The following is a 144179-nucleotide window of genomic DNA, read 5'->3' on the forward strand; positions in this document are numbered from 1 at the left end:
CAGAAAAAAATACATAATTCCATTAGAAAACAATGTTTTGGCGACTATAAACGATAAAAAATGTTGTGGACGTCATAAAATTCGCCATATTTTCCGCTATAACTTGGCGAAAACCGCTGGGTATATCGCAGGTGGCCTGTCTTAGTTGCCTCACCCTGTGTAGTTACGCCCATCCCCTCCCCGATGTGGCAACGCACTCGTGTATTCTTGCATCGCAAGCTAATGGTCATAAGGGTACCGAATGCCATATTGTGATGGATTGTCCCAAGCATCTTGCTCCTTTTGTTGCAATTCGGCAACTATTTTTGGAGGGCCTGGAGATCGAATAAGTTCCCGCCTCATCAAGTCCCATACGGGTTCAATCAGTCAGGGATCCAATGATGTAATCGGCCAGGGCGGCTGTTATACACCGCGAAGAACATTTGCGTGGCAGCAGCCGGATGTGGATGTGCCTTGTCCTGCTGGAAAAGCACATCACCTTCCTGTCAAAGAAATGGCTGTAGTATGCGAGTAACAGACTACACAGTACAGTGGGAACTGGTTAGTTTACTCTCCAGAAACAGCAAATGTGAGCGCGAATTGTAACTGAGGGATCCCCCACACTATGAAGCCGGGGATGCAACCTGCGCGTCGTGACCGAATGCACTCTGCACTAGATACCCCACCAGATCCACGCCATACGCGTATACGTCCATCACACGCATAGAGACAGAACCTACTCTCATCATCGAAGAGAACACAGCACCATTCCACTCTCCAGTCAACACTTTCAGGATACCAGAGTAGCCATGCTCCGCCGTGTCATGATATCCGAGGCAGCCTGGCCAGAGGCACAAGTGATTTCAATCCTTCTGCAAGCAGACGATTCTCAGTGGTCCCTGATGACACAGCAGTTGCGACAAGTGCTCGGATGTTATTCCTGGATGATGCTCGGTCGGCCACTACTACTCGCACAATGTGTCGATGTTCACATGCCTCTATATACACTCCTGGAAATGGAAAAAAGGACACATTGACACCGGTGTGTCAGACCCACCATACTTGCTCCGGACACTGCGAGAAGGCTGTACAAGCAATGATCACACGCACGGCACAGCGGACACACCAGGAACCGCAGTGTTGACGGTCGAATGGCACTAGCTGCGCAGCATTTGTGCACCACCGCCGTCAGTGTCAGCCAGTTTGCCATGGCATACGGAGCTCCATCGCAGTCTTTAACACTGGTAGCATGCTGCGACAGCGTGGACGTGAACCGTATGTGCAGTTGATGGACTTTGAGCGAGGGCGTATAGTGGGCATGCGGGAGGCCGGGTGGACGTACTGCCGAATTGCTCAACACGTGGGGCGTGAGGTCTCCACAGTACATCGATGTTGTCGCCAGTGGTCGGCGGAAGGTGCACGTGCCCGTCGACCTGGGACCGGACCGCAGCGACGCACGGATGCACGCCAAGACCGTAGGATCCTATGCAGTGCCGTAGGGGACCGCACCGCCACTTCCCAGCAAATTAGGGACACTGTTGCTCCTGGGGTATCGGCGAGGACCATTCGCAACCGTCACCATGAAGCTGGGCTACGGTCCCGCACACCGTTAGGCCGTCTTCCGCTCACGCCCCAACATCGCGCAGCCCGCCTCCAGTGGTGTCGCGACAGGCGTGAATGGAGGGACGAATGGAGACGTGTCGTCTTCAGCGATGAGAGTCGCTTCTGCCTTGGTGCCAATGATGGTCGTATGCGTGTTTGGCGCCGTGCAGGTGAGCGCCACAATCAGGACTGCATACGACCGAGGCACACAGGGCCAACACCCGGCATCATGGTGTGGGGAGCGATCTCCTACACTGGCCGTACACCACTGGTGATCGTCGAGGGGACACTGAATAGTGCACTGTACATCCAAACCGTCATCGAGCTCATCGTTCTACCATTCCTAGACCGGCAAGGGAACTTGCTGTTCCAACAGGACAATGCACGTCCGCATGTATCCCGTGCCACCCAACGTGCTCTAGAAGGTGTAAGTCAAGTACGCTGGCCAGCAAGATCTCCGGATCTGTCCCCCATTGAGCATGTTTGGGACTGGATGAAGCGTCGTCTCACGCGGTCTGCACGTCCAGCACGAACGCTGGTCCAACTGAGGCGCCAGGTGGAAATGGCATGGCAAGCCGTTCCACAGGACTACATCCAGCATCTCTACGATCGTCTCCATGGGAGAATAGCAGCCTGCATTGCTGCGAAAGGTGGATATACACTGTACTAGTGCCGACATTGTGCATGCTCTGTTGCCTGTGTCTATGTGCCTGTGGTTCTGTCAGTGTGATCATGTGATGTATTTGACCCCAGGAATGTGTCAATAAAGTTTCCCCTTCCTGGGACAATGAATTCACGGTGTTCTTATTTCAATTTCCAGGAGTGTATAATACGCTGACGTCCAGAACCTGGTCTACAGATGTGGGAATGTTTCACAAATCAGAGTTGAAAGGAGCGACACGCCACCGACACTTGTGTTCAACATGTGCAGTACTCCGTCACTACGTCGATCCCACTTCACGGAGGCCCACGATGTGACCCCTTTTAAACAGTAGAAGCTATTGAGCAGGAGTCCGTACTCGTCGGTGGGTCATGGTTGTATCCTAGGACGAATATTGCAAACACTGTTAATCTTTATACTCAGCCCCCTTGCTGTCTGCAGAGTAAAAACAGAGGGGCCTCCTGAGCACTGTCTGAATGCTGATGGCCACGACAAATGAATCACTAACATTACAAACCCCAAGCATATACACTCAGGAGCCAAAGACACTGATACACCTGCCTCATATCGTGTAGGGCATTTGCGAGCACGCAGAAGTGCCGCAAACGATTTTATCATGGACTCGACTAATGTCTGCAGTAGTGCTGGAGGAAACCTACACCATGAATCCTGCAGGTCTGTCCATAAATCTGTAGGAATACGAGGGGATGGAGATCTCTTCTGAACAGCACGTTGCTAGGCATCCCAGATATGCTCAATAATGTTCATGTCTGGGAAGTTTGGTAGCTAGAGGATATGCTTAAGGTCAGAAGAGTGTTGTTGGAACCACTCTGCAGCAATTCTGGAAGTTTGGGGTATCGCATTGTCCTGCTAGAATTGCCCAAGTCTGTAGGAATGCACAATGGATATGAATGGATGCAGGTAATCGTACAGGATGCTTACGTACGTGTCACCTGTCACAGTCGTATCTAGACGTATCAGGGGTCCTATAACACTCCAACTGCACGCTCCCCACACCATTACATAGCCTCCACCAACTTGAACAGCCACTGCTGATATGCCGGGTTCTTGGATTAATGAGGTTCTCTCCATACTCGTACACGTCCATCCGCTCGAAACAATGTGAAACGAGACTTGTTCGACTGGGCAACAAGTTTCCAATCATGAGCATTCCGATTCGGTGTTAACGGGCCCAGGCGAGGTGTAAAGCTTTGTGTCGTGCAGTCATCAAGGGTAAACGAGTGGGCCTTTGGTTCCGAAAGCCCATATTGATGATGTTTCGTTGAATGGTTCGCACTGAAATCCGCAGAAATATGCGGAAGGGTTGCACTTCTGTCACGCTGAATGATTCTCTTCAGTTGCCGTTGGCCCTTTTCCTGCAGGACCTCTTTCCGGCTGCAACTATGTCGGAGATTGGAGGTTTTACCGAATTCTTGATATTCACGGTACACTTGTGAAACGGTCGTACGGGAAATTCCCCACTTCATCGCTACCTCGAAGATGCTGTGTCCTATCGCTCGCGCGCCAACGCCATGTTCAAACTCCCTTAAATCTTGATAACGTGCCATTGTAGCAGCAGTAATCGATCTAATGACTGCGCCAGACACTTGTTGTCTAATATAGGCGTTACCACGGTGTTATGTCTTTTTACATATCTTTGTATTGGAATACGCATGCCAATACTATTTTCTTCGGCGCTTCACTGTATATGTATTGTACCTTATACACTGCTGCCATTGAACACAGTCCTGGAGGATGATGAACTTTTTCGGGCGCCAGACACTTGTTGTCTAATATAGGCGTTACCACGGTGTTATGTCTTTTTACATATCTTTGTATTGGAATACGCATGCCAATACTATTTTCTTCGGCGCTTCACTGTATATGTATTGTACCTTATACCCTGCTGCCATTGAACACAGTCCTGGAGGATGATGAACTTTTTCGGCAGTGTAACTCCTAAACAAAAAACTCTTTTTGCGAAACGAATGATTAATCATGGATAGGTTTTTTTACTTTTCAGCTGAAACCAGAATACTAAATAGAGAAACTAGTGTGGGGAAGTGAATAAGCGAGTAAACTCACATAATTACAAACATATTTTCGTTAGAAACATAGAAATATCTCATTACACTATGAAAATACCATTAAATATTGAACAGAGTGTTTGACTACGTGGCTGATAGACTAAGAAATTGTAACTGTTTACAATAATTGCTTAGTTTTAGAATGGTATCAATAATAACTTACTTACTTCGCAATAGCAGTCGTATATGTAATGCAAAAAAGCCTTAATTAGTTCTCCAGTCTTACAAATCCAGATAAAAATACCGTTCATTTGTTATTTAATCTCGAGCCCTTCTCATTGAGAGGGCACATCTGGACGTCTCTACGTAATGCTGAATTCGTCTCTACGGATCACGAGAGAAGCCCCCTACAGTTTAAAAGGTGGCGCGGAGTATTGAGTAGTGAGTAGAGAAGCAGTAGCTGCAGAATGAGTCAGTCAAGACAGATCAGTGACTTCGAACGTGCAAAAGAGTAACAAATCAACCAGGGACATTCCCACCCTTCTGACACTGACGAAGTGAACTGCTGGTATACGAATGTGAAGTGTAAATGCGAAGGAACAACCACACCTAATCCAAGACCAAACAAGTAAGGACCGTTGAGCTCTGCAGAGGAAAGTTGTAAAAAATCACATGAAATCAGTAGAGTTCCTAATGTAGTGTTCTAAAGTCCTACCAGCTGTCCAGCTAACACAATGACTGCGCGTAAGGAGTTAAAAAGAATGCCGTACCAGGGCCGAGCATATCCTCGTAAGGCACCCTGTCATAGAGCAGAACGTATTGCGGCGGCGCAGTTCTTTCCGTCCCTTTACGACGAACCTGCACCTACCTGTGAACATTGTCTCACCATTTCATCAGCAGGGAAGCCGAGCGAAACCTACTGTACTTCGACGTGAACTAGGCTGCAATTAAAGTCACTAATCTACGTTTCGGGAGAGAAGTTTCCACAAGAATGAAAGGTTGGAAGTTTTGTCCTCAGTTAATATATTCTGAAACTTAGGTGAACAAGTATCACTGCCATGCCCGTGGTAGTCTTAACACAGTCACTCAAAATCCCTTTCACTCACGTTAGCAAGCTTGTGGTGTTGCATTTCCCGAAAACGTAATAGCTACAAAAATACTAATTGTTTTTGACTGAGAATGCTCGCCAAATATTAAGTCTGTCGGTACCAAATGCAGTCACAGTTTTTAGCCACCGACCTGCTCAATACGCCACGCGGAATTTGTCTTTTCTCGTCACAAAATTCGCTTAAAAATTCCGCAATTTCTACACACACATCGGAATAATTATGCCGTCACTTTCCAACACTTTTGATGTATGAAACACTGCTAGATCCGGCAACTTATCATTTCCATCGGAACTACTACTACACACGTCCGATCTGTTTCATGGCTAAGCTTCGACCCTTCTCTAGAATACTCTGTCTTCTCTACCAGCACAGAAAGGCGCGCGAAGAATATTGCTTTACCATTACAATAGCAAAACAACATCCTCCCGCGTCAGTCCGCGCTTTTCATCAATAACCAATCGCAAAATAGTAAACTTAACAACTGCACTTTTTACCGACGTAATTATTTAATATGCTGAAGTTTTGCTTATGCATAAAATTATTTACTATTGTTCTTTATACCTGAATTAACTTTCCCTTTACCATAAACTTACTTTACAAATCTATTCTACAAAAATCCCCTTTGTCCATATGCATACTTCTTCGAAATGTTCCCACACTATATCCTGCTACACAACTCGTTAAACAATTTTCTTCATATTAGTCTTAAACCACACTCACGCATCATTCATACTGCTAAAACACATTTATAACATTTTACATACACAAAAAGACATAATAACACTTTATGAAAATACCAGAACAGTTTATGAAAACATTCTATTACTTTAGTGCACTCTAGTGGACACAATCGAAACTAATATCACAGTCTCCCTATCCAATGTTGTCCTCTATCGGCTGATACATAAACTACGTGCACGTCCAGTCTCGCGTCACCATCTGTCACTATCCAGCTCTGAGACACATATTCCACTTAAACGCCTCCAAGGCAGGATCGGTATACGGCGCTACGCCTCAGTATGACGCAATGGTTTGTGGCCAATAACATCCTTAAATGCACTGGCCGGTCCGCAGACCCAATGTGAACCCATCGGATCACCTTCGGATTCGCTGGAACGTCAACTTCCCTCCAGACGCTGGCACCCAGCGTCACTACCTTATTTGTTTTCTACTACTGAGGAAAAATTGGCTGCCTTCCTCCACAGACATTCAAATGTCTCATTGAAAGTGTCCCGGGAAGAGTTCAAGCTGCCATAAAGAAGAAGATTAGACAACCTTATGTTAATGTCTACCTATAGGTGTTTGAATAGTTTTAGTCAGATAGTGTATTAGAGAAGTAGCCTATACAGCATGCTTACTTCTTACTGTTGTGCACTGCAGCTTGTATTACATATGGGATTCTTCCTTTGATGAAACAATTATGTAAATCGTACTTCTGACTGGATGAGGTTTATTATTTTTCAGCTGAAACCATACACAGAGTTGGGAATTAACAGTCTTACTTTTTGTCCACGTTCATGTAGATAGGGGATACCATAAATAATTAGAGAGAAACTAACGGTCTTACGTTTTGTCTACTTTCATGTAGATAGGGGAAAGTAAAACAAAATGTATTAGATCCCATGCATTTATAATTCTATGTCAGACAAAAAAGCACAGTTTTGAGACCTTTTTTTTCGAATCACCGTAGGAATTTTTTTCAAGTTTCCTATTTAAATTCTGAAGTTTATCTCCTCTTCACCACTTTGCTCAAAATTATAACTTAATTTAATCACGTTGTTCATCCTTGTGTACGTGCTTAAGAGATATTTCCCGGAAAGTTTCGGGAGCACCGTTTCGGAGCGAAACTTTCAGTATGGTGCGTCTATACTGCCCTACGTATGAGAAATTTGCAAAATCTTTCCTTTAATATATGAGAGCCCAGAATTTACCTTTATGTCTTAATTCATTGCGAGACCCTCCATTCGTCAACCACAATACCATTGCATGACCAGTGCATCATTACACAAACTACACTGTAGAGCCAAAGCAAATGGTACAGCTGCCTAATTTCGTGTAGGGTCCCCGCAAGCACGCAGAAGTGCCACAGCATGACGTGGCAGGGACTCGAGTAATATCTGAAGTAGTGGTGGAGGAAACTGTCACCATGAATCCTGCAGGACTGTCCATAAATCAGTAACAGTACGACTGGGTGGAGATCTCTTCTGAATAGCACGTTGCAAGGCATCTCAGATATGCTCAATAAATTTCATGTCTGCGGAGTTTGGTGGCCAGCGGAAGTATTTAAACTCATAAGAGTGTTCATGGAGCCACTCTGTAGCAATTCTGGACGTTTGGGATGTCGACTATTGCTCCTGGAGTTGCCCAGGTTCATCGGAATGCACAGTTGACATGAATGGATGCAGGTGATGAGACAGGATGTACGTGATCAGACGTACGTGTCACCTGTCAGAGTCGTATCTAGACGTATCAGGAGTCCCATTAAAGAGTCTGTACCAGCTTGAACAGTTCCCTGCTGACACGCAGGATCCATGAATTCATGAGGCTGTCTCCATATCCGTACACGTCAATCTGCTTGATACAATTTGAAACGAGACTCGTCCGACCAGGCAACTTGTTTCCAGTCATCAACAGTCCAATGTCGGTGTTGACTCGCCCAGCCGAGGCGTAAAGGTTTGTGTCATGCAGTCATAAGTGTGCAGGAGTGGGCCTTCGTCTCCGAAAGCCCATATTGATGATGTTTCGTTGGATGCTTCGCACGCTGACACTTGTGACGGCCAGCATTGAAATCTGCAGCAATTTGCGGAAGGGTTGCACTTCTGCCACGTTGAACAACTCTCTCCAATCGACGTTGGTCCCGTTCTTGCAGGACCTTATTTCGGCCCAAGTGACGTCGGAGATTTGATGTTTTACCGAATTCCCAACGTTCACGGTACACTCGTGAAATGGTCGTACGGGAAAATCCTCACCTCATCGCTAGTAACCGATCTAACAATTTATCCAGACACTAGTTCTCTTATTTAGGCATTGCCGACATCTTGTCCGTATTCTGCCTGTTTACATATCTCTATATTTGAATATGTATGCCTGTACCAGTTTTTTTTGAAGCTTGTGTTAGTTCTTATGCATTGTACACAGCTGTTGCAATTCAATTCCAGGACAGTAATTTCTCACAGACCTGTAGGACTAATTGATGTGGTACTCTTTTTTGTTCATACGATCTGAATTAGAATATAACGCGTTGCTTGAGTAAAGATTCAGAACGGCATCATTTACATGAGGGGCTCGAATGTTGCCTTTGCAGCTGGAACAGTTCCACATGTAGTGACCCATTTACAAGTAGTCTTGCCACTTGAACAGTACTTCTGTTCTTTCTTTTTTTTTCAATTTTCTTCTTCCGCTTGTGCTTGTGCCTCCGTCTCAGACAAAAATAAAGTGTAACTTTATTTGACGACTCAACTACTTCGCTACCGTGTGATACCGTGCTGCTGCAGGTTTCTCAAGACTTAATTTCTGAGTTAATAATTTTTGTTGATTATACAGGCTGAGCGCAGAAGAACTTCACATTTTCAAAACTGCTTACAATCCAGACGGCACAAATAATTCGCTTCAAGACTAAACATGTTAATGAATGTTTCTGGAAGTTTAGTTTACTTATGGACACAATTCTTTTAAGAATGATTTCGCAAACTGCGATTGTTGTTGTTGTTGTTGTGGTCTTCAGTCCTGGGACTGGTTTGATGCAGCTCTCCATGCTACTCTATCCTGTGCAAGATTCTTCATCTCCCAGTATCTACTGCAACCTACATCCTTCTGAATCTGCTTAGTGTATTCATCTCTTGGTCTCCCTCTACGATTTTTACCCTCCACACTGCCCTCCAATGCTAAATTTGTGATCCCTTGATGCCTCAAAACATGTCCTACCAACCGATCCCTTCTTCTAGTCAAGTTGTGCCACAAACTTCTCTTCTCCCCAATCCTATTCAATACCTCCTCATTAGTTACGTGATCTACCCACCTTATCTTCAGCATTCTTCTGTAGCACCACATTTCGAAAGCTTCTATTCTCTTCTTGTCCAAACTAGTTATCGTCCATGTTTCACTTCCATATATGGCTACACTCCATACAAATACTTTCAGAAACGACTTCCTGACACTTAAATCTATACTCGATGTTAACAAATTCCTCTTCTTGTGAAACGCTTTCCTTGCTATTGCCAGTCTACATTTTATATCCTCTCTACTTCGACCATCATCAGTTATTTTACTCCCCAAATAGCAAAACTCCTTTACTACTTTAAGTGTCTCATTTCCTAATCTAATTCCCTCAGCATCACCCGACTTAATTTGACTACATTCCATTATCCTCGTTTTGCTTTTGTTGATGTTTTTCTTATATGCTCCTTTCAAGACACTGTCCATTCCGTTCAACTGCTCTTCCAAGTCCTTTGCTGTCTCTGACAGAATTACAATGTCATCGGCGAACCTCAGAGTTTTTACTTCTTCTCCATGAATTTTAATACCTACTCCGAATTTTTCTTTTGTTTCCTTTACTGCTTGCTCAATATACAGATTGAATAACATCGGGGAAAGGCTACAGCCCTGTCTTACTCCTTTCCCAACCGCTGCTTCCCTTTCATGCCCCTCGACTCTTATAACTGCCATCTGGTTTCTGTACAAACTGTAAATAGCCTTTCGCTCCCTGTATTTTACCCCTGCCACCTTCAGAATTTGAAGGAGAGTATTCCAGTTAACATTGTCAAAAGCTTTCTCTAAGTCTACTGTGATTATGGATCCGCATTAGCTGTAGAATATTTCAAAACAAATGAAATTTTGGTGCCAGACCGGTATTCGAATGCAAATTTCTCCCTTGTCACGAGCGGATGCCTAAACAACTTCGGATGTCAGAGCACACTTCCACATTTCTCGCTTAGAAGCATGCTCGGATAGCCGAAGTGAAGGTGAGCTCTTACGACAGACGGAAAATCCGTGTTACAGTCACGGTCCGTCAGAAATTTTCATTTGTTCTGAAATATTCTTCAGCCGGTGCGGAACCATAATCTCGATGTGCCAGTTTTTTCTTAACTGGATGCTGCTGTTAATCATCAAGTCAGTATCTCATACACTGCACTGCAGCAATTCTTTTGTTGCAGACTGTTGAACCAGACAGTGCTAGTCTACAAAATGGCAACAGAAGAGCTGGTTGCGTCCTTCAGTTAACAAAACGGTAGTCGGTAACTGCTGTTCCACAAGCATTTCGCACACACTCCCACCAGAAGCCAAGCAGTAGAGTCTTTACTTACGCATGGTATCGACAGTTTGAAGAGAGGGGCTGCATTTGCAAAGGATAACGTCCTGGTCGTCCTCCTGTGTCGAAGCAAAATGGTCGCAGTCGAGCAGAATTCCAGCAAAGGCAACAGAAATCAGCACGTCGAATAAGTCGTGAGTTACAGATCCCACAAAAAATCGTTTACAAAAACCTGCGTGAACAAAATCGAACCGATTGCAGTTGGTCCAAGTGGTCAATCCAGAAGATAATGCTGCTCATTGTAACCTCTGTACTGAGATGCTGTCAGGGGTGGACAAAGACAACGACGAAACAACTTTTTACACTGACAGTAAAGTTAATATACGGAATTTTCGTTTTTGGGAAAGAGGAAAGCCACATTTCTATGTCGAAAATGAACGAGACTCGCTAATATCGCAATGTCGAAAGAGAAGATTTAGGGCCTTTCCTTTTTTTCTCCTCTTTTACCACGGAGAAAACAGTCACAGGCGTCTGCTACCTCGACATGCTTTCTTTGTGGCTTCTGACTTAACTGCAAGAAGACTTCAATAACTGCCAGCCGATGTGGCTGAGCGGTTCTAGGCGCTTCAGTCTGGAACCGCGGGACCGCTACGGTCGCAAGTTCGAATCGTGCCTCGGGCATGGATGTGTGTGATGTCCTTAGGTTAATTAGGTTTAAGTAGCTATAAGTTCTATGGGACTTATGACCTCAGATGTTAAGTCCCATAGTGCTCAGAGCCATTAGAACTTCAACAACTTCATCATGCAACAACACAGTGTACCCTCTCACTTCAACTTGGCTGTACAGGAAAATGTAAACACACATCTACCTGCCGGACGATGGCTCCCCGTGGATGTGCTATAAGGGAGTGTGGTCCAGGTGGCCACCATCATGACCAGAGTTAATCACATACGGTTCTTTACGTCGTTATGTAAGAGCTCAAGTGTTTGCCCCACCTCTGTCACAGTCCTTACCACTACTGCGACAAGTAATCGCATTGTGGTAGAGTCCATCATCATCGACATGTTGCTCGACGTGTGGGGAGCGTATGAATATCATCTCGACATTTTATGTGTGCCTCGCGGAGCACATATCGAGCCACTGCATCTTATAAAAAACTTACAGAGATGCTCATTAACATGATAAGGTTGGAAACGAATAAGTTGTACAGTTTAGTTCGTAAGATGTTTTGAAACTGTATTACTCTCTTGCGCTCACTTGTATATGACGACCAGTGAGCAATAACTTCTTTACTCATAGGATTAAAGGTAATTGTAGGATGTAACGAATATACAGGCAGAATAAAACCTATTTTTTGCGACGTTATTTCACAAGAAAATATAAACACTCTGATGTATACAATATTTGGTGAATTGCATTATCGTCTTTCGACCCTGATGGCATTACTTTTCTGGTGATATGTTTTTAGATGGTTTTTATTTCACTGGATCCCCGATTATCTGCTGGATTTTTTTTTTCGGAACCAGCTGTTTTCACATTTCCTGCGATGAGTGTTTTCGTTCTCTCCTTACCGGGACGCTCCACGGGCGACGTTGAGTACCTGTCATCTGCAAGCGACCCTATATTCTGCACAATCCGTCTGCTTTCCTGAGGGCCATGTCAAGGGCTGTCAAGGTGATTGGACGAGCCCGCCTCGTTTTCACCTTTAGAAATATCGAAAATAGCGTACCCGTAGGAGTTTGTAAACCACCCGCAAGATTAACTCGACTTTTGCTGACAAAAGTGTATGCCCCTTTTCTACTTGACGTACGTCGTTTTATGAATCTCGTTCTCATTTCTTCTGAGTTGTAAGGGCCATTTCAATGAAGGTTTACTCTTCAAAATTAATAAGAAATTAACTCTCTCACGTATAATACACGTGCTAAGTCTAGAAACGTTGTGAGCAACCTCCGACTTCTACACAGATTTTCGTTCCAGTGGCTAAATTCTACATGGAGTTACAGGAAACGATTCCTAATGGATACGCAAGAAACAATGTTTATAGTAAGTATGTAAGAGCACATTTCTCCATTAACTGAAGACACTCTAAACTTATTTGTTTATCGTTTTATGTGTCTTTCTGTCAATCAAAAATTCGCATATAATTCCATGTCTAAGAATCTTCACCTACGTGTGTATGGAGTGAGATCTATTATATCAGATATTAGTAATGCTGTTGAATCGATGCATTTTATAATGCATTGCTACTGCTTTCCGTTAGGATTTTGGCAGGTGGAACTAACAGAGTGAGGCCTCAAAATTTATTTCATATCAAGATTTTTAAAAAGTACTGAACAGTTAGTGTCAGTCTATCGTGGAACTTGCGGGAAGTTTGGTTCTTGTAGTATGTGGAAAAACTGTGTCATCTGTGTGAGAAAAATGGGTCACTCGTTTTCGGACAGAATAAATAATATTTATTTTCGCTTTTATTGTTATGTCATGGCTTACAATGTTTTCATTACGACCTCTATCTCTTTACAGCTGATCTAAAACTTTCATCTGTGCAAATCTCGTCCATGCCTACAATACTTCCCCTCCACTGCTTCTTTCGCTGCTACGTTAATCTTCCTTAATATTGTAGTGCGTGTTCCACTAACCTATACCTTTTACTGGTAAGATTCTCATATACGCTGCTTCTACCACTAATTCGTTTCAACGAGTTTTGGGTTTGTCATATAATCATTCGACTTACTTTTAACCTATTTACTTTTAATATATTAACATTAATACATTAATAATTATATCCACGTGGCAGAAATTGCTATTATTTTAACTTACCACATGACACGTGCTTAATTGTCTCAGTTGAATGGTAGTGTAGGCATGAGCCCTAAACGGCTTACCATACACGTACATTAGTTCTCGCATACACGAACAACTGATTTTCTTGTCATTGCTTGCGTACGGATTTTTCTCCCTTCGCTACCGAAAACGATACTCGTAGTGACACTGGAAGATTGTCATACGCTTTCATAAGTGGTCAAAATACAGCCTAATGACTGACAAATGGCTTTTGCTCCAACGTCATTTTTTGTTCAATTGTATATTCAGAATAAGTTATATGACAAGTCCCACGTTGTTGGTCTAAAACTAAACACTATTACATCCAGTATCACGGGAAAGTAAAAAAAGATGCAAGATCAAGTTAGTTTAACGGCTTGTAAATAATTCTCATAAACTCAGCTTACGTCAAAGCTGTGTAATAAGAAATATAAATGTTGTGACTTCTGAAATTTTCCCGGCGTATTTCTTCTTCTAATAATTTCCGGGTATGCAGCCGGATCCCGTCGACATTCTGCCACGATATTTCGGCCCAGAGACGTCCGGCCATCATCAGGTGAGTACACAACTACTGAAGAGCCCAGGTGCAGTCGCGGTATTTATGCCGAATCTCGCGCCCGAGTTGTACGTGCTGCCCTCGGTGGTGGAAATAAAGGTTCATCTAGTCATTGAGTATCGAATGACACTGTCGATTCCGCTGTGATTGTATAATTTTAATAACAGGATTCCAATTTTTATCCAGCTGAAAGCCGTTGTCACGATTTATAAGATTATTGGCAAGACGTATTTCCACTGATTCCTTGATTACGGAATCCCAAAAACCGGAAACCGGGGATAAAATTTTTGTTACATTGTATTCCATTGAATGTCCCAAAGAAATACAGTGCTCTGCTACTGCCGATTTTGACGGTTGCCGCAGACGGGTGTATCTTTCATGTTCTATACATCGTTCATGGACAGTTCTTGTCGTCTGGCCAATATATGCAGCGCCACATTCACAGGGAATTTTGTAGACGCCTGCCTTCTTCAGTTGTAAATCGTCTTTAACGGAGCCAACCAGGGCACGGTTCTTAGCTGGTGGACGAAAGATAACCTTGATTTTATTTTTCTTCAGTAATCGGCCTATTTTCGACGACACATTCCCGGCGTATGGAAGGAACGCAGTTGATTTAAAGTCATCATCTGCGTCCTCAGTGCGTTGCTTCTTGTTATGATAGTTGCGCATGGCCTTCCGTATTTGGCGAGAAGTGTAGCCATTCTCTTTGAAAACCTTCTCCAAGTGTTCTAATTCTGCGTGGAGATTTTCATCATCCGATATTATATGCGCTCGATGTATTAAGGTACTGAGAACACCGGCTGTTTGTGCTGGGTGATGGCAGCTTGACGCCTGGAGATACAGATCTGTGTGAGTCGCTTTCCTGTACACAGAATGTCCTAATGACCCATCATTTTTACGGCGTACTAGCACGTCTAGAAATGGTAAAGTGCCCTCTTTTTCAATCTCCATCGTAAATTTGATGTTCTCATGTAATGAGTTTAAGTGATGAAGGAATTTCTCCAGTTCCTGTCTGCCATGAGGCCATACAGCAAAAGTATCATCTACGTACCGCCAGAAGACCGTAGGCTTTAAAACAGCAGACTCAAGTGCTTTCTCCTCAAAGTCCTCCATAAAGAGATTAGCTACCACAGGCGACAAAGGGCTCCCCATGGCGACGCCGTCTGTTTGTTCAAAGAATTCGTCATTGAATAAAAAGTACGTTGAGGAGAGTATATGTTCAAACAAGGCCGTCATTTCTGCACTGAATAAGTTACCAATAAGATGTAATGATTCCATTAAAGGCACTTTGGTAAAAAGTGAGACCACATCAAAGCTGACTAATAAATCCGAGCTGCTAAGCTTAACATCCTTCAAGCGACTGACAAAATCCTCGGAATTACGTATATGGTGGCAACACTTACCCACATACGGCTTTAGTAACGAGGCCAGATATTTTGCTGTAGAATAGGTCGCAGCACCAATATTACTCACTATTAATCGTAGTGGGGCACCATCCTTGTGTATCTTCGGAAGACCGTAGAGTCTTGGTGGTACTGCATTGTGTGGTCTCAATCTCTTGATAACTTCTTCAGGTAGAGAACAGTCGTTCAAAAGGGTAGTAGTTTTCCTTGATATTCGGCTTGTTGGGTCCTTTTCAATTCTACGGTACATAGAATCATTTAGCTGACAATATATCTTCTCGTTGTAGGCTTCTCTTGTCAGAAGAACTGTGGCGTTACCCTTATCCGCAGGCAGTACGACTGTGCTAGTATCTTCTCTCAGGCTGCGGAGAGCAGCTCTTTCAGCTGGCGAGATGTTACTCCGTTGTGGCGCACATTTCAACAACGTTCGGCAAGATTCACGTCGAATTTCGTCTGCAGAATCCACAGGGAGACGTCTAATGGCTTCCTCAATGGAACTGATGAAATCCGTTAAAGGCAGTGAGGCAGGTGTAGGAGCGAAGTTTAAACCTTTCGCAAGCACTGACATCGTCGCATCGTCAAAAGATTTCTCCGTGAGGTTCACCACGGATCGTCCAGAGATAGCTTCTTGCGGTTTTCGTGTTACGAGTTGGCTAAACTTCGCACTTTGTCTGTTCGTACTGTCCCTGTGAGCCCAGTCTGCCTTGGCCCAGGATACGCCGTCAATCCAGTCCCAACTAAGGGAAGAACATCTTGCTGAAATCTTCAGATGTAAATAATATAAATTCCTGGCGACAGCGTCTAACTCACGTCGCGTAAAACGGATTCGTTCTCTTAATAATGCCAGACTCGCCTTGCGTTTTATATTGTTGGCAGCCACACTATTAATAAAATGAACAACTCTGGCGAAAGTTGGAATCAAGTTATTGTCTCTACATTTCAGTAAAAAATTTAGTGAACACAGCAACCTGGCTCTTTTCTCACGTAATTTATCCAATACGTGGATATCCTGAACCATCTCCTCCCCGTAAAGGTATTTGATGTGACTTCTGAAATTTTCCCGGCGTATTTCTTCTTCTAATAATTTCCGGGTATGCAGCCGGATCCCGTCGACATTCTGCCACGATATTTCGGCCCAGAGACGTCCGGCCATCATCAGGTGAGTACACAACTACTGAAGAGCCCAGGTGCAGTCGCGGTATTTATGCCGAATCTCGCGCCCGAGTTGTACGTGCTGCCCTCGGTGGTGGAAATAAAGGTTCATCTAGTCATTGAGTATCGAATGACACTGTCGATTCCGCTGTGATTGTATAATTTTAATAACAGGATTACAATTTTTATCCCCGGTTTCCGGTTTTTGGGATTCCGTAATCAAGGAATCAGTGGAAATACGTCTTGCCAATAATCTTATAAATCGTGACAACGGCTTTCAGCTGGATAAAAATTGGAATCCTGTTATTAAAATTATACAATCACAGCGGAATCGACAGTGTCATTCGATACTCAATGACTAGATGAACCTTTATTTCCACCACCGAGGGCAGCACGTACAACTCGGGCGCGAGATTCGGCATAAATACCGCGACTGCACCTGGGCTCTTCAGTAGTTGTGTACTCACCTGATGATGGCCGGACGTCTCTGGGCCGAAATATCGTGGCAGAATGTCGACGGGATCCGGCTGCATACCCGGAAATTATTAGAAGAAGAAATACGCCGGGAAAATTTCAGAAGTCACATCAAATACCTTTACGGGGAGGAGATGGTTCAGGATATCCACGTATTGGATAAATTACGTGAGAAAAGAGCCAGGTTGCTGTGTTCACTAAATTTTTTACTGAAATGTAGAGACAATAACTTGATTCCAACTTTCGCCAGAGTTGTTCATTTTATTAATAGTGTGGCTGCCAACAATATAAAACGCAAGGCGAGTCTGGCATTATTAAGAGAACGAATCCGTTTTACGCGACGTGAGTTAGACGCTGTCGCCAGGAATTTATATTATTTACATCTGAAGATTTCAGCAAGATGTTCTTCCCTTAGTTGGGACTGGATTGACGGCGTATCCTGGGCCAAGGCAGACTGGGCTCACAGGGACAGTACGAACAGACAAAGTGCGAAGTTTAGCCAACTCGTAACACGAAAACCGCAAGAAGCTATCTCTGGACGATCCGTGGTGAACCTCACGGAGAAATCTTTTGACGATGCGACGATGTCAGTGCTTGCGAAAGGTTTAAACTTCGCTCCTACACCTGCCTCACTGCCTTTAACGGATTTCATCAGTTCCATTGAGGAAGCCATTAGACGTCTCCCTGTGGATTCTGCAGACGAAATTCGACGTGAATCTTGCCGAACGTTGTTGAAATGTGCGCCACAACGGAGTAACATCTCGCCAGCTGAAAGAGCTGCTCTCCGCAGCCTGAGAGAAGATACTAGCACAGTCGTACTGCCTGCGGATAAGGGTAACGCCACAGTTCTTCTGACAAGAGAAGCCTACAACGAGAAGATATATTGTCAGCTAAATGATTCTATGTACCGTAGAATTGAAAAGGACCCAACAAGCCGAATATCAAGGAAAACTACTACCCTTTTGAACGACTGTTCTCTACCTGAAGAAGTTATCAAGAGATTGAGACCACACAATGCAGTACCACCAAGACTCTACGGTCTTCCGAAGATACACAAGGATGGTGCCCCACTACGATTAATAGTGAGTAATATTGGTGCTGCGACCTATTCTACAGCAAAATATCTGGCCTCGTTACTAAAGCCGTATGTGGGTAAGTGTTGCCACCATATACGTAATTCCGAGGATTTTGTCAGTCGCTTGAAGGATGTTAAGCTTAGCAGCTCGGATTTATTAGTCAGCTTTGATGTGGTCTCACTTTTTACCAAAGTGCCTTTAATGGAATCATTACATCTTATTGGTAACTTATTCAGTGCAGAAATGACGGCCTTGTTTGAACATATACTCTCCTCAACGTACTTTTTATTCAATGACGAATTCTTTGAACAAACAGACGGCGTCGCCATGGGGAGCCCTTTGTCGCCTGTGGTAGCTAATCTCTTTATGGAGGACTTTGAGGAGAAAGCACTTGAGTCTGCTGTTTTAAAGCCTACGGTCTTCTGGCGGTACGTAGATGATACTTTTGCTGTATGGCCTCATGGCAGACAGGAACTGGAGAAATTCCTTCATCACTTAAACTCATTACATGAGAACATCAAATTTACGATGGAGATTGAAAAAGAGGGCACTTTACCATTTCTAGACGTGCTAGTACGCCGTAAAAATGATGGGTCATTAGGACATTCTGTGTACAGGAAAGCGACTCACACAGATCTGTATCTCCAGGCGTCAAGCTGCCATCACCCAGCACAAACAGCCGGTGTTCTCAGTACCTTAATACATCGAGCGCATATAATATCGGATGATGAAAATCTCCACGCAGAATTAGAACACTTGGAGAAGGTTTTCAAAGAGAATGGCTACACTTCTCGCCAAATACGGAAGGCCATGCGCAACTATCATAACAAGAAGCAACGCACTGAGGACGCAGATGATGACTTTAAATCAACTGCGTTCCTTCCATACGCCGGGAATGTGTCGTCGAAAATAGGCCGATTACTGAAGAAAAATAAAATCAAGGTTATCTTTCGTCCACCAGCTAAGAACCGTGCCCTGGTTGGCTCCGTTAAAGACGATTTACAACTGAAGAAGGCAGGCGTCTACAAAATTCCCTGTGAATGTGGCGCTGCATATATTGGCCAGACGACAAGAACTGTCCATGAACGATGTATAGAACATGAAAGATACACCCGTCTGCGGCAACCGTCAAAATCGGCAGTAGCAGAGCACTGTATTTCTTTGGGACATTCAATGGAATACAATGTAACAAAAATTTTATCCCCGGTTTCCGGTTTTTGGGATTCCGTAATCAAGGAATCAGTGGAAATACGTCTTGCCAATAATCTTATAAATCGTGACAACGGCTTTCAGCTGGATAAAAATTGGAATCCTGTTATTAAAATTATACAATCACAGCGGAATCGACAGTGTCATTCGATACTCAATGACTAGATGAACCTTTATTTCCACCACCGAGGGCAGCACGTACAACTCGGGCGCGAGATTCGGCATAAATACCGCGACTGCACCTGGGCTCTTCAGTAGTTGTGTACTCACCTGATGATGGCCGGACGTCTCTGGGCCGAAATATCGTGGCAGAATGTCGACGGGATCCGGCTGCATACCCGGAAATTATTAGAAGAATATAAATGTTACTGCGGGCTAAAGTCATTAACACACAGTGTCTGTTGATGAAAATTGTGAATATAACTTATCTGTTTCAGACCTAGACTAGTGGATAGAAACCAAACACTTAACTGTCGTGCAGCTATACCGCCATCTGCTACAAATCTGATAAAGGCTCCCACTTAGAATTTGTTCGTGCAGCTGCCTACTTTAATATCGTATACGTAAATATCGTATACGTTAATATCGTATACGTATAAGTTTAATAAGTCACAGCTGCAAAATACTAACGCGAATTCTTTACAGACGAATAGAAAAACTGGTAGAAGCCGACCTCGGGGAAGATCAGTTTGGATTCCGTAGAAATGTTGGAACACGTGAGGCAATACTGACCTTACGACTTATCTTGGAAGAAAGATTAAGAAAAGGCAAACCTACGTTTCTAGCATTTGTAGACTTAGAGAAAGCTTTTGACAATGTTGACTGGAATACTCTCTTTCAAATTCTGAAGGTGGCAGGGGTAAAATACAGGGAGCGAAAGGCTATTTACAATTTGTACAGAAACCAGATGGCAGTTATAAGAGTCGAGGGGCATGAAAGGGAAGCAGTGGTTGGGACAGGAGTGAGACAGGGTTGTAGCCTCTCCCCGATGTTATTCAATCTGTATATTGAGCAAGCAGTAAAGGAAACAAAAGAAAAATTCGGAGTAGGTATTAAAATTCATGGAGAAGAAGTAAAAACTTTGAGGTCCGCCGATGACATTGTAATTCTGTCAGAGACAGCAAAGGACTTGGAAGAGCAGTTGAACGGAATGGACAGTGTCTTGAAAGGAGGATATAAGATGAGCATCAACAAAAGCAAAACGAGGATAATGGAATGTAGTCAAATTAAGTCGGGTGATGCTGAGGGAATTAGATTAGGAAATGAGACACTTAAAGTAGTAAAGGAGTTTTGCTATTTAGGGAGTAAAATAACCGATGATGGTCGAAGTAGAGAGGATATAAAATGTAGACTGGCAATGGCAAGGAATGCGTTTCTCAAGAAGAGAAATTTGTTAACATCGAATATAGATTTAGGTGTCAGGAAGTCGTTTCTGAAAGTATTTGTATGGAGTGTAGCCATGTATGGAAGTGAGACATGGACGATAACTAGTTTGGACAAGAAGAGAATAGAAGCTTTCGAAATGTGGTACTACAGAAGAATGCTGAAGATAAGGTGGGTAGATCACGTAACTAATGAGGAGATATTGAATAGGATTGGGGAGAAGAGAAGTTTGTGGCACAACTTGACTAGAAGAAGGGATCGGTTGGTAGGACATGTTCTGAGGCATCGAGGGATCACAAATTTAGCATTGGAGGGCAGAGTGGAGGGTAAAAGTCGTAGAGGGAGACCAAGAGATCAATACACTAAGCAGATTCAGAAGGATGTAGGTTGCAGTAGGTACTGGGAGATGAAGAAGCTTGCACAGGATAGAGTAGCATGGAGAGCTGCATCAAACCAGTCTCAGGACTGAAGACCACAACAACAACAACGTAAAGGGCTGGATAGAGGTGAACTTCATGTTTATTTGTTCGCCAGCAGCTCTGTATCAGCGACAACTATGCTTCATCAACGGCACAGGAACCAAGATTTAATTGCGGACGCGTGCGCTGTGTTAGGGCTGACATCCCGCTTTGGTGAATATTGTTCGTAATTTCATGAAACTGCATTCGTACTGGCGTGCCTATGTCTGGCTCCCTCTCTCTCTCTCTCTCTCTCTCTCTCTCTATCTCTGTCTGTCTCTCTCTCTCTCTCTCTCTCTGTGTGTGTGTGTGTGTGTGTGTGTGTGTGTGTGTGTGTGTGTGTTTGCGTCTGTGTGTATGGGACGGTCGTAAATCCTAAAGAAGACCATGAAACAGAGTATGTGCCGGGATGAGATGACAGACACATCGTCAACTCGGCAACGAAGGACCGCAGAGTTTCCCGTGTTGGCACCGCATTGCTGTCCTGCAGATGTGCCATTGCCCCCTCCTACGTCTCTTACTCACACTGTGCTCGACGGAGTTCGCCAGTGTGCGTAGAGCTGCCACAGAGGTTCCTTCCACACTAAACAAAGCTACATCTGGCTGACATAGGCTGCTCAACACACTCAGAGTCGTGCTTAGTCGCAGTCAGTTTCCCTTTCGACAAGTATGACTGTAATTTACTTCACAATCATGGATCACTATGAGTTCGGGCGTTTTTCGTCTCCTACAAGTCGCATGTTTTCGTACAGAGGCACTTCTGGAAGTCCGATTAATTCACCTTTTCATCACACATATTTGTAGTTGTTTTTCAGAATGATAATACTCAAACACATATTACAAGAGCTAAACGAGCAAAGTACTCTGAATAGCTGGAAGAAACTCTGTCAGACCCGCCGTTGCCTCCGTCATGTAGCCCACCAAAGATATCTTAACGACTGGTGACTAGACTGTCACCGTCTCTCAGTAGCCACTGCAGGTGACATTCTTAACCTCTATCGAATGCCATTCCTTAAATATTCAGTATGTGTTTGTTTCGACATTTTCGTGAATAGAGAAACTTAATGATTCACCTAGCAACCGCAACAAATACTGTTTTATTGCTTGTAATGACACTTCACAGCCTGGTAGTTTCACAATCCCTTATTTTCAGAAACATTTGTGCTACAGATTCTCTGCGATTGTGTGGGAAATAATGCTACGTCACATTACTTTCGTCTTTCTTTGATTTACAGCGGACACACCAGGAACCGCAGTGTTGGCCGTCGAATGGCACTAGCTGCGCAGCATTTGTGCACCGCCGCCGTCAGTGTCAGCCAGTTTGCCGTGGCATACGGAGCTCCATCGCAGTCTTTAACACTGGTAGCATGCCGCGACAGCGTGGACGTGAACCGTATGTGCAGTTGACGGACTTTGAGCGAGGGCGTATAGTGGGCATGCGGGAGGCCGGGTGGACGTACCGCCGAATTGCTCAACACGTGGGGCGTGAGGTCTCCACAGTACATCGATGTTGTCGCCAGTGGTCGGCGGAAGGTGCACGTGCCCGTCGACCTGGGACCGGACCGCAGCGACGCACGGATGCACGCCAAGACCGTAGGATCCTACGCAGTGCCGTAGGGGACCGCACCGCCACTTCCCAGCAAATTAGGGACACTGTTGCTCCTGGGGTATCGGCGAGGACCATTCGCAACCGTCTCCATGAAGCTGGGCTACGGTCCCGCACACCGTTAGGCCGTCTTCCGCTCACGCCCCAACATCGTGCAGCCCGCCTCCAGTGGTGTCGCGACAGGCGTGAATGGAGGGACGAATGGAGACGTGTCGTCTTCAGCGATGAGAGTCACTTCTGTCTTGGTGCCAATGATGGTCGTATGCGTGTTTGGCGCCGTGCAGGTGAGCGCCACAATCAGGACTGCATACGACCGAGGCACACAGGGCCAACACCCGGCATCATGGTGTGGGGAGCGATCTCCTACACTGGCCGTACACCACTGGTGATCGTCGAGGGGACACTGAATAGTGCACGGACATCCAAACCGTCATCGAACCCATCGTTCTACCATTCCTAGACCGGCAAGGGAACTTGCTGTTCCAACAGGACAATGCACGTCCGCATGTATCCCGTGCCACCCAACGTGCTCTAGAAGGTGTAAGTCAAGTACGCTGGCCAGCAAGATCTCCGGATCTGTCCCCCATTGAGCATGTTTGGGACTGGATGAAGCGTCGTCTCACGCGGTCTGCACGTCCAGCACGAACGCTGGTCCAACTGAGGTGCCAGATGGAAATGGCATGGCAAGCCGTTCCACAGGACTACATCCAGCATCTCTACGATCGTCTCCATGGGAGAATAGCAGCCTGCATTGCTGCGAAAGGTGGATATACACTGTACTAGTGCCGACATTGTGCATGCTCTGTTGCCTGTGTCTATGTGCCTGTGGTTCTGTCAGTGTGATCATGTGATGTATCTGACCCCAGGAATGTGTCAATAAAGTTTCCCCTTCCTGGGACAATGAATTCACGGTGTTCTTATTTCAATTTCCAGGAGTGTATTTCTGTCATAGCTTCTTCGATGTATAGACTGAACAGCAGGGGAGAAAGCGTATATCTGTCTTATATCCTTTGTAATCAGAGCACTTCGTTCTTGGTTTTCCAGTCTTATTGTTCTTCTTGGTTCTTGTACAAATTGTCTTTCCCTGTAATTCACTCCTATTTTTCTCAGAATTTCGAACTATTGCACGCTTCTACATTGTGGAACGCTTTTTTCTCTGGGTCGATAAGTCCTATGGACGTGTCTTATTTTCTTCACTCTTGCTTCCATTATCAACTGCAACGTCAGAATTGCCTTTCTCGAGGAACTGATGAATGGTTTTCGGGTTCACTGATCTACTGTTATCATATTATGCCTGCCATTTGTTAAGTTACGCGTATTAAGTAAGTACGCGCCGCTCATTTAACTTTGCATGCCTTCCTGTAGTCTGATATCGTTCATTAACTGACTACTGGGTCATGAATTTATTTATGATAAGGTATAGTTAAACTATTTCTGGGCTTCATTGTTCTATTCAAACTAGTAATTCAATTACAAAAAGGGCGCTCACCTTACATAAACGTTGTTTAGGTACGGTCTAAGTGTCCAAATAACAGGCCACTCCAATTTCTACTTAACTCTGCTTCAAGACGACAGAGGTTCGGAGGTCATACTCTGTTACTGTCAAGACACTTCAATACTCGACAATATGCAGATATGAAAACAGTGGCTTCAGAGCCATTGCTGGGTTGTAAATACCATTAATTCAGTTCAGATGCTAAACATTTTATTTAGAATGCTATTTTGGGCTCCTGGCAGCTTCATCTTCTTCATCGCTTTTGGCACTAATGCACTTGATTGGCCTTGGCCTCTTCAGCAGTCTTCCTCCACAAATCTGTGTTGTCTGCTTTTCTCTTATATCTTCGGATCTCCATCTTGGTAAGATCAGCCAACACATTTTCCAGCCATGTAACTCTTGGTCAGCTCTACTTTCTGATGAAGGACAGTCTGTCTTTCATTATTCGTTTGGGCATCTTGTCATCTGTCAGGCTATTCATGTATTCTTACGTGCTTATTCTTTGAAATGTAACAAATTTCACTGCCTTTCCGTGTATAAGCTTTTGTAGTTTATGGTTGTACCTTATTCTCCAATTCTCTGCCCTTCTCACGGGCCCAAAAAGTTTTCGTAGGCTTTTCCTTTCAAATGCTCTTGGGTTGTTCATATCTGCTTCAGTCATGTCCACATTTCTGACGCATATGTAACAACTGGTCCCTCAAGGCTATAGTATACTCTTAAGTTGATAGATATTATAATTAAAGAACTCTTGAATACCTGTAAGTGTGCATAACAGCTTCTCTTTCCCTCTTGTATCCTTTCTCTAATTCATTATCTCATATTATTTTCACTCGTTAAGAGGGTACCTAAATAATGAAAGCTGCTGACAGCTTAAAAACATTTATCAGAGACCTTCAGGTCATGTGGTGTTGTTATTGTTTTAGAATTGGACATTATTACGCATTTGATCTTCTTTTCGTTTGTGGTAAGTCCAGTTTTTCCTCCTTGTGCATCCACTATTTCTTACATTTCTTTATGTGTGTTTACATGTCTTGCCACGATTACAATATCATCTGCATATGCACAAATCCGACTGCATTTCATCGTTATTGTTCCTCTTTTAACTATTTTTTGTATCATACTGTGCAGTGCTAAATTGAATAGGAAAGCAGAGAGATCATCACCCTATTCACTCCATTTGCAAAGTCAACGCGTTTGGTCATTTTGTTGTTCACTTTAACTTCTGCTTTTCTGTCGTTCATTATTAACACAACTAAACTTCTTAGTTTGACACAGACGCCTAGTTTTTTAACACGTCATACGACGCTACCCTGTTAACTCTATCAAAAGCTAGTTTAAAATAAACAAACGGAAAGCGGAGATCTTTGCCATATTCATAACATTTCTCCATTAATTTTCTAATGACAAACAACAGGTCGGAAGTGCCTCGTTTGGCCATCCAGTGGAACGTTAGCTTGAGACATGCATCGTGACACACACGCAGGCCGTAAGAAACAGCATTATGCTACGGGGAACATTAACTGGGCTTGCATAGGATGACAGCTATGGACTACGTGAACATTGTTCGAGCTACTTGCATCCCTTCACGCTTAAAGCCTTTCGCGGCGCTGATGGCATCTTCCAGCGGGATATCAGCCCATTTCAAGAAGAAAGAATTGTATTGCTCTGGTTGATAGCTTGGAGACCATATTCGCCTGATCTGAACCTGCTGGAACGAATGTGGGACTTTCCTACGTCCCAGTTCCGCACCCTCAAATCCCGTAATTTACGGGAATTATATGAGTTATGTATAGATATTTCATGCAACCAATCTCCGAAAACCTATCAAAGAGTTTTTAAACCCATCCCACGCAGAATCACTGCTGCAATGTGTTCCAAAGGTGAACCAACATACTATTAAGCAGGTAGTCCCAACGTTTTGGGTCGTCAATGTATTTTTTCGTCATGGTTTTTTTACTTCACGATGCTATATGTAAAGCGTGTCAAACAGTATGGAAATATCTGACGGCATTTAAGACTTGGGATTAAGGTAAACGGAAAACCCGAATAATGGTAGACAATAGATTCTAAAGTGTACTGGTTTTCGAAAGAATTGCAGGTGATTATCGTAGTGTTGTTACTCATAATTTCTGAACGAGTTTGGGAAGGTAAAATCTCTTCATTCCTGCTGAAAAAGGATGGAGATAATGGCCAATTCCAATCCACCAGCTCCAGAACATGCTTGTCACTTTGGAGCCAATTCATGATCTCCACTTTGATTATTTGATGGTAGTTTACTATGTGAGGAATATATATCTGCCGTTATGGAAAGTAATACAACAAGGCTGAACAAGTTTTCCTCTTATATCAAGCTAGGAATGAAACGACCCACAGTGTTAAACATGTTTGCAGCTATATTTTCAAGAGTGAAAAAAATCAGCTAGCGCAGCTAATCGACCGTTAGTACACATTTGGTTATTTCAGTTACAGTCTAGTAGTTCAAGTTGTAATATCGTCTTCACGGTTCCAGGAAAATAAGTGGGACTGGCCAAAATCTAAGTAATCAGGTTCTCATCGTAGCGTTAAAAATCGAAGTTCCAGTTGCATAAGTACTCAACTATTACATTTATACTTCTCTGCCCATCTTTCACACAGAAATCATTAAGATATGTTACACAAGAAGGATTCTATAGTTTCAGTTCAAATTTCTAACAACATGTCTGTACTAACTCAACACAGGAGTTTTTACAAGTTCCGTTCTCAACTACTCATCACGAGCGCAGTTGGCCGCTAAACATAGAAAAATAATAATACAAGAAATGACTAAATATAAATTTTTTTGAGTCGTCAGTCTTCTCACAGGTTTGATGCGTCCCGCCACGAATTCATCTTCTGTGTCAACCTTTCATCTCAGATCAGCATTTGGAACCTACGTCTTCCTGGACGTATTCCAATCTCCGTTTGCCCTTGCAGGTTTTATCCTCTACATCTCTACCTAGTACCGTGGAAGTTATTCTCTGACATCCTAACAGATATCCTATCATCCTGCCACATCTCCATGCCAGTGTTTTCCATACATTCCATTCCTCTCCGATTCTTCGCAGAACCTTCTCACACCTTACGTTTTCAGTCCATCTCGTTTTCAATTCTCTTCTGTAGCACCATATCTCAAATGCTTCGATTTTCTTCTGTTCCGGTTTTCCCGCAGTCCATGTTTCGCTACTGTACTATACTGTGTTCCACAGCACATTCTCAGAAATTTCTTCGTGAATGTAAGATTAGTATTGTAATTTATGGACATTTAGCATTATCGTACTTTTCATTTAAAACAGATAGTTTTCAATTCATTAATTCCTTTTCTTTTATGATGAATGTTTCTGACTGTACTTTTTTACAGGTATTAATTTGAGTAATTTCGTATTTTTAATGGATATACATGTTGCAATATCAGTTTAAAAACTACAAAATCTGTCACTAAACTTTTTTGATTACAAAACTGATTAGTCCATTCCCATTGATGACATATAAAAAATTAGTTTAACTTCACGCTGGATTTTTATTCAGGCTTCTTTCATTTATGACAGAAGTTATCACTTAAATTTACACACAGAATAATCCAGTTTCAATATAATATAGTTAAATTACAGTACATGATCCAGTCTTTGTAAATAAACACAGTTTTACATTTATAAACTTCCAATAGACTTATTTCGAACAATGGTACTCTTTTATAACCTACACGACCCACCACATCTCGGCAGCCTGTAGTATAATACCCGATCCACTTAGTTCTATTGCAGTATGTGCTTATCTTAAATTCTTTTAGTATTATTTGTAGAATTAATCAGTAAGGAGAAAATCACACACATCTGGCTACATGATTGTGGAAAACTGCCTAAAACTCACAATTAGGCTGATCAACATACCAGAGAAACGGTCGCCAATTCAGCAAGTTAGCTGTGTGCGTGTTGAGACACCTCCCTCTCTCACAAGAAAGCGCTCTGTGCTGGAATCATTCCTCGAAATATGTGTATTATTTGTGCATTAAGATGAAAGCAGACCCTTCAACTGTCAGTCAGTGGACAACAAGAATTTCTGCGTTTTTATCCTCAACCTATCAAAACAGTATTATATTACAGATGCTCTCCTGCGAGGCGATTAACATTTTATTCCAAGTGAAGATCTTTTCGGCTATGATTTCATTGCCAGGAGAAACATAAGAGTTTTCTTAGTAGGTGATGGAATTATGTATAGTGTATGAAATGAATTACAATTCTTGCATTATTATCGTATTTACAGATAAATTAATGTAGGAACTTTTGGTAACACAGGTCTCAGATACCGGCCAGTAAGTTTCACATCAGACCTGCCATACTCTTCAACACTAAACGATATATATGATCATATCAGTTATCCGTAGTGGTTTGGACACGTTTCATGTGAAAAGAATGTGAATTTGGATAAATGTGACCTGATGATGGCTAGTGATCATCCGAAACTGATAATTATGGAAGTTTTGAGACTATCAATGAAATACATCAGTGATGAACTTTGCTTTAAATACAAATTTTATGTCTCCTACTGAGACCATATACACGTACAAAAAAATAAATCTGTCATCAGTCCGAAGGTTAATATTAACAATAAAGAGCTTTACTAGAAATGGTTCTATAACGGGTGAGTTATCCTCGATTTCCTCCAACCCGTGAGTTGACTAGCCAAATCGAGCAGGGTCTGCACGTTGATATGGCTACTGAACCACAGTCATATATTTCCAATAATTCCTTTGCGAGGTGGCTTTAATAATAGCGAGGTTCAATATTCTGTTTTCTGCTAGTTATTCGTAAAACTACATTCAGACACCTGACTCATTCGTTACCTATATTTTCTAGTAAAACTCTGTCCACAGGGCTGTACCGATACACCGCGGTATCATCCTCTGCTTGTGGAATTACGTGACTCAGTGAGTGAGGGTGTGGAGTTAGCACATCACTATCTGGCCGTTATAAGTTTACGTGATCTGGAGCTTCAACTACTTGGTCAAGGAGATCCTGAGTTAGCATGATGAGGCTGAGTGCAACCCGTTCTAGTGCACCCACCAAGGAAAAATACCTCTCAGTACCGGGAACCGTACCCAGATCATAGGAACGGCAGTCAGCCGCACGGACAACTCATCTACAGAGGCGGATTTCTAAGTAGGTGAGGCAAATTATTACTGCTTTTCCTGTAACTACATCCTTCGGAAAATCTTTTGTGTGTGCGTGTATGTATGTATGTATGTATGTATGTATGTGTGTGTGTGTGTGTGTGTGTGTGTGTGTGTGTGTGTGTGTACGTGCGAGCTGATGTGTGTGACTTACATTAGAATGTACTTTATGTGGTATGTTATTTTCGATGTTCCTGTAGGAGAGGCTGTTTGAATAGATAATATCCAAAAGGCCAAATTACATATAGGCGTATCTGTTGGTCCTAGAATCCGAGTTTTTAACATGTTCGCCTTTACTGCATTCTTCTTCCTACTCAGTAGAAATTCTATTGTTTCCGATGAAGCTGACTTGCAGAAATAAGGTTCTAGGCGAGCAGGAAAGTTAATGGTGGAATCCAGGGCCTCATTGCTAGGGAGACGATAGATGAAAATTACAACTATTGACAAGATAGAATACTCCTAACTACGTAAGTGTACTATGGATGAAAATAAAAGCGGATCTAAAAAGATATAACGAAAAGTCGCTAAAATTTGCGCTATAGAAGAAATGGGGCTGGAAGAAAGTTAAAGAAAAGCTCATGACATGACGGCGATAAATGGCGCATAACAGGTAAGGAAGAAACTCTGGAGCTTGTAAGGAGTTTCTACTACAAATTATGTGAAAGAGCTCATGAACCACTGCTTACACACTATTTCAAACGAAAATCACGAAGTTACAGAAGGCTTTTCAAAATAAATAATGAAATGCCGATGGCCGAAGCATAGGGTCTTGAGGTATTGAAATACTTATAGGTTAAGAAACAGAACAACATCTGGTTAAAATCTTTACCGCTTGTATACATTAACGCAGCATCCCAGTCTCATGGAACAAAGCAAAGATAATTCTTCCACATAAAACAGCAAATATTCGCGATTTGAAGAATTACCGTCCCATCAGTGTATTCTCTGTTATCTACAAAGTTTTCACAGAAGACTTGACAATCTGTTTCAGTGCTGCTGTGGAAAACGCATACCCCATAGAACAACCTGGAATGCTCAGTGGTTATAATACAGCTGACGATATACACACCTTCCGTGAAGAAATCAGATGAGCCGATGAATATCAAATGCCACTATGCATAGCTTTTATAGATTTTGATTCTGTCAGCCACACTGTAGTTGTACTGGTATTTACCGAACATGATGTGGAGACAAGGTACATAAACATACTATGTAAAACGATATCACGATGCCTTCTGTCAGCGCGGAAAAACACATGTGGGTATCTTCCAAGAAGAAAGGAGTGAAGCAGTGTGACATCCCAAAACTATTTATAACAGTCCTTGAGATGGCCAGGTCTAAAATTGTTTTGAAAGAAAGGGGAATTAGAATAAATGGGAAAGACTCACTAAGTTGAGATTTGCAGACGATACATTAATCCTAGCCAACAATATAATAGAAGTCTCTACAAAGTGTTTATCAGATAGTTCCGAAAAAGTGGCCCTTAAGATAAATTTTTCCACAACAAATAGTATGACCAACAAGTGGGTAACTCCAAGACAAATGCCGTTAAAGCAACAACTGTGTATGAATGTTAACGAATATGTTTATCTGAGACAGTTCGTTAATATTCAAGGAGAGTTCAAACCTGAAATTTTTCTGAAAGTAAAGCTAATCTGGAGGAGTCATGGAAGACGTAATCATTTTCAGATACAATATGCCAAGAAACTTGAAGAAGATTGTTTTCGAACAGTGTATTCTTCCCCTACAAAGAGATGCCAGCGAAACTTCGATTTTTAACGAGTTTTTCAAAAGAAAACTTCGAACAGCTCAGCAAGCTATGGAAAGATCATGCCTAGGTCTCAATAAGAAAGATCAAAAAGAACTGAAAATGTAAGAGCAGTAACAAGAGCAAGAAGTTGTGGGAAGGGAAAGCCTCTAAACTGGAAATGAGCAGGACATATGTCACGAAGAAACGACGTAAAATGGACAAAGGCTGCACTGGAGTGAAGTCTCAGAAAATTACGAGTACCAGAAGGCAGATCACCCGACAGTAGGGAAGAACCGAAGAACGTCGCAGACTTCAGCTGTCGGAGAGGCAAGAGGAAAGCAACTGAAAGTACAGGGCTATTACAAATGATTGAAGCGATTTCATAAATTCACTGTAGCTCCATTCATTGACATATGGTCACGACACACTACAGATACGTAGAAAAACTCATAAAGTTTTGTTCGGCTGAAGCCGCCCTTTAGGTTTCTGCTGTCAGAGCGCTCGGGAGCGCAGTGAGACAAAATGGCGACATGAGCCGAGAAAGCTTATGTCGTGCTTGAAATACACTCACATCAGTCAGTCAAACAGTGCAACGACACTTCAGGACGAAGTTCAACAAAGATCCACCAACTGATAACTCCATTCGGCGATGGTATGCGCAGTTTAAAGTTCTGGATGCCTCTGTAAGGGGAGATCAACGGGTCGGCCTGCAGTGAGCGAAGAAACGGTTGAACGGGTGCGGGCAAGTTTCACGCGTAGCCCGCGGAAAATTGGCTCATGCCAGAACTGGAGACCGACAGCGCCGACTTCATCTTTCAACAAGATGGTGCTCCACCACACTTCCATCATGATGTTCGGCATTTCTTAAACAGGAGATTGGAAAACCGATGGATCGGTCGCGGTGGAGATCATGATCAGCAATTCATGCCATGGCCTCCACGCTCTCCCGACTTAACCCCATGCGATTTCTTTCTGTGGGGTTATGTGAAAGATTCAGTGTTTAAACCTACTCTACCAAGAAACGTGCCAGAACTGCGAGCTCGCATCAACGATGCTTTCGAACTCATTGACGGGGACATGCTGCGCCTAGTGTGGGAGGAACTTGATTATCGGCTTGATGTCTGCCGAATCACTAAAGGGGCACATATCGAACATTTGTGAATGCCTAAAAAAACTTTTTGAGTTTTTGTATGTGTGTGCAAAGCATTGTGAAAATATCTCAAGTAATTAAGTTATTGTAGAGCTGTGAAATCGCTTCAATCATTTGTAATAACCCTGTATATAGGCATATATGTCATATTCTGAACGCTTAATGGGACATCTTCCTTGCTCCTAAATCTGTTAAACAGTGATTCATTTTTCAATGGTGGAGTTTACATTTAACTTTTCTGCCATTCCATTGTAGGCCTTGCGACTTTCAAACACTGGTTCTCAAAGTAAACTCGGAATGAGAGCCAGTGTTAATGGGAGCTAGTTGAAATGCAGTACAGCGGGGCTCGGAGAAGCGAGTTACTTCCCAGTGTGCGTGAGGACAGTGGAATGTTTGTCCCCTCGAACGGCGCGTATTACCGGCGACAACCATGAAATATGCACGCGGGCGTTAATTATTGAAGGGAACAGACGGGCAGCAGCATGTGGTCAGACAATTGGATTAGGCAGCAGAGCGGCTCTCTCCGGCTGTCGTTAGGCATTCCGTCTGTAGCGCGGGACAGTCTGTCTGCAGGGGCGGCACTGTGCAGACGCTGCCGCCCTCCCCTTCCCAGACCATCCCTCCCACACTTACCGTCAAGGTCGCCTCCTTAGTGGCGCAGTGGGAGCCACCGACAGTGGGAACACTCCCCCTGCTGAGAGCGCTGATGTTTGCGACCAGATCGCTGGAAAAACCATGATTTTTTACTTAAGCGCTTCAACTTAACATATATGAAAAGTTCTTCCAAACTCCATAACAACAGTCAAGAGCGACATTTTTCTTTGTTGGCAACTATTTCACATACTCTGATTGCTGTAGTAGTTTATCCTTGCATCCACTACATCAAACATGCCCAATCTAGAATAAATGTGGTAACTTGGCCGGCCGGAGTGGCCGTGCGGTTCTAGGTGCTACAGTCTGGAACCGAGCGACCGCTACGGTCGCAGGTTCGAATCCTGCCTCGGGCATGGATGTGTGTGATGTCCTTAGGTTAGTTAGGTTTAAGTAGTTCTAAGTTCTAGGAGACTGATGATCTCAGAAGTTAATTCGCATACTGCTCAGAGCCATTTGAACCATTTGTGGTAACTTATTTTTGGTGCATATCTCATGTAAATATTGTGTTCACATGTGGTTTCACAACTTACAACAATTTTATGAAAGAAAACATACATAAAAATACACACATCAAAAAAAGGTTTTGTATGACCTCAGTTCCGAGAGTTCCGAAACCTGTACAGAAAATTGGAATAGAGTACAACGTAAACATCATTTCCGTCCTTTTTATTGCTCACGAAAAACACACATTGCATGTTGTACTACCATACAGCGAAACCTTCAGATATGGTGGCCCAGATTGCTGTACTTTTAATACCTAGTGGCACGTCCCCTTGCATTGATGCATGACTGTATTCGTCGTGGCATACTATCCACAAGTTCATCAAGGCACTGCTGGTCCAGACTGTCCCACTCCTCAACGGCGAATCGGCGTAGATCCCCCAGAGTGGTGGTGGGTCACGTAGTCCATAAACAGCTCTTTTCATTCAATCCCAGGCATGTTTGATAGGGTTCATGTCTGGAGAATATGCTGGCCATTCTAGTCGAGCGATTTCGTTATCCTGAAGGAAGTCATTCACAAGATGTGCACAATGGGGGCGCGAATTGTCGTTCATGAAGACGAATGCCTCACCAATAAGTGCAGATATGGTTGCACTATCGGTCGGAGGTTGGCAGTCTGGTTGAAGGCATATCTGACACTCATCGGTAATGAGAACGTGATGCCAATCCCGAGCGGTCCATTCGGCATGTCGTTGGGCTCATGTATACCGCACTGCATGGTGTCGTGGTTGCAAAGGCGGACCTCACCATGGACGTCGGGAGTGAAGTTGCGCATCACGCAGCCTATTGCGCACAGCTTATAACTAGGCTTTTATCTTTTGACTGGATGTTAATTCTATCTTTATCGTATAAAACTCTCTCATAGCTGCTGAAGTATTTTGCAACTGCAGAACGATAAAGACACTACCGCACTTCCCTAGTTGTGCCTAGAAATTACTTTTGTGTCTGTGGTTCACCCTCAGTCCAGGATAACCTGCTACACTCTTCACGTCAAGTATTTATGTACACATTAAGAATTTTATACACATATCCTTCATGAACGGTTTTCTTTCAGCACGCGTCAGTTCGACACCGTATCAACATCATTACAAATCCATATTATTATATCTGTCCAGATACGTTTCGATATCGCGCGTGGAGAGTACAAGTGTGTTGTGATATAGTCGTTGGTTCAGGAATCTTTGCTGATTGGCATTATGATTTTGGCTAAATTTCAGGTACATATACATTTTAAAACTCTGCTCAAATTGTGGGTGAAAGAATCACTTCGCGATCTTTGTTGTTCCTGTTAGATTCTATATTGAAAATGAAGCTGACATATCCCGTCTTTATAATCTACTGCAGATTCCTCCGCCAAGAAACCTTACCCAGAAGTTAAAAGATCGCACAGGTGGCACCAATTTACCAGAACGTAGAAGGACAGGAGAAGTGATCGACGAAACTACTGTGCTTGACGCCAAGCTGTTGCAGAATTTTAGACTCTGAGCTTAAAAGCAATGAGTTAACTTGAATAGAATGGCCTCCTAAATGCCAAACAGCATGGATTCCGAGAACACTGATCATCTGAAACCCAACTCGGTCTTTCCTTACATGACAGGATAAGATGCAGTTACCTTTAATGAAGTACTGGTTGAAAGAAGCTTCCCGAACAATCAGCTTTTGATAAGATTTAAAAGCGGTGAAATGTTTGGCAACTTGATATGAATGTTCATAAATACAACACTGTGGATTTCACAAAAAAAAGGTAGTATAATATGACTATAAAACGAACGAATCATATTTGAAATAGCTCAGCTGAAACTAACGCCAGGTGTAACATTTCGTAGGTATATGATATAGAGTAATCACATAGACTCAGTCGCAGATGAAGAAGGCGACAAACGTCGGTGTATTGGCACAATACTAGTGAAGTGCAACCATCTACAAAGAATGAGATTTTCATTCTGCAGCGGAGTGTGCGCTGATATGAAACTTCCTGGCAGTTTGAAACTGTGTGCCCGACCGAGACTCGAACTCGGGACCTTTGCCTTTCACGGGCAAGTGCTCTACCATCAGAGCTACCGAAACACGACTCACGCCCGGTCTCACAGCTTTACTTCTGCCAGTATCTCGTCTCCTACCTTCCAAACTTTACAGAAGCTCTCCTGCGAACCAGGAGTATATTCAGTATATTTACTCGCTGAATTGTTTCCTTGTTTCTAAAAATCTTAAGATTTTTCTGTAAGGTCCCTTCAAATATGACTGTATCAGTTGCAGTTCTAAAACTTTACAGTAATCTCTGATCCCGATCTCAAATATTTAGCATACTGGGCAGCTTGTGTGGGAGCTCCGAACATAAGATTTTGCAGCAGTTGCGTGTGTGAGAATCAGTAGCAGGAGCTAGGTTTGGGAAAGTAGGAGCTTCAAGCCAGAAAGAGAAGAATGTAGGAAGAGGCGTGTAAAGTTTGTCTAGAGGGGCCTGCAGCAGCAGAGCCTTGAACGGTGACGCGTGCAGCAATGGCTGTCATAGCAGCACAAGCCTCAAGCATTGATTCTGGAGTACTTGTAGTTCATTAGTGTCGGCACCGGCATCGGCATCGGCAGCATCAACACTTTCGGCAGCAGCAGCACAGCAATAGCAGCCAGCATGATCGACAAGTTAAGTACATGTACAGATAGTGTTAGCATGTGTGTATCCATGGGGTTGTCGTCAGTGATGGAGCTTCCGATGACTAAGGAATCACCCAGTCTGTATGGTTCAGATAATGGTAATAGGTCAGTTCGCACTAACTCTGACCTGGGTAGTGTTGACAACGTTAATGGGACCGAGAGTCCATCAGAGAGGGGATTTAAGTTTGCAGACGATTCATTTTCACGGATGATGAAAATTTTGTTAGAACTGCGATCCAATGTGGGAGCAACGCAATTTGTACACAGGCACTGAATGCAAAAACTGTGCTAGAAAATTCGGATTTCGGGAAAAAATACGAAATGGAAAAAGAGGGCGAACTTCGAAAGTTGAAAATATAGAAACAACTGTAGAAAGTATGAAAGCTGAGGCGGGAAAAATTAAGTCACATGCTGGAGGGATGACTGAGGCAAAATTAAAGGACATACTGGCAGGCGAGGGCAAAATTCTGAGGAGGTTGGCCTACTTAACACCAGAGTCGATGCAGCAGAAAACAAGTTCGGGAATATATCAGGAAAGATACAGCAAGAGCTGGGTAATAATGTTAAGAATCGTGACCTGAGGCAAAATACGATTGATAACGTCACTTTTAAGCGTGTAAACCATTTTTCTGATAGAAAGGTGGAGTGACAGAAAGAGATAGTTAAAACAGGCAACAGCTACAATCAGAATTAAATAACACAGCTGTGCAGAGGGAACAGTAGATTAAAGATGTGTAGGCAGAATTAATTTCTTGAGCAGTGAATCTGGCTACCACTGTGATAGGTGTTCCATGGTTTTATCTAGGAACGACTAAGTATTTTACTAATGATGGAAAATGCCATCCACTTGATTTTATTCCTGCATGTTGGAATAATTTTGTGAGGTTTATGTTGAAAGAGGCATCTCGAACACAACGCACATTCGTTGGAAAATTTAGTGAGTGGTTCATTTACTACCTATGATGTGTTTCAAGATTGTTTCCCGAACAAAACTCTGGAGTGAGTGGAAACAAACTTGTCTTCAGAATGATTTCCTACAGCGACCAAGTTAGTTGCAAATATGGCCGTAGGTTAGTGCGGGATTTTTGTGTGCATGACCTGGCTAAGTTCATACATAGAAATTGTCCACTGAGAGTGTTAACAGAGATTCCGACACTCCAGAGACGTTTACCACAAATTTTACAATGGGATCTTGTCCACAGACCAATAAGGTACACTGATGAATTTTTAGATTTTATTGAAAAGTTAGAACGGACATTGAAATCAAAGCCACGTGATGGGAACAGTAGATAGGGAAATAAGTATCAAAATGGAAACCGTAATAATCATAAAAATAATTGTCATGCCACGAATCAAAATAATTACCGTCATCACCATAACAATAACTTTCAAAGAGGAAATGGAAATGGGAGTCTTCACAGTGGAAATCAAAGCCAGGAACGGAGACTGAAGTGGCAGGCATCTCACGAAATGCAGCACTAGAATAAGAAGTCAGGAAACTGGAGATTGCTGCACCTCAGGTACGGAAGTGTCGAAATAAAGCAGCACTGAAAAGGACACGTTATTATCAAAATTCTGTGGGCGTAGAAAATTCGCCAAAGAAGCGACAAATGTTGGAGATGGGTGTAGTAAGTCATGTGAATAAAATTGGAAATAGTTTGAGCGGCGCAACCACAAAAACGACACAAGAAATGTTGCAGGATATGTCGAGAATTTTTATAACGGTGATAATCGGCTAAAAAACTAGTTTTTTGAAGGGGAAGTGAATGATGGAACGAATGTATTTTTGATGGAATATCCTGTGATCAGAACACAGGCTGAAGTAGATCTGATTTCGCTGGAGTTGAAATGTGTGACGAATTCTTATGAGAAACTAATCAGTTGCATAAATTACAGTTATGTAGATGTTTGAAATACAGATGTTTTTGTACCGTTGAAGATATATGAAGAGATCTGTAAATGTGGCGTAGCTGTAGTATCATCAGTTGGAGACGAATTATGTGGTGTACCGATGGAAGTATAAGATGATAAAGTTATTTGCGAAGGTGGCATGTCACTACTCTCGTCATCTGAAGACGAATATTATTATGTGTAGGCGGAAGTTGATGACACAATTTTAAAGGGAAGTAAAGGTGACGCTTCAGGTGCTGAAGTTGCGAAGTTTGAAGTTGCTGATTTAGATATCTCGGAAGAGGGAATTTATGAATTAGTTTCTATTGATGGAAATGAACGTATGGCTCTTGGTGAAATGGTGAAGGCTGTCTGTGAAAACAACGTATTGGATAGTATGTTAAAGCGTTATGTGGTGGAGATTACAAGCCGTCACTCGCTTTAATAACAAATTTACGCCTGAGTGCAGCTACTCATGTACCACCACACTCAAATAAAAACGTTAACAGTAGAGCGAGTATGAATGTGAACAGTGGAGTATTTAAGTTAACAAAATAATGATAAGTTATATTAAACCATTAGTAACCACAGATGGCTGATAAATAAAACATATAAATAACAAACACAAATCAGATAAGGAATGGTGTTCGATAGGCAAAGCATATATTGTCGTAGAAGCTATAATAATTCTCCGCTGAATTAATCCCTTTTATAACGCAATCTGATGTTGTTTACATGAATCCACTGTAATTGCTATATCTATTCAAACGCAATCAACTATAATCAACTACAGCACAAACTGTGGTTCGCCCGAGAACTGGGAGCTGTGAATATCATTTAACAATCCTACGCCGGTGCAGCAGTACCTCACCCTTTCATCTTGATTCAGTCGGCAGTAGAAAACGGAGCACTGTGGGCGAAGAGTGATCGCTGCGGCAGCTGTAATGTTCTAAATCGTCCACGAAAATATGTTAACTACGCGGTCTGGAGTTCTGATTATGAGAGCTCTGAAATGCAGTCAGATTTCAGTTTCAGCTGCAGCCATTCATTGGTCTGCAAACCAATTTGGTTCACAGGCACGATGGGTCGTGCTGGAATCGTCAAACATCAGACGGCCGACTCAGGAAGAATAAGTACACCTTCGTGACACAAGATATATCCTAGATTTTATGCAGTTCCACTGTCTGTACAGATGGAAGCTGCCACAGGCCACTCACTAAAGGAACCTGGCGTCAAGGTGGGAGAGGGATACGGTTCTACCTCCACTTCACGCATATGCCAGATGCTATGTGCACATTATCCCAGCTTCTAATACGAGGATGCACCCAGTTTTATTACCTTCCCACCATATGTACAAAAGCTCAGTTTACAGCTGTCTCTCTTTAATGGTTTCCTCCACCAACATTCAGCCATGTAGTCATTCCACCACAAGATACCCACTGGGGAAAGTCGTGAAGTTCTCCACCAGGGGAGAACCAGAAGACAAAGAGTCACCACCAATTTCCTCCAAACCTCGGTACTCGAGCCGAATTATCAAAACGAAAATTGCCGCCACAATGCACAAATCAATCAAATTGTATTCTACTCATCGAATCTCCCTTCTTGACTGTTCTGTTGGCCCGGTGACCGATCCAGACACAGCACCATGGTTCCCATGCTGGGGTAGACAGAATCTATTTTGTATACCCTGAGAGGAGCCAATCAGCAACTCCAGATCTCTCTCGTCTGAAAAAATGACTTTACACTAGGGAGGCGTCGCTTACACGGTAAGCATGGTCATGTTTTGGCAAATAACATGTACGTAGATGGGACCACAGTCCCACATTTACGAAATGATAAAATCTTTCTAGGCCGACCATTTCCAGTTTATGAAAGGATACTGTTAAGCTACCGAGATAGTCGAGCGCATGAAATATATGTTTTCTTCCACTCACTAAAGGAACCTGGCGTCAAGGTGGGTTAGGGATACGGTTCTACCTCCACTTCACGCATATGCCAGATGCTATGTGCACATTGTCCCAGCTTCTAATACGAGAATGCACCGAGTTTTATTACCTTCCCACCATATGTACAAAAGCTCAGTTTACAGCTGTCTCTCTTTAATGGCTTCCTCCACCTACATTCAGCCATCTGTCATCTCCCATGATGGACTGGCGCCTGGCCTAGGAAAAATGTTTTTTGAACCAGCACACTTCAGTCTGATGCCACGAAGAAGGAGGAGAAAGCTTCTGCCAGAAGTCCCTCTATAGCTAACAACCACTGAACGCTATTTCCCTGAATCAGTTGCATGGCCAGGTCGCTACACTCTGTATTTATGGCCCCCAGTTCATCTCGCTCCCTGTTCTTGATTACCTCTGCTGTCTCCCCAGGTACAGGCTCTCTTCAGGCTACACATGCAGTTACAAGAACATTCTACCAACAATTTCCTCACATACAGAAAGTCATTAACCACAAATAGCAAATGTAGTACTGGGGAACACTGAAGTCAAAACCTAAAATATGAAAGTTAATCTGACTGACGTTGTTGTTAAAGTGACAGAGTTTCTTGCCACCTCTCAAGATGTCTGAGAGGGGAGAAAACGTTACGGAGACAAAAGTCGATCCTAATTTGGCCACTATGTCATTCAGTGGTATGGAGGGCCTTGCAGCGCCATGTTGTATGGAGGGGCATGCGGTCAGCACACTTCCCTGATTGTTTTGCAGACTTTGGTGCACATGTAGCTACTCGGTTACGTAGCTCCTTAGTTGGAATCACAAATCTGAGTGCACTCCATACCAGTTCTCCCACCAATCAAAAATCTTCTCCATACCAGTTCTCCCACCAATCAAAAATCTTTCACAGTAACGGGAACTGAAATTTGATCCTCTGCGTGCCTGCTGCCTGACCACTCAGATACGGCTCCGGCCTTCGTCAGAGATTTCCATGATGAAAAAGATACAGAAACATATTAAATTGACAAATAAATTAGGTTCATGGATGGTAGCTATACTGCGTTGGTATCATCTAAAATGCTGTTCGTTGAAATTTTATGAAGCATTTAAAAATTTGTAAGTCTAAGATCCGTTGTCAGAACATTTAGTCGCTGTAAATTGTTAACTTCTGCAGTTTTAAGATAGCAACAGTATCTTTATTTCACTGGTTGCACCTCATTCTTTTGATGTATTCAGATTTGCTTACTGTCAATTATTTCTTTGCTGCAATGAAATTTGTTCACCGCAATAAGTCCGCTGATATTTTATTATGTTTCGCAATCTTTTACTGTATGTAACCAGAATCTCTAAAGAAAACTGAAATTACTCTGCAGAGAATTCTCCCATTTTTCATTTTAACTCTGTGGATAACTCGGTCATAAAAAGCAGAAAATGTTCACTCGGTATTTACACTATAATACCATTTATCCCAAAAATGTACTCCCTTAGACATTTCATGAACTTATCACCAAATTTACATACATAAACATTACTCAAGATCCTTCCAAAATAACATATGAAATTAACCACAAAAAATAAACCCTAAAACCTCTGTGTTATTCATTGCACATAACAACATGTTTTACCACCCCCTCAAGTAATTAAAATTTTAATGACGTCTGATAACCCCCGTAATTTAAGTTACATGTATTACGCAAGGAACCCGTCTACAAAAATACATTTAAATAATCCTTTGGAATACCTCCTCCCCCCAGATCTTACATATAGTACAATACCTATTTCTCTCTTTCGTAAATGAAGAAATTACTAGCGAAAAAATTATTAGGTTTGTGTGGCTACCATTAGCTCATTCCTTACTGTAAGTTTGCTTCCATTCTTCTTAAATTCATTAATGCTGTACTTTACACAAAACAGAAATAACCCCAAAATTCTTAAGACTACCTATGAAAATTCACCTATTTACATACTTACATTAATATGCATGCCACGTTCTTCTTTCACAAAATGCAAATCAGTCACAGTTTGCTCTTACAACATGTTGTATCTTTTGAATCTCACTTTATTCTGTTTTTTGAATTGCTAAAATTCGAGGCCTCTCTTCTCGTTCATCAACGAACTCATATGTTTACATGCATGCTTATCGTTGGAACAGCAGTTTTCGATTAGAGAAACGCACACTGTCATTCTTCATCAACATCGATCGTTACACTTATAAGTTCCACATATGCTTCTACTTTCACTTTTCGTATATATTTATGGTACACATAATAACTTCAGACCAAACCTCAGTCTCATTAACCACCCCTACATTCTCTAAATCTACTTCCAAATCTTCTATACAATTTAAATCAGCGTTTAAACCAGTGGTTTCATCTACTATTTAGCATGAAATAGTTTCTTCCTCCGAAATAACGAAGTAGATTTCTCACAATTAATCACACAACCTACGTCATCTCTTTTAAACGAAACCTCACTTACTTCCTCCGAATCATTACAAAGTTTATCACAACTTACCCAATTAAATCCGCCCATAACTCATGGGTTTCATTACTTAACACTTCCTTTGTATCCGACGATGTACAATAAAAATCATCACCAATAAGGCCAGGCTCCACTGATATACCACACAACCTGCAGCTCCTGTATCGTGCAACATCATAGTTTACAGTATTCACAAGGAGCTGGTTAATTTGTTTCGTTCATTCAAATGTCTCCATAATATCACAGCTACTAAATGCCACACTTCTGTATTTATTTAAGGAAGTTGCCACTATTTTGCCAATATCGTTATTTAAATGTTGATTATAACTGATATTAAGTGGTCAGTTGTATGTGTTAGCTGACCCCACCATTGAAACGAGAACGCAAAGACGCCTCTATCAAGCAGACATAAATGACTGTTAAAACAATATTTAACGACAATTTTGTGTCAAATAACGTGGGTGCACTGGCGCAAGATTGCTGGCTTATTTTTTGTGAATGATGCCTTATCTATATTTATTGTGAATGGCATGAGTGTGACTGAATGCGTATATAATATTTCTTTGTGTAAATGTTATTACAGAATATTAGTTTAGGGCCGATGGTGGTCACGTTGAGTCAAAATCAAATCTGTGGAATTTAAGAGCTATGTATTTTTGGTGAGATATTGTATATAGAGACGTCGCAACACTACAAAAGCATTGATAGCACAAAAGCGAACAGTAAGAATAATATGTGGTGTTCACCCAACGACATCTTGTAGGTACCCCTTCACAGAGCAAGGCATTTAAACTGCGCTACATTCAGTATATTTGCTAATGAAATTCGTAAAAACAATCAATCACGATTTGAGAAGAACAGTGATGTCCCTACCCACAACAATAGAGAGTAAATGACGTTTTTGTCCATTATTAAAGCGACCAGTGGCTCAGAATGGAGTTTAGTAAGTAGCAAAAACAATCTGAGCTTTCCCAATACGATAGAACATCTGAGAAGTAGCAATTCAAGCTTTATATCTAACATAAATTCATTTCTCGTGGACAACTCCTTATATTGTATTCAAGGACTTTTTTTTAAAAAAACTGGTAGCCAGTAAAAGAAAAGAAGGTAAAGGAAGACCTGCAGAGGATCGACGCTTGGGGCACGGATTCTCAATTATTCCTCAACATATACAAATCTAAAATGAAACTTTCTGGCAGATTAAAACTGTGTGCCGGAGAGAGACTCGAACTCGGGACCTTGGCTTCGCGGGCAAGTGCTCTACCGTCTGAGATACCCAAGCACGACTCAGGCCCCCTCCTCACAACTTTAGCAGGTCCCCAGTTCGAGTCTCGGTCCGGCACACAGTTTTAATCTGCCAGAAAGTTTCATATCAGGACACACTCTGCTGCAGAGTGGAAATCTCATTCTATATACAAATCTAACTTACTGAGCGTAAATACAGGGTGGACAAATAAAAGTGGCCAGGAGAACAGAGTTCCAGGGTACAAAGAAACACAGCTAAGGAAAGTAAATACAGTACTAACCTGACTATAGCAGGTGTTGAAAGTGACCACCACTCATCTCTTAGCACTTTTGGGCCTTGGTCAGAAAGTTGCTGGACTGCTGGAATAGCTGCAGTCTCGTGCGAAATGTTCTGCTGCAGTTCTGGAAGACTGTGAGGGTTATTGGGATACACATTAGTCTTGAGCACTCCCCATACAAAGTAATCCCACCCTGACAGATCAGGTGACTCAGGGGCCGGCTAGGGCGGCGACCAGACTGCAATGAATATTCATCTGCATGTCTGATATGATGTGCCGACCTCTTGCGACAGCGTCGGGTTGATTTGGTAGGACTCTGAAGTATTTTCTGGTGAACTGCAGTCACACTTCCTGCTGTGTGGGCACGTTCCGGAATGTTGTTTTACTTGCTCAAAACAGATCCTGTATGACGCCTTTTTCAGACAAAGCTTAGCATGGCACTCTTTGCTGGCACTTCAACACCCTTCTCAGCAAACAACTGACCACACGGTTGCAAGGCTTTATTGTAACGTAACTTTCCTCAACGAACACCAGCTGCTTCACTGAAAGTACCATCTTTGCACATCCCCAATCACACTGACAAAGCCAGCACTACGCTCTGAACCTATGTGGATCACTTTGCGGACGTACAGTTGGTGTGCGCGTCACGGAGTGCTGTTATATGCATTCTTTCACGTCGAATCATATCTATGCCGGGGCACTTTCATTTGCCCCACCCTGTAGTAGCAAATGTCTGCTATTATTTGAAAAAACTATTGCTAAACAACCTGCTGAAGCATATGAAATGTATTCACAGTTCCGAATATGGACAATCATCACTTGTATAATGGTACGACGACAATGGTTATTTGTGCCACACCGGGACTCGAACCGCAATTTCCCGCTTACCGTGAGAGATCGCCTCATCATTAGGCTATCCGAATACGCCCTATGGCCAGACCCAAACTTCCATATTTCGCCAGCCTCGTGTCTACAACCCTTCCTCGTACATACAATATGTATATTCCCGTACTGGAGAAACATTTTAATTGAAATTCGGTTGCCTGGTCTCGGTGGATAAATATGATATTGCCGTGACTGTGTTATTCATAAGTACTATGTAATTTTCCTTTGTGTTTCTGAGTAACACAAGCACTACAATATCGTATCTCTGGAGGCACTCACATCCGTTAAATACAGGTATGGTTCAAATGGCTCTGAGCACTATGGGACTCAACTGCTGAGGTCATTAGTCCCCTAGAACTTAGAACTAGTTAAACCTAACTAACCTAAGGACAACACAAACATCCATGCCCGAGGCAGGATTCGAACCTGCGACCGTAGCGGCCTTGCGGTTCCAGACTGCAGCGCCTTTAACCGCACGGCCACTTCGGCCGGCTAAATACAGGTATGATGGAGCATGTGTTATGATCGATCGTGGGAAAGACAGAAACGAAACACAGTCACTGGAAGAATCATCAGGACATGTAACCCATCTAAGACGGATATAGTTTATAACATCCTCACCCGATATCCTGCGTTGCTCTGTAGTGTGGGATCTCTACCAGATACGACTGATAGATAAAATACAGATGATTCAAAGAAGAACAGCACTTTTCGTCACATGTTAGTTTATGAAACGCAAAAGCATCACTACGGGGCCAGAGGTTACAAGATAGCTTTTAAGCATCACGATTTGGTTACGAGACAACCAGCTCAAGAAGGTTCAACCAATATATTGTTTCCTTCCACGTGTATTTCGCGAAAATTCTATGAAAGTAAAATTAGAGAGATTCGGATTCAAACAGATGTTTACCAGCATCCTGCGCGCTATTCGAGACTGGAACATGATAGAAGGGAAGGAACAGTGTTACACAAAGTACCCTCCGCCACATAATAAAAGTTTCTTGCTAAGTATAAATGTAGACGGAGTAGTAGATATGAATAGGTGGGTGAGGTAAATGTGATGAAAAGTGCTTGAAGTACATGCTGAAACGTTAAATGAAGTGGAAGTGGGTTTAAGTATAAAGATGGACTGAGGTGCGGCCAGACGTTGCTGGCAGACTGCAGGGAGTGAGCAGTGTCAAGTGTTCCCATTGGCGCGCGGCGGCGCTCTAGCTGGGGCGCTCACCCCTCCGTCTGAGAGCGGGACGCCTCCCATTGTTGTCCGCACGCGCGCCACCCACTATCACCATCACGGCATCACCGCCGACACGCGTTCACACCTCTTAGTTTTCAAGCCGCGGCAAGTTCCCGAACGACAGGTGGCAACGAGAGGAGGGCGATTTGTTTCGCTTCTTAAAAACAAAACAAAAAAGCACCTTTAAACCGCTTATTTAATTTCGATAATTCACCTCCTGTTTTCCAGATTTCGAACAGATTCATCATTAGGGAAACATTACTTAAAAACATGACGTACTATTCCAACGTAAAAGTATTTAAGTGAAACAGAACAACTACCCGGAAGCTCTCAAGTTATTCTATGCGCCACTGCGTTTCTCCTGGTGTACTGCGGAATATTGTGCACGAGTGTGGTGGAGGAGCCAGAAAAATGAGAAAACGAATGTGCATCTACTAGAGAAAGTATCGAAATTTTTATTATCACTTCCATAAAATCAGGCTTCGTTCATTAAACTTAGCCCTCTCTATATATTGACAAATGAACGCCACATACATTTCTCCCTGTTATTGGCGACTTGACGGTGATCCTGGTGTAGGAGTCTGTCTCTTGACTCCTCAGGAAACCTTCAAATCTAAATTCGCCTTGTAGTCTTTCTGCAAATGCATGCCACGCGATGGTTTCCTCATCTAAGAACAGAGGATAACACCCAAAGGTGTGATGACATAAGAACAGGGCAAGTGACGCAAAATTTGTTAGCCCAAAAAAGCGCATTGTTTGGCTACATCCATTGCAGAATGAGATGGGGTAGTGTCGTGTTGCAAAAACAACTTTCTTGTGTTCAAATGTCGTCTAAGAAGAGACAACTGTTAGAACAAAAGCTACATGTAACACAGCTACGTTAAATAATGGTGATAAAAATGTAGCAGATACAACGTACATAAAATAACTTCGAAACTTATACTCGTAATAACTTAGAACCACTTAGCGAGAAACTGGGCTCAGGGCAAAACAAGGCAGTTGAGTTAAATGTCCTCCGAAAAATAAATATGAAACTGTGAGCTCACACAAAGCACAAGAGCCTTTTCCGTGCCGAACATATTCGCAGCTTTCGATATAGCTGAATTGTACATATATGTAACGGTGAAATAAGGACTCACATTAAATACAAACAATCTGTTTGAATATAAGGAGCTGTGTTAACCAGAAATTAATCGATTTTTTGATATACTGACATTGGTGCAATCGCACATCTATTTCACCTTTAATAACCAATTTTTATACAGAGCAAGATGGATCAGCATTGGGTAGCTATCTAGCTAGTCTTCTGGCCAACAATAACATTAACCAGTTAGTAACACCTTTTCCAAAGGATAATTTGCTAATCTACATCTATGGCAGAGCTCTGCGAACCACTGTGAAGTTCATTGCAATAAAATTAAAGACCATAAACGATATGTGGGTGATAGGCTTATCGTGTTTGATGGAACAATAGGGGACATAGTTTTTTTTCAAAAGAGTTTAACAATCTGCATCAGTCCAAAATTTAATGTAGATTATGAGACAGATAACGGGGTAAGCTTCCTGGATTTAAAAACTAGCAAACGCAATAGCAAATACAAATTTCAAATATACGGAAAACGCACTGCAACTAATATTAAAACCAACAGCACTTCGTACCATCCTGAGAAATGTAAAGTGGCATTTTACAGAGCACTGATCAGGTGATTGGGAAGAATGGACGCTGGAGATTAAGAATGACCGATCTGATTTAAGGAATCAAATGTATCTATAAAGTTTCATCCAACTTCTATAGTTTTGTAGTCATAATGGACATGTATATACTGCCATAATAAGCTTAGTTAATTAAAAAGCGTGAAGAAAGTCAACACTGAACATTTCTTCTACTTTTAACAATTAAATATAATCGCGATCTAGGCTAAGAAAAGGAATCTTTGTAATAATAAACATATTATCTGTAGTATTCCCAGATCACTAAAGTGCGCGTCATTTATGACGGCGGCCGAGTTCAGGTTCGTTCTGCGCATCTGACGTCACAAAACACAGTCAGCCAATGAACAGAGAACGACGTTGCCTGAGCTCGACTGCAGTGCAGAGCACGGACGAGTGTCTTCAGTTTTAGGGATGTTCAGTCATAAATAAAGTAATTGAACAAAAGCAATGTCTTGATAGCAGACTTTCTTTTATAGAAAGTTTGGAAAAAGCAATCTTTATACCAATTGCTTCATATTTTATGAATTAATTAAACTAAACATGCAATAAGCCTCCTAATTCAGGCGATAGCAACGAAAGATGTTTGTATCATTCTCACTAACCGCTTTTTCGCAATAAAGAACAGCGGTAATTGTTTTATTTCCTATTGCACTTCGACGAAACGTGAGTAATTCATAATCATACCAACAGTGTCTGTCGGTATTTTGCGTGAAATTTTAAAGTCCTCCGGGAGTTGTTTAGGGTGATGAGATGCGTTAGCGTAATGGTTAAAGTGAATGGCTGTTACGCGAAAGGTTCTGAGTTCAATACTTTCTTTTTTTTTAAAACAATATCGGAGTGTCTTACTTCATGAATTTTATTCGTTTGAATGTAATTTTTTGAAATTTCTAGTGGCAACTAAAATCGACCATAAGGAAAGTATACGGTATGGACTTTTACCTCTGCAAACTCTTCAAAATTTCGCGCAATGGTTTACTACATCTAACGCTGCACAATAACAGCGTTGCACATAGAAACAAAATTAAGCCATTTATGGGGGGAAGGTATCAGTCAAGAAGACGTGTAAAAATCAAATTTTTGGGCCAAATAGTTTTTGTAAAATCGAATGATAAAGTGTGTCAAAGCAGTCGAAACACCTTGTGTCTGCACAGGAGAGCAGTGCAATGATGACAAAATCGCGCACAGCGCGGAATACGGGGAGCACGTCTCTGTAGCAGCGAAAGGGTTAATGCGGCCGTGGTGGCTTTACTTCATAAACTGCGCGCTCCCCCCTAAACTTAAGTTTGCGAACTATACTATACTATGGCGCTGCTTCTGTTGGCGCGTGCAACTGGCAACGCAGCAATCTCCCGCGTCTGGGCGGGCATGCGCGATCCGCCAAGATAAAAGAATTGAACTATAGCTGATGTGATGTCAGACGTAAACATATAGATCGGCCATCTTGACTTTAGCTCGTAGTTCAGCATATCGCCTCTCAGTGGTGCTAATTTCTATGCTTTAACGTATAAAAAACCCGCTCCTCAAGTATGTAAACGATAAAAGACGTAAATAAAATTTAAAGGTTTTGTAAAAGGAAAAAATCAGAAATATCCTGGATGTTATATTTCAGAACAAAACGCAAACTTTCTACAAGAAATCCTTGCTATCATCTGACGGTGGAACCGCGCCCGAAACGAGCTACTGGTGGAATAAATCATTAATTCATCATTAATTCAAAAAGTTCGTCTGCTTACAGTTTTTCTTCACTGATATCTACTTTAATAATTAAAGACGCTTCGTAAAACGAAATCTTGTTCGTTAACAGAAACTGGAATCTCCATTAGAACCTTATTCTCATTTCTACGAAACCTGTTAAGTATATCATTTAACTCGCTTGCTGATGAGAAAAGTCTTTCTCATGCAATCCTCATGTACCGTCTTTCCCAAAATGTTAATACTATTTGGATTTCTTTTCTACTGTTTCTTATCTAGCAATTGTATTTCATTAACCGTACAGTTCAGCTGTTATTTTGAACATAAACACACTGCTAACAGGCAGCAGGGACGGGGCTCTACAATTATTTTCGGAGTCGGGTTTATCTGCATTTCAATTCACTGTTTTGAGAGAGTACACTGTGGTTTATTTGAATTTGCTGGGATTCATTAATTGAGTGAACCTATAAACTGCGCATTAGCATACGCACTGATCACATCACGAAAATTTATTTTCTTGGGGCGGAGGTAAATTTGTATTCCATTATTGGGAATTTTCACAGCCAGCCAGGTGCAATACCACATTCATTAAAACACTAACAGTAATTGATTTTGTGTTGGTTGAATATTTTCTGCTCGTTCCAACCCATTAGAAACTAAATACGCATGTCGATTACTTCAGAATACCAGATAATGCACGTCCCCACTGCAGCTTTAGGTGTCGGATAGCCTTAATCTCAGAAAAATGGCGGGGAGAAGGTATCATAAGCGTGCGATATTACAGATAAGACGCTCGATTATGCAGTTCTCATGTGGCAGTTGTGTAAGGAGTTCGTCGAGTTTTGTGACGTCACAACGCAACATTTCAGATTCCACAGCAGTCCATAGCGTGAAAGACTGAACACGACAAACCTAACTTTTGCTTCATGGGGAGGAACGTAGCCTAGGACATGCAAGATCGCATTCTAGATTTTGTTGTGCTTTGTTGAAAGTCATATTTGGTAGGTTTTGCATTATAACTTACCTCTTAAGAAGATGCGTTGTTTCAGAGCACCAGCACAGTAAATCTATTTTTCAAACGCGTCGGTATTGGTATGCTTTTTTCGAATAAAATATCGAAAAAGCCGTTGCAACACCTCGTATGATAACTGGTGTGTTACCGTAGTATACCTTTTCAAGCAAATGGCGAATTGAATACTTATCTAAAAATACACGGCTTCTTGGTAAGATTTGTAATAATTAAATATTAGTTAATAATGTATTGGTCGCTAAAGCCTTCAGGAGACCTAAGATGTAACACATGTTGGCGTATCATGTAAGTTGACTACAGTGTGGTGGATAGCGTCGCGGACTCACGAAGTCAGTTACTGTGGGTGAGATTCATGTCTCACTCCGAAAGGTCACGAAGCGTAAATCGACCTATCCTGGTGGTTTCCCGGTGGAATATTGAAACCAAATTTTGGCTTTTACAATGGGCACGATAGTAAACATTATCACAAAATTTTGATATCTGTTGTATCGCGTGCGGAATTCACGGTTGCTGTAAAGGTGCTAATCCCAAAAGAAAACCAAAATTACTGCAGCCGATAATACGTGAACGGTTTCCTTAGCCATTACCGATTACAAAATATTTGCTTGGGTTTTAACAGTTAATGAAAAGCTGAATTACCCGGAGTATTGGGACACTACCGAAAATCCGCGGTACCTAACACAGAAGGACGTACATGTTTGAACACTATAGAGACCACGTCCACACTACTTGGAAAGAGCAGTCAAATATGCTTATTGCATTTCTCGATTCCCAACAAGCGTATGACAGAGTATAATTCGACCATCTTGAAAGTGTCATGGCCAAACTGGAATTTCGTAGGACACACATCAAAATTACCAATGACTGAATACGAAATGTTTGCACGGGGCTCAAGATTGATAACAGACTTTCGGAACAGATGCAGTTGCAGAAGACCCTCCGTCAGGGATGTCCTTTGTCTGTTTTTCTCTATGCAACAGCAACGGTACTGCTTTCCTCAATGTTACAGACGGCATTGGCCAGATGCTCTATATGTTGTTGTTTTCAGTCCAAAGACTGGTTTGATGCAGGTCTCCATGCCACTGTATCCTGTACAAGCCTCTTCATCTCTGAGTAGTTACTGCAACATACATCTTTCTGAATCTGCTTAGTGTATTCATCTCTTTATCTCCCTCTACGATTTTTACCCTCCACGCTTGCCTCCAGTACTAAATTGATGATCCCTTGATGCCTCAGAACATGTCTTACCAACTGATGCCTTCTTCTTGTCAAGTTGTGCCACAAATTCCTCTTCTCCCCAATTCTATTCAGTACCTCCTCATTAGTTACGTGAGCCACCCACCTAATCTCCAGCATTCTTCTGTAGCACCACATTTCAAAAGCTTCTATTCTCTTCCTATCTAAACTGTTTATCGTCCGTGTCTCACTTCCATACATGGCTACAGCCCTTATAAATACTAAAAGACTTCCTGACACATCTATAATTGATGTTAACAAATTTCTCTTCATCAGAGACGCTTTCCTTGCCATGGCCAGTCTACATTTTATATCCTCTCTACTTCCTCCATCTTCATTTCCACTGACGCGCCAAAGGAAATGGTACAGGCATGCGTATTCAAATACAGAGATATGTAAACAGGCAGAATATGGCGCAGCCGCCGGCTACCCCTATATAAGACAATAAGTGTTAGGCACAGTTATTAGGTAGGTTACTGCTGCTACAGCAACAGGTTGTCAAGATTTAAGTGAGTTCAACGTGGTGTTATAGTCGGCGCACGAGCGATGGGACACAGTATCTCCGTGATAGCGATGAAGTGGAGATTTTCCCATAAGACCATTTCACGAGTGTACCATGAATATCAGGAATCCGGTAAAACGTCAAATCTCCGTCATCGCTGCCACAGGAAAAGATCCTGCAAGAAAGGGACCAACTACGACTGAAGAGAATCGTTCAGCGTGACAGAAGTGCAACCCTTCTGATAATTGCTGCAGATTTCAGACCTGGGCCATCAACAAGTGTCAGGGTGCGAACCAATGAACGAAATATAATCGACAAGGGCTTTCGTAGGCGAACACCCACTTGTGTACCCTACTGTACGACACAAAGCTTTACGGCTCGCCTGGGCACGTCAACACCGACATTGAACTGTTGATGACTGGAAACAAGTTGCCTGGTCGGTCGAGTCGCGTTTCAAATTGTAAAGAGTGGATCGACGTGTACATGTATGGAGACAACATCATGAATCCATGGACCCTTCATGTCAGCAATGGCTGTTCAAGCTGGTGAAAGCGCTGCAAATGTGTGGGGCGTGTGTAGTTGAAATGATACGTGTAGATATGACAGACAGGTGACACGTACTTAAGCATCGTGTCGATCACATGCATTCATTCAAGACCATTATGCATTCCGACGGACTTGGGAGAATCCAACAGGATAATTCGACACCTCGCACGTCCAGAATTTCTACAGAGTGGCTCCAGGAACACGCTTCTGCGTTTAAACACTCCCACTGGCGATCAGACTCCCCTGACATGAACATTACTGAGCAACTTGAGATGCCTTGCAAAGTGATGTTCAGAAGAGATCTCCACCCCGTTGCACTCTTAAGGATGTATAAACAGCCCTTTAGGTTTCATGATGTCAACTCCCTCCAGCGCTACTTCAAACATTAGTCGAATCCATGTCAAGTCGTGTTGCGACAGTTCTGCGTGCTCGCGGGGGTCCTACAGGATATTAGGCAAAATTACCAGTTTCTATGGCCCTTCAGTGTATTTCGCTGCCCAAATAACAAAATTCATCTAGTACTGTAAGTGTTTAATTTCCTACGCTAATTATCTCAGCATCGCCTGATTTAATTCGACTACATTCCATTATCCTTGTTTTGCTTTAGTTGAAGTTCTTCTTACATCCTCCTTTTAAGACATTGTCCATTCCGTTCAGCTGCCTTCCCAAGTCCTTTGCTGTCTCTGACAGAATTGCAATGTCGCCGCCAAACCTAAAGGTATTTGTTTCTTCTTTCTGGCTTTTAATTTCTACACAAAATTTTTGTTTTGTTTCTTTTACTGCGTGCTCAATACACAGACTGAATAGCATTGGGGATAGGCTACAGGCCTGGCTCACTCCCTTCTCTATCACTCATTCCCTTTCGTGCCCCTCAACTCTTATAACTGCCATCAGTTTTCTGAACAAATTTAAAGAGACTTTCGCTCCCTGTGTTTTACCCCTGCCACCTTCAGAATCTGAAAGAGTGTATTCCAGTCAAAATTATCAGAAGCTTTCTCTAAATCAACAAATGCTATAAAAGTAGGTGTGCCTTTCCTTAACCCATATTCTTAGATAAATCGTAGGGTCAGTATTGACTTGCATGTTCCTACATATCTACAGAGTCCTAACTAATGTTCCCCACGGTCGGCTTCTACCATTTTTATTAAAATTGAAATTCCTTCATCTGTATGCAAGATTTTTTTATTTACTTCGCTACTAGTTTCGACGTTGCGTCAACTCCATCTTCAGGCCCGTACACTTTGATGAAATCAGTTGTATGTGGCTCAATCTAGAAGTCCGCGGTGAGACCAAAACGTGATCCATATGGCTGGGGGGAGTTACTGTGTGAGTAATTTTCACACCTGTCATCACCTGCTTTCTTGGGAACTGGAATTATTATATTCTTCTTGAAGCCTGAGGATATACATCTTGAACACCAGATGGAAGGGTTTAGTAATGGCTGGCTCTCCCAAGGTTTTCAGTGGTTCTGATGGAATGTTGTCTACTCCGGGGGCCTTGTCTCGACTGTGCTCTGTCAAATTCTTCACTCAGTATCACATCTCCCTTCACATCTTCCTCTTCGTTCTCCTATTTCCATAATATTTCTCTCAAGTGCATCTCCATTGTATTGGTCCTCTATATGTTAATTCCACTTTTCTGCTTTCCCTTTCTTGCTTAGGACTGGTTTTCCATCTGAGCTCTTGATATTCATACAGGTAGTTCCCTTTTCTCAAAGGATCTCTTTAATTTATCGGTAGGCTGCATCTCGTGTCTTACCCCTAGTGATATATGTTGCTACATCCGTACATTTGTCCTCTAGCCATTCCTGCTAAGACATTTTACATTTTCTATCGATCTCATTTTTGAGACGTTTGTATTGTACATCTACAACTACATCCATACTGCGCAAGCCACCTGACAGTGTGTGGCGGAGGGTACCTTGTGTACCTTTATCGGTTCTCCCTTCTATTCCAGTCCCGTATTGTTCGTGGAAAGAAGGATTTTCGGTATGCCTCTGTGTGGGCTCTAATCTCTTTGATTTTATCCTCATGGTATCTTCGCGAGATATACGTAGGAGGGAGCAATATACTACTTGACTCCTCGGTGCAGGTATGTTCTCGAAACTTCAACAAAAGCCCGTACCGAGCTACTGAGCGCCTCTCGTGCAGAGTCTTCCACTGGAGTTTATCTATCATTTCCGTAACGCTTCCGCGATTACTAAATGATCCTGTAACGAAGCGCACTGCTCTCCGTTGGATCTTCTCTATCTCTTCTATCAACCCTATCTCGTACGGATCCCACACTGCTGAGCAGTATTCAAGCAGTGGGCGAACAAGCGTACTGTAACCTACTTCCTTTGTTTTCGGATTGCATTTCCTTAGGATTCTTCCAATGAATCTCAGTCTGGCATCTGCTTTACCGACGATCAACTTTATATGATCATTCCATTTTACATCACTCCTAATGCGTACTCCCAGATAGTTTATGGAATTAACTGCTTCCAGTTGCCGACCTGCTATATTGTAGCTAAATGATAAGGGATCTTTCTTTCTTTTTATTCGCAGCACATTACACTTGTCTACATTGAGATTCAATTGCCATTCCCTGGACCATGCGTCAATTCGCTGCAGATCCTCCTGCATTTCAGTATAATTTTCCATTGTTACAACCTCTCGATATACCACAGCATCATCCGCAAAAAGCCTCTGTGAACTTCCGATGTCATCCACAAGGTCATTTGCGTATATTGTCAATAGCAACGGTCCTACGACACTCCCCTGCGGCACACCTGAAATCACTCTTACTTCGGAAGACTTCTCTCCATTGAGAATGACATGCTGCGTTCTGTTATCTAGCAACTCTTCCATCCAATCACACAATTGGTCTGATAGTCCATATGCTTTTACTTTGTTCATTAAACGATTGTGGGGAACTGTATCGAACGCCTTGCGGAAGTCAAGAAACACGGCATCTACCTGGAAACCTGTGTCTATGGCCCTCTGAGTCTCGTGGACGAATAGCGCGAGCTGGGTTTCACACGATCGTCTTTTTCGAAACTCATGCTGATTCCTACAGAGTATATTTCTAGTTTCCAGAAAAGTCATTATACTCGAACATAATAAGTGTTCCAAAATTCTACAACTGATCAACGATAGAGATATAGGTCCATATCGCCTGCTTTATTTTCTGCGGTTTTATATTTTCTTCTCTCGTCAATTAAAGGGGCCGTGCAGCAAACGGTTTCTACGTGCACCCGTGTTGATCCACTGTGATACACAATGATTTCTACTAACACTCGTCTTTTTACGTACTTGATCCTCTGCTGCCCTCAGTATTTCATCTCTCACAACTACCCATTCTTTTACTACTGTATTCCCTTCCCCCGTAATTGTCAATCGTTCCGTAATGCTCGCTCTGAAACTCTTTACAATATGGTTGTTTCAGTTGATCCAGGTCACGTCTGCTTAAACTCCTACCTTTTTGCAGTTCCTTCAGATTTAATCTACAGCTCATAACCAGTCAATTATAGTCAGAACACACATTCTGCCCCTGTCTTAAAATTTAAAACCTGGTTTCTACATCTCTCTTTTACTATTATATAATCAATCTGAAACCTCCCGATGTCTCCAGGTCTCTTTAATGGATATCGTCTTCTTTCATGATTTCTTAATCGAAGTGTTAGCCATGATTAAGTTATACTCTGCATAAAATTCTACCAGGCGGATTCCTCTTTCACTCCTTACCCCCACTCCATTTTTACCTACTACTTCTCCTACTATCGAATTCCTGTCCCCCATGACTATTAAATTTTCATCTCCCTTAACTATCTGAATAATTTATTTTATCTCATCACACATTTCTTCATCTCTTCGTCATCTGCTGAGCTAGTTGGCATATAAACTTGTACTACAGTGGTAGTCGTGGGCTTCGTAGCTGTCTTGGCTACAATTATGCTTCTACTATACTTTTCGTAGTAGCTCATCCATGTTCCTATTTTTTATTCATTATTAAACCTACTCTTGCATTACTCCTATTTGATTTTGTATAACCCTGTATTCAGCTGACCAGAGGTCCTGTTCCTCCTGCCACAAAACTTCACTAATTCACACTAATTCTAACTTCAACCTATACATCTCCGTTTTTAAGTTTTCTATCCTACCTGCACGAATATGGAATCTGACATTCCTCTCTCCGACCCGTAGGACGCCTATTTTGTTTCTCCTGATGACGACGTGTTGCTGAGTAGTCCCCGCCAGGAGATCCGAATGTTGGACTATTTTACCTCCGGAATATTTTACCCAAGAAGGCGCCGTCATCATTTAACCGTACAGTAGAGCTTCGTGCCCTCGGGAAAAGTTATGGCTGTAGTTTCCCCTTGCTTTCAGCCTTTCTCAGTACCAGCACAGCAAGGCCGTTTTGTGTTTTGATTGATGTTACAAGGCCAGATCAATCATCAAGAGTGCTGCCCCTGAAAAGGCCGCTACGGCTCTTCAGGAACCGCACGTTTGTCTGTCTCAAAACTGATACTCCACAATTTTGGTTGCATTTACGGTCCGGATACCTGTATCGTTGAGACATGAAATTCTCTCGACGAACGTCGAAGTCCATGGTTCATTGGGATGGGTGGGGAGGGGGTATGCTGTATACATGGGATGAAGGTCTCAGTAAACACATACGCAGATAACCTCAGCCTCATCTGAAATGATAAACACACTGGATTCAGCGCAGCTGATATAGGCAGCAAATATCAAAGTTCAAAATGGTTCAAATGGCTCTGAGCACTATGGGACTTAACTTCTCAGGTCATCAGTCCCCTAGAACTTAGAACTGCTTAAACCTAACTAACCTAAGGATATCACACACATCCATGCCCGAGGCAGGATTCGAACCTGCGACCGCATCGCGGTTCCAGGCTGTAGCGCCTAGAACCGCTCGGTCACTCAGGCCGACTATCAAAGTTCAGCGGAGCCAGACTCTTCATGGATAAATAATTTTGTACTGACCAGCGACATAATTTTCTAGATGGGCGGCACCTGCAGTTGGATACAGCTAACAAAGTAACTTCGTCTGGGTATGATCATTATGACAAATCCCGCGAACACGTTAGAACTCATCTGCAAGAGGAGGTAGAATCAGTCAAAACGAAATTAAGAAGCCAAAATATTCGTAGTCTACACAGACTACAAATGACTTATTACATCAGCGCTTACGTATTACCGAACCTAAGCTATAACAGGAAAACATGCCACACAAATACTTTCCGTGTGACGTGTTCTGTTTGGACATTCAGTGTCATCAAATTGCCTTTTCTCAACACAACCACCCCGTGTATCAGTAGGGAGTTTTGGCTTGGAAATACGTACCGGCATTGCATGATACTATTCCTAAAAAAATACATGCAAGATTCACTGGGAAGGCATAGTAAGGATCCTTGAGCATCCAAATGTATCGGCCCTCATATTGAAGGACGCCGATTTATGTCCATCCAAAATGTAAAATTTACAGATATATCTTCTGTGTCTATTACATAAAAATAAGCTACTTAGGAGAGGACACAGTAATCCAATTCACAGTAAGTGTCTCCAACACTTAATACAACGCTCCCCTAGGTGCCCTATGGCAGTTATGTATCCTCACAAATACTGACCACAAGTTTGCAAAAATGTTCAGGGAAAGTCTTTAACCACAAATTTCAGAGCTATGTGAGATGGCACAACTTATATGTCGTCAACAAAGTCTACACAACTATTACTAAGAAATGTAAAATGAAAGTGGCTTCTTAGGCTTACGTGAAGAGTGTAGTCTAGAAGCGAACATGGAACACAAATATTTATGCAAGAAAAAATTAGGATCTGGAATTGTGTCGGAAGAAGCCATCACAAATAGGATAAACCTCGACCAAGTTTTCTGGCAACAGTGGAAATACTTCTCCGACGCTAAATACGATACATTTCTCTAACTTGTTGGAACTGGACATTGTTCCTCGCCAAGCTCAAGGGCACTGTATAAATTAATTTATTGACTGTTTCTCAGTGCAACAACGACGACTTAAATCTGACCTAGATACCACCAGTGCTCATCTGCGTGTCATTATCTAAACAGGTTAAGTAAGAAAAATTATGATTATTCAGTAGCATAATCAACTGATGAAGCAAGACAGCTGAGAAAATTATTAAGTTACGAAGATAATAGACCCTACATGAAAATTCACTTGAGATCATATATGAGAGACAAATCAGTTTTTCGATTAAATTTGTGTTTTTTAATTATATAATTCTGATTATAGCTTTAAGTGCAAGACGTGGAAATGGTATATATTGCATCTAAAGGCTAATTTGATATATACATACGATAATTTAGTATGACTGGACAGTACACTTTCATTTACAAAAGATTTTGACAACATTCATATTATTAACATAAGTATCGATTGGTCTTTCCATGTAATACACGAAAATCTTAGTATAGAAAAAAACTTAAATCATATACCAATTGTTCCAATTCAGGTATTTAACAACTACAGTTTATATCTAACAGCGATTTAAACAAACGTAAATCAAATGTTCAGCAAGAAGAATCAAATACAATTTATGTTGTTTAAAGAAAATATGTTGCTGTAGATACAAAGTGTTCACTACTATATTCGCACTTTTTATAATCATCATCAGAACTACTAGGAGAGCCAGCAACGACAGAACTCTTCAATCTGGGGTTCAAGTTACATGAGACAGGTGAAGTAAACTCATACTTCAAGATATACATACTAATTTCAATATCTAAGATAGCAGATGGTGACACAAATGAAAATTACCAAACTATCTGTTTAACAAGTCATGGCTCCAAAATACTAACACAAGCTATATACAGAAGAATGGTAAAACCTGTAGAAGCAGTCCTCGACGAAGATTAGTCGAGAATATAAAGAAACGTAGGAACACACGAGGCAATCCTGACCCTATGATTTATCTAAGAAGATAGGTCAAGGAAAGGCAAACCTACTTTTATAGCATTTGCAGATTTAGAAAAAGTTTTTGACAATTTCGGCGGGAATACTCCATTATAAATGCTGAAGATAGTGGGCGTACAATACAGGGAGCGAAAGACTATTTACACTTTGTACAGAAACCAGATCCATGATATTATTCAATACGTACATTCAACCAACAGTAAAGGAAAACAAAGATATTGGGCAGGAATTGAAGTTCAGGGAGAAGAATAAAAGGGTTAAGGTTTGACAATGACATTGTAATTCTGTCATAGGCAGGACAGGTCTTGGATGAGCAGTTGAACTGAATGGACAATGTGTTGAAGAAAGGATATAAGATGGACATTGACAAAAGCAAAACAAAAATCATGGAATGTAGTCGAATTAAATCAAGTGATGCTAAGGGACTCAGATTAGGTAATGAGACATTTAAAGTAGTAGATTAGTTTGTTCTATCTGGGCAGCAAAATAACTGATGATGGAAGAAGTAGAGATGATATAAAACGTAGACTGGCAACGGAAAGGAAAGCGCTTCTGAAGAAGAGAGATTTGTTCCCATCGAGTATAGATTTAAGTGTCAGGAAGCCTTTTCTGTAACTATTTGTACGGAGTGTAGCCACGTATGGAAGTGAAACAAGGGAGATAAACATTTTAGGGAAGAAAAGAATAGAAGATTTTGCAATGTGGTGCTACAGAAGAATGCTGAAGAGTGGATGAGTGGTTCACGTAACTAATGAGAATGTACTGAGCAGAATTGGGAGACGAGGAATTTGTTGCACAACTTCACAAGAAGAACGGATCGGTTGGTAATACACGTTCTGAAGCATCAAGGGATCACAAATTTAGTATTGGAGGAGCGTGGAGGGTTAGAATCGTAGGGAGAGACCAAGAGATGAATACAGTAAGCAGATTCAGAAGGACGTAGGTTCGGAGATGAAGAGGCTGGCACAGTATAGAATAACATAGAGAGTTGCGTCGGACTAAAGACCACAACAACAACAACAACAACAACATTATTGTTATAACTATTATCATTATTATGAGCCGGCCGTTGTGGCCGAACGATTCTAGGCGCTTCAGTCTGGAACCGCGCGACCGCTACGGTCGCAGGTTCAAGTCCTGCCTCGGGCAATGATGTGTTTGTTGTCCTGAGGTTAGTTAGGTTTAAGTAGTTGTAAGTTCTAGGGGACTGATGGCCTCAGATGTTCTCATAGTGCTCAGAGCCATTTGAACTATATTATTGTGAATTGTAACTTGTAGCGTACGATGGTGGTTAAGCTATGCATCAACATTTCCAAAGGCTTGTAATTCTTGTACTTCCGTTCAGTAAACGATTTAAATAAACTATTCTGAAAGAGTTTTTTCGCATCCTACTGTGTTCAACTGTTAATTTATTCAGTTTCACGTTTTCTAAAGATTCCGAGACTTTCTTATTAATTTAATAAATATATGTATTGTAGTATTTGATGATGTGGATCCGGAAGAGCGCCGTCTCTCAGGAGCTAGTTTATTCGAGTTTGTGAAACTGGTATTGAATATCGATGAACGAATTGCAGGATTTCCTTTTATAGTAATGTAATTTAATAAATTTTCAGTGTTCGTTTCAGTATTAAAGTTTACATTCAAAGCCGAGCTGAGTGGCCTCGCGGTTTGAGGCGCCATGTCACGGACTGCGCGGCCCTCCTGCCGGAGGTTCGAGCCCTCCCTCGGGCATGGGTGTGTGTTGTTGTTAGCATAAGGTAGTTTAAGTCAGTTTAAGTGGTGTGTAAGTCTAGGGACCGATGACCTAAGCAGTTTGATTCCTTAGGAATTTACACATATTTGAACACTTTTTTCATTCAAAAATCTTTCCAGATTTTGTGATACATAATTCCTTTATAAATGTTGTGTGTGACTGTGTGAACAGAAATACATGTACATGTATGAATGTACATGTACATACGAACACATAAACACACACATACACACACACACACACACACACACACACACACAGTCACTCACACTTACATGAAGTAGAGAAATTTCAGCATTAATCATAAAACAAATGGATTATTTTCTTGATGTTATCTTGGTTGTTTTGCACCTTCCTCTTTAAAGTCTTATTTCACATACTCTAAAAATTCTGCTGTTGAATAGAAGCATCCATCTAGTAAGAATGATCTGAAGAACGTCTGTTCTGACAAAGCAGCTTACATTATTTGTCACACAGTAATTTGAATTACTACTAACTGTACCCAGCCACGCTTTGCTGCGCCTCTGGTTAAGTGAAAAAGAAAGAAAAAAGAGAGAAAAGCGAAAGTGCACGTTTCTAATATGAATGGGAACTGTATATCCGTCCTAATCTCCATCTCCCTCCTAACTCTGTTAATCTCCTCCTCCTCATCGCTGTGTACATCTCCTCCTCCTTCCCCCACTCTCTGTTCATCATTTCCTCACCCTGTCCTTATCCATCTTCTCATTCACGCTCTCTCTTAGTCTCCTCCTGCCCCCTCTCTGTCAGTCTCCTCGTTTCCACTCTCTATGTTCATTTCCTGCAAACCCTCTGTCCGTCATCTCTTACCACCCCTCGTCCCCTCCGTCCCCTCTCTGACCTTGAGCCTTGCTTATTTGTATTGTAAATTCGGATTCTGTAGTAGCATTGTAGTCACAAACAGGTAAGCCACAAATACATCTTTCCCGTTTTCTGTGAGAATCGTCTGTGACGAAGAAAGAAAAGCTGCTAATCGCTGCGAAACTGTCTATGTTTAAATGTATATGTAATCAGAAAGAATATATATGAGAGAAATAAATTGTGTAATGGTTTAAGTGCTACGCTATAGTAGTTAAAACTGCTTGCGACAAAGAAGAGAAAACCGCACACTTTTTCAGCAGGCCACAGCAGAGCATTTTCGTTTTCGCAGTCTGTTTTTGATAGACAACTGTTTATTGTTGTTTAAAAATGTATAGTCTATTCCGATCTGAATATTTGATAATATCATTTATAATTTGAAGTGAATTGCTCAAATACTTTCCGAGACTTTTGCTAACGACATTACGTGTATATACCGTTTATAATACTAACATGTAAAACTCTGGAGTAAAGCGGTCAACTACTTCTTGAGATTTTTATTGTCAATGTTTCTCCGTTATATATTACAGATATATTTATATATGGTATGTACTTAAAAAAGCACTATGCAGCCCACATAGCCTACTGTAGATCTGAATGTACTTTAAAGTAAAGTGTAATATTTTAAGTCAATCTATCAAGAAAGTATTGAGATTTTTACTAACAAAGTCTCTTCTTTATGTGTGTGTACATATGTACGTTTTTATATTGCATATATTTTAACGTATAGGCTACATCCGTCTGAATATTCATTAGTGAATTGTGTAATAATTTGAATTAAATCGGTGAAGCACTTTTCGAAATTTCTTGCAAAGTTTCCCCTTACGTATTTATTGATTTACATTAAAGCTCGTGCGTATTCACATGCAATGTTGTGTCAAAATCCCAGTGCAATCGACCGACTACTTTTCGTGTTTTACGAGCACAAACATGCTGAAACGTCCCTTAGAAAAATCATAAATTACTGTACTGATAAACTTCTACGTTATTTAGTACAGAGACAGCTGAGTAAAACTGAACGTACTCTGACATTTCTCTCTTTACTTATTCTGATCATCACTAAATTGACACACAATATGTTTTTTAGCGCAACGCAATCTGACTTTCAATAATCCCTACAAAAGAATGACACTGACTAACAATAACCTATATCTTTCATGAATCACTTACCACACAAAAATGTTCGTTAGGCGAACTACTGCAATACAGCGAACGCCAATGCTGCCAGCTAAATAAATGATTCTAACTACTGAAGGCACTGACCACTAATAGGCATAGGTAGCAAATGAATGTTTTTGATAGAGAACAAACAATATATTTACCTTAATAGCATTCAAAGGTCATCATATATATCAGTTCATGATATCCAGTCTTATAAATTTCTTATTTATGACGGACACAAGTCCGTCTCGTCCGCTGTCAAAACTCTGAAAACTATGTCTCCACATCCACCACTGCTGGCAGCTCACCTCCAACTGCGCAAAGCTACGCGCTGTTCACATCCAACTGCTCAACACTACAATAGTGAATATTCCAACAATGCCAACCAGCCACAGACTGCACACAGCACAGTCAGTGATTTTTATACAGAGCTCTACGTGGCGTTACCAACATAAAAACCTAAACAGCCTACTTGCAATACGTGGGCTGAAATTTTATATTTAATGGAGCGAAAACAATAACAAAATTCATGGTCTACATTATTCGATGCTAGTAGTTTTATAGCACGCAATATGATGTTGTAAACGCTTTTATGAGGCCGATAATGGTCTGTGAGCCGAACTTGGTTGTTAAAGAAATATTAGCAACAGTTCATGGGAGTAGTCATAGTTTTCAAATATTTATGAGCTGTGGGGCATCAACTTCAGAAAATATAATAAGTCTGACCTTAGAGTTTTATTAAAGAGTGATAATGGTGAAATAATTGTTATATTATATCGAAGATTACTGTAAATTTGGTTTGCACTAATTATAATGAAATTGCTGAAAGCTATGTACAGGGCTATTACAAATGATTGAAGCGATTTCATAAATTCACTGTAGCTCCATTCATTGACATATGGTCACGACACACTACAGATACGTAGAAAAACTCATAAAGGTTTCTGCCGCCACAGCGCTCAAGAGCGCAGTGAGACAAAATGGCGACAGGAGCCGAGAAAGCGTATGTCGTGCTTGAAATGCACTCACATCAGTCAGTCATAACAGTGCAACGACACTTCAGGACGAAGTTCAACAAAGATCCACCAACTGCTAACTCCATTCGGCGATGGTATGCGCAGTTTAAAGCTTCTGGATGCCTCTGTAAGGGGAAATCAACGGGTCGGCCTGCAGTGAGTGAAGAAACGGTTGAACGCGTGCGGGCAAGTTTCACGCGTAGCCCGCGGAAGTCGACGAATAAAGCAAGCAGGGAGCTAAACGTGCCACAGCCGACGGTTTGGAAAATCTTACGGAAAAGGCTAAAGCAGAAGCCTTACCGTTTACAATTGCTACAAGCCCTGACACCCGATGACAAAGTCAAACGCTTTGAATTTTCGGCGCGGTTGCAACAGCTCATGGAAAAGGATGCGTTCAGTGCGAAACTTGTTTTCAGTGATGAAGCAACATTTTTTGTTAATGGTGAAGTGAACAGACACAATGTGCGAATCTGGGCGGTAGAGAATCCTCACGCATTCGTGCAGCAAATTCGCAATTCACCAAAAGTTAACGTGTTTTGTGCAATCTCACAGTTTAAAGTTTACAGTCCCTTTTTCTTCTGCGATAAAAACGTTACAGGGCACGTGTATCTGGACATGCTGTAAAATTGGGTCATGCCACAACTGGAGACCGACAGCGCCGACCTCATCTTTCAACAGGATGGTGCTCCACCGCACTTCCATCATGATGTTCGGCATTTCTTAAACAGGAGATTGGAAAACCGATGGATTGGTCGTGGTGGAGATCATGATCAGCAATACATGTCATGGCCTCCACGCTCTCCCGACTTAACCCCATGCGATTTCTTTCTGTGGGGTTATGTGAAAGATTCAGTGTTTAAACCTCCTCTACCAAGAAACGTGCCAGAACTGCGAGCTCGCATCAACGATGCTTTCGAACTCATTGATGGGGACATGCTGCGCCGAGTGTGGGAGGAACTTGATTATCGGCTTGATGTCTGCCGAATCACTAAAGGGGCTCATATCGAACATTTGTGAATGCCTAAAAAATCTTTTTGATTTTTTGTATGTGTGTGAAAAGCATTGTGAAAATATCTCAAATAATAAAGTTATTGTAGAGCTGTGAAATCGCTTCAATCATTTGAAACAACCCTGTATTTACTGACTGGGCATATAACCTTCCTTTTTGACTTGGGACAATTGAAGTTCGTGTACTATACACAGAGCGACATGGCTGGACTATGGACAATAGAGCTAACATAGTAATTCCAGGCGCATTCGTTTTTGTAGACCAACTGTTTGGTTTCCGAGCGAGATACAGTTGTCAACTGCCACTGCTAAAGGCTACAGTTCCAAATCGTGATGAGGATAACACTCTGTGTAATGAGCTAGCTTGTTTTTAAGCTTGCATCGCACACGACGTAAATTGTGTTTGGCGTGCAGAAAAATGAGAAACACGTCACATATGAGGACGGCTTTAGGTGAGTCTGAACTGAGTGATGGCACTGAGTAAAACTTTAATTAAAGTGGACCGTATTTTACAATTTTAATATGGTTGATGTAAAGGGGCAGCAACCTTTTCAATTGTCTCAGCGGCACCAGCTTGAGTGACTGACTGATCTGTCCTTGTGGCATTAACCATCATGGCCTTGCTAGTCGTTATTTTCTCCTGTAACATTCTTCCCTACTGTGTAACTTGATGATGACATAATATCGGGTAAAATATTCTGGAGGTAAAATAGTCTCCCTATCAAATCTCTGTGTGGGGAGTACACAGGAGGACGTTGTCGATAGTAAAACAGACTTTGCGGTCTGTTAATAGAAGTGCTGAATGTTAGACCCCTTAATGGAGTAGGTGGTTTGGAGGATTCGAAGAGGGAGACAGATAGGTTATAGTTAAATTTGATGAACTGCGCTGGCAGAATAAATCAGACTACTGGTCATGTGAGCACAGAATTATCATCGTCAAGTCAAGGAGAGGTAATACAGGAGCAGGGATAATACTAAACAAGAAAATGGGGAAGCGGATAAACTACCATCAGCAGCATAGTGAACGTATTAGCGTAGCCAAGACAGATGCAAAGCAAAGACACCTCGCAGACCCATTAGCGCCGTGCGTTTCCATATGAAAACATTTGTAACACTTTTTTAAAATCGTTGATTCCACGATATCAACGAAGCGAGAGCGTTAGCAGCACTGGATTATGTTCCGCAAGACTGCAAATATCACTACACTGCAATATTTTTAACAATACATTTAAATTATGCGTCGTAAGCAGTGTTGGAAGTCATTGTTTGCTGAATGACAAAGAAAAATGGAGTGTAAGTTCGAGTAAGTATGTTTTACAGAGTAGTTTACGATATATAATTTGGTCTTTTAGTATGGTTGTGCTTTAAATAGTCAAATATATATTATTAGGAGGTTACTGCTTGCTGTGAAATAAATTACGTTCATTTAGGTCGTTTGAACGTCGGTGCTGCCATATGGCAACGCTAGGTGCTTGTACTCAGCAAAAGGACGAATTTTCTCTTTTTTGTTTTAGAAGAGGTTTCTCGCTTGCTGAGGCGCTGGAGATTCTTTATAATGACGATATTGAAGGTGATGTGTTTGTTGAGCCCCCAGATCCGAATGCACACACAGATGAAGATTCAGGAAATAAATAGAGAAGAATGATGGATTATTGTATGGGTGGTGCCTGGACAACTCAGTAGTCACAATGATCTCTTCTTCATGTGGTGCACAAGAAGTTGACCAAGTCAAGAGATTCTCACAACTAAAAAAGCGAGAAATAATGATTCCCAGACCAAAACTGGTAGCAAAATATAATACATACATGGGAGGTACTGACCATATGGATCAGGATCTTGCATGCTATCACACTGCAATAAGAAGCTGGAAATGGTACTGGTGTCTCTTTACATGGATGTTAGATGTCGCCATACAAAACAGTTGGATTTTGTATAATAAAGCAAGAAACCATACTATTTCTCAGCTTGATATCAAGAGAGAAGTAGCAACAGTGTAGTTGCAAAGACACCAAGTTTTACGAAAGGGAACCGGGAGACCATCTGTATCAAGGCCATGTTCCGACAGCTGCATATCGGATTCAATTAGGTTTGATAAGACTGACCACCTCGTCCATCACACAGAAGGAAAGAAGAAGAAAAGGTGTGCACACAAGGACCTTAAATCTATTGTGAGAACAGTGTGTTCAATGTGTAATATGGGATTGTGTATTGACTGTTTCATTCCATTTCATGTAAAATGCTGAGTTAAGGTTTGATTTTTGATTATTAATTGTATTGTGTTATAAAGTATCAATTGTATGATGAAGACTGAATAATAAATTTGCACAAAACTTGTATATGTAATAAGAAATTTCAATAACCTACTTATTTTAGTTGAAGTTGTAATTCATATAAATTTAGATAGTGAAAGCACCTAGCGTTGCCATATGGCAACATCAAACATCTCCCTAATAGCGAATATGACTTTCGTTAAAACAACTCTGTTGTGTAATTTATGTCTTTTACAGACATAATGAGAAATTTTTATAAAAAATCACGAAAAAATTAATTCCAGTGCTAATGGGTTAATGGAGTTGGATGTTTGGAGAATTCGAAGAGGGAGAAAGATAGGTTATAGTTAAATACAGTTAAATTTGGTGAAGTGCGCTGGCAGAATAAATCAGACTACTGGTCATGTGAGCATAGAATTATCATCGTCATGTTAAGGAGAGGTAATACAGGAGCAGGGCTAATAATAAACAAGAAAATGGGGAAGCGGATAAACTACCATCAGCACCACAGTGAATGTATTAGTGTAGCCAAGACAGATGCAAAGCAAAGACACCTTGTAGTATTAGATATCTGTATGCCTGTCAGGGCCACAGATGTCGAAGATAATGATAGAATGTATAGTGAAATAAGAATAATTATTCAGATCATTAAGGGAGATCAAATGTTGACTGTGATTAGATAAAGAATTACCTAATAAGAAGAATAGGCGCAAAAATTGTGGCAGAACATGCACTAGGGGTGTGGAAGGTGATAGAAATGGTAGAGAAAGCAACATGTTAGAATTTTACACAGAGAGCAACTTAATATCGCTGACACTTGGTTTAAGAAACTTAAAAAAAAAGTTATGTACGTTGAAGAGTCCTGCAGATAGTAGAAGGATTCTGACACATTATATAATGAGAAAACAGAGATTTCAACAACCAGATTTTAAACAGAAAATCTTTTCCAGGGGAAGATGTGGATTATGATAATAATTTATTGTATGTGAATTGCTGATTAAAACTTTACAGATTGTAGATATGTGGGGTGTTAAAAAGAGTGACATGGATAAGTTATTGGAAGAAAATTTTGGGCATCTATTTATTGATAAAAGGGATAGGACAACAATAAAAGGGGAATGGATAGTTTTGACAGATGATGTAAGCAACATCAGATCAGACAAACGTATTCTAATAAGGCTCTGTTGGATACTACACGAAATACAGAATTTAACTGTCGAAAAAATAAAAAAAAGATATATATCAAATGAAGCGATCAAAATAGACTGCAAACGTGTGAAAAATAAGACTGGGGGAAAATTCAAAAAGACACCAGGAGCACACATGAGTGAGGGTGAGTTAGATTCCACCAATAGGAAAATTCTTCGAAGAAAATGGAAGCAGCATTTTGGGCATCAAGAGTTCAGATGATAAGCACAGAGGGGAGACTAAAAGTTGAAAGTCGTATTTAGATGGGCTACGCTAAGGAAGTGAAAGAAACGTTATGGAGATGGAAGAGAAAGTCGATGAAGCTGAGATGGGAGACATGATACTGTAAGAAGAATTTGACACAGCAGTGAAAGACCTAACAAAGAAACTGAAGAAGACAAAATTCTTTCAGTATTATTGAGATCCCCAAGAGAACTATCCAATTCCGTACTGTTGCGCGTAATATGCAATACGTGTGAAACAAACTAAATGTTCTCAGACTTAAACAAGAATACAGTATTCCCTATTACAAAAAAAACTGAGACAAATAATTCACCTCAGGGATGAAGAATTTGGATTCTGGGGAAATGAAGGCACATACATAGCAATACTGAGCCTACGGTTTATCTTAAATCATTGGTTGAAGGAAGGCAAACTTACATTTACCTCAGTAGAAGAGCTACCTACGTTCTAGAGCATCAATGATGAACTGTCAGCTTGGGCATGAATGGATGATGGCATCATTCCCCCACCCTGTTCCACTTCCCTCCACTCATTACACTTCCTCTCCTTTCTCCCACTTGCTAAGCCATCCCTATCACTCTCCCTCCCCTACCCACTTCCCCTACCACCTCTCTCCCCGTCAAACAATGCACAGTGATAGCTATTTAACATGTACCCCTTTAGCGTCTTGTCAGCATTCACATAAACGTAACATATCCTTCATCAGGAGAACACACAAAAACACACACACACACACACACACACACACACATATTTAGATCTCTTACCCACAGCCATTAAAATGAGGCAGCCAGTCACAGCCCAGTATTTTACTGCTCATTAAGTATACTGCATTTGCTGGGATGTGTAAGTCAACAGGCCCTCAGACGAGTTGAGACGCGTTCTAAACTTTGGAGGCATAACTGGAAGTGGCATTGTGGTTATATAATGAGGACTGTGCTAAGATGTTCATGTATGCGTAGTCAGCAAGGACTGAGACATTCAAACTTGCATGTCTCTTATTTCTCATCCTGCAGAGATGTGAACTTTATATATTTCAAGTTCCTGCCAGTGAGTGCAGCTGTGTACTAGTGGACTACCTACTGCTGACATCTGTGTATGCACGTCTGAGGAATAGCGCACAGAATCTCCAAGAATGTCAAAATTCGCCGACTCGACTTAAATGCACACGTTCTTTTTGTCATGCAAGTCTAGACTTGTTGATCTGCTTATCCATATTCAACGAATGGTTGATGGCTTCCCAAGCAACTCGTGTTTATTTAAGTTAACACAAACGCATGTACAAGGTGATTCCTACCTTCTCCGTCTGAGACATGACTATTAACAGTACGTGAAATATAGATATTAACAAATTAGAAGAGGTTCCTACAAAAGATGTTTTTCTGCAGGTCTTCAGGAAAAAAAGGAATGTATCAAACAGACTTTAACCATCTGCTATTGCAGAAATACCTCCAGTTAATTTGTTACCCACATGCAAAAGGATACTGGAAATGTAAGGGGTCAAATTCGAATGCTAAGTTTACTGGAGAGAAGATGAGGTATTTCTGTTGCACATGAGTGCCACGGTGGCCGAATTTTGTAATATGGTGCCTCCAATGTGTGTATACATGACATTGTTACGTTAGTAAGCTTACTGCCCACTGCATTTGCTATTTGAATACTCTGCCAGTACTGTAAGCTGTAATGTGTTACCCTTTTGCCACAGGTTGTAGCACAGATTAAGTTATGTAAGTTATTTTTCGTCCTGTCAGTATTTTATAATTTTGCTGGCTGGTTTCACTGTATGCCTTGTGTACTTCTGAGTTATCATTTGAGAATAGTTTTATTAAATCAACTAAGTTTTTTACATGCTTTACGTAACTTGTATTTAGTGACCGATCTGAAACTGAAGTGATATCCTGTGTTTGTAATAGCCTCGCTCCGAACCACTGTTTATATGTGTACTAAGCGGTCTAGTGGAAATCTGTTTCTGACGTCTTGTCAGAGGCCAGCCGCTCACCTAATGAAAAAAAATTCCTTTAAATCTTTAGTTGTGTAATGTAACTTATAAATTGCCTGCTTGCGTGGAAATATTATTTCACTATTTTACTTTTATAATCTGTTGAATGAATTTAATTAATAAATGTGTGAAAGACTCGCTACACTCATCCCATGGTGCAGTATTGAGGCCGAAGGCCATTGATTCAGTAAGTGACAGGACAAGTGGTCACAACTGCGCTGGCCCATGATGTAGGTACCCAGGTAGAGCATTTTATATCGATTATCGCAAGTAAACTGGTGGTTCTTACCTGTTGATAGTAAGATAGAATCAGAAAGGTTTTTCGACGGCAATAATTTCATACCAGGTGTACCTCATGTACTTCGTATTTTTGTTAGTTGTTCAGACATCCCATATATAAATACGTCTAATGATAAATAAACTTAGGTTCTTCAGTTTCTTCCGGAGTATTTCTTGCTCTAACAATCCATGGGTGTACTGCCGGTCCATAGTGTCCAACGGGCACAATATTTCGGCGACCAGGCTTGTTGCCATCGTCAGGTGCGCTGACAAACAGAGCACCTGAGGGCGGGCAGCCGTCTTACATTCCCACCCCTCGCAAGGCGTTCTCTCCGCGGTCCGCGTCCACGCGTCAGCGATCGGTGAGACGCTGGCGTCGGCGTCTGTGGTTGCGTTGGTGTAATTGCCTCGTCTTTCCTAGTCACCCGTTCGTTTCCTTTGCTGAGCATCTTTTCAATTATACTCAATACTGGTTCCCATGCCCTGCTGAGATTGTAGCCACAATTCCGTCCCTGGTACGAATTTCGATAGCCTCTTTAACGGCACTGTCCCAGTATTTAGGTGTCTGTGCCAAGACCCTGGTATGTTGGTAGTCCATTTCGTGATTTTTGGACAAACAGTGCTCTGCGTCCGCCGACTTGATGGGCTACCCAAGTCGAGTGTGCCTCTGACGTTCTCGTCAACGATTTTTGATGGTGCGCACTGTCTGTCCAATATAAGTCTTCCCACACTGACACGGAATCTGGTATATGCCAGCCTTCTGCAAACCAAGATCGTCTTTGACACTTCCCAATAATGCTCGCGTTTTATTTGGTTGGCAAAAGACAGTTCCTACTCGGTGTTTCCTCAATATTCGTCCTATTTTCCCCGATTACAGGAAGATCAATGATGTCCCCACAAAGAATGTGGAGAACACGACTAGAGCTCTTCTCAAGGACGTAGATTTACCAGAGGTTGTCGCCAAGAAATTGACACCTCAAGGAACTGTACCACCAAGACTTTATGTACTCACTAATGTCCACTAAGAAGGGGTGTCGTTACGCCCAATTGTCAGCAACATTAGGGCACCTACATATTAGCTGGCCAAATACCTGGCAGAATTACTAAGCCCTTAAGTGGATAAATGCCCTTCGTAATTCTGTCGATTTCTTAAAACGTCTCGACAACTTCAAACTGAAAGACTCAGATATCCTGGTGAGTTTTTACGTTGTTTCATTATTCACCAGGGTGCCTCTTCGAGAGTCAGTTGAGGTTATTGAACAGAAATTTGACGAGAAGACGACCGACCTTCTCAAGGACGTTCTGAACTTTCCTTATTTTCTCTTTAATGGAGAATACTATGAAGAAACAGAAGAAGTCGCAATGGGGAGCCCACTCTCGCCTGTGGTTGCGAATTTCTGTATGGAGCACTTCGAGGTGGAAGTTTTGGCATCATCCAAATGGAAACCTACTTATTTTCTACGTTATGTGGTTGACACACACGTGATCTAGCCCCATGAGAGGGACAAGCTCCTAGACTTCCTTACACACCTGAACTCCACACATCCGAACAACAAATTCACTATGGAGACCGAAGCAGAATGATGATTACCATTCCCGGACGTCATGGTCAGAAGAAGAGCGAATGGCAACCTGGGCCAAGGGGTATACAGGAAGAAAACGCACACCGACCTGTATTTGCAAGCGGATAGCTGCCACCACCCTGCGCAGAGGAATAGGGGGCTAAAAACACTGGTGGGGCGGAGAGCGCGTCTGATCTGCCATCCGAGTACCCGTGTTTCCGGAATACAGTATTGAGATGTTCCAACTCTTGGGGCAGACTCCGCGTCAGAGATGGTGCGTTTGCTCTGTTGTGGCCCATTACCTGTCTGCATGTCAAGAGTCAGCACTGTCTTTCCGTTGGAAGGACAACACTACTTCTTCAAGACTGCATGGAAATCCACTACTTCTGTGTGCAATTTCATTTACTAATGAGACTTTGTGAAAAAAACTGTAATTATTATTATGATGAATGATCAGGACTATCTTTATGGACTGTGAGAAAATTTTAGCTTTTGACCAACATTGTATCAATAAGTGTGTGCATTTGATTTCATTGTTATTGTATTTATGAAAAATTTTATCAAATCATTATTGGCCACTGCCCAAAACAATTTGTAAAATTTTTTGTGGGGAGCATGGGGGCTATGTCAGTAGGCTGTTTATATTTTCTTATTGGCAACGTTACGTAGCGCTCTGTATGAAAATCACTGGCTGTGCTGTGTGCAGTCTGTGGCTAGTTTGCATTGTTGTCTGCCATTGTAGTGTTGGGCAGCGGCAGCTGGATGTGAACAGCGCGTAGCGTTGCGCAGTTGGAGGTGAGCCGCCAGCAGTGGTGGATGTGGGGAGAGAGATGGCAGAGTTTTGAAATTTGTAACACTGGATGTCATGAACTACTATATATATTATGACTGTTAAGGTAAATACATTGTTTGTTCTCTATTAACATCTTTCAATTGCTAACTATGCCTGTCAGTAGTTAGTGCCTTCTGTAGTTTGAATCTTTTATTTAGCTGGCAGTAGTGGCGCTCGCTGTATTGCAGTAGCTTGAGTAACGAAGATTTTTGTGAGGTAAGTGATTTGTGAAAGGTATAGTTTAATGTTAGTCAGGGCCATTCTTTTGTAGGGATTTTTGAGTCAGATTGCGTTGCGCTAAAAATATTGTGTGTCAGTTTAAGCAGAGTCTTGTATAATTTTTCAAAGGGGACGTTTCACGGTACCTCCTCCATCGTTTTCTTTGATAGAAGCAAACCGATCAACTATAATCTTATTTTATGTGTTTACGAAGCTAATGTGTCATATTTAGTGCTTTTGGTAGTTTAATTGCATATTACGAATATATGTAGTTCAAATGATAAAGTACACTGAATTAAAGACCTCTCTAACCGACATAATTTTTAGTATGGTTTGTTGTGCTACAATGCTACGAAATGTGAAATCAGTGGATAAACGTATGATATGTCTTGGTAGTATTCAATAGTTGGTAATTGAAAGGAAAGGCAATACAATCTATAAACCTTTCTAGATCAGTAATGGTACCATAGTTCCGACTTGTCAATATGGCACCTGTTATTGATGATACGTTTTACAACAATACAGACAATTTAGACCTGTAAATAGAATCTTGACACTTAATTTGACAGACCACAGTCAAAGTTTGACGTAAGGTCCCTCCTAACCTGTGAGTAAAAATAGCAATGTCAGTATTTTATGTATTTTCGATAAATATTACGTACGTTTTGTAGTTAACATAGTTTCACATCATTTTAGAGACTTAGTATGGCTTATACCAAGATCGATACGAATAACGAACCACAGCTTTCGCAAGATGAGATACAGAGAATAAGATGTCCGATTCTCGGATACTTATTGGCTTTTTTCTGTTAATGCCTGGAAATATACTGGGGTGTAATTGGTGGAGGGACCAAGGAGGGGAGACTAGAGGGAAAATGATAGGGTATGGTTTGAGAGACGGGTGTGCGGAGGAGGGGAGCAGTAAGGTCTGATGACGTCTCGTTTCGAGGTCAGAAAAAACATTTATTTTAGTCTGTAGACGCAATTTTGTATTTTGCAACTATAGACTTCGTTTTGATTCTGCATCTAGCATTTGTATCTCCAGAGGAAGTTCTTAATTCAGTCGACTGGAATACACACTGAAGTTCTCAAATTATAACGCATATAATACGGGGAGTACCCGCAACTTGTACAAACACCAGACTGCAGGATATATTAAAGAGCAGCAGTTGACAAAGGAGTAAGACAGACTTGTACTGCATCCTTATTAATGTACAACGTATACATTGCACAAACAATAGCTGAAAGAAGTAGAATGGTGAAAATAGAAACTAGCTTCAAGGAGAAAAAAATGAAATTTTAGCTTTGCCAATGCCACTCTAAATATATCAGCGAAAGTGTGGGACACAGAACATCGGTAAAATGGAGTGGATAGTCTTGAAAGGTGGTTACAGGAAGAACATCAATAAAAATAAAACATGGGTAATGGAATTTTGTCGAATTAACTCAGCCGGCCGTTGTGGCCGAGCGGTTGGTTCTAGGCGCTTCAGTTTGGAAACACGCGACCGCTACGGTCGCAGGTTCGAATCCTGCCTCGGGCATGGATGTGTGTAATTCCTTAGGTTAGTTAGGTTTAAGTAGTTCTAAGTTCTAGGGGACCGATGACCTCCGATGTTAAGTCCCATACAGCTCAGTGCCATTTGCACCATTTTTGGAAATAACTCAGAAAATGCCAAAGGATTTAAACTAGCTAATGAATCGATGAAAGTTGTAGTGAGCTTTGCTATGAGGGAAGCAAAATAAATGTCGATGTCTGGAACAGAGGATTTAAATTGTGTTACCATTGAATCTAAAGTTTAGTTTTGCGAAGGATTTTGTGAAATTTACCGAGGTGCAGCATTATTTGAAAGTAATATGTGGGCCTGAAACAGTAAAGACGTGAATCGAATAGACGCTTTTTAAATGTGGTACCACAGTAGAATGCCGAAGGAAGGAAGATTAGTGTTTATCATCCCACCAACGACGAAATCCTTATACATGGAGCAAAAGCTCAAACTGTGGATGGGGAGGGCGGGGAGGGGGGTACGACCGCGTCATTTCAAACGAACCATCCCGGCATTGGCTTAAGTGATATGGGGAATTCAAGGAAAACTTAAATCGGGACTGCAGAACGGAGTTCCAACTGTCGTATTCCAAAATTAAAGTCCAGTGTGTTGACAAGTGCCCCATTTGGATGGAGAGAATGTCGAAAATAAGACTGCTTGTTTGGATAACTAGTAAAGGTATGCTTGCTGTGCACGTGCGAAATCTTTGGCTTTTAGTTATCGATAGTATCTGCTCTGTATATGTCTCTGCCTCGTTACTGTGAAACTGGAGAACGTCGATCCACAAGGGGACGTGCGAGCTGTGTCAGGCATTGAGATATGGGCGTGTGCAGCAAATAGAAAGAGGGGACTTGCTAGCAGCAGCGAGGAGAGTTGGAGGTCTGGTTTTTCCTAGTACGTGAGAGCGCTCCTTTGGAACAAACATAGCTAGAATGCGGTAGCCTGGTCTGTTGAGGGTTGTGGTGCCATCACGCTGATAGAAGTTTAAGTGTCAGCTATTTGACCGTTGGAGAAAGCGAACCTACTTTGGGAACCGCTACTTGCCTATACTGTGGACTTTACGGTGAGCCATTTTTCCATAATTGGCAGTAATTTTGTTCTTAACTGACGTGTGACCCACTGTATACTGGTTCCTTTCGGATATCTGGTATTTGTGGTCGTTCCTCTGATATTCTGTCGTTAGCGAAGACGCTCCTTTCTCTTTTTCTAGCAGGCTGTGTTTATCTGATTTTATGGACAGGTATTCCTAATTTTCAGCGAACGAAAATTCTAATGTGGCTTTAGATTCCTACTTACGATGTTACTGGAGAGCGTGGTTTGGTTGACAGTGTATTCAAGCCTGCGCTAACGGTTAAAACTTTTGCATAAGCTACTTTCCTGGCGTATTATCAATTCAGTGCTTGTCAGTATTTTATTTGTTGGTAATTTGTATTTTATTGCAATAGCGTTTGATTCTGGTTATGTGTGTCTGTTAAATGGCAGATTAGACGTTACGTAATAACTTGTTTACTGAACTCAAGAGTGAACCCAAAAAAAGGCCTCACTGTATGCTTTAGTTGGCCTTGGGTCTTCCATCACTTCATGTAAATTCCAAATACATCTGCGGAAAAAGTATCTGTTTTTGTAATACAACTTGGTAGCTGATTCTAGTAAATCATTACGTATTATGAGCTAGCTACCAATGTAATAATTGTATTATTATTTGTTTGTTTGCTGTTTGTGCCAGCCGGGCTTATCTGGTTCCTTCGATATACTTGATGGGCTACTGCTGTTGTTTGCTTGCCTGTAACTACCTGAGATTAAGTGTTTTTCTTAATTTGTTGTTCTATATTCAGCTGTATGTGAGAATTTATCTTTATAGTTAGTTTTTCTTATGATTTACTACAGCTTGTAATGGGACGCGAAATGGAAGCGTCACCCATCCACCAGTGTCAGCCCAGTTTGCAGGTGAATATAAGTTTAATTTAGTTTTGTTTATGTATTTTTGTAATATTTTGTAATGGTTGTGAATTGTCTAAAGTTTTGTATTTTTTTATGTTTCATGTACGGAGAGGGCGGCGCAACGAACGGAGACAGCATCTTCACTGCCGGGACCAGAGAGAAAATTGCTGGCCACTATACGTCGCGGGGCGACAGCCAAAGAGCAACAGAAGATCCTGGAACCGAGTTGTTGCGTCGTGCTTCTAAAAATTGATAAATGAGAATTTGTAATGTTTTGTACAACAATGATATCATAGGAAGTTTAATCTTATTGAAAATGTTTAGTTTTGTCTCGTCAAGGCTCAGGTACACGTCTGTATGTAGGAAGATAATAAACTAGTGGATGCTACTAAAGTTGAAATACGTGTTCTGAGGATTTATTTATGAAGAATTATGTGAATGAATTCATAATATATTTGACAAGATTATTGAATTTTGACAGCGTTCATCGCAACTTTGAATCTCAAAAGTTTATCCAATGTGTGGTTCTAATATCGATTAAATCAGATAACGTGTATCAATATAATTTCTGAGGAGAAACAAGCGACATCTAAAATTGAAAAAGTTTACGCAAACCAATTGGCCCGAGTGACGTAATTCTGTGCAAACGACTCAAATGATGTTTTACAGTTTCGTTCAAGAACCATTCTGAGACAATTTAAAAAGAATATAAATAATTTTGAAGTGGGTTGTAACTGACGTAGGTGACGAAGTCTACACATGGTCATATGTCGAACGAAAATCATTTATAAAGAACTTACGTTGTTACACTACACCGTGGCGACCTTAAAGCAGGACTTTTGTGCAACTAAGACACACAGGTACGAAACATCAAGAGTCCTTCGGAAGTCAACGCGAGTCTTCGTGGAGCCTTCACCAGCCAGCGGCGACTTCGCGGGTGTGGGCAGCTGACGGAGCGCAGCCAAGCAGTACGGTCACGCAGTTATTCTACGAGAAGGCGCATCTGTTGGGCAGCAGCTGTAAGCTGCAAACCCCGACAACCTTTTTCTCCCTAAACTAACAGGCCCAGTACTTCAGCTGGGGGGCGTTCCTCCGGCTGGTATTAGAGGTGTTGCTGAGGGCTTCGCCTGTCTACGGTGTTGCCGGGCGTGGTTGCAGCCAGTGACGTCTCCGGTGTTCGACTCAGCGTCCTGCCGGTTGCGGAAGCGGGGTCGCAGCATCTCAGCGGCTGTAACGACGGCTGTTATATCTGCAGCCCATAGCAGCACACTGATCATCGAGAACTACAAATTACAATATTAGTGTACGGTGAGTCTGTTTCAAGTTGGAAGTGGAGTGTGGTACATAGAGAGTGTGCTTTTACAGGATTGTTGACTACAAGTCTGCGTGTGTAACTAGTTAATATCTTACAATAATGTCGGGAAGTGAAATGTCAGACGAAGAGCAATCTATGTCCGATAGGAGCATGAGATCCCTTTTTAGGGCGATCGTTAAACTGAAACAATCTAACGAAGAATCTGCTGCTAGATTAAAAGAGGAACTAAAACAGGAATTAAAACAGTCTAACGAAGAATCTACAGCTAGATTAAAAGAGGAACTTAAAGGGGAGCTAATAAAATCGACAGACAGGTTACAGGAACATCTTAATGAAACCAGTCGAGAATTAAGTGATAAAATAGAGGCTTCTAAAGTTGAAATGCAGGAAAAACTAGTAGGACTTAGTAATAAGATTGCGGATAATTGTAAAAGGTTAGAAGAACATATCCAGGAATCGCGTGAGGAAAAAGCTCGTATGCGAAATGATATTACTGACTTAACCAAGAGACTAGATAATGTCAATGTCTTAGTTGTAAATGAAATAGAGAAAAATAACGATAAGTTACGGGATGATTTTTCTTTGCAAACAGAAACTGTTCGTAGAGAATTATTAGAATGTATTAAAGAGGTTTCTACCAGACCTGTAGAGATTTCTTCAATAGATAATGTAGAGTTAGAGACATTAACTCATCGAGTAGAAAAAGATCATACTGAAATAGAAAACATGAAATATTTAATTACCGAAATATGCGGTAATCTTGAGACTTCCAAAGATAATAACATTGATGAAGGTACAGAGCGTTCACATCGTGAACACAGTGAAGAATCGATATTAGCTAATCGTGTGTCCAATACAGAAATGCGAATACAGGAAATTACTAAACGGTTATCGGAATTAGATAACAATGAAAACATTTGAAGTAGTAGAAGCAATAAAGTAATCAGAGACAACAGTCGCATCGAGTTTGCTAGCTCGGACGACAACAATATGAATAAAGAAATCACGGCAAGCCAATCCGATGCAACTCCGTCTCTGCAATCTAAACAAAATCCAACTATGTTGTCTCTCGCAGAATGTTGGGATGATATAACGACAAATTCAAATGTAGCAAGTCGATTTCCTGTATTCAAACCAGGAGGCGAACTTCACCCTATAATCTTTATAGAAGCTTTTGAAACTTCATTATCTCCTAAATGGAGTAATGAAAAACGGATTCAATTTGTAATAGGACATTTAGAAGCAGAAGCTGCGGAATGGGCAGTACTGCATAGAACTGAATTTAGGGACTGGGATGATTTTGTTAAGCAGTTTAAACAAAATTATTGGTCAGGAGGAAAACAACAACACTTAACTTTAGAGTTGCTAGACCCTCCTCCATATTCTAAACGGTGGAGAGGTTATAGGAATTATTTCAAATGGCATGTAATCCGTGCTAAATTAATTGGAGAACCAATTATTGAAAATCATCTAATACGAGTCCTAATTAGTAGGTTACCATATTATGTGAAGGAAAGAAAAATGTTATTCTACGAATTATCCATCCGAACGAGAAAAGGAGATCGTGTATTAGTACGATCTCATCCTAAAAGTTCGAAGATCAATAGAGAATGTTGAAAATTCTTCTTTATCTTTGAAAGTTTATATGTTGTACATAAGATTGTACATCCCTAAGCGTTACTTCTTATGAAACCTTCATCAGCTGTAATTACAGGATTATATAGTGTCGATCAAATGAAACCCTTCAATCCTAAATAAGTTAATATTTAGTATATGTTACATACGGAAGAGCGTTCATAGTTTATTCATGTGAAGTTTTTCGTGATAGTTACGTGTTATTTCAGAGAAATAACAGGAAGCTTAAACAAGTGTTCTACAATAATCTACTGGTACTTCCAAAAGAGAAAGATAACCGAAAGGCGATTTATATGGAAGAAATTTTGTTATTAGGGCAGAAGGAATTTTGTATATTTTCATGTTTACTCGGATAGTAGGAACCAAAGGGGATGGTTAATAATTTTAGGGACCATGGGCGTCCAGAGCTATATGGCTCACGAGAACACAGCAGAGTGCCTTTAATAGAGATTTGTAATAGTGTTAGTATAGAACACACCAAACGGGGCTCTGTTGCTTGTTTCTCCTAAATAAATTTCCATTACCCAACAGAGTGTCCGAAGGTAAAGAAAGCCGTGCCGAGATTCTGAAGAAAGTTTGCTTGATTTCTTTTTGACCTCAGGCATAAATAAGGCATTATGGAAAAGAATGGCGTAAAGTAAATAGTACTATTAGTTATTGTGAGAAACTTATTAGTAATATACATTTTTGGAAAGAATAACTCTAGTAAATGAATAAAACTGAAACTAATTTATCACAATTTGAACGCTCTGTCCTAATGTAACAACGTTAAAGAACGTACTAAATTATTATTTATTAGCTACTATTAAATGAAAAGGAGTAATCTCCATATATTCGGTTAGGAATTACCATAATAGCGCAATTAAGAGTAATTGGCAAATAGTCACAACAATATCACAGTAAAAGGATTAAATCTATGTAAGAGCAAGGACTCTAGACTACGTAAAATGTGAGGAAAATGTATTAACAGTTAAATATTGTATATAGAAAAGGTTTTATTTTCGGTTAAAACCTGACAAACTGAGCTTGTGGGTGGGGTATGTAGTGGGACGCGAAATGGAAGCGTCACCCATCCACCAGTGTCAGCCCAGTTTGCAGGTGAATATAAGTTTAATTTAGTTTTGTTTATGTATTTTTGTAATATTTTGTAATGGTTGTGAATTGTCTAAAGTTTTGTATTTTTTTATGTTTCATGTACGGAGAGGGCGGCGCAACGAACGGAGACAGCATCTTAACTGCCGGGACCAGAGAGAAAATTGCTGGCCACTATACGTCGCAGGGCGACAGCCAAAGAGCAACAGAAGATCCTGGAACCGAGTTGTTGCGTCGTGCTTCTAAAAATTGATAAATGAGAATTTGTAATGTTTTGTACAACAATGATATCATAGGAAGTTTAATCTTATTGAAAATGTTTAGTTTTGTCTCGTCAAGGCTCAGGTTCACGTCTGTATGTAGGAAGATAATAAACTAGTGGATGCTACTAAAGTTGAAATACGTGTTCTGAGGATTTATTTATGAAGAATTATGTGAATGAATTCATAATATATTTGACAAGATTATTGAATTTTGACGGCGTTCATCGCAACTTTGAATCTCAAAATTTTATCCAATGTGTGGTTCTAATATCGATTAAATCAGATAACGTGTAACAATATAATTTCTGAGGAGAAACAGACGACATCTAAAATTGAAAAGTTTACGCAAACCAATTGGCCCGAGTGACGTAATTCTGTGCAAACGACTCAAATGATGTTTTACAGTTTCGTTCAAGAACCATGTTGAGACAATTTAAAAAGAAAATAAATAATTTTGAAGTGGGTTGTAACTGATGTAGGTGACGAAGTCTACACATGGTCATATGTCGAACGAAAATCATTTATAAAGAACTTACGTCGTTACACTACAAGCTGACTCTAAATCCCGCTTCAGTAAATCTAAGTAACACTGTCTGGAGGTGGCTTTTAGTACAAATTTTGCTACGGCCGTTTGCGGCAACCTTGTTTTTGATTGGCCTTTGTTTATACGACGGATATTCTGTCTGCCTACGGAAGTGTTTGATACAAGTTTAAGGTCCTTCAAAATATTTACTATAGGACATCTTGTGTCCGCAAGCAAACTTCGTGTAAATCCTGAAGCTCCCTCTCCCACTGTAAAACGTGTTTGCATTTTAGTTGGCTGTTGATTCTGTTACCTGTACCAGTCTTAAAAGTTATTAAAGCTTTTGAGTAGTAAAATGCGTGTTCACTTAAGAGTGGTCAGTGTTGCTGTAATCTGGTCTTTAGGGGCGAGATGTCTTGTTTCTTAATGAAATTTGTATGTAAACTTTAATTACTTGAAAGGGCTTCGCCGTGGCAGGCACTCCTCATTGAGTCTTAAGCCTTCTGTGCAGTTGCTGCGTGTAGTTATTTGTTAGATCAAATGATGTTGTTGAGCTGCAGTTGTCTTTTAACGAGCAGCTCCGTATTGCGATTAATACCTCTTGCTGAAACTGCTTAATACTTTAAATTATTTTGATAAGAAAACGAAGGAGCTTTTATTCTGGGCCCATTAGTGTGTGGCGATCTCTTCTTTTTTAAATTATTGCCTTGCATCCATTTATTTTAAGGATTGCACTTAATGATGTGCTGCGCCCGTGGTTTAGCTGCCTTATTTACTTGTCATCAGTTCTCACACTATTAAACTGGCTATTTTACTAATTGTTAAGAGATCAGTTGTTTTTTGACAGTGGCTTTCTGTTTAAGTTTATACAACCCGGCGCCTTACCACTCGCAAACCAGCTTCCTACCGCCTTAGGATTCGGGACAGAGTTCGGGGAATACTAAATTTGTGGCGAAAGTTCGCTGAAACACAGGGTCAGTTGATACGACACATGGCGAGGCACTAAACAATATTCAATTCAGTAAGGGAGGGAATTACGTGGCTACATCATGACTACAAGCAGGTTCAAACAAATGAGATCCCATTGGCTATACACAGATTGAAAGACTTGCACAGAGTAATCATGGTCAAGTAGAGCAGTACAGCTGATCTACACTGCTATCAGTGATTAATGAAAATGAACAAAGCTGCGTTATTACACATTCATAGTGTCACGACGCTTCCGTCTACAGAAAAATGAAACCATGTATATCATGGTATTGGCACAAATCGGCTACCTCATGACGTTCTAAGAACAAAACCGGTGCGTGATAGACTAGCGTGGAGAGCTGTGTCAAAAGAGTCTTTGGATTGAATACCACGATAGCAACAACTATAAGAACTTAGTATGTCGTCCTCATAGAGGATCAACAGTGAAATTACTGACAAGTTTAGAGAAACTGTGAAACGATTGTTCATACACGTACGTATAAATTATGTCTTTTGCTGCTTTGTGTGACAGTCTGAGTGAGAGGGCTTTTAGGAATGATACAGGCAGCACCCGATCAAAGAGACACCGGGAACATACTGAGCCAAAGTATCTTAGGAGGAACACCTTGAGTATTAGTCGCAAAATGCCAACGATGCGTATGGAATTCGACGCCCCACACATTTTCTACCACGCAACCACAATATTGGCTTTTAAGGCAACAGGGGGCAGGATTGGCGATATCCAACGGCGAGCACAGCATGAGGATGGGGAGCATAGTTGAGCTGCTTAATCGACGAGTTACTCACAATAGTGCTACGGTGGTAGTGGTGTTGGTACAAAGCTGAGGAATGACAACAATAAAACAAGCAAACATTGCTTTATATCCATAACAACAGCCAAAGATGACATTTTGTCAAAGAGGAACCCAAGGCGTTTCGCAGAGTGAGAAAGAAGTGGCAGACAAAATATTAGAGTTTACGCCATATGAGTCAGTGGAAAGTGCGGTGTCGTGTACGCGCGACTGTGCGGACAATGTACCTAAGGAGTGCAATGATGACCATACGTGCTTAACAAGGAAAGTGATGTCGAAACTGCTGTAAGGCCATGTAGTTCATCATCCTTGTCGGACAGGGAGCCACAAATTCCCTCTCCAGTGAAACGTAGCAAAGGAGAGTTGTTTTCCCAGGAATTAGTACTAAACACATTACCTATGTGGAAGATCATTCATAGCATAGTAAAATAAAACAAAGATTATGAACACATTTAGAATAAGTCCGCCGCAATATGACAGTGTAGCGCATAAGAAAATCTACTTATATTATTTTCAAGAGAGGGCAAGACGCTTTTGTTCCGAAAACTGGTGTTTGCTTGTTTCAAGGATTCTCGATACAATTTACAGGATGTGCATGATAGTGACCTACTGCGCTATGCACTTCAAATTACAGTGAGTTCAAGGGAAGTAGAGGATGGCTGCACAACTTTAAACGGTGCTACAGAATTAGAAAAAGTCCGATAAAGAAATTTCAAACAAAGCTTCAAATTTAAGATGCACAGCAAACTCGGAACCCGCTAGATGAGATAAACAAACTTATCCTATCTTTCAGTAAGGAATTTGTTTTCAACACCGAACACTCCGTATTTGAAGAGGAAATGCATATGAAAGGAATCCAGGAAATTAGAGGTATGAAGAAAGTTGTACCAATATCAGCTAACATCAGTGCCTTAATGCATTCGTATACATTTATACGGATTGTTAATCCGGATGGTAAATTGGTTGGTATATTATTTATTGTGCTGCGAGAAGTTTGAGTGCTCTTACCCCAATGGTTCATTCTCGTGTACGTGATCTTGCAAGGGCAGTAGGGAATATTTACGTCACTGCAAGCAAGAGTCGGAAAATGGGCGTAAGAGAACTACACCCATTTGGCCAATAGCTGGGCAAGAGAACTTGCTTTTGCTTGATTCGTGGTCTGTGTATAAAAATAACACTCCTTTAGAGCGAACTATCCCTCCTGAAAATTGTGTGACATTGCAATTCGTACCACCTGGAACCACTGAACAAATTCAGCCTCTGGATGTTTGTTCTTTTCGTGTCTGTAAGACGTATTATCGCACTCTGTGGAGCTACGTCTTAAAGGATAGCCAGTTTGACGATTAACTCCAGGACAGACTGTTTCGCATTCTGTTGCTTGCCCTTTCATTCCATGCGTTCTCACAGCCCGTTACGCCATTATGATTCTATAACCATTCTTTGAGAGAGGGTAGCTAGGTGAACGTCCTGCTCAGTGTGCAGATCCCAAGGAGTTCGCGTTCGATCTTGACGGGACGAATTTTTGTGATCACTGTGACACGCCGTTTTTCATTCGGTGTCCATGGTGGAAGTTAATGGTTTATTCTGAACACTCCTTAAACGTAGACGACGTCCATATTGTGAAGCGTAATACATAAACCCTTTAGAAGGTTGATCTCATCATCTCTTGGACACTCATTTTCTGTTGCCCTGCTCTACCACACGGTGAGTCTTTAGCATCTAGTATTTCTCCCCTCTTAACTGTTAACACAACACTTTCAAATGAGTTTTATTATAGACTAAACTTGCAGCCTCGCACTCAAGAGATTCCTTTTTACTTCTTATGACGTAACGGACTCAGGCAACGAGATGTAGTTGTCACAACTGTCCGAAATTGATCCATGCTTGCTTCCCTCATCGCCAATGGCGCTGCGAGCTGCGAGTGGCCGCCACAGAGCCGGCCGCGGTGGCCGCGTAGGCGCTTCAGTCCGGAACTGCGCAACTACTACGGTCGCAGGTTCGAAAATCCTGCCTCGGGCATAGATGTGTGTGATGTCATTACGTTAATTAGGTTTAAGTAGTTCTAAGTTCTAGGGGACTGATGATCTCAGAAGTTAAGTCCCATGGTGCTCAGAGCCATTTGAACCATTTGAGCTGCCACAGACAAACGCCAGAATGGAACCACGTTCTCGAGGCGATCGCCGCTTCACCTGGCGGGTTCACGCCGCCGACCTCCCTGATATAAACGGGCATTTGACCGGGAACGAGAGTTCTCGTTGGCGTGTCGTATGATCCACATATTACGTCGGCCGCGTTGTGATGACTACTCTTGGATTGAGTGGTTCTGTACTCCTTGTTTGCCGTTTGTTTATCCAGTGAATACGGAATGAAGAATATTAGCAAGTGTAAACCTGGACACTTTCATTTCAGGCTGTACCCAAGCGACCTGCCAAATATGATCAGAATCGGTTGGGCGTGTATGAGACTTTCCCCTTGTTAGCAGAAATTTGTCCAGCCATATGACAACGACACCGTGTAGTCTGTTAACAGTATGGGTGGGCACCACACGTTCCGCTAAAGGTGGAAGAGCCATCTCCACTGTGTAAGTACACTTCTTCGGAGTCGCGAACTGTGGTGTGCGACCTCCCCTGGACGGCGCCACGTCTGAGACGGAGAGTACATGACAGGAGCAGGTGGACAGGGAGACGCCGTCGCCGGCGGTCAGCAGGCTGATGGGGGGCCGGTGTTTGAGCAGGGGGCGCCACGGAACACACGCGCGCCTCTCGCCTGCGGCTGTTGGTTTAGCGTAATGGCGCCGGGGAGGCGCGCGGCCGCCACTCGCCACGTGGCCGCAGGCCGCAGTCTGTCTGACGTCTGGGCCGGACACCTCAGACGGTCACAGGCAGGCTTTGGCGGGGTCCTGGTTCTACGCTCGTCTGCGCAGTCTGCTCGCCAAGCGGGCAGTCTCGGACTGTGATAAGAAAGACGTCCTTTACAATTTTGTCAGTGTCTGTAAAACAGGCTGCGAAATTCAGGTTACACGGCATTCAACCTTCCTTGACCGCACGGATGAGTGTGCTCCTGTCTGTGAACCATGCTACTGACACGACAGGCTGCTTTTCTAATTCGGTCATTCATATTGTACTCGACCGTCTCCCACCCAGGAGACCTACCTAGTCACCCTATCTCTTCATAATTGTACGCACAACTTGATCTCTCACCTTTCCGTCCCCCACAAACAATGGGCTTTGCTGAGGGGGGCTAGCTTGCGTATCTTTACCATACAGACAGACGTACTGTAAGTGCAACCACATCAGAGAATTAGAGTGGCGAGACCAGACGAACATGTGGTCCTTGAGGGGAACAGCAGCCGTTTAAAGTCATTGTAAGTGGAATAGTCTGGATGACTGACTGATCTGGTTCTATATCGTTAACCAACATGGTCTTGCTGTGCTGGTAATGCTAATGGCTGAAATCAGTGGGAAACTACACTGCTTTATATCCTAAGTACGTGCAGCATTCCGTGTAGCAACTACGCTGTGGAATTATATAAATGTGCCCACCCCCGCACCCCTCTTATTTTTTATTTCCAATCTAGCTGAGTAATCGGCGTTGCCTGGCTACGTGTTTCTTTCAGTCTTCTTTTAGTCCATCTCCTCCGCCCCCCTCTCTATCAGTCTCTTTCTCACTCTCTCACTGTACATCGACGCCTCCCCCCCTGTCCGTCTGCTTCTTCTCCATCTTCCCTCGCCCCTCTATCTGTCCATCGCTTCCTCTTTCTTTTCTTCGTCCATCCGTTCCTCTACCCCCTCGCTAACCATTTCCCCTTTTCCCTCTCCCTGTCCATTTTCCATTTCCTCCTATTTCCCATCCCTGTTCATCTTCTCTTTCCTTCTCTCTATACACCTCTTCCTCCTCCTGGTGTCTGTCCGTCTCCCATTCCTTCTTTCTCTGTCTATCTGCTCTTCCCCATCTACTCCCTTCACCTTTGCCCATCTCCTCTTCGCCACTCTCTCAGTCCATCTCCTTCTCTTTCTCTATCCATCACTTTCTCTCCCTCTCTTGTCCACCTTCTCTTCCTTCTCACTGTTCATTTTCTCCTCCCCCTTTGTATCTGTATGATCCTCACCCCTCTCTCTGTCCAAATCCTCATGACCCCTCTCCTTCCATCTCTTCCTCCCACCACTCTCTGTCATCTGTCCCTCCTCCCTCTTCTCTTTCTTTTCTCTACCTATCTCCTCCAATCTCCTTTCTCGTCCGTCTCCTCTTCTTCCACTTCTGGGACTTCTGCGTCCCGTTCAAGGTCACACCGAGATGCGCTCACACAGAGTACATCTGAGTCCCAAAGTCTGATTGAACTTTTTTTAGAAAGGAGATAAGGACAGGTCAGGACACTTTATTAATTTCTGTAATAGTGAGTCAAATCACCAACAACTTTTACATTAGCACAATTGCCTGGGCCTTTAGCCCAGACACATACAGATTCATATTCACCGACTTTAGGGTGATCCTTAGTTCTTAGAGTAAGAGGCATTGTAGACATAAAATAGGAAGCTCCCATGTCTCTGTTATACACTTCAGCTATGTGATATCTACAATAATCAACAATGTCTCTATCGTAAAAAGCCTCAAGTCCTTCTACCTTAGCCACTTTGTCTCCTGGGTACCGTACAATTGCTACTGCTACCCATCCATTGCCAGCTTGGTTGGTGTCATTATTTGTTAGAGTCAAATTTAACACTCCTCCACAAAAAACAGAAGGGCCGTGCTAAAACACTTGCCCATTAGTGTGATTGACATCCATATTAATATTGTCTATGGCTTTATAAACTGTCTGGCGTGTGCGCCTCCTCCTCATCCTATCTCCTTCATCCTGTCTCGGCCCAACTCATTTTTCCCCCTGTTTCTCGCCACAATACTTCTTATCACCACAATATTTTTTCCCAGATAGTAAGTAAGTGTACCAAATTTGTTCCAAATCGATCCAGGGGTTTAGGAGAAGATTTTTACCAGTAGATTTGCCAGTGTACGCACATGTCACAAATATTTAACATTTTTCACACATATTTGTACACATAATCACCTGCAATTGCGCCCTGTAGTTTTGGTTCCACGTAACTCGAAGTTTGTAACGACAAATACCCTGAATGACGCGTGACACAATAATGTAATTTCGTAGATACTTTCAGCGGCGTATGTGGACACTGTCCACGAAATGTATTGCAAATATACCAAGAACCAAAGGAGTGATAAATTTAAACGTCAAGCATGATGAGGCAGTTTTTCCCCCATCTCCATGTTTACGTCGTCATATCTTCTGAACTATGTGTCGTACAATGATATGATTATGCAGGTAAATTTAGTGGTGTAAGTGAATACTGTCTGCGAAACATGTCGCGAATACTAAAGAAGTAATAAATTATAACATGAAGCCTGATCCTTCAGTTTTACTGCATGAACGGTGAAAATTTAGGTAAGTGATAAAGTTTTTTTCATTTCATCACTTTTTTGAGGTTTTCAGTGAGAAAAAGTTTCGTAATGGTTTGATGTTAAGTGTAAAGTTTGTTGCAAATCACTAGTGCTCTCGCTCTCAAATGACTGATGAAAGTCCGAGTATGAGTCCGTATTGGCGTGAACTTCTTTTTCACCCCCACCCACTTCATAGGTGGGTCTTACCCCCACAGCGATTCTTTCCAGACGGTAAGTGATATGTGTACCAAGTATGGTTGAAATATTTCCAGAGGTTTAGGAGGAGATTTGGAACATAGATACATGCATACAAATATACGTACGTACATCCATTTTTATTACAGGTCTAGATTGTTTTTGGACGGTGCGATTGATAGCTTCTGCCAAATAGTGCCGGCCAGATGTTGTATACGGTTTATCGACTCGTCTAGCACAGTGAGGTAAGTCGTAGTAGGTCGACGGTGTAATGGGTGGCAACCGCCGACGAAGCAGACATTACGGTGACTACACCAACATAGGACAGCGTGCCGTAATTGTGAAGTGGAAGACGGCCTAGCTATCCTTAGCGTCAGCGCCCTGCATCAGACGGAGTTCTATGCATTTGTTTTTTAACAATGAAACGATCTCAACGTTCCAATGCGATATTTATCTTTTATTTGGCCTCCAGAGCTTGTACTCTGTTTATCCATCTGAAACATACACACAACAACAACAACAACAACAACAACAAAATTGCGTCACCTCGGTTCCGAGAGTCCCGGAACCTGTACAGAAAACTGGAATAGATATCAACATAAACATCATTTCCGCCCCTTTTATTGCTCATGAAAACCACACATTGCATGTTGTGCCACAATACAGCGAGATCTTCAGAGGTGGTGGTTCAGATTGCTGTACACACAGGTACCTTCAATACACAGTAGCACGTCCTGTTGCACTGATGCATGCCCGTATTCGTCGTGGCATACTATCCACAAGTTGATCAAGGCACTGTTGGTCCAGATTGTCTCACTCCTCAACGGTGAATCTGCATAGATCCCTCAGAATGGTTGGTGGGTCACGTCGTCCATAAACAGCCCTTTTCAATCTACCCCAGGCATGTACGATAGGGTTCATGTCCGGAGAACATGCTGGCCACTCTAGTCAAATGGTTCAAATGGCTCTGAGCACTATGCGACGTAACTTCTGAGGTGATCAGTCGCCTAGAACTTAGACCTACTTAAACCTAACTAACCTAAGGACATCACACACACTCATGACCGAGGCTGGATTCGAACCTGCGACCGTAGCAGTCCCGCGGTTCCGGACTGCAGCGCCAGAGCCGCTAGACCACCGCGGCCGGCAGCACTCTAGTCGAGCGATGTCGTTAACCTGAAGGAAGTCATTCACGATATGTGCACGATGAGAACGTGAATTGTCATCTAAGGAGACGAATGCTTCGTCAATATGCTGCCGATATGGTTGTACTATCGGTCAGAGGATGACATTCACGTGTCGTAGAGCTGTTACGGCGCCTTCCATGACCACCAGTGGCGTACGTCGGCCCTACGCAATGCCACCCCAATACAGCAGAGAACCGCCACCTTGCTGCAGTCGCTGGACAGTGTGTCTAAGGCGTTCAGCCTGACCGGGTTGCCTCCAAACACGTCTCGACGATTGTCTAGTTGAAGGCATATGCGACACTCATCGGTGAAGAGAACGTGATTCCAATCCTGAGCGGTCCATTCGGCATGTTGTTGGGCCCATCGGTACCGCGCTGCGTGGTGTCGTGGTTTCAAAGATGGACCTCGCCATGGACGTCGGGACTGAAGTTGCGCACCATGCAGCCTATTGCGCACAGCTTGAGTTGACGTCCTGTCGCTGCACTAAAACCATTATTCAACATGGTGGCGTTTCTGTCAGCGTTCCTCCTAGCCACAATCCGTAGGTAGCGGTCGTCCACTGCAGTAGTATCTCTAGGGCGGCCTGAACAAGGCATATCATCGACAGCTCCTGTCTCTCTGTATCTCCCCCATGTCCGAACAACATCGCATTGGACACTTCCCCCGTTGACATCCCTTCCTGGCACAAAGTAACAATGCGGACGCGATCGAACTGCGGTATTGACAGTCTAGGCATGGGTGAAATACAGACGACACGAGCTGTGTACCTCCTTCCTGGTGGAATGACTGGAACTGATCGTCTGTCGGACCCCCTCCGTCTAATAGGCATTGCTCATGCATGGTTGTTTATATCTTTCGGCGGGTTTAGCGACATCTATGAACAGTGAAAGGGACTGTGTCTGTGATACAATATTTACAGTCAGCGTCTAACTTCAGGAGTTCTGGGAACCCCGGTGATGCAAAACTTTTTTGTTGTGTGTAGGTACATTGTACACTCCTGGAAATGGAAAAAAGAACACATTGACACCGGTGTGTCAGACCCACCATACTTGCTCCGGACACTGCGAGAGGGCTGTACAAGCAATGATCACACGCACGGCACAGCGGACACACCAGGAACCGCGGTGTTGGCCGTCGAATGGCGCTAGCTGCGCAGCATTTGGGCACCGCCGCCGTCAGTGTCAGCCAGTTTGCCGTGGCATACGGAGCTCCATCGCAGTCTTTAACACTGGTAGCATGCCGCGACAGCGTGGACGTGAACCGTATGTGCAGTTGACGGACTTTGAGCGAGGGCGTATAGTGGGCATGCGGGAGGCCGGGTGGACGTACCGCCGAATTGCTCAACACGTGGGGCGTGAGGTCTCCACAGTATATCGATGTTGTCGCCAGTGGTCGGCGGAAGGTGCACGTGCCCGTCGACCTGGGACTGGACCGCGGCGACGCACGGATGCACGCCTAGACCGTAGGATCCTACGCAGTGCCGTAGGGGACCGCACCGCCACTTCCCAGCAAATTAGGGACACTGTTGCTCCTGGGGTATCGGCGAGGACTATTCGCAACCGTCTCCATGAAGCTGGGCTACGGTCCCGCACACCGTTAGGCCGTCTTCCGCTCACGCCCCAACATCGTGCAGCCCGCCTCCAGTGGTGTCGCGACAGGCGTGAACGGAGGGACGAATGGAGACGTGTCGTCTTCAGCGATGAGAGTCGCTTCTGCCTTGGTGCCAATGATGGTCGTATGCGTGTTTGGCGCCGTGCAGGTGAGCGCCACAATCAGGACTGCATACGACCAAGGCACACAGGGCCAACACCCGGCATCATGGTGTGGGGAGCGATCTCCTACACTGGCCGTACACCACTGGTGATCGTCGAGGGGACACTGAATAGTGCACGGTACATCCAAACCGTCATCGAACCCATCGTTCTACCATTCCTAGACCGGCAAGGGAACTTGCTGTTCCAACAGGACAATGCACGTCCGCATGTATCCCGTGCCACCCAACGTGCTCTAGAAGGTGTAAGTCAACTACCCTGGCCAGCAAGATCTCCGGATCTGTCCCCCATTGAGCATGTTTGGGACTGGATGAAGCGTCGTCTCACGCGGTCTGCACGTCCAGCACGAACGCTGGTCCAACTGAGGCGCCAGGTGGAAATGGCATGGCAAGCCGTTCCACAGGACTACATCCAGCATCTCTACGATCGTCTCCATGGGAGAATAGCAGCCTGCATTGCTGCGAAAGGTGGATATACACTGTACTAGTGCCGACATTGTGCATGCTCTGTTGCCTGTGTCTATGTGCCTGTGGTTCTGTCAGTGTGATCATGTGATGTATCTGACCCCAGGAATGTGTCAATAAAGTTTCCCCTTCCTGGGACAATGAATTCACGGTGTTCTTATTTCAATTTCCAGGAGTGTATACTTAATTGTAACATGAGGATACGTAAAGTTACAAACTTGTTTACAAATATAAAAGCTCATGCTGCCACAATTTTATACAGAGCGAAGTTTTAACTATCAGAATTAGAAGTGAAGTACACATTTTTGATTTATCAATTCCTCCCGTTTGAAATTTAATCATTTACAAAATATCAAAAAGAAAATATTCCAACAATAGAAACCTTCAGACCTTTTAATATTCTGCTAAGGAAATTAACCTTTATCAAGGTGAATGTCTTCACTGAAGAATAGAAAAGAAGCTGTGAAGGCGGGGGGGGGGGGGGGGGGGGGGGAAGGTAACCCATTAACCCATACTCCTATACTCCTCAAAGTCTTGTCTATCTCAGAATCACAGTCACATACAGGAGGACCGTAAACGTTGATTCTTTCTAGATGTAGAAGAAACGTGGTCTGGTTGAAGCGGAGTCGAATGGGCGGAATCGTTTATCGGTCCAAATGTGCCGCTACCTTTCGTTTGGCTCTGAGCACTATGGGACTTAACTTCTAAGGTCATCAGTCAACTAGAACTTAGAACTACTTAAACCTAACTAACCTAAGAACATTACAAACATCCATGCCAGAGGAAGGATTCGAACCTGCGACCGTAGCGGTCGCGCGGTTCCAGACTGTAGCGCCTAGAACAACTCGGCCACCTCGGCCGGTCTACCTTTCGTTTGTTGGCAAAGTTTCCACATTTCTTGCCCGTGAGCTTGGCCGTAGCTCTTGTTCTCAAGTAAGTAATCTTCATACGCTTAGTTCTATTCAAGAACAGTGCCGATAGACCCTGCTTGCTTTGCTAATACGTCGGCGGATGTCAGTGTGGTAATCCCCCACAGCAACTAATCTGTCTGCCCCTTCGTTCACTGACGAACAAATTACTTTATGACATCCAAAGGTAGTTGTTTTCCACCTCCGGTGTCAGTTACGGTTTTACAACTATCTGGAAGTCAGATACGAGTGCCGGCCGCAGTGGCCGTGCGGTTCTGGCTCTGCAATCCGGAACCTCGGGACTGCTACGGTCGCAGGTTCGAATCCTGCCTCGGGCATGAGTGTGTGTGATGTCCTTAGGTTAGTTAGGTTTAAGTAGTTCTAAGTTCTAGGGGACTTATGACCTAAGATGTTGAGTCCCATAGTGCTCAGAGCCATTTGAAACTTTTTTTTTTTAAGATACGAGTAATATAAGAAGGGAGTTAAAAATAAGAACTCGAGAGCTTCACAGGCTCGCCCGTAAATGCGGAAACGCTTTATGTAGTTTTGCTGACTCTGATCCGAGTACACAGAAAAGCTCATCCAATTTATTATTTTATCGATGGTGCATTTTATGAACTGCACGGCCGTTAATGTTAGCTAGTGAATGATGAAACCAGCCACAAATATTTTTCTAATGTTTTATTTTAGTGACACAAGCGGTTTCGGGCTTCTATACCCATCTTCAGATAGCTAATATCTTTTTGTTACATACGTGTTTTGATCGACAAATTGTTGTCTGCTCCATACTGCATAAGAATATCTGAGTATTTAGTGGCACTTTATCGGTTGTTTAATTAATAAAAATACACGAAAAGGCTTGTATTTTTATATATAACTTTGTATACAGGGTGTTACAAAAAGGTACGGCCAAACTTTCAGGAAACATTCCTCACACACAAAGAAAGAAAATATGTTACGTGGACATGTGTCCGGAAACGCTTACTTTCCATGTTAGAGCTCATTTTATTACTTCTCTTCAAATCACATTAATCATGGAATGGAAACACACAGCAACAGAACGTACCAGCGTGACTTCAAACACTTTGTTACAGGTACTGTTCAAAATGTCCTCCGTTAGCAAGGATACATGCATCCACCCCCCGTCGCATGGATTCCCTGATGTGCTGATGCAGTCCTGGAGAATGGCGTATTGTATCACAGCCGTCCACAATACGAGCACGAAGAGTCTCTGCATTTGGTACCGGGGTTGCGTAGACAAGAGCTTTCAAATGCCCCCACAAATGAAAGTCAAGAGGGTTGAGGTCAGGGGAGCGTGGAGGCCATGGAATTGGTCCGCCTCTACCAATCCATCGGTCACCAAATCTGTTGTTGAGGAGCGTACGAACACTTCGACTGAAATGTGCAGGAGCTCCATCGTGCATGAACCACATGTTGTGTCGTACTTGTAAAGGCACATGTTCTAGCAGCACAGGTAGAGTATCCCGTATGAAATCATGGCGGTAAATCGAGGAAGTACAGTACATACTGACGAAATTAAATAAGCTCTAACATGGAAATTAAGCGTTTCCGGACTCATGTCCATATAACATCTTTTCTTTATTTGTGTGTGAGGAATGTTTCCTGTAAGTTTGGCCGTACCTTTTTGTAACACCCTCTATATGACAGAAAATAGATGTCTTAACTTATATACGTTCCAGTAGATAGCGATATGTTTTATGTAGTCCATATGGATTTCTAGCTCGTTGTGTATGTTCTTGAATTCCGCCACAGCCCTCATATTGCAAAAAAATTACTATGGCGCACTTGAGCATCCTACTTGCCTTATGTACTCCATGTTTTTCTTTACAGTGCAAAGGATATCATAAGCCAAGATACAAAGACATCAGTCATTAAGTATTGACCCAGGATGTAAACATAGCAAAGATGGTGTGTTGGATATGTAACATGTTAATAATACAAAAATATTTGGCTCTGAGCACTATGGGACTTAACATCTATGGTCATCAGTTCCCTAGAACTTAGAACTACTTAAACCTAACTGTGGTCTACTGTTCGATCGTCCAGGTGGTGTGTTGGTGACTCCACTCTAGACGTTACCTTCCCTTGCGAGACGCCAGTTGTCGGGCAGTACTAAAGCTCTGCCATAGTGCCCTTATAGCCAAATAATGGCCCTGTCTCTCTGATGTCACATATGGTCGGCTCTGCTGTCGTCTTCAGGATACAGTTTCGCTTTCTGTAAATTGTCGCCACATCCGGGAAACAACATAACGATTGACTTTCAGCCGCCGGGCCACATCAGCCTGCGACTGTCCTACTTCCATTTTTCCTGTGGTACTCCATCGCAGAGAGTCTGATAGGCGTCTTCTGTGTGTCGTACTGCACCGTCCATGACTGGGTACACAGCGATTACGGATGTGGGACTACCCAGCAAACACTACCACGTTTAGTAGGTGCCCTGACGTCATCGTTAACGTGGTTGTCCATTGACCGGAATGCCATCTTCCGTGCAGAACACGATCATACGGACATCTGTTAACAGTTTGTGTGATTATAGCGTGAATTAGACACAGGAAGAGAAAACAGCGGTTTGTAGCTTTAATTTTGGACGCCAGTGGATTTTGCGTCATATATATATATATATACAAGCACTTTAGCGTATTTTAATCAGTAAAACTATGAAACGTCCCCATAAAACAACTTATACAAGACTGTGCTTAACCTGACACACAATGTTTTTAGCGCAACGCAATCTGACTTTCAATAATCCCTACAAAACAATGGCCCTGGCTAACTTTAACCTATACCTTTCAGAAATCACTTACCTCACAAAAATCTTCGTTACTGGAACTACTGCAATACAGCGAGCGCCACTACTGCCAGCTAAATAAAAGATTCAAACTACTGAAGGCACTAACTACTGATAGGGATAGTTAGCAAATGAAAGATATTAATAGAGAACAAACACTGTATTTACCTTAATATCATCATAATATATATAGCAGTTCAATTTCAAAACTTCCGCCATCTCTCCCCCCACATCCACCACTGCTGGCGGCTCACCTCCAACTGCGCAACGCTACGCGCTGTTCACATCCAGCTATAGCAGTTCATGACAACAATGGCAGACAACAATGCAAACTAGCCACAGGCTGCACACAGCACAGCCAGTGATTTTCATACAGAGCGCTACATGGCATTACCAATATAAAAATCTAAACAGCCTACTTACATAAAGAAAACATAAACAAACATAAACAGCCTACTTACATAGCCCCCATGCTCCCCACAAAAAATTTTACAAATTTTTTTGGCCAGTGGCCAATACAGATTTGAAAAATTTTTTCATAATTACAGTAAGAAAGATATCAAATGCACACACTTATTAATACAATGTTGGTCAAAAGCTAAAATTATCTCACAGTCCATAAAGACAGTCCAGATTGTTCATCATAATAGTAATTACAGTTTTTGTTTTTCACAAAGTCTCATTAGTAAAAGAAATTGCACACAGAAGTAGTGGATTTCCATGCAGTCTTGAAGAAGTAGTGGTGTCCTTCCAACGGAAAGACAGTACTGACTCTTGACATGCTGACAGGTAATGGGCCACAATGGAGCAAACCCACAGCAGAGTCATTCGAAGTTCTGACGAATATTGGTAGGTAGGTCATCACAGAGCAGACCCACTACAGTCCTGGTAGAGAGTATTGGTGGGCCACCAGAGGTGCAGACCCACCGTAGTCATTGTAGAAATTGTGGTACTGGTGGGTCATCAAAGGTGTAGACCCACTGTAGTCCTTGTAGAGACGGCCAGCAGCCATCTGTTGCGACTGTGCAGGTGCACAATCACCATCGAAGAGTCTTGCAGAGAAGATAGCAAGTCCATAACCACCACTTGTGCACTCACAAAGTTTTTTGGAATAGTCCTTAGAACCAGCAATGCTGTTATCCAGTCCCTTGCTGAATTAGTAACACACGTGCAAACACTAACAGTCCCAACTTCTCACATAGTGTCCATATAGTATGACCAACAGAAAAGTGTGCAGTGAAATGAATGCTTACAAGTTAATAATATGATGAACTGGTGTCAATTACAATTATATAACATAAGCATACAATTACAAAGATACAAAATACATCATTAAAAACATAACAATACAGATAATATTTGTAGTAATAGGGGCTTTACAAAAGAAGAGAAATAAACATATACATCAGTGTTGCAGGAATGATGACATGAGTACAAAAATAAAAGATCAGAATCACTTTTGAAACGCAACTTCACACATGAGCATTAAAACAAAACAGAATAAATAATGTCTAAGCTTCTTTACAAAGAAAATAACAGAGTATTAGAAAAATTCTACAACATAGCTCTCATCAGCTAAACACATAAAGACAGGAAAAACACAAATACACAAGGGTACACAAACATATAGCGGAATAATAGAAGGAAAGGACAGGGTTTGTTTTACTGCAGTATTTTGCAAACAAAACTTTCTTTACTTCTCGGAGATCTCCCTTCATTCATCATTATTCCCAAAAAGTCCTATCTATACCTCCTTCCTGTATTCTATTCATATTTCTTTCAAAATAATTATTTCTGATTGTACAATACTCATTGGGGCCCAAATATTTTTCATATAACTTCGCAATGCATTCTTTACCTATTCTCCATAGTCAGTTTCTTATATAGTCTACCCCCTCTTAAGCTAACTTAAATGTACTGAGCTCAGATGCTAAACTAAGGGACGAGGCAATGCAGCATCACATAACACATTAACACAAACAGCAATGCAAAAAAAATGGAAAATCGCAAAGCAAGCTACAGTAAATCTAAATTACCAAGCAATGCAACATTACAACTAATATGAGCCAATGTGCAGCAACAATAAATATTATTCAGTAGTAAAACTAGCCACAGGCTGCACACAGCACAGCCAGTGATTTTCATACAGAGCGCTACATGGCATTACCAATATAAAAATCTAAACAGCCTACTTACATAAAGAAAACATAAACAAACATAAACAGCCTACTTACAACTACTAACAGAGTAGCAACAAATACGCAAATATTCTTGTGTAGTGTGGAGCAGACGTCATGCTGTTGATCAAACCAAGTATGTTACAAAAAAAAAATACTAGCCATCTGAGGGTACGTATGGTATCCCGAAACCTGTTATGGCGCTATTAAACATTTAAAAAGTATTTGTGGCTGGTTGCGTCGTTAACCACCGACCAATACACTCTGTGAATTTTTTGATTCTTCGGTATACAAACAGATAAAACTAGGCTACTGAGCTTCAAGGAAAAGATTAACCCTGCAGTTGAAATTAATATTTTCTAAACCTGTCGTATTGTAATAATAACAGAATGTAATCTGACAGCTAAATATGTCAAGATCATATTCAAATAAAGGCAAATGCGAAGAATATCGTGTAGTACGTATGATAGGAGAACAAGTGTAGAAGGTGGTACAAAGGGCCGAAATTTTATTTCTTCTTTGGAGATTAATCTGACTACTTTGAGTGACAGAGCTATCCATGAAGACCCTGCCCTCAATGCAAAATTTATCCGACCGTCTGTGACATTTGGAAGGTAGGAGACAAGGTACTTGCAGAATTGAAGCAGTGAGCGCTGGTCGTGAGTCGTGTCTGGGTAGCTCAGATGGTAGAGCACTTGCCAGCGAAAGACAAACGTTCCGAGTTTAAGTCTCGGGCCGGCACGCATTTGTAATCTGCCAGGAAGTTTCAATAAATTCATTTCCATAGGACCACGAGATGACAGCTAGACTCTGTTATAACTGGATCACTAACGATATAAAAATATTTCAACACTAAATATTGGCTGGAAGCATTGTTATTCTCGATTTCCTATTAACTGAACGTCGAGTGTAGTACGGTTTACTGCAGGGCCGGGAGTGGCGTGTCAAACCTCAAGCGGCTCGGATGTGCGGACCGCGAGCAGGCCTAGGCTAGATCTGTCTCTGATTTGCCTGTTCCTTCCCGCAAGATCTCGGTTCCGTGCGACTTTTCATTTAGTACTGCGGTTTGGTACTTTTCAGTCAGCACAACTCTCTTCATTTCGACAGAATCGTGGTGTCAGCGCTGTTTACCCTTCGCTATTTGTTCGTGGTATGAACGACTTTCACAGGTTTTGTGACTGTTGGTACCAAAAGAGCCACTCTAGCGATCTATCGTCACAAGCATTTAAAAAGAAATGCGATTGACAGAAGATAGGAATGAAAATTCTCAGTTAGATACTATGTCGTCTCATAAGCAACGGGTACTGTAAATTTGTTATGAAACGATATTACAAAATCATGAAGAAAGAATTTAAAGATTGGTTGTCAATGAAAGAGCAAAGAGATACAACTCGGGATACAATGTTCTGTACATCAAAAAGCACTTCGACTAAATTTTGAAGACATGCAGCACGTGCAGAAATTCATGGTATGAATAGTAAAATTTCTGAAGCCACAGGATGTATTTCACTCAGTTGGAACTGTTTTCGATGGAACTGAACGAAGGGTAAGCACACTTTATACATTTTTCAAAGTGCGCTAGTTACGTAAAGGACCATGCCTAGGACGAATTTTCGATGGAAAACTTGCAATAGTTGAATTTATGAAGGGAGAAGGAGTGCAAGGAACGAAAATGAAATTTCAGATATGTCATTTTAAGTGTACTTGACTGCACACTTGTAGGCTACTAACCAGATCATTCTGGGTTCCTGGTTCTAAAGATGCCACTGTTTAAATTCTGAATAAAAATCAACAGCAATGGCATCTAAGGACTTCCGGCATAAGACGTCACCCACGTTATGCCAATGGCCTTGTCAAAGAGGGCGTAGGAGCGGACAGAGGATCAGAGCACTCTGTTGCTCTTCGGATAGGGAACTGCCCCTAAAATGTGGAAAAATTAGAAAAGATCAATGACATGAGAATGGAGAAAGGAATGGAAACCACTACATTAAAGACACGTAATGTGCATCCACAGGATCTGTAACTGAACAATTTGTCTGTTAACGAAAGATCCGGATTAGTCCCCATTCGGATCTCCAGGAGGGGTCTGCCAAGAGGAAGGTGGCCACGAGAGAAAGATGGAATATCCAACGATGGGATAGTACTCTACGAGTTGGAGCATGGAATGTCAAAATTTTGAAAATAATAGGAAAGCTAACAGAATCTAAGACGGGAAACACAAAGGCTCAATCTAGATGTAGTGGAAGTCATTGAAGTGAAATGGAAAGAAGACAAGGATTTCTGGTCAGACGAATATAGAGCAATACCAGCAACAGTAAATCATATGTAAATGGTAGAATTCGTCATGATTAGAAAGGTAGGGTAGAGTGTGACCCACTGTGAACATTTCAGTGATAGTGTTGGTCTCATAAAATTCGACACAGAACCAACGCAGATAATGACAGTTCTGATATACAATCCTACGTTGTACGCAGCAGATGAAGAGCTAAAGAAAGCATGTATTGAACAGGTAATTCAGTACGTAAATCGAAGTGAAAATCTGGTAGTCACTGGGGGATTGGAACGTGCTTGAAGGATTCAAATAGAAGAAAAGGTTACGGGAGAATATGGGCGTGGTAGCAGGAATGAGAGAGGAGAAACGTTAACTGAGTTCTGCAATACGTTTCAGGTTGTAATACCAAATACGCTGTTCAAGAATGACAAGAGGCGGAGGTATACATGGGAAATGTTGAGACACACGGGAAGGTTCCAGCTGGATTACATCATAGTCAGACAGAGATTATGAAATCAGATTTTGGATTGTAAAGCGTATTGTATTGTATTGTATGGAACTTGGGACCTATAAACGACGGAGAGGCTTCGTCCCGGCCGTAGCCCTCAGTGGTCTATAACCCCAGCACAGGCTGCCAGTACCTCGCCTTCCCCCCCCCCCCCCCCCCAAGGAATGTCTCACACCAGACGAGTGTAGCTCCAACGTTTGCGTGGTACAGTAATTACGGTGTACGCGTACGTGGAGAAAGTGTTTGCGCAGCATCACCGACATAGCGTAACTGAGGCGGAATAAGGGGTACCAGCCCGCATTCACTGACGCCGCTGGAAAACCGCGTTAAAAACCATCCACGGACTGGCCGGCACACTGGACCTCGACACCAATCCGGCGGGCGGATTCGTGTCGGGGACCGGCACGCCTTCCCGCCCGGAAGGCCGCACTGCTAACCGGGCGGACATTGTAAAGCGTACCCATCCGAAGATATAAACTCGGATCACAATGCAGTAATGATGACGAGTAGACTGAGGTTTAAGAGAATCGTATGAAAGAAGGATGGAAGTGAGATACAGAAATACTGAGGAACGTCGAAAGGCATTTGAAATTGCTAGGGATGTGGATGCTGCGATGGGGAACACCAGGAAAAGCAGCTCAGTTGAAACGGGGAGGACAACTACTACCGGGTAATCACAGATGCTGGAAGAACCAAAAAAGGTACAATGAGTTCAGAATTACTTCAGTTGATCGACGAAAGAAGGAAGAACAAAAATGTTTAGGGAAAGACAGGAATACAGCAGTATAAATCCTTTAGGAATGAAGTAAGTAGCAAATACAGAGCACTCAAGGCAAAATAGCTGTAGGTAAGATGTGAAGAAAATGAATTGATCGACGGGAGGACATGATCAGCATATAGAGAAGTCAAAACGTCCTTCAGTGAAATTAAGAGCAAGGGTGGTAACGTGAAGAGTGTAATGTACATTGAACGCCTCTGTGGGTGTAAGACTTGTCTTATAACGTGAAATTGGTGTCAATAGAGATCACATAGGCGATCTTGTGCTCGAATTTAAAAGAGCACTGGAAGACTTGATGAAATAAGACGGAAGGTGCAGATAACATTCCTTCCGAATTTCTGAAATCATTCGCGAAAGTGGCAGCCCAACTACTACTCAAGTTATGTTGCGTCTATTAGACTGGTGACATACCATCAGACTTCCCACACAATTTCAAAGACATGAAGGCCAGATAAGTGCAAAACTACCGCGAAATCGGCTTCACAGTTATGCATCCAAGTTGCTGAGAAGAATAATATACAGAAGAATAGAAAAGAAAATTGAAGATCAGTTACACGACGATCAGTTTCACTTAAGAAAAGGAAAAGGCGCAAGAGAGGCAGTTTTCACGTTGTGCTTGATGATGGAAGCAAGGCTTGAGAAAAAAATCGATACCCGGCATGGCATTCGTCGATCTAGGGAAACCATTCGACAAAGTAAAATGGTGCAATATGTTCCATAATGTGAGAGAAATATAAATAAGCTATAAGCAAGAACCAAGATGAAATAAAAAGACCGGAAGACAAAGAATCAAGTTCTCAGATTAAAAAGGGTATAAGAAAGGGTTGCAGTTTCTCGCCTCTACTTTTCAGTCTATACATCTAAGAAACAGTGACGCAAATAAAAGAAGCTTTCAAGAGTGAGATTAAAATTCAGGGAGAAGGGATAGCAATGATAATATTCATTGATGACATTGCTATCCGCAGTGAAATTGGTGGTGGTAAGTTCCCACGGGACCAAACTGCTGAGGTCATCGATCCCTAGGCTTACACACTACTTAATCTAACTTAAACTAACTTACGCTAACGACAACACACACATCCATGCCCGAGGGAGGACAAAACTTCCGACGGGGGGAGCAGCGCGAACCGTGGCAAGGTTCCTCAACCGTGCGGCTACCCGCGCGTGTCCGCAGTGAATGTGAAGACGAATTACAGGATCTGTTGGATGAAATGGACACTCTAAAGAGTTCATAAAACGGTTTGAGAGTTAACCGGAAAAAGACAAGGGCAATTCGAAGTAGCAGAAAAGAAAATATAAAGCTAAAAACATAGAAATCTGAGATCGCGATGTACATGAAGTTAAAAAATTCGGCTATCTTGGAGGCCAAATTACCCGTGATGGACGAAGCAAGAACAACGAAAACAGCTGTGTAGCACAGGCAAAGAGTGCATATCTGGCAAAGATAAGTCAACTGGTTTGAGACATTGGCCTTAATTTCGGGAGGAAATTTCTGAAAGTAGGCGTCTGGAGCATAAAATTATATGGCAGGCAATTATGCACAGTGGGAAAACCGGAACGGAAGAGTGTCGAATCGTTTGTGATATGGTGCTTCAATGTAATGTTGAAAATTAGGTGGACTGATAAGGTTCACTGGAGGATCGGTGAAGGAAGGAACACACAGAAGACAATAGCAAGAAGAAGGGACAGGATGACTGGTATCAGGAAATAACTTCCATGTTACTAGAAGGAGATGTAGAGGATAAAAACTTCAGGGGAAAACAGACATTAGAACACATAAAATAAATAACTGGGCAGTCCGGTGTAGTGATACTCTGAGATGAGGAGGTTAGTGCAGGAGAGGAATTCGTGGATGGCCGCATCAATCCACACAGAATACAGACGACTAAAAAATTTAGTTTGTTGAAAAGAATATAAAAATGTAGCAAATAAAGTGGCCAAAAATACTACAAAGTCTCAAAAATGAGAATGATAAAACATGGAAACTGTCAAAGCAGGAACGGCTACTCACGGGGCGTGAGTCGTGTTTGGGTAGCTCAGTTGGCAGAGCACTTTCCCGCGAAAGGCAAAGGTCCCGAGTTCGAGTCTCGGTCCGGCACACAGTTTTAATCTGCCAGGAAGTTTGTTTGGAAGATATAATTCCGTGAAAATATTTTGCACAGGATTTTGTTTGGAAGTAATAAGAATATTTGCTGGTGAATTAATTTATCAAGTATATGCTAACACTCTTGAATACTAGTATGAAGTTGTTAAATAAACTGTGTACGTGTTGAAGCGAAAGTGTACGTGTGATTTATATTCGGAATCAAACTTAGAAAATGCTTAAGACAAAGCAACTGGACTTTAGGAGTGATTGCATGGCAAGGTCCTGTGATCTAACAGAAAATCAGACAGGGCCACCTTTAAAAGAACTTATTTAAGAGGAAATAGTGTCAAATTTAGATTTTCTTTGTTTCGTGTACTTGCTGTAGCATCCGTTCTTGTCACACAACTGAATATTAGCGTCCCAGCAGAGCTTGTTCTTGAGAAAACTTCGTTTTATCCGAAGTCCCTATGAACGCGACGTAGCCCATAATTTTGCGTGACAGAGCACAAAAAATTCTATTCAAGTTTTCTTAATAGTGCTAAATTCGTTAAAAAAAGACAGCTATTAGTTTCATCAAAGATTATTGTCGCAATAAAAGTGTAATTAAACGTTCCTAAATCGTATTTAACTACTGTAACACATTTCGTATTGTTTACTAGTTAGATAGGCTCTATCTAGGTCTAAATTTTCCGAGTGATAAACGTTTAAAAACCCGACCAAACACACTTAATAACGTAAATTCTTTAAAAGCAAACTGATTACTAATTCATTCTTCTGTCAATGTATCTCTAAATCAGTACAAAAACAACAACCAACGCAAATAAGACCTTGTGTGATTTTTTCTTTACACACAGCCAGTCTCGCGTCCTTGACAAATTTAAAACATTCCTTAAACTTAATTACTCTTTAGAAATTGACCATGAGTGAGAAATGTGGGAGCTATTATAGGGTATGAGTAGAGGGATTTATCGCCAATCTCGTTGGAAATATTTTCACTGGCGGGAATGCAGTGGGAAGAATGTTGGGAGAACAGAAGAGGCTCCCTCCTGGAACTGCAGAGTATGCATTAGGAACATTTTGATTCGGGAACAGGAAAGTAACATCTCTGTCCTTCAGGTACAGTTGGAGGAAACAAGGAAGGAACTGATAAGGGTTAAGGGAGATAAAGGGGAGGAGGGTGGTTGGGAACTGGCAGCTGGTATTAGGATAGGAAGAAAGAGAACGCGATCTGACCGTTTCATCATCAACACCAAAACCAGGTATTTACCATTGCCAGAGTTAAGTGGAGAAGAGCCTCAGGTAGAACGAAAAGCAAGGAATGTGTAGCACACTTCAACTGAGGCCAAGAAGCCTAGAAATGTATAAAGTGTTTGGAAGGACAAAGTGGTGCTGCTATGTAGTAGCCATGGGCGAGGTGTGGCCCTCAGTTACAGGAAAGTTTAGGGGCAGCGTATCTTCAAGCCAAATGCAGGGCTAAGTCATATGATAAAGGACTTAAGATCTTCATGTAAGTACTTTACAAGAGAGTACCATGTACTGATAGTGGGTGTGGTGGGGAACAGTTAGGACAGCGATGGACCATATGACATAGATGGAGACCTGGACAAGGTAGCTTCCCTGATTCATGGCACCAACGTGCACTTTGTTGAGCTGTTACGGCACCATGATCGACCACGCCTTCATGGTGCTGTCAGGCGAATCAATGTGGGGTTCGGGATGGCTCTGAGGGCAGCCAACTTTGCCCATGTTGCTCTGGTGCCCGTCGACTATCAACAGATGGTCTTTCACTAGGCATGGCCTACACTTAAAAAGGACTGGGAAGGGAAGATTGGTACAGCTGATTTAAGAAACTATAGAGGGTGGATCTCGGGCCACAAATGGTCAAATACCTGTTGTCATGGGTAGGAAAAGTAGGTCTTTTTAAGATAAATCCAGACAACTGGTTCCCCTGCCTAAAGAGTACCTCCAGCCGTTTAAAAAGTACTGAAACTATCACTCGAAATACTGATTTTAACACTTCAAATGTCACATATACCAGATGTCACAAAGAAAAACAAACAGTTTGAAAGAGTAACATGAGGCATTTCACAGACTTAACAATCTTCCAACAAAACATGCAATCAATAATAAATAATATACAACTACTAGAAGTTGAGCTCCAATCTTTGAACTACACAGTAGTTTGTGTTACTGAACACTGGTGTAGCGACACAGAAGTCCCACATGTAGTATTATCATTATATGAAAGGGCAAAAACTCTTACTGCAGAACTGTTTCAAAGGGTGGAGGATAATGCATTTATATCAGAAAAGGAACACATGACGTCAGTACAGTAAATGAAGACAAACACTTTGGAATATCAGCTATTGAATTAACAGGGCTTGATATCACAAAGAAATTAATCATATTGTGTATTTGTAGAGCTCCTAGAGGTAGTGTGGACACTTTTTTCAATAAATTAACAGAAGTTCTAAAGACTCAAGTACAAAGGACAACGTAATTCTGTGTGGGGACATTGCCATCAACACACATATCATAAATGAATCCAGCAGCACCCTCATTAAAATCTGTCAGAGTTTTGGCATGTCCCTATTGGTCAATAGTGCCACAAGGGTTACCACAATGACTGCATCAGTAATTGACTATTTGGCCACAAATATGAACAGGGAAATACGTGATAAAGCTGTAAAAGATCTTGTACTATCAGACCATCTCTGTCAAATAACAACAGTAAAATCAGGCATCGAATCATTCTCTGAACTACAAGCCTACAAACAACATCTATCAGAAATCACAATAAAGATTTTTCAAAAGAACTAGCACAACAAAGCTGGAATGAAGTGTATGAGGAAACCAATATGAATATGAAATTCTCTTAATTCTCCACATTGCTTAAACTGAGTTTTGAAAAGGCAGTTCCAGAAGTATGCACGTATGTATCAACATCTCGCAAAAACATACGGATAACAGCAGGTGTTAAGAAGTCTTCCCCACCACTTAAATACCTCATTTCCATGAAAAAGAGTCGCAATGATCCACAATTCTTAAATTTCTAGGATAGATACAAAAAGATCTCTAGGAAGCTGCTAATTGCTGCAAAAAAGTCATTTAATGACAAAATAATACATAATGAAAAGAATAAAAACGAAACAGTCTGGGATGTTATAAAAAAAGGAAATGGGGATAGGCAACCAAACGCAGAATAACCTAATACTAAGAGAGGGGGATAAGGTAAAAAATTAGGATTATATTAATACCTTCAGCTGCTGACGGGCGTTAATATATATCAACGGGGACAGGTGAAAATGCGTGCTCCGAGTGGGACTCGAACATGGGATCTCCTACTTACATGGCAGACGGTCTGTCCATCTAAGCCACCGAGGGCACAGAGGATAGCGGGACTGCAGGGACTATCTCGCTCACGCCTCCCGCTATACCCACATTCTTACCTTGTATGTCCACACACTACATTCGTAGTGTCCACTCCAACACGCTCATTACTCGTGGAAGACGCTCTTACCAAGTCCCGTAAGAGTTCGGGGAATATGTGTGCATCCACACAGAAGAAGAAGGTCATGGCCGGTGTTGCCAGAAGTATATACTTACATGGATATGGTATTCATATAAGTAAAAGGTAATAAATGATCCACAACGCTTAGAAAACTAGATAAACGAGCATTTTTCAAGTATTGTAGAGTATACAGTGATGTTACTTCCAACCACAGAGAATGAAGTCAATAAAACTATTCAAAAACTAAAAAATAAAAAGTCAGTAAGCTTAGATGAAGTACCAGTGTGTGTACTGAAACAATGCATAGAGATTATACAAGCCCATTAACAAATAAAATAAATGAATCCTTCACATCAGGGACATTTCCAGAGGAGTTAAAACAGGCAAGAGTTTTACCTTTGCTTAAGCAAGGTAATGCAGAAGACATAGAAAACTACCAGCCCATCCCCCTGCTGTGACCATTCTCAAAAATATTTTGAAAGACAGATGAATAAATACAATCTTTTAAGCGAATCACAGTTTGGTTTCCAAAGTGGCAAAAATATGGAGTCATTTATAGTAGAATTCACAAAAGTTGTATTTGATGCTCTTGACAAAGATGAATGCGTCACAGGCATATTTCTGGATCATTCTAAGGCGTTTGATACAGTCGACCACAAGATTCTATTAAATATATTAGAGGCATTAGGAATAAGACAGGTAGCTAATGACTGGTTACGATCATACCTAGCAGATATGGTATAAAGAGTCGAGATAACACATACGTCAAATACATCTAAATATTTAGTAAAACACTTATCAGAACCAAAATACATTAATATAGGGGTTCCACAAGACAACATATTATGACCAATACTATTCCTGATATACATCAATGACTTTCCCAGTAGTGTTAGTCATGGAGAAAAATTCTTTTTGCTGATGGCAGCAATATTATAGTCAAAGAGAAAAAAGAGAAAGCAAATGAAACTCTCAAGGAAGTTTACCATTAGTCAATAAGTAATAAAGTAATAAGTAGTAAAGTAACACTAATACCATGAATTTCAGTTTGAAGAGGGAAAATGACAATGTTAAATTAAATGTAGATGGCACCTCTATAGATTGTGTAATATATGCAAAATTTCTAGGAATGAATGCTGATTCTCAGTTCAAGTCGTGTGAACACACAAAGGTACTTGCAAACAGAATATCATCAGCATGTTATGCCCATAGAATCCTATCATCAGTGTGTAGCATGCAGTGTCTTTTAGTTACATACTTTTCACATCTACACTCAATTCTTAGCTATAGCATTCTTTTTTTGGGAACAAATGCACAAAATATCGACATAGTTTTCAAACCCCAGAAAAGAGCCATAAGAATAATAACCGAAAATAGTAGTCGAGCTGATTGTAAAGATCTGTTTAAAACACTGGGGACTTTAACTGCTCCATGTGAATACATTTACCAGTCAATTGTACACATAAAAAATAACATTGGTAATTACTGCACAAACAGGTCTGTCCATGACCCTGGAACAAGAGCTAAACTCAGCTTACATTTACCAAGAACAAATAAACATAAAATTCAAAACAGCTTTTTCTACCAAGGAATAAAACTGTACAATAACTTACCAAAAGGCATTAAAGAAACTGCAAAAACAGACTTATTTAAAAAGGCAGCTAAAAAGTACCTGCTACGCAATAAATCTTATACATTGAAGGATTACTTAGATAAAACAGAGTAGGGGTTTGGTAAAAAAAAGTTATAAAAATAAATTATACTAGTGATTATAAAACATTCACATTCCACATAACTGCCTGACACTGTTTTACCCCCAAGTTATGCGTAGCACTATACTAACACCTCTTCCTCTTTCTGAACCCAACATTTCACTCATTATAGAGGGATGCTGACTCAGTTTTTCTGGATAGCAAATAGGAAGCTGCAGTACAGAAAAGAGCCCAGAGATCACCAATGTGTATATGTTTGAGTGTGTCGTGAGTGAAGTGTTATGAAGCAATGTGTGTACAGTGTGTGCAGTGATTGATAGTAAGATATGAGTAAATAGTGTGGCATTGCATTATTTAATAAGTTATTTGTAAAAAAAACTATTGTACCAGGAGTAAATCTAATGATTGTCTCTAACTAGAAGTCTGTAAATGTATGTGTATACAAATTAGCTTATTTTAAATTAATCTAAAGTTGTAAATACTTCGACGTGTCCTACATCCTTGTAAAAGGAGATCTACGGATGAATATAGCTACTACTACTAGTCCAAGGTTGCGTTTTGCTCTTACGGAAATTATACGAGTGCATGTTACATTCCAAGTTGGCGAGGCTAGTACTCAAGTGTGGCATTGTTGGATTGCAGCTGCCTCGATTAACACTATTTTGGGATCGAATAATTTTAATTTAACTCGTCGTCTAGTGAAGCTCTATTTACTACGATTAACATATGCTTTCACGCGTGAAAGAAACGGAATGACGTGAGTAATCCAAGACATGACGCAAGCTACCAATACAGGGTGTGTTCCAAAGTAGACGATTTCTTCATTAAATTACGCATAATTAAGGTGGAAGTTCTTTCCTGAAACAGTGTCTGTGATCCTATTCAAAAATATTCAAATGTGTGTGAAATCTTATGGGACTTAACTGCTAAGGTCATCAGTCCCTAAGCTTACACACTACTTAACCTAAATTATCCTGAGGACGAATACACACACCCATGCCCGAGGGAGGATTGGAACCTCCGCCGGGACCAGCCGCACAGTCCATGACTGCAGCGCCTATGACCGGTCGGCTAATCCCACGTGGCTGTGATCCTATTAATGAACATTATTTCGTATTAAGCTATGCAGAAATGCTCTTTGAGAGAGACTCTTGCCCCCATATTGCAATACGCATTGCATGTTAGTGTATAGTGTTCATGGTTGCATGTTAGAGTGCTAATCCTATAACAGAAAAGAAAGAATAGTTGGTACTCGGTGTAACTCTTTAACGAGGCCAATCACCGGAAGAGGTACATTGTATGTAGAGTCATTTTTCTGGATGTTCTAATACGATGTTGCTCACACGGTTACCGATTTATTTGCTTACTCAAAAGCGTTACAGTACAACGATGCAGTCCTAGAAATTAAAGCAATTATTATTTTAACATAAAACATTTTTGAATCAGAGTGGAAGGTATAAAATAATTTCTCCTAGACCATGCAGATTCGCAAACTCATGCAGACATTCCTGTAAGTTTTATATTGTTCATTTTTTATGGCTTTGAGAATATTTGTAAGATTTAAAATGAAAAACATGTAATACTAAGGAGGTGAAATATTCATACATCAGCTATGCACTGTGTGCCCATTTTTTTTAGTTTTGAATATTACAAGGATACATTTATTCATGGTTATCTGTATGGGTTTAGAAACCTGTCATTGTTTGGGCAGGCTTCTCCTGGTTGTAAAGAAATTACCAAAATTGGATGTCCAATACTAAATGTCCAGTACCTAAAATATCCACCTTAGGTTCGTTCTCATCCTCCACTCATATTTAAGCAAGAAACAGATCTTACAGCAAACTAGCTGTTCATTTTTGATATGCAATTAATATTTCAAACAAGCGGAGAAGAGGGTAAAAAATACGAGGTGCATTCAAGTTCTAAGGCCTCCGATTTTTTTTCTCCGGACTGGAAAGAGGTAGAAACATGCGCATTGTTTTAAAATGAGGCCGCGTTCATTGTCAATACGTCCCAGAGATGGCAGCACCGTATGGCAGATGGAATTTTACCGCCAGCGGCGAGAATGAGAACCGTTTTAAATACTTAAAATGGCGACGTTTTCCTTACTTGAACAGCGTGCAATCATTCATTTTCTGAATTTGCGTGGTGTGAAACCAATTGAAATTCATCGCCAGTTGAAGGAGACATGTGGTGATGGAGTTATGGATGTGTCGAAAGTGCGTTCGTGGGTGTGACAGTTTAATGAAGGCAGAACATCGTGTGACAACAAACCGAAACAACCTCGGGCTCGCACAAGCCGGTCTGACGACATGATCGAGAAAGTGGAAAGAATTGTTTTGGGGGACAGCCGAATGACTGTTGAACAGATCGCCTCCAGAGTTGGCTTTTCTGTGGGTTCTGTGCACGCAATCTTGCATGACGACCTGAAAATGCGAAAAGTGTCATCCAAGTGGGTGCCACGAATGCTGACGGACGACCACATGGCTGCCCGTGTGGCATGTTGCCAAGCAATGTTGACGCACAACGACAGCATGAATGGGACTTTCTTTTCGTCGGTTGTGACAATGGGTGAGACGTGGATGCCATTTTTCAATCCAGAAACAATGCGCCAGTCAGCTCAATGGAAGCACACAGATTCACCGCCACCAAAAAAATTTCGGGTAACCGCCAGTGCTGAAAAAATGATGGTGTCCATGTTCTGGGATAGCGAGGGCGTAATCCTTACCCATTGCGTTCCAAAGGGCACTACGGTAACAGGTGCATCCTACGAAAATATTTTGAAGAACAAATTCCTTCCTGCACTGCAGCAAAAACGTCCGGGAAGGGCTGCGCGTGCGCTGTTTCGCCAAGACTACGCAGCCGCACATCGAGCTAACGTTACGCAACAGTTTCTTCGTAATAACAACATTGAAGTGATTCCTCATGCTCCCTACTCACATGACTTGGCTCCTAGTGACTTTTGGCTTTTTCCAACAATGAAAGACACTCTCCGTGGCCGCACATTCACCAGCCGTGCTGCTATTGCCTCAGCGGATTTCCAGTGGTCAAAACAGCCTCCTAAAGAAGCCTTCGCCGCTGCCATGGAATCATGGCGTCAGCGTTGTGAAAAATGTGTACGTCTGCAGGGCGATTACGTCGAGAAGTAACGCCAGTTTCATCGATTTCGGGTGAGAAGTTAATTAGAAAAAAAAATCGGATGCCTTAGAACTTGAATGCAGAGAGAGATATAGGGAAATAGACAGAGATAGAGAGACAGGGATCTTAATTTGGTGTCTGCTGATTGCTGTGAAACCCAGAATCGTCAAATTATTCGCTTAATCTTCAGCATATGGTTTTTCTCGTTTATGTTCTCTCTTTTTGAAAGGCTCTTAGGGCCTCAGATCTGATCAGGACGTATCGGTGTTCTGTTTCACAACAGGTGAAAATGATGAACTTTTATATACTGGCCACGAAAGATTTTCAGTGGTAAATCGCACGCTTTGGTGGTCATCTCTATACTTTACTGATACACGGTTAATGTAAGATGCTACACATAGAGTCTAATTGTTAATAATTTGTGACATTTTTAAAACGGTTGTTTTACTGGGAACAGAAATTATTCAATCGCACCTATATGGATGACATTTTAGGTTTTGCATATACACTCCTGGAAATGGAAAAAAGAACACATTGACACCGGTGTGTCAGACCCACCATACTTGCTCCGGACACTGCGAGAGGGCTGTACAAGCAATGATCACACGCACGGCACAGCGGACACACCAGGAACCGCGGTGTTGGCCGTCGAATGGCGCTAGCTGCGCAGCATTTGTGCACCGCCGCCGTCAGTGTCAGCCAGTGTGCCGTGGCATACGGAGCTCCATCGCAGTCTTTAACACTGGTAGCATGCCGCGACAGCGTGGACGTGAACCGTATGTGCAGTTGACGGACTTTGAGCGAGGGCGTATAGTGGGCATGCGGGAGGCCGGGTGGACGTACCGCCGAATTGCTCAACACGTGGGGCGTGAGGTCTCCACAGTACATCGATGTTGTCGCCAGTGGTCGGCGGAAGGTGCACGTGCCCGTCGACCTGGGACCGGACCGCAGCGACGCACGGATGCACGCCAAGACCGTAGGATCCTACGCAGTGCCGTAGGGGACCGCGCCGCCACTTCCCAGCAAATTAGGGACACTGTTGCTCCTGGGGTATCGGCGAGGACCATTCGCAACCGTCTCCATGAAGCTGGGCTACGGTCCCGCACACCGTTAGGCCGTCTTCCGCTCACGCTCCAACATCGTGCAGCCCGCCTCCAGTGGTGTCGCGACAGGCGTGAATGGAGGGACGAATGGAGACGTGTCGTCTTCAGCGATGAGAGTCGCTTCTGCCTTGGTGCCAATGATGGTCGTATGCGTGTTTGGCGCCGTGCAGGTGAGCGCCACAATCAGGACTGCATACGACCGAGGCACACAGGGCCAACACCCGGCATCATGGTGTGGGGAGCGATCTCCTACACTGGCCGTACACCACTGGTGATCGTCGAGGGGACACTGAATAGTGCACGGTACATCCAAACCGTCATCGAACCCATCGTTCTACCATTCCTAGACCGGCAAGGAAACTTGCTGTTCCAACAGGACAATGCACGTCCGCATGTATCCCGTGCCACCCAACGTGCTCTAGAAGGTGTAAGTCAACTACCCTGGCCACCAAGAGCTCCGGATCTGTCCCCCATTGAGCATGTTTGGGACTGGATGAAGTGTCGTCTCACGCGGTCTGCACGTCCAGCACGAACGCTGGTCCAACTGAGGCGCCAGGTGGAAATGGCATGGCAAGCCGTTCCACAGGACTACATCCAGCATCTCTACGATCGTCTCCATGGGAGAATAGCAGCCTGCATTGCTGCGAAAGGTAGATATACACTGTACTAGTGCCGACATTGTGCATGCTCTGTTGCCTGTGTCTCTGTGCCTGTGGTTCTGTCAGTGTGATCATGTGATGTATCTGACCCCAGGAATGTGTCAATAAAGTTTCCCCTTCCTGGGACAATGAATTCACGGTGTTCTTATTTCAATTTCCAGGAGTGTATTTCCACTAAAGAAAACCTATGATACCTGATAATTAAGTGAAAAATAATTTTAACAGATATGAAACTTCCCGGAAGATTTAAAATGTGCGGCAGACTGGGACTCGAACCTGGGTCCTGGTCCAGCACATATGTTGAAGGTGCCTGGTAGTTTCAAATAAGCGCAAACTCTACTGCAGTGTGAAAATTCATTCTACAATCAAATATGGCGCTCCCTTTGAACCAGTTACTCATCATAGTTCAATGACGGTCAGTTTTCTATTGAGAAAGGTTTCCAGAAAGTTATCAAAGTAGACACAATTATTTAAATTAATTTTCATAGTTACAATTTGTGGCTAGGTGACTAAGTGTGCAATGGACTACAAATGCGGAGCACTAAAGTTAAATCTTTTCTGTCAGTTGCCATTTCTGTCATCTCATTCACTGATATATTACTATGAAAACTGTGAAGTTTCTGAGTATTTAAGAATCTTCATCAAATTATAGGTGCCTCTGTAACCGGTGAAAAAGTAATTTTGAAGTCCATAATGACAATGGCTAGTAGAGCACAGCAGCGTTCGAACGAAACTTCGTGCTGAGGATAGCCTGACGTTATAATTACATCAGAGTAACTTTTATTAAATTTTTTGTGAGAAGTAGTAATGTTTTACTACAAACTTCATCAAACACTGAAAATTGTGTAAATGATCTGAGATTAAGACCGTCTACATGCAACTAATTACGGGCAATGTTTTCAATTGCAGTTACCAGATGTGCTTCGCATCAGTTTATTAAGACCTCAACAGTGGTCCGAAGCATATAAACAATTTCATGTGTACGCAACATTTTTTACTTACGTATTCTGTTACAACCTGTTCTGATATAGGAACGTTTTGCTCATTACATTTTGTTACTTGCTATGTGTGTCGACATATTCTTTCACTATGTTAAACACTGTAAATGTTACCATGCATTCAGCAGTACATTAAGGAATAGAAACCAAGTATTGTCAGTAGTAGTGGACGGCTTTAAATTAAATAGCAACGAATAGTGAAACAAAAGAAAATAAAGCGGATAAGTGCGAGTAGGACTTATTCACTTAGGGATTCATACAAGCTTAATTATGCATGTAGATAGTTCATCAACTCCAGGAATTAAGAATTTCGACAGTTGTTGCCTGTTATTGATAGCGACACCGGCAACTTATCAAACATGTGACATACTTTGAGCTTGATATGTATACTTGTTCCTGAGGAAAAGAGTTTTTAGCAGTCCGGCAGGTACACAGACAGTTTTACGGCCAACTAATTGTAAGTTATCCCATAAAGATTCCGTTTCCACCGATTCAAGTACGGAAGCCTAAACCGGATGAAACATACCTAGAAGCACTGTAGCCTTCCATTGCACCAGTTAACACTCCTTGTAGCTGTTACTGACTTACAGTCACTGGCAAAAGTTGGCTGTAAGTATGGGTTCAAAAATGACTCTGAGCACTATGGGACTTAACATCTGTGGTCATCAGTCCCCTAGAACTTAGAACTACTTAAACCTACCTAACCTAAGGACATCGCACACATCCATGCCCGAGGCAGGATTCGAACCTGCGACCGTTGCGGTCAAGCGATTCCAGACTGAAGCGCCTAGAACCGCTCGGCTACTACGGCCGGCTTTAAGTATGGGAAGAGGTCTACTAATGCGCCAAAGTACCGCATAATCACTTTTATAAATGACAGTTCTTGGATGTACAACATTCCCACGCCATTTGTACCACATATGGATTTCCATTTTAATGTTAATTATTGCATGGAGTCACCCTGTGCAGGGCAGAGATTAAAATTATACGTTCTTCTAATCGAATCAAAGTCATGGATTTTGCTTGATCAACTTAAAACATTTCTCGTAACAATTTTTCACACGTGTCAACTCTTTTTACATCATTAAAATGCCTCCTATTCAGTACACGTTTCAGTAACACTCTCTCCACGATGTCTCTCTTCCTCTCTCTCTGTCTTCCTGTTGAAACGCCCACGCGTGCAAGCATCTTCGTGTATGTGTGCGTATGCGTCTCTCTCTCTCTCTCTCTCTCTCTCTCTCTCTCTGTGTGTGTGTGTGTGTGTGTGTGTGTGAGTGTGTGTGTGTGTGTGTGTGTGTGTGTGTTTGTGTGTGTCTGTGTGTGTGTGTATGAGTGTTTGTTTGTGTGTGTTTTTCAGGGGAATCCTTGCAACTCGGAATGACACTCTTTCTCAATTTCACTAACAATGGTGTTCGGTTGAATGACGAGCTGGGTTTAATTTTAGATGAGGCTCGCACCAGCGTTTTACAGAACGGAAAGTGACTTCCGCAGATGTCACGGTATTACTCGGCGAGGGGTGAAGCACCCGTGATTACCGATGCCGTTGACAGGTGTGTTAGCACGGCAGAGGCAGCGCAAGTATCGATTTAATCTCGATAAGTGCTGTCACTTGCAGCGCCAGGGGCCGGGCGCCGCTGCAGGCGACTCTTGGTCGAGGCCTCTGTGCATTCATGACCCCTTCTGCAGTCATCTAGTTCGACACTGCATTTCCTAGATGCTGTGTGCTTCTCGTTTTATATTTACTTTGGGACCATCAAAGTAATGGTAAGGCCGAAGTGTTTCAAGGAAATTGCCTTGTAAAAGAAGGATTCTCCTTAAAAGCAGTAGGATTGGGACGTTGGAATGGAACGGTAAGTATATTTTAAAAAGTATTTACTATGCGTTGATGAATTTGAAATACAATTCATTGGTATTATGTAAGATATCCAGCATGATTTTAATATCATAACAATCTTTTAAACCAGTGACAGCCTACGCATGCGTTTCTTTGGATACAAAACTCTGACAACCGTCCACGTTAACGCAGTAGGAAATTTAGTAGCGATACTCAGTCCTTTACATAGGAAATGAAAATATAGTTTCTGTTTTCACAGACACACTTCCATCGAAGTAAGAATTTTTACAATGTCAATACATTTTATATCACTGGAAGTCATCAGAGGAATGTCGACAACATGGGCAATATATTTCAGAATGACATATAAAAGAATACATCAGATCAATGCCCGCATATTCCAGTGACCACCTGAAAATAAGTATTCATTCCTATCTACACGGTTCTGTTGTATCCTTCTCCTGTACAGTCTTTCCTCATGTGTTATTTACATCTCGTGTTAGAAGTAAAAAGTGATTCTCTTAATTTACTACGGATAATTATAAAAAGCTGAGGCACATAATGTCAGAAAGTAGTGATTTAACACAGTTACGTCTGTACGGAACATTTTCAAAGAAGAAACTAGTCGATATATTACACTATAGAATAACATTACTCTTCATCCGAACATAAAGATGACAAACGGATATTTATAGATATAATTTATTTTCAATAATATGTTAAATGTATATGGCACAAATGGCTTAAGCCATTCAGCCTCAAAACCAAGCAATAAGTGAAGAAAATGTCTTCCTTAAATTTTTTTTTTCAAAAGTGCTCTAACATTTCCTTCTGAATTTACAAAAACAATGAAAGCTCAGGAAAGGTAGCTTAAACAGATTTGCAAATATCTCTTTTGTCGTAGAATGTACTGTTTCTTCTAGACATGTGACAAATAACTAACAGGATGCCTTATTTCAAGTCCGGAAAATATGTAGTGTCACTGACACTCTTTATAAGAAAACTGAATGGCAGAAATCAACAATATGAACCAGTTGTGTCTTTTCTGCTGGTATGTTCTGTTACATTGTACTCAGGTGAAACACCTTCCAGACAGCATAATTTTACCTTCACTACAATGCACAGTACTGAAAATATGCTGTACTTACTGATGATCATTTGCTAAACGATTATGAAATAGTAATTTTAACTGGAATTTTATTCTACCTTTATTGTTTCTTCTTCTTAAATAATCCAGTAAAGTACAAATGAACTCAGAAAGTGATGAGTAATGCATTTCCAAAAAAATGCTTCCTCACTTATTTAATGATACAAAATGTTTGACAATTATCGTAAATGATTTGCGATGGAGCTAAAGGTGTGTGTGTGTGTGTGTGTGTGTGTGCGCGTTTTAAGTCAATAACTGAGGTTAACAAATATTTTCATGATACATGTGTCTTTTCCCACACGCTTCAGCGGTGGCTATGGAGTTTCTCCGCGATGACATTTCTTCCAGCAATACTTGGACAGCAAAGAATGCGGGATAGCTTCTGTCGATTTTGTAAACTAGCAATGAAAGTACTGAAATTGTGAAGCTATGTGAAGATTCGCACACGGACTACTCAGGAGAAAAGACCATTGCCAATGAAAGGTAAGAATTCTGTAGTATTTTTCCATGAAGTAACATAACAATGAACAGTCTACAAAAGCATAATGGATTAAACCAGGGAAAAAAGCTCTTGGTAGTTGCTGACACGTTGTGATATGGTTTCTCCCATGAATGCTGTTTCATCAACGTATGTAGGAAAGATTCTATGGATATTGGAATTTGCGGCAATGCTACTGGCCGAGTTTACGTTGTAAGGAGAGTCACTGGTTAACCTTCTACAACCGAGTTGATACGATCGTTGTGTATGGGTGGAACTCGAGCTCTAAAGTGGAACAGAATTTTGATCTATCGGGAAGTATCAGATTATTCCTCTGCAAAATTCGTTCTTGTCACCAGTTTCCAATACAGACTACTCATTCCGTAGTGAGGCATCCACCAGGAACCAGCAATGAGATGCTGTAGGTAGGCTGTCGCTTAGGTTGTTAATCATCGTGCGAATTAGATCCAGCCTGACAGCGGCTCAAAAAGTAGGACAATAATCCAAGACGTCTGCAAAAAAATCATAATCAGTCATTCGCCTTACCTGCAACTATACAGTAATATTTTTCCCGTTTATCCACAGTGAGGTGCATTTATCCTCATTTAAACTGCCACCAAATAGAAATTATATCAAAGTAATGCTGACTGCCCCTACAGTCACTCAACAACGACATTTTTCCATGGTCGTTTATGCACATGCAGAAAATTAGAAGCTCTATCTCACTTCGTGAACTATTACTTCTGATGAAAACTTCCAGTACTGGGCTACCTGCCAGCCTCGGTTGCTCACAAACGGAAATTGTACATAGCACATTAATCAATATCCGACAACAGTTAACTTTCGGAGAGCTCACTGGAAAAAAAACTGGTGTAACTCACTGATGAACACTGCTGGGCATTAAAATTTACTTATTGTGCGTGCACAGTGAGACAGAACTATCAGGCGATGAAATTGAGAACACAATGCTGACAGCCCTGTCATCGGCAATAGCTCCAAACCGACTGGTCTTCGAGTATAACTGAACTTCGATGCCGGATACTTGTATATCATTCCATGCTGCTTCAGCTCTGTACGAGAAGTCATCAATCGAAGTAGCTAACCAGATATTTTCAGCCGTTGAGATACCTTAGAGCTGGCTAGCTCGCGCAACAGCCGAACACTACCAGTATTCAGGAATGCCAGGACAGCATAATCAATATGCGGTCTCGTGTTATCTTGTTGAAAGTTTTCTCGAAGACCCTGAAAATGGAGCACAGTCAGTGGCCTCAACACGTCAGAAATGTAGAGCATGCTGTTCAATTCATCAGCTATGCCAACCACATACTATCCAGTTGGTACCCAAGGCCACTCCATACAACCCAGGAGACGAACCTGTGTGATTACGATTACGAATAATGCAGTATGACAAACACTCTGCCCAGAGCTTCCTATACGGTGGTGCCCATTACGATGCTGTATGTAGCACCTGAACTCCCCTGAAATGGCTATGGGGTGCCACTTCTGTGTCCTTTGATACCTTTGGGCACACCATTATAAGCATTCCTCTCTGTACTGCCGCGTCAACGTTACTAGCAACAACGGTCACTGTGCCGACATTCCGTGGTGCTTCTGACGTAGCCGCTTTGGAGTGTCAGTAACTGTTGTGGTGCAAATGGTCCCAATTCTTGAGTAAAGGTACGTAGCGTGGCTGTACCAAAGTGCACGGTGGAGCGGAAAACACATTTCTCCTCTTTGGCGCTAGTCGCGTGGGACCGTTGCACAGTTTAGTTTATGACGTAGCTTTACGCATCACTTCCAATTTCGCGTGATGTTTGCGTAATTCCGACCAAGCTGAGCGATAACGTCGCAGGACGATGAACCACAGTCTAAGCTGGCCGTCGTTCTGCAGCTGTCAGTTACGGAGGCGTCACAATTCAGTGGTCACCAATGTACACAGTCGTGCGATAGGATCGTATTTATAAACAGTACATCCGTATTTGACGTTGGATAGCTATACAATGTATCGATTATAGAGGAAGGGACCAAATTTTACTAATTCAGGGTGTGTGTTTGCAGTAATAACGGCCGAGAGTCGGCGCCACGACGACGGACACGACGCTGGAGTGGGGGTGGGTGAGCTCGCGTGAAGGAAGGCGCGCTATCCGTCGAGATGGCCACCGCCTCGCCCGATAACGTAGTGCGACGCGACAGCGTGCAGCGGGCGTCCCGTTTGTCTGGCCGTGCTATCTGGCGGTTGACTAATGAGGCCGCCTGCCCGCGCCTTCTGGCTGAGACGCGTGCCGGCCATCCAGCCGACCTTCCCCCAGGAGGTCCGATATCTCACCCCATCCCACCCTTTCGCCGGGACCCAGTGTGGCTTTCTCACCTATTTACAGGAACTACAACGCTCCATATTCCCGACACGCTGACATTGGATCAGTGACCGGTACAATACTGACAAAAAGTTTGTTTTAGTCTATAATAGCAGTTTATTTATTTTGCCTGCTGGCTATCGGTTTCGGTACACACTGCCATCCTCAGGCCATTCTATGATAAAAAAAAATGTCCATAACATAGCTAGTACAATAATGCAAAAGTAATTTATAAATTATTTTCTTCCATGCCATCAAACGTATGGCTTATAGTGAATCTTAAAACGCATAGGTAGCCCCTTACCTTTGGCACGAAGTTTTCACGCTCGTTCGCAAGTGGATGTGTCGAATACTAGAAGGGAAAGGAGAATGTTGAGCTTTAAATAGTTGTAAATTGTGGCCACAGTGGTAAGACTGCCACCTATTTAGAAAGTTTTTGTTACATAATTTCATAATTTTAAATTTTATGCTGGCAACACAAAAAAGTGACACTCTTATCACTGATGGCGGCAATTTACGACTATTTAAAGCCTAACACTCACCTCTTCTTTTAGTATTCGACACACCTACTTGGGAAGCGAGCATGACAACTTCATGGCAGGGGTATGGGGCTACCTATGCACGTTTAAGATTCACTATAAATCATGGTTTGATGCCATGGAGGATAATAATTTACAAATTGCTCTTGCCATAGAGGATACTGTTTTATAAATTGCCCTTGCATTATTGCACTAAGATTATCAAATTTTTCGATCATAGGACGCTACAGTCTGGAACCGCGCGACCGCTACGGTCGCAGGTTCGAATCCTGCCTCGGGCATGGATGTGTCTGATGTCCTTAGGTTAGTTAGGTTTAAGTAGTTCTAAGTTCTAGGGGACTGATGACCTCAGAAGTTAAGTCCCATAGTGCTCAGAGCCATTTGAACCATTTGATCATAGGATAGCCTGAGAATGGTACTGTGTACCAGACCCCGTAGCCAGTCGGAAAAGTAAATAAAATGCGTCCATAAACTAAACCAAACTTTTTCAGCGTTACAACAGTTTCTGAAAGTTAGGAGAAAGGTACTAACATGTCAGAAGATGACGATCAGTTCGGCGTTCGAAAAGACAGACGCACCGAAAAGATAGTTCTGACGTTAAGTTTTATAATGGAAGCAGAACCTACGAAAAACACGTTCATTGGGTTTGGGGACCTACAAATACCATTCGACAACGTCAAACGGTTTCAGCTTGTTAGAAATTATGAGAAAATTATCAATGAGCTTTAGACGAAGACTGGTAATATACAATACGTACAAGAACCAAGAGAGAGAAAAAAGCGTGTGAAGCAATGATGGAAAACAAAGAATGATTCAAGAGTGGGATTGAAATATAAGGTAAAAGGATATCAGTAATAAGATTCGGTGATGAAATTATTGCCGGCCGCGGTGGTCTCGCGGTTCTAGGCGCTCAGTCCGGAACCGCGCGACTGCTGCGGTCGCAGGTTCGAATCCTGCCTTGGGCATGGATGTGTGTGATGTCCTTAGGTTACTTAGGTTTAAGTAGTTCTAAGTTCTAGGAGACTGATGACTACAGATGTTAAGTCCCATAGTGCTCAGAGCCATTTGAACCATTTTTGATGAAGTTATTAAACTGATTGAAAGTGAAGAAGAATTACAGTACGTGTTGATTGGTATGAAGAGTTTCTTGAATACAGGATAATTATTGGTGGTATACCGAACAAAGGCCAACGTAATGAAGAGTACCCAAAATGTGAATAGTGAGACACTTAACATCAAAACTGTGGACCACGATGTAGACGAAGTTAAGGAATTCATCTGCGTTGAAAGCAAAATAACACATGACGGACGAGGAAAGGAGGACATAAAACGTAGAGTATCACAGGCAAAGAGAGCATACCTGGCAAAAAGAAGTCTGCGATTGGCTTGACCCATAACTCATGGCGGTTTATCTTTAAGTGAAACCTCTGCATGAAAAATAATATGTTTTGACAATGCATTTTATGTTATTCGATAGAGTATTATGTGTTCTACAAAACAGTGTGTTTAGTCCTTTACTGCTGATATACTTCCTGTTTCTTTCAGGTCATTGAAATGGTGTGTCAAATAGAAACAAAATAGCATTTGCTATTCCTTCCGTTTTTTGCATTTAATTGAAGTACCGAAGTTTATTATTACTAGTACTTAAAAATATAATGTAATACTATATTTAACACTTTTGCTGGTGGCAAAACTTCTGAAATGTTAAAATGATGCACAGAAAACTTTTACTTGCGGATAATGAAATTATATATTCCGCCAACCAGCATCAGATTCCCATCAGACCGACCAGAACATTGACCGACGGCATTGTTTGGAGAACCAGTCACCGATCTCAAAGTTAGGCAATTTGTGTAATTACATTGCCCGGATACTGGTAGAAAAGACTGGTAAAAGAGATCTCAGGGACGCTGAAATAAAATTTTGATAAAGTAATAGCCGTTTGAACATTAGAAGCGTTCGGCTGTGGCCACCAAACAATTCATCGGCAACTCTACTAAACGCAGCATAATAATTTTATTTATTTATTTAATCGTATGGTGATTTTATACAATATACATTTGATACAAGGCAAATGATTTTATACAGTATGCATATGATATTAAACAAGACTAAATCATAAAGTCCGTGTTTTTCAACCAGTTAATTAATTGGGTGTGAGAGTGAACAAGTCATCGGTAATTTCAGGGTATGAATGAAGGGAACAGCGTTGGACTAGATGTTCAATTGTCTGCTCTTCTTGATTACATTCACACATTGGTGAACTGATCCAGCCCCATTTGTACCTGAAGTAGCTACAACAACCATGTCCAGTCCTTAACCTGTTGAGGCGGCACCAAAGGTTCCTCGGTAGTTAAAAACCTTTTGGCTTCTTTATGGGATCAAGGCGATGGGCTCTTGTTCCCAATGTTTTTGTTGACCATTCATGCTTCCAGCTTTCATTTAGATCAAAACCATCCGCGATGAGTTTTCCTGCAGTAACACTTGCTGGTCTTCGTGATCGCAACCATTGCTGTGGCGGATGACAGAATTCCTGTTGCAGTGGTAGAGAGGGTGATGCAGAGGTTTTCTTGGCCTCCCACAGTAGAGCTTGTTTCTGCCTTAAGTGAGATGGACGTTAACCACATCTACACAATAGTAATCCAGATAAATGACTTCTCCTTTCTTTACAGATTTATTTACAGAGAGAAAATACATCCTTAATGTATTTTAGTCTTAATTAAAAGATTGGGGTACATTCTATTAATTATTCAAAAAACAACATTTCAAAAGCCACAGAAGCTGCTCGGGAAACTTTTGATATGCATGACGAAGAAGCTATGCCTCTTAGGACGGCTCAAAATTGGTTTAAGCGATTCAAATATGGCAATCTCGATCTCAAAGACGAATGATCCACTTGGCCGGAACCAAACACTGAACGTGGAACTTCACAAATACAACGACTCGAAAACTCTGTCCAGCAGAACCGACCTGATCGGTGACGTCAGCGTTCTTCTGTAACACAACAAAGCCCTCCCATCGCGAAGAACGCCGTTCAAAAGCGTAGTTGTGAAGTGCTGACATATCCTCCTATTCCCTCGACTTTTGATTTCTACCTGCTCCTAACCCTCTCGAATGCACTGCCTGGAGTTTCGCTCAGTGATGACGTGGAACTGAAGGGCTTGGCTGGACAGTTTCTAACGTCGAGGCATAAAACAGGAAGTTTAATTTGGAAGAAATCGTAAACAACAACGGAGAATACACGACTGATTGATTTGCTGTACATTACTTTCTTATTTCTGTGGGAACCTAATCTTTAATAACAAAACGGCAGAGATTATGGGCCAACCTAATAGTATGTACCGTAACGGATTCGATTTCAGGAAAGAAATTCTCAGTACCTGTAGTGGGGGCCGAGCTTAAATAATAGTGATTCATGGCATATTGGAGAAGAGAAAAAGAATAAAACCGAGTAGTTTCAAATGTAGTGTGATAGAAGGATTTTGGAACTTAGCTCCACTGATAAGAGATGGAAGAGGAGATTCTCCACAGAATCGGCGGGGAATGTAATATGTGAGAAATACTAACAACATGGTGGACGGAATGACAAAACACGTGTTTAAACACCACATCTACATCTAGGTGCCGGCCGTTCTGGCCGTGCGGTTCTAGGCGCTTCAGTCTGGAACCGCGTGACCGGTACGATCGCAGGTTCGAATCCTGCCTCGTGCATGGATGTGTGTGATGTCCTTAGGTTAGTTAGGTCTAAGTAGTTCTAAGTTCTAGGGGACTGATGACCACAGATGTTAAGTCCCATAGTGCTCAGAGCCATTTGAACCATTTTTTACATCTAGGTGATTACACTGCAGTTCACAGTTAACTGCCTGGCAGAGGGTCCATGGCACCACCTTCAAGCTATTTCTTTACCGATCCACTCTCACACAGTTAGCGGTAAAAACGATCACTTACATTTTTCTGTGTGAGCTGTGATTAATTTATTTTATTGAGATAATCATTCCTCCTTATGTAGGTGGCAGCCAACAAAATATTTTCACTTTCTGAGGGGAAAGCTGGTGACTGGAATTTCATGAGAAGATCCGGCCGCAACGAAAAAGCCTTTGTTTAAATTTTTCCAACCCAATTCGCTTATCATATCCGTGGCAGTCTCTCCCCTATTTCGTAATAATACAAAACGGGCTGCCCTTGTCTGAATTTTTTCGTTTGCCACAAAAGGGCAGACAAGCGTAGTGCCAGTAGTCTCTGTAGTAGATCTCTCAGTTTTCTAAGTGTTCTTCCAACAAACCGCAATCATTCGGTCGGTTTCCCCACAACATTATCTCCGTGATCGTTCCAGCTTAAGTTATTGGTAACTGTAGTCCCGAAGTATTTACAGCTTCTAGATTTGTGTGATCTATCATGTAACCGGAATTTAGCGGGTTCCTTTTATTACTCATGTGGACGTCTTCATACTTTTCATTATTTAGAGTCAACTGCCACTTTTCGCATCATGCAGATATCTCGTCTAAATCATTTTGCGATTCGTTTTGATCGCCTGATGGCTTTACGAGACGGCAAATGACAGCATCATCTGCAAGCAGTTTAAGAGAACTGCTGAGGTAGTCATCAGAATCGTATGTGCAGACGAGGAACAGGAGAGGACATACAACACTTCTTGGGGAATGCCAGATTTCACTAATATTTTAGTCGATGACTTTCCGTCAGTTACTGCGATCTGTTACCTTCCTGAGAGAAAATTTTGTATCCATTTGCACAACTGGGGCAATACCCCATAGGCAAGCAGTTTGATTAGTGGACGCTTATGTGGTATGATATCAAAAGCCTTCTGAAAATCTATAAATATCGAATCAATTTGACATTCGCTGTCGATAGCACTCATTACTTCACGAGGACAAACAGCTGGTTGTGTTTCACAAGAACAGTATTTTCTGAATCCGTGTTGGCTCTTTGTCAATAACTCGTTTTCTTCGAGGTAATTCACAATGTTAAATCACAGCATATGTTTCAAAATTATACTGGAAATTCACGTTAATGATATGGATCTGTAATTCAGACTATTGGTGTGATTTGTACTACATTCCTGTCTGTGGGTACAGACCTTTTATCTAGCGAACGGTTGGATATGATTGCTAAGTAGGGAGCTAATGTGTAAACATATTCTGAAACGAACCTGATTGTCCTACGGTGGGCCAGCAGCTGTGGCCGAGCGGTTGTAGGCACTTCAGTTCGGAACCACGTGCCTGATACAGTCGCAGGTTCGAATCCTGCCTTGGGCATGGATGTGTGTGATGTCCTTAGGTTAGTTAGGTTTAAGTAGTTCTAAGTCTAGGGGACTGATGACCTCAGATGTTAAGTCCCATCGTGCTTAGAGCCATTTGAACCATTTGATGCCTTGCCTTTATTAAATGATTCAAACCTACTAAGGAAACTGCGTACACTACACTTGTCCGTCCTCTTTTAGAATACTGCTGCGTGGTGTGGGATCCTTACCAGGTAGGACTGACGGAGTACATCGAAAAAGTTCAAAGAAAGGCATCACGTTTTGTATTATCGCGAAATATGGGAGAGAGCGTCACAGAAGTGATAAAGGATTTTGGCTGGAAATCATTAAAGGAAAGGCGGTTTTCGTTGCGATGGAATATTCTCACGAAATTCCAATCACCAAATTTCTCCTGCGAATGCGAAAATATTTTGTTGATACCGACCTACATAGGGCGGAACGATCACCACAATAAAATAAGGGAAATCAGAGCTCCTACGGAAAGATATATGTGTTCGTTGTTTCCGCGTGCTACACGAGATTGGAATAATAGAGAATTGTGAAGGTGGTTCGATGAACCCTCTGCCAGGCACTTAAAAGTGATTTGCAGAGTATCCATGTAGATGTAGATGTAGAAACTGCATCTCTGCACTGTGGACATCTATATTTAAGTTCCTCATGTTGGCAGGTGTTATTGATTAGAATTCTGGAGTAATTACTTCGTATTCTTTGGTGAAGAAATTTCCAAAAAATGTGTTTAGTAACTCTGCACAAGTGGTACTGTCATCATTGCCATGGAATGACTTCAATAGTAATGGGGGAGATGTAGAGCATATTCATCAGACCCACAAATTTTTATTATACACATCTTCGAAGATATACATAAGTAGCAAATTTCTTCGAGCAATGAGTCTGAAGTTCTAGACGTATCTGAATGCTTAAAGTTTGAAGTTTATGGTGGTGGTGGTCAGCGCAAATGTGACTGTGCTCCAGTAATTCCAATGCTATCCAAAAAGTGAAACATAAAAAAATATTCTTGAAACCTAAATAATAGGGAGCGAGAAGAGGAAGCGTGTTTCAGCTCGGCTGGAGCTCGTCCCCAGCTGCCTGGCCTTGTTGCCGAAACGCAATTTGGCTGAAAGTAGCAGCAAGTAACTCCGTCGGAAAGTTGGCTCCTCCGGCGGCAGGGTGCCGCTGCCGCTGCCAGCTCCCCGCGCGCAGCGGCGCGGCTTTCATGAGTCATTCATTACGGCGTCGCACGTAACAAATTTATCTCCGGAGAGCAGAGGAGAGGATGGGAGAGCGGAGGAGAGGAGAGGCGAGACGCCGCCCCCGCCACTGCTCTCAGCCAGCCGGCCCCGCTGGGAGCGCCGGCAGCGCGTGCCGCACCTCCCCCACACGCTACGTGACCGCGCGCCGCGCCCTCTGATACCTTCCTGTCAGTGATTCCTCGCCAGCATGAAGAATGACAGCGCTACCTACGGGCGATGTACGATCCTTCAGATACATCCAGCTCAGTGAAAATTACCGTCTTCCCTGAGGAGTGCACTGGGTTGATACGTGTGACCAAAACTGTGCATCGGAAATGAACTCACATTCGAATGTCAACGACAGTTATAGCCCTCCGAGCAGAATTCAAAATATATCCTGAACAATTCGTATAATGTTGGTAGGAGAGAAAATGTGAGGGACCGGAGAGAGTCAGGAAGCGAGTCCCACAGGGATCAATTTTGAGTCCTCTCCTATTCTTTAAGACACGAGTGATCTGTAGTGCAAATTCATCCATACGCGGTATTCGTTCTTGTCGCAGATGATTCTGGTGTCATTAGAGAGAAATTAACAGAAGTACTTTTAATAACGCCTATCAAAGAATTATTAAGCGGTTGTCTGAAAATGGACTCGTCCAGCAGTTTGAGAAATCACGCTAAATTCTGTTTTGTTCAACTGTCATGCCATCATTCGATGTAGTACATGAACAGGGGTCTCTAAACAGGGTAGAATGATCTATATTCTTGGGTGCACATATTGACAAAAACTTTAAACGGAAAAAAATGTCAAATGTGTGTGAAATCTTAAGGTACCTAACTGATAAGGTCATCAGTTCCTAAGCTTACACACTACTTAACCTAAATTATCCTAAGGACAAATACACACACCCATGCCCGATGGAGGACTCGACCTCCGCCGGGATCAACCGCACAGTCCATGACTGCAGCGTCTCAGACCGCTCGGCGAATCACGCGCGGCCAAAAGCGACTGATTAGAATAGTATACAGTGTTCATCTGTAGTTATGTTCTAGGCAACTCTTCAAGGTGTTAAGCACTTTACGTGCACCTTCACAATATACTTCCACTAATGAAGTTCTTTGTAAATAATCCATGGCAGTGTCAGAATAGTAATGTCCACACACAAAACGCTACATGAAGGAATGACATTAGTTAGCAATCATTGTGGAAAGTGGCAACAAAACGACTGCTCAAATTGGTCTGTAGATTGTACGCATCTGACGACATACGATCTGACTTTCCGAAAAATATCATCTACACAATTACGAAGACTGCAAGAGCTGACAAGTGTGAGAATTACTGCACAATCAGCTTAACAGCTCATGCATCCAAGTTGCTGACAAGAAGATTGGAAAAGCAAATTGAAGATTTGCTAGATCATGATCAGTTTGGCTTTAAAAAAGGTAAAGGCACGAGAGATGCAATTCTCATGTTTCGGTTGATAAAAAACAGTACTATAAAAAAAACAAGACACGTTCATATGATTTGTCGACCTGGAAAAAGAGTTCGACAATGTAAAATGGTGCAAGATGTTCAAAATTCTGAGAAAAATAGGGGTAGGCTATAGGGAGAAACGGGTAGTACACAATATTCCAAATAACTTCCGGTAATTCAGCCAGGTAACACTTTCAGCGACCGCCGTCGCTGAAAGTGTTACCTGGCTGAATTCCCGGAAGTTATTTGAAAGATGTATACGCCAGGGGAAACTCAGGTCTCTCAGTACACAATATGTACAAGAGCCAAGAGGGAATAATAAGAGTGGAAGACCAAGAATGAAGTGCTCGGATTAATAGTGGTGTAAGGCAGGGTTGTAGTCTTCCGCCCCTACTGTTCAATCGGTACACCGAATAAACAATGATGGAAATAAAATAAAATGTTCAGGAGTGGAATAAAAATTCAAGGTGAAAGGATATCAATGATAAGATTCGCTGATGACATTGCTATCCTGAGTGAAACTGAAGGAGAATTACATAATCTGCTGAATGGAATGAACAATCAATAAGTAGAGAATATGGACTGAGAGTAAATCTAGGAAAGACGAAAGTAATCAGAAGTATCAGTAACAAAAACAGCGAGAAATGTAACATCAGGAATGATGTTCCCAAAGTACATGAAGTTTAGGAAGTCTGCTACTTAGGCAGTAAGATAACCAATGGCGGACGCAGCAAGAAAGACATCAAAAGCTGACCAGCACTGGCAAAAAGGGCATTCCTGGCCAAGTGAAGTCTACTAGTATCAAGCACAGGCCTTAATTTGAGGAAGGAATTTCTGAGAATGTACTTCTGCAGTACAGCGTTGTATGGTAGTGAAACATGGACTGTGGAAAAACCGGAACAGAAGAGAATAGAAGCATTTGAGATATGGTGCTACAGACGAATACTGAAAATTAGGTGGACTGATGAGGTAAGGAATGAGGAGGTTCTGCGTAGAATCAAAGAGGAATATGTGGAAAACAGTGAGAAGGAAAAGGGACAGGATGATAGAACATCTATTCAGATATCAGGTAATGACTTCTGTGGTACTAGAGGGAGCTGTACGGTGCAAAAACTGTATAGGAATAGAGAGGTTGGAATACATCCAGCAAATAATTGAGGACGTAGGTTGCAATTGGCACTATGAAATGAAGAGTTTGAGAAAGGAGAGGAATTCGTGGCGGGCCACATCAAACCAGCCAGAAGACTGATGACCAAAAAAGAAAAAATATTTTCACTGGCTCAGGAAGGAGTTCCATATACAGCAACAAAAATGTTTGATAATTTTCCCAATAAATTAACATGTCTGACATTTAGCGAAGCAAGCTCTGAATCTAACTTAAAATCATAGCCTCTTATTCACAAATGAATTTCTACTTAATTTTTGCTCAGTATATATAGTGGCCTGTCACACTAAAATGAAAAGGAAGAAACGTAGTTTTTAACTGTATTTGCTTGTGTACGACTGAAAAATAAAAATTAATGTTTAAACTACAAACTTTAACTACATACAAGTTACATATCCTATAAACTGCCGTGTTTGACGTCATTGCGACAAAGATATTATCAAAATGATCCATGTAACCAAGGAAAGCTACGTGTTCTGGCACTGAGGAGCCAATTAGGATCGACTTACAGCCGTCTTGCCATCTGGCAGTGGCGACATTGGATGCGGTATGGTGGGACGTGGGCTCAGCACGCCACTCTTCTGCCCATTACAGGTTTTCTTGACCTCGGAGCCGACACTCCTCATTCAAGTAACTCCTCAGTTGGCGTTACGATGCTGAATGCACACAGTGGCAGTCCTCCCACCAAGGAAAAACTACTGGCAACACTGAGAATCAAGTGTCCATCTTCCGCATAGCAGCCACACACGCCAACCAGAGAGCTACGGAGGCGGACAAATAACTACTCATATATAAATATTGTACATTTACTCCTAGAACCCTTCCGTGGAACCGACATCAGTAAGATTCACGTCTTCATTAACACCTGCTAGTACAGCACAGTTTGTTACACACGCAATAGCTGCAGTGTCGGCAACCCTTCATACTGTTGTTAACAAATTTGCAGTGGAAGTTTAAGGGTAAACACAACGATCGGCATGGTCATGCAGAGGTTTTGTTTAGTTGGATTCAGGTCAGTGTATAAATGGCGAATAGCCTACTTACACTGATAAGACAAGTAATATTTTGTTGTAGGGTGTTACCATTCTTTCCAAGCAACACACCATTAAATTGGAAACTCGTAATCAGATCGTGTAAGGCTGTCATGCATCCGGTTTTAAGGTCATAAAGAAAGCTGCAAAAAATCCATAGTCCATAACGTTGTATTTTTCCTACATTTGTATCAGTGTGTCTTATATGTTTCTCCCTGAGAAGGCTGGGAAGATGAATACTATATCTGCGTCTAGATCTACCTCTATACTCGACAAACAATCTTCCAGTGAATGGCAGAGCTTGCTTACGGTACCCTAATTCTCCCCCTCCTGTTTTCCATACTCAAATGGAGCGTAGAAAGAATGATTGCTCGTAAACATCCTACGTTCTCCAATATCTCTGATAAACTCGTTGCGTCCATTGCGCGACTTGTATATATGGGGGGGGGGAAGTAATGTGTCTTTATTAACCGAACCTGGTAATGACAAGCAAGATTGAAAAATCTGTCTTTGAAATGTTTTGTGAGCTATTGCTTTGGGGAACGAATTACCTTTTCTTAAGATTCTTCCGATGAATCTCAGCCTAGCATCTCCTTTCTCCTCAACTTGTTTTACGGGTTTACTCCACTTACTGTCGTTTCGAATAGCTAGGAATTTACGGTGTTTGCTGTTTCTAATGATTTTTTGCAAGATTTGTAATCGAACTGTAGGACATTTCCTCTCCTGTTAGTGCGCGAAGTGTTACAATTACTTACAGTATTTCGCTACAATTGTCTCTATATCAGTCAGTTTTTTTCCGTTTGATGTGTTGAGTTCTATCAGCAAGAGGTATTTCGTTTACAAAATAGCAATGCATAGAGAGCCTTCCTGGAAGTGATCAGAGAAGTCATCAAAAGAGGTAGGCCATCACAGGTCTCCATCAGTCCATTTCCAAAACTTTGAAGCACGGTTAAATCTATTCGATCGTTATCTAACTGTAAGCAAGAATGAATACACCATCTAAATCCCACCGTGTCTCTTAATTAGTAGAATTGAAAGTATCATTGATAAGATTGTTCTAAATTAATTATTCAACAAACCTGCATCTGACTGCTTCTGTGAACTTATTTCTTGCACTCCTCCATCTTGCCACAAATGCAACATGTATTTGACTCAGCAATAAAATTTATGAGTATAATGCCGTTTGTCCAATGGCATTAAGATGGTACTGGAAAATTAACTTTTGGCCCTGATGTTTACTTGGTTCTTTCATTGGTGGGTATCTTTATTCTACTACTTATTTTCATATTCAGTCTAAGCAAAGGATGTGGATTATGATTCAGGCTGTTAGATTTAAACACAATGTTGATCTCAATATATATATTGTTAAAATTTTAAGCCATACACAAAACCTACCATTTCCAAAATTTTTGTAGCACGAAACACTCTTACAAAAAGTTTAGTAAAAATTGGACCGAAGATCTAAGGAGGAAAAAATAGATACGCGCTGATACTGTTGTAAGATTTATCCAAAGTTAGTGGCCTATCCGTCTCTGGTCTGATGATCGTATTGATCTGTCTAGAATCCAAAACAAGACCAATTGAACCATCCCGTTTAGGCACAACATGTATTGGGGAATTGCATGAACTGGTAGCAGTTTCAATAATATTGTGAGCTACCATAGATTGGATTTCCTGTTTGACTTTGTCACGGTGAACTAGCGGTATCGGATAAGGTGGAACAGCAAAAGGGGTATGGGGTTTTACTTGAAATTCATATAAAAAGTCTTTAATTGTGCCTGGAGCCGTGTCGAAAACATGGGAAAACTCAGCTAAAATGGCATGTAAATCTTCCTTTTCTTGAACTGAAGCTGAATCAACTACTTTGATTTTATCCTGACTAATCTTACCAATGTCTGGTGTCGTATCGTCATTGTCAATGTTTGGGGAAGGAACAAAAAATGACGTCAATGATACGTCCGAGGGGAGCTGAGACTGATTGAAATTAATTTTGTTAAGGTCTTGTTCTGCTTGCGACAAATGTTTGTGAAAGTCCAAAAAGAAGCAATCACAGAGACGAAACCAGTGATCTGCAAAATCTAAAATTGCTTTACATTTGTTCAAAAAATCGATCCCCAAAATGACGTCTGTAGTGAGAAGCGGAACTATTAAGAATGTAGCATATAAAAACTGTTTATCGACTTGAAACTGGAGATAACATTGCTGTTTAATATCTATACTTTTGCCAGGAACAGCACCACTGATTATAGTATGAGAAACCCGACGTGTTGGAATGGTAGAAACAGTGGCGCATTTTTGGAAAGCGGCTTCACTAATAACAGAAATGGGAGAACCCGAATCAAGGACTGCAGAGAATTGGTGTGTGCCTATCGAAATATTAATGAGGGGATGATGAACAGTTGGTTGTAGTCCGATTTTTTCCAGCAGAAGGTCCTCCCGTATATTGTCACAACGGATAACGTGTGATGTAAAATTTTCAGAAGAATCATGGCACCGCTCGCACTGCAGCGAGCACGCGGTAGGCAGAGCAGTTAGTTGCTATTGTTGGTATTCTGTTTAACCCTGATGTTTCGTGGATTTGGTGGACGAACCTCTACCAACTGTACTATTCTACCTGATAAATTATTGAAATCATATTTGGGGTGGAACCGGGAATCAGGTTTATGAAATGGTACTTGTCTGTCATTGCCGTAATTCTGTTTGCTGTCATTGGTTTGTCTCTGGTTATGACTTGGATAATTATCATTACGATTTGGAAACTTCTGTTGACTGTACTGATGAGTGGGTGGGCGATCAAAGGTTTGTCGTCGTTGGTAGTAATCATTGGTTCTGTATGGTTGATGGCGGTTCTGGTGCCACATTTGGTTTCTTTGTACATGAGAAGTGTTGTAATTATTCCTCTGATTCTCCCAGTTTCTCCGGTTGTTAAAGTACCGCCGATTATTTTGTGGGGTATTGCCATATTGACCATTGCGGAACGACATTGATGGAAGAGGATGATAATTTTGATTCCTGGATGGGTAGGCATTCACAACATTCTGCTGATATTGCGGTTGTGGAAGAAAGCGTCCTGCATTTCCATATTGAGGTCTATTCTTCGGAAACTGCCTGCCCCCCCCCCCCTCCCGAGAAACACGGACTTTGCCGTTGGTGGGGAGGCTTGCGTGCCTCAACGATATAGATAGCCGTACCGTAGGTGCAACCACAACGGAGGGTATCTGTTGAGAGGCCAGACAAACGTGTGGTTCCTGAAGAGGGGCAGCAGCCTTTTCAGTAGTTGCAGGGGCAACACTCTGGATGATTGACTGATCTGGCCTTGTAACACTAACCTAAATGGCCTTGTTGTTCTGGTACTGCGAACGGCTGAAAGCAAGAAGAAACTACAGCCATAACTTTTCCCGAGGGCATGCAGCTTTACTGTATGATTAAATGATGATGGCGTCCTCTTGGGTAAAATATTCCGGAGGTAAAATAGTCCCCCGTTCGGATCTCCGGGCGGGGACTACTCAAGAGGACGTAGTGATCAGGAGAAAGAAAACTGGCGTTTTACCGATCGGAGCGTGGAAAGTCAGAAGGGAGACGAAAGTTTAGTAGTCAAGGGTGATTGGAATTCGAGAGTAGGAAAAGGGAGAGAAGGAAACATAGTAGGTGAATATGGATTGGGGCTAAGAAATGAAAGAGGAAGCCGCCTGGTAGAATTTTGCGCAGAGTATAACCTTATCATGGCTAACACTTGGTTCAAGAATCATACAAAAAGGTTGTATACATGGAAGAATCCTGGAGATACTAGAAGGTATCAGATAGATTATATAGTGGTAAGACAGAGATTTAGGAACAAGGTTTTAAATTGTGAGACATTTCCAGGGGCAGATGTCGACTCTGACCACAATCTACTGGTTATGAACTGTAGATTAAAACTGAAGAAACTGCAAAAAGGTGGGAATTGGCCTTGTAACACTAACCTAAATGGCCTTGTTGTTCTGGTACTGCGAACGGCTGAAAGCAAGAAGAAACTACAGCCATAACTTTTCCCGAGGGCATGCAGCTTTACTGTATGATTAAATGATGATGGCGTCCTCTTGGGTAAAATATTCCGGAGGTAAAATAGTCCCCCATTCGGATCTCCGGGCGGGGACTACTCAAGAGGACGTAGTGATCAGGAGAAAGAAAACTGGTGTTTTATCGATCGGAGCGTGGAATGTCAGAGGTAGGTTAGAAAATTTAAAAAGTGAAATGGATAGGTTAAAGTTACATATAGTGGGAATTAGTGAAGTTCGGTGGCAGGAGGAACAAGACTTTTGGTCAGGTGAATACAGGGTTATAAATACAAAATCAAATATGGGTAATGCAGGAGTAGGTTTAATAATGAATAAAAACATAGGAGTACGGGTAAGCTACCACAAACAGCATTGTGAACGCATTATTGTGGCCAAGATAGACACGAAGCCAATTCCTACTACAGTAGTACAAGTTTATACGCCAACTAGCCCTGCAGATGAGGACGAAATTGATGAAATGTATGATGAGACAAAAGAAATTATTCAGGTAGTGAAGGGAGACGAAAGTTTAATAGTCAAGGGTGATTGGAATTCGAGAGTAGGAAAAGGGAGAGAAGGAAACATAGTAGGTGAATATGGATTGGGGCTAAGAAATGAAAGAGGAAGCCGCCTGAAAGAATTTTGCGCAGAGTATAACCTTATCATGGCTAACACTTGGTTCAAGAATCATACAAAAAGGTTGTATACATGGAAGAATCCTGGAGATACTAGAAGGTATCAGATAGATTATATAGTGGTAAGACAGAGATTTAGGAAATTGTGAGACATTTCCAGGGGCAGATGTCGACTCTGACCACAATCTACTGGTTATGAACTGTAGATTAAAACTGAAGAAACTGCAAAAAGGTGGGAATTTATGGAGATGGGACCTGGATAAACTGACTAAACCAGCAGTTGTACAGAGTTTCAGGGAGACCATAAGGGAAAAATTGACGGGAATGGGGAAAGAAATACAGTAGAAGAAGAATGGGTAGCTTTGATGGATGAAATAGTGAAGGCAGCAGAGGATCGATTAGGTAAAAAGACGAGGGATAGAAGAAACCCTTGGGTAACAGAAGGAATGTTGAATTTAACTGATGAAAGGAGAAAATATAAAAATGCAGTAAATGAAGCAGGCAAAAAGGAATACAAACGTCTCAAAAGTGAGATCGACAGGAAGTGCAGAATGGCTAAGCAGAGATGGCTAGAGGACAAATGTAAGGATGTAAAGGTTTATCTCACTAGGGGTAAGATAGATACTGCCTACAGGAAAATTAAAGAGACCTTTGGAGAAAGGAGAACCACTTGCATTAATATCAAAAGTTTTGGTGGAAACCCAGTCCTAAGCAAAGAAGGGAAAGCTGAAAGGTGGGAGGAGTATATAGAGGGTCTATACAAGGACGATGTACTTGATGACAATATTATGGAAATGGAAGAGGCTGTAGATGAAGATGAAATGGGAGATATGATACTGAGTGAAGAGTTTGAAAGATCACTGAAAGACCTGAGTCGAAACAAGGCCCCCGGAGTAGACAACATTCCATTAGAAGTACTGACAGCCTTGGGAGAGCCAGTCCTAACAAAACTCTACCATCTGCTCAGCAAGATGTATGAGACAGGCGAAATACCCTAAGACTTCAAGAAAAATATAATAATTCCAATCCCAAAGAAAGCAGGTGTTGACAGATGTGAAATATACCGAACTATCCGTATAATAAGTCTCGGCAGCAAAATGTTAACGCGAATTCTTTACAGATGAATGGAGAAACTGATAGAAGCCGACCTCGGGGAAGATCAGTTTGGATTCCGTAGAAATGTTGGAACACGTGAGGCAATACCGAAACTACGACTTATCGTAGCGGAAAGATTAAGGAAAGGCAAACCTACGTTTCTAGCATTTGTAGACTTAGAGAAAGCTTTTGACAATATTGATTGGAATACTCTCTTCCAAATTCTGAAGGTGGCAGGGGTAAAATACAGCGAGCGAAAGGCTATTTACACTTTGTACAGAAAGCAGATGGCAGTTATAAGAGTCGAGGGGTATGAAAGGGAAGCAGTGGTTGGGAAGGGAGTGAGACAGGGTTGTAGCCTATCCCAGATGTTATTCCATCTGTATATTGAGCAAGCAGTAAAGGAAACAAAAGAAAAGTTCGGAGTAGGTATTAAAATCCATGGAGAAGAAATAAAAAGTTTGAGGTTCGCCGATGACATTGTAATTCTGTCAGATACAGCAAAGGACTTGGAAGAGCAGTTGAACGGAATGGACAGTATCTTGATAGGAGGGTGTAAGATGAACATCAACTAAAGCAAAACGAAGATAATGGAATGTAGTCGAATTAAGTCTGGTGATACTGAGGGAATTAGATTAGGAAATGAGTCACTTAAAGTAGTAAAGGAATTTTGCTATTTGGGGAGCAAAGTAACTGATGATGGTCGAAGTAGAGAGGATATAAAATGTAGACTGGCAATGGCAGGGAAAGCGTTTCTGAAGAAGAAAAATTTGTTAACATCGAGTGTTGTTGTTGTTGTCTTGGTCTTCAGTCCTGTGACTGGTTTGATGCAGCTCTCCATACTAATTTATCCTGTGCAAGCTTCTTCATCTCCCAGTACCTACTGCAACCTACATCCTTCTGAATCTGCTTGGTGTATTCATCTCTTGGTCTCCCTCTGCGATTTTTACCCTCCACGCTGCCCTCCAATACTAAATTGGTGATCCCTTGATGCCTCAGAACATGTCCTACCAACCGATCCCTTCTTCTAGTCAAGTTGTGCCACAAAATTCGCTTCTCCCCAATCCAATTCAATACCTCCTCATTAGTTATGTGATCTACCCATCTAATCTTCAGCATTCTTCTGTAGTACCACGTTTCGAAATCTTCTATTCTCATACTATTTATCGTCCATGTTTTACTTCCATACATGTCTACACTCCATTAAAAAAATACTTTCAGAAATGACTTCCTGACACTTAAATATATTCTTGATGTTAACTAATTTCTCTTCTTTAAAATCGCTTTCCTTGCCATTGCCAGTCTACATTTTATATCCTCTCTACTTCGACCATCATCAGTTATTTTGCTCCCCAAATAGCAAAACTCCTTTACTACTTTAAGTGTTTCATTTGCTAATCTAACACCGTCAGCATCTCCCACCTTATTCGACTACATTCCATTATTCTTGTTTTGCTTTTGATGATGTTCATCTTATATCCCCCTTTCAAGACGCTATCCATTCCGTTCAACTGCTCTTCCAAGTCCTTTGCTGCCTCTGACAGAATTACAATGTCATCGGCGAACCTCAAGGTTTTTATTTCTCCTCCGTGGATTTTAATACCTACTCCGAATTTTTCTTTTGTTTCCTTCACTGATTGCTCGATATACAGATTGAATAACATCGGGGAGAGACTACAACCCTGTCTCACTCCATTCCCAACCACCGCTTCCCTTTCATGCCCCTCAACTCTTATAACTGCCATTTGGTTTCTGTACAAATTGTAAGTATCCTTTCGCTCGCTGTATTTTACCCCTGCCACCTTCAGAATCTGAAAGAGAGTATTCCAATCAACATTGTCAAAAGCTAGAAACGTAGGTTTGCCTTTCCTTAATCTTTCCTCTAAGATAAGTCGTAGGGTCAGTATTGCCTCACGTGTTCCAACATTTCTACGGAATCCAAACTGATCTTCCCCGAGGTCGGCCTCTGTCAGTTTCTCCATTCGTCTGTAAAGAATTCGCGTTAGTATTTTGCAACCGTGACTTATTAAACTGATAGTACGGTAATTTTCACATCTGTCAACATCTGCTTTCTTTGGGATTGGAATTATTATATTTTTCTTGAAGTCTGAGGGTATTTCGCCTGTCTCATTCATCTTGCTCAGCAGATGGTGGAGTTTTGTTAGGAGTGGCTCTCCCAAAGCTGTCAGTACTTCTAATGGAATGTTATCTACCCCCGGGGCCTTGTTTCGACTCAGGTCTTTCAGTGCTCTGTCAAACTCTTCACGCAGTATCATATCTCCAATTTCATCTTCATCTACATCCTCTTCCATTTCCATAATATTGTCTTCAAGTGCATCGCCCTTGTATGGACCCTCTATATACTCCTCCCACCTTTCAGCTTTCCCTTCTTTGCTTAGAACTGGGTTTCCATCTGAGCTCTTGATATTCATACAAGCGGTTCTCTTTTCTCCAAAGGTCTCTTTAATTTTCCCGTAGGCAGTATCTATCTTACCCCTAGTGAGATAAGCCTCTACATCCTTACATTTGTCCTCTAGCCATCCCTGCTTAGCCATTTTGCACTTCCTGTCGATCTCATTTTTGAGACGTTTGTATTCCTTTTTCCCTGCTTCATTTACTGCATTTTTATATTTCCTTCTTTCATCAATTAAATTCAATATTTCTTCTGTTACCCAAGGATTTCTACTAGCCCTCGACTTTTTACCTACTTGACCCTCTGCTGCCTCGACTACTTCATCCCTCAAAGCTACCCATCCTTCTTCTACAGTATTTCTTTCCTCCCTTTCCTGTCAATTGTTCCCTTATGCTCTCCCTGAAACTCTGTACAACCTCTGGTTTATTCAGTTTATCCAGGTCCCATCTCCATAAATTCCCACCTTTTTGCAGTTTCTTCAGTTTTAATCTACAGTTCATAACCAATAGATTGTGGTCAGAGTCCACATCAGCCTCTGGAAATGTCTTACAATTTAAAACCTTGTTCCTCAATCTCTGTCTTACCATTATATAATCTATCTGAAACCTGTTATTTTCGCCCGGCTTCTTCCATGTATACAACCTTCTTTCATGATTCTTGAACCAAGTGTTAGCTATGATTAAGTTGTGCTCTGTGCAAAATTCTACGACGCGGCTTCCTCTTTCATTTCTTAGCCCCAATCCACATTCACCTACTACGTTTCCTTCTGTCTCTCTTCCTACTACCGAATTCCAGTCACCAATGACTATTAAATTTTCGTCTCCCTTCACTATATGAATAATTTCTTTTATTTCATCATACATTTATTCAATTTCTTCGTCATCTGCAGAGCTAATTGGCATATAAACTTGCACTACTGTAGTAGGCGTGGGCTTCGTGTCTATCTTGGCCACAATAATGCGTTCACAATGCTGTTTGTAGTAGCTTACCCGCACTCCTATTTTTTATTCATTATTAAACCTACTCATGCATTACGCCTATTTAACTTTGTATTTATAACCCTGTATTCCCCTGACCAAAAGTCTTGTTCCTCCTGACACCGAACTTCGCTAATTCTCACTATATCTAACTTTAACCTATCCATTTCCCTTTTTAAATTTTCTAACCTACCTGCCCGATTTAGGGCAGAACGCCAGTTTTCTTTCTCCTGATAACGATGTCCACCTGAGTAGTCCCCACCCGGAGATCCGAATGGGGGACTATTTTATCTCCGGAATGTTTTACCCAAGAGGACGCCATCATCATTAACCATACAGTAGAGCTGCATGCCCTCGGGAAAAATTACGGATGTAGTTTCCACTTGCTTTCAACCGTTCGCAGTACCAGCACAGCAAGGCCGTTTTGGTTAGTGTTACAAGGCCAGATCAGTCAATCATCCAGAGTGTTGCCCCTGCAACTACTGATAAGGCTACTGCCCCTCTTCAGGAACCACACCTTTGTCTGGCCTCTCAACAGATACCCCTCCGTTGTGGTTCCACCTACGGTACGGCTGTCTGTATCGCTGAGGCACGCAAGTCTCCCCACAAACGGCAAGGTCCGTGGTTCATGGGGGGAGTATAGATTTAAATGTCAGGAAGTCGTTTCTGAAAGTATCTGTATGGAGTGTAACCTTGCATGGAAGTGAAACGTGGACAATAAATAGTTTAGACAACAAGAGAACAGAAGCTTTTGAAATGTGGTGCTACAGAAGAATGAAGAAGATTACAGCGGGAGATCACATAACTAACGAGGATTTATTGAATAGAATTGGGGAGAAGAGGAGTTTGTGGTACAACTTGACTAGAAGAAGGGATCGGTTGGTAGGACGTGTTCTGTGACATCGAGGGATCACCAATTTAGTATTGGAGGGCAGCGTGGAGGGTAAACATCGAAGAGGGAGACCTAGAGATGAATACACTAAGCAGATTCAGAAGGATGTAGGCTGCAGTAGGTACTGGGAGATGAAGAATCTTGCACAGGATAGAGTAGCATGAAGAGCTGCATCAAACTAGTCTCAGGACTGAAGACCACAACAACAACAACAACAACACAGCTTGCCGTTATTACGGAAACGGTTGTCTCTATTCTTTAGTGATTCCGGGAAATAGTGTTGACTAGATCGTGGATTGTTTATTTCATCCAATTTAAGAAGCTGTAAAACATCACGAAAAGTGTTCAAGTATTCTGTGCGATTTCCTGTCAGCAACGGAACTCTCAATGATGTAGGTAATTTTGAAATACAAAGCTGAATGAGACCGGAAGGGCTGTAAGGTTCAGTTAAATATTGATTCTTTTGAATCATGTGGTCAAAATATTGTGTCAAAGTGCCAAATTGTGAATTATAAAAGGGTGGTATATTTAGCAACTGATCTTTCACCGCACGCTGTGAAGTGGGAGTCCAGTAAGCATCAAGAAATTGTTGTTGGAATGACTGGAAAGACAAACATTGCCGTGCAATGTATCTCATTCGAGTTGCACGTTCGCCTTCCAAGAAACTGCAGAGAAGTTCTAATTTATGTGCCACTGGCAAACTTGGAGGAAAAGCGAGTGTAAATAGCTGAATACAATCAAGAGGATATAAATCATTCGGGTTATTCCGGAACGTCTTAAATTTGTTGATTGACAGGAAGTGTTTGCAATCTACATTGTCTTGTCGTGGAAAAGAAGGAGGATCATGGGGCAAAGGAAACTTGCCTGGGACGGTACTGCTTTGCACAGGGTAATCTTGTGCAAATGGAGCCTGTGAAGATAAGAGTGGGGGCCGTTGTTGCTGGTATGGAAACGGATTTTCCTGCTGTTCTGGGAGAAAATTACGAGGCGCACTGCCGTCCTGTAATTGTTGCTGAATATCGGAAAGTTTACTATGAATTGAGTTGAGTTCTCGTTTTTGTTGTTCATTAATAGTAATTTGTTTACTCTTTAATTTAGCCAGAGCTTGGTATTCAGTTGTCTCTGAAAAGGGAGCTGGGGTTGTCTGATCTAATTCATTTTCTGCATTAGTTCCCAAAGCGGCTATTCTTTCCGTTATGTTTTCTAATTGTGAGTGGAATTGCTCACCCTGTTCACTGATCTTTGTTTTTAAGTTGAGTGATGTCAGATGTCATGGATTCGGTACATGATTTTAAGGCCTGTATGTGCTCAGAATGAGTAGCGGAAGTTTGTTGCAACTTTTCAATAGATTCTGGTGGAAGTACTGCATTGATTCTGTCCCTAAGGTCAGCAACGTCACGCTTATGCGTTTCAATGATTTCCTGTAATTTATTATCAGTTATTTCTTTAAATGTGTCGATAGTTTGGGTTAATTTCTGAATGCTACCGGTGAGGTATTCGTCACGTTTTGCGTTCTGTTCATCACGCTTAGCATTCTCTGCCCGGTATTGAACAAATTGCTCATACCGTTTAGCATTGTCTGCACGGTATTGAACAAATTGTGCATCATGTTTTGCAT

This window comes from Schistocerca cancellata, chromosome 1 (genome assembly GCF_023864275.1).
Source record: "Schistocerca cancellata isolate TAMUIC-IGC-003103 chromosome 1, iqSchCanc2.1, whole genome shotgun sequence".
NCBI classification, from domain to species: domain Eukaryota; kingdom Metazoa; phylum Arthropoda; class Insecta; order Orthoptera; family Acrididae; genus Schistocerca; species Schistocerca cancellata.